This window comes from Brassica napus, chromosome C6 (genome assembly GCF_020379485.1).
Source record: "Brassica napus cultivar Da-Ae chromosome C6, Da-Ae, whole genome shotgun sequence".
Classification (NCBI taxonomy): Eukaryota; Viridiplantae; Streptophyta; class Magnoliopsida; order Brassicales; family Brassicaceae; genus Brassica; species Brassica napus.
In genome coordinates, this window is record NC_063449.1 from 40,875,851 (window position 1) to 41,020,029 (window position 144,179).

The following is a 144,179-nucleotide window of genomic DNA, read 5'->3' on the forward strand; positions in this document are numbered from 1 at the left end:
CAGCATTGTCGTATTGCCTTCTCTTCTCCGGGTCAGACAAGATGCTGTAAGAGAAAGCAACCTCCTTGAAAAGATCAGAAGCTTCTGGATTATTCGCGTTCTTATCCGGATGATACCTGTTTCAATTGATTGAATTTGAATCCAATCCAAAAGGGATCTTATCTCAGCAGGATTCAATTTCACGAATCTAAGAATTGAATGAAGGAGGATACACTTACTTGAGAGCTAATTTACGGTAAGCGGATTTGATTTCTTGATCAGAAGCGTCTCTTGCTACACAGAGCACCTCGTACGGGTCTCTTCGATTCGCCGGAGCTGACGACCCTTCCACCTTCTTCGAACTCATCGCTGAGCCTTCGTTTCGATCACAAACGATGGATAGTTTCACGAATCGGTAAGAGACGATTGACAGATGATATAGAAAGAAGATCTAATCTCATCTACAGAGAAGGGGAAGAAGAAGAAGAAGATTGTGTAAGAACACGACACAAGGGCTCCCCCTAAATTAATTGCTATAAAGGACCTCGATTTTTTAAGTGTTTCGCAAATCTATCACACACCTTCAAAATTTGCAAACAAAACCCAAAGTCCAAGATATACAAAGTATATCTTTTTAAAAACTCTTCTACCTTTCTCATATTTTTTTCTTAATTTTTATTTGACTATCTAGCAATGGAATTTGCTCTAAGATGCCATCTTATATATATAAAGTAGAGTTATGGTCTGCATACAGCCATCCACCTCATCATCTTGAAAAGAGTTTTTTGTGACACATGTCCACTCTCATTTACGTTGTTTGCTTCATTTATTTAACAGATCTCAGTTTGTAGGGCCTAAGTAAAACAACCCTTTTATAGGCTTCGTTTGTTTCTCTTCAAATAAAGCCCATCAAATGATGCCCTTTCTTCTCTCTAATCGACATTATTGTCTAACCTGCAACCTAACGATCCCATTCCACTTCCCCGATGAAATAACGCTCCATAGTTATGGCATTCAATCAACAAAACCCGTTAATCCCACTATCATCTCTTCATTGTACCTTTAATCCATTGTTCTTAAACTTTTTCCAGTGTATACAAAGCTACAACAATGGTGAATTCTTCACCCTGCTTTGCAATCTGAACTGTTCCAAAGAGGAACAAAGGAAGCAGGAAGGTTCGAGAACACAAGTAAATGACTAGATCCATCGCACCCTCCCACTACTAACACTGTTTATAATTGTAAAACATAATTTGATATTTATGATGTTGGTGCAGTAGCGGAAACAAATGAGGAGAAGCAGACGACAACTCTAATATATCCTGGAGTAGGATTTAATCTTCTAGGCCAACACTCCGCTGAGAGGAATCAAGAAGCTACTGTTTACGTTGGGAATCTCGACCCCCAGGTTCTTCTCCTTTCTCTCTCTCTCTCGCACGAACCTTAGATTTCAGATTGATTCGAGAGATTTTCTATGTGTTTCTCAGTTTCTCTTATCTGTGAATCGTAGCTATTAGAAGATTTTTTTTGGGAATTGTTAGTACAAGCATGCCCTGTTGGTAAGTTGAACGCTTTGATTCATATGAACAATCTTCGCTAAGTTTCTTCTTCTGTATCTTATGGTTTTTGGTTATACTTAGAAGAACTAGTCTTCCTCTGACATTAGGCTCCTTTTTTTGTTTTTAGATTTTATCAATTAATGTCTATGTTCCCAAAGATAGGATGACAAATCTTCATCAAGGTTATGGATTCATTGAGTTCCTTAGTGAGGAAGATGCTTACTATGTAAGTCTTTCTCTTTTCCAAGAGTTTTAACTTCTTTCTCTACACAATAGTAAACTTTTCTTTCCATGTGCAGACAATTAAGCTAAAGCTTGAAGCTTTGATATATAGATTAGGATTAAGAGTGATACAGAGGAGGCTAAGAATGATCTGCGATGACCTTTCGTTCACACAGGGAGTTGGTACCGGATGGGTTCAAGACAGTCGAGTATGATGGGTTCGTCTCAAGTTATCAGAGACAGCTCTATCCATGTTCTTCCATTTGTTCTAATCGTTTCTCTTGGTCATATTCCATTCAGTTTCACTGTAAGAAGAAAAATCCCAACCTTTTCAACTTTTTTCTTTTCCATTTATAGAAAGTTGTGACTTATTTGTATCTTTTGGGTCCAGTGTGGTTATTCTTCTTCAACATTAGCTACAATCCTAAGGATCTCGGTTCAAATGTATCTGAGGTACTTAACCAATCCATTGTTCTTAAACCTTTTTCCAGTGTTTAACCATATATATATATACTTTCTCAGTGGCCTCTCCAATTCCTGTAGAATTATTTAGATATTCTGTGATTTGTTGTTTGAAATTAAGTTCAATGTTTAAACTTGTGTGCATCTTTAGGGATCATATTTAGGAATGTGATTAGCCAGTTGTAGCAGCAATGATACATCATCTGACCTTGGAGATCCTGAGAAGAAGAAGCTTTACGAAGCAAAATTGTGGGTGAAGCCATGGTTGAACTTCAACGAGCTGCATAATTCAAGCTTGATGGTGATGATGCCCCTACCATTACTCCCTTTGATCTTGGATGCAAAAGGTATGAATACAGAATACATAAGTTACATATATGTATGCAACAGATAGATAAATCTTAAGTTTCACGATGGAGGAAAGTTTCAGGTGATGGTCTAGAAGACACATCTCAGTTCAAGGCAATATATTTTGGCTTCTTAGATTACAATGACCGTCTACCATCAACTCTCCAATTATAGCCAGAAATTAATATGAATGTTCTATACATGCAACGTTGATCAGAGGGTTCCATCAATGTGAAAAGCCTGAACACCTTTTGAGACCTGTTTAAGGAAGGTTCTATTTACTCAATAAGGGGGTTTGACGTAGCGCGGAGCACCACCACCTTGATAAATACTTGGAAGATGTTGCGGCGTTCATTGACATAACTCATCCGGATATTACAATACTTGAGAAGATGTTTATATTCTGCAACCACAAAAACTACTTCCGTTGGCAAATATCAACACCCACCTACCCGGTTAGTCTCACATCCTCTGTATGTTACCTCTGCTTTCAAGCATATCAATATTGATGACTATGTTTTTCTTGCCAAGACATTACTGGTGAGTTGTGCGCCATCAGGAATTCAGGATCACATTGAACGAAGAAACACATACGACTCAACATACAATGCAACCATTCGCCTTGACAGGTGCTTTTCCACAGTTATGTGTAACATTACGCATTTATGAATAACGTAATTCCACGTCACATGGATTTTTCTGTTTGTCTTCAGGTCTTTCACGAGCTAGCCATCGCGTTTCAGAAAAAAAAGGCAGTTCTATTTTTGCTCCTAATGTAGTTGTAGCCACTAGCATTAACCAAAAATCATTGGTGGTGATTCTCCTTCTACCACTAACAATGGCAACCATTATGAGACTGTGAAAAACTGTAAATGCGAGTTCCATAAACCACATCACTGATACAATTCTTCTGCAGCCCGGTTATTTTTGACTGCCACCTCTTGCACCAATTTTTACTTTGATACACAGACTACAACAATTTAAAGAAAATGATGATCATGAGAACGTTCATCTATACGGCATACTGATGCTGGACCAAAAGGCCCACCCATACTTTCGCTAAGGTTGTAAGACATCCACCTGTATAGACCTGAATATGTATTATAGGATGACGTTCACCTTAAACAACTCATTGTCTTTACATTCTATTTCTTGAGAGGTCGAAGTTGATGAATTTTTTTCACCACCACGATCTGATTAGAAGTAAACATTCAGAACACACACATCGTCAACGACGGGTTATTGACTTCCACAAGAGAACTTTTTTAGCACATAATTTAACTGAGAATAATCTGAAACATTATATACACTATTTCAGATAAAAGAAGAATATCCAATAAATAAATAAATAAAACTATTTAAATAATAATTTATAATAAAGTTACCTCAATATAAAATATCAGATTATTTTTATAAGATAATATAAAAATCAATATCAGAAGTTATTTTTATAATATAATAACATTTAATAATGAGTACATATATTTCTAAAAGCAATATTATATTTGTATGGTTCTAGGAAATGTTTTTACAAAAAATACGAGGAATCAATTCCTCTTTTTCATATTATTTAAACATAATAAGTTTAAAATACAATATTTAAAAAGATAAAAATATCAATAAATCCAAAATATAAACAGAGATAATAATTTGTTATGTTTGTGTTGAATATCAACTGTAATATATTAATTTATTTTTATTCACTATATAATAAATATTGAAAAAAGTAAAACAACTAGAGGATAAACTTTTTTAGTGGTGAGAAAAACCTATGCCTTTTTAACAACATCAACAAATACAGATGGTTAAAATTATTATCAGCTGGATAAATTAAATATTGGAATATTAAAATTAATAAAAAAATTTGTTACTTTTCTTTTATTCACTTGTCCGTAGGTTTATGGTTTAGGAACTTTGGTATAGAAACTCTTGATATGACTTTTACTCTTTTAAGGTTGCAAAATGATTGATTTGTATCTTCTTATCTTCGCTTATAGATAATCTTGATAACAGTCTAACATAAAACAAACAATCAATTCATTACAAACCATTGACTCAAAAGACCAAACGTTTCTGAATTAAATTGTCCTTTAAACAAAATGTTACAAGAAATCAAGAAAATCGATAATTTAAACTCACCATCTATAAAAAAAATATAGCTATAACACCTTATACTTCTTACAACTTTGAACTCATACAAATAACCAAGGAATGAATGACGAACCACTTTTGTCTTATGAGTTCTCACACCAAACAAGATCTTAAGGAGCAAATCCCCGGCGCACACTCAAAGTCTACATCAACATGCCCAACACACAACAATCTATCATTGATTTCGAACTACCATCTATCACAGACCATCAAGATAATTTTAATGACTCAAAAAGTGAGGGCATAGAATTTATGATAACATACCATGAAATCGAACACCAACACACTTCAAGTCTACATCAACAGACCCAGCACACAACAATATATTATTAATTTCCAGCTACCATCTATCACCGACTATCAAGGTAATTTTAATGACTCCACAACTGATGGCATGGAATTCATGTTAACATACCATGAAAACGAGCAATGCGACTCAACCATGGTTATTCAAGAAACAACCCAATATGTGATGAAATTACTAACAGACGAAGAGAATAACGTAACTGATGATCTTCAAGTTACTCTTACCATCACAGACTACAACCAAAACGCGACTGCAAGACCTGACGTCAACCTTATCATCACCGATCTTGACGCAACTAATAGGCCTCCAACTACAAAAAAAAAAAAAAAAGATACATGCACGGTATACTTCAGAAATTACAACAATGGAACTATCTATGCTCTTTTACGCCGTACTTTCCATTTCCACTGCATTGATCAATGGCTTCGTACAAATATAATATTTCCCATATGTAGGGATCAAATCATCTATGATTCAGCATTATTACAATTTATATGGGGGTTTCTTATGTTCCAATTTTCAGTTTATTTACATACTGCTTTTGATTTTCGTTTAAAATTTTAAAAAATATAATATATATAAATTTTTTTTCTTCATTTCCTAATATGTTCCATTACCAGAATTATTTTTTTTTTAAACCAAAAATCAGATAAAAACATATATGAACAAAACTTCATTACACATGTTTAAATTCAGATTAGTCACTAAAATAAAATTTCAAATGTCGTTCCTTCTATATACTGTCCACATGGTACTTAACAGTATAACTATGTTCTCTAAATAAAACATCAACTTTACTTTATATTTAAATTCTAACTAAATTAACTTTGTTAAGACTATCGGCTTTTTATTATACTTTTATTGAATCGATTAGTTACAACCACTTATGCTATTTCACTTTGAACTAAGTAACTTTTTTAAAAAAAAGTAATACACTAGGATCGCTAACCAGTATCAATTGGATCAGAAAAAGATCATTTTCTCTCAACATATTTTCATTTTCATATTTTTGAACATTTTTGAACATTTTTTTTACTAAGACCATAAAATGAATTGTAAATTCATGTAAGAATTAAACTTACGAACCCGGCGCGTAGCGCCAGAATACCACTAGTATAGTCTACAGTGTTCGCATGACGAATTCTGTCAATAATATGTATATAAAAACTGAATAAATGATGCATTTGCATACGGTTTAAAACCACTCTCATATTTTGGCTAAGACTCCGTCATCTGACCATATTTTATAGGAGTTATTATATGTACACGAGTAGATATATAATGGTCGTTGAAACATCTTCCTCTGAATAGATACTCCGTATACGACTAAAGACTATTGTAAGATAGTTAAAACCGTATGAACACAAATCAAAGTGCAACTTTCAGATAATACATATATATCCAAGTATAAGAACTTTACACACCTATAAAAATGAAAATAAATGGTACAGAGAAAAATAGTGATCAGAAATACATGACGGTGGATGCAAATCGGAGCAACTTATCCAAAGCATTAGACGAAAACTTGCGAGCAAAGAGAAAGCAAGGCCTCGTCTTATCCACTCCTTTGTGTTCACAATACTCTTTGTCACTCCTCCTAAGCCACTTCAAGAACTCCACATTCACCTCCGGCCCACCAAACGATCTCGGATGGGCCCTACGCTTCCCCCAGTCAGTCCACGTCAGCGTCCTGTTTGAGTTACGCGACCCAAGGCTGGGCGTCAAGTTGAGTAGCGTCGGTAAGTAGTGCTCGTCCGGACACCGACAGTATGCCTTGAAGATGGGCCAGTAGAATGTGTCGGAGACAGTCTCCAGGGCCATGGGTCGGTCTAGCTCGAACCACTGAGAGCCTTTACGCCAGTGGTGCATGTGGATGTGCGGATACATGCGGCGGTTGTAGCGGACGCGGCCGAAGGGGAGGTCGTAAGAGTCTACGTGGGTTTGAGTGGAGTTGATGAGGTAAGAGTAGATAGTGGTGAAGTTGAAGAGAGGGATGCATGCTTCGGAGAAGAGAAGGAAACGCTCGTTGTTGATGTCTAATAATGCGTTTGCTAGTAACCTACGTTCTGCGTCTACCATGTTTGCGTTTGCCCAGTCCACTCTCTGCGTTAATACATAATGACGTTAGATTGTGATCTCTTTGATTAGATACAAATTTTTGTATTCATCAATTGTGCAATTGTTTTGAGATTATATACTACCAAGAAAATTAATACTAATCGAACCTATTTAGTTCAGAGTGGGTATTTAGGTTAGTGGTTAAGTACACGGTTAACGATATGTAGAATGGTAGATAGAGCTATTTAAAATATAAAATGTAGAAAGGTAGATAGAGCTATTTAAAATATAAAATGTATTCCATTATATGCCACACAAGTCATTGTGGTCTTTTTGTGAATGGGTTAAAGTGTTAAACGCTATTTGTATTTTCCCCAAACCTAGCTACTATTGCAACAAACCAAAATGGAAAAGAGAAGGCAGAAAGGGAAATATAATAAACGATGGGGTTAGAAGCTGGCCTTGCTTGGAATGCGGCGGCCATGAAACACCGAGCCTTGGGGCATGGACTCTTTGTAAGACGGATTGGTGTGAATATAAATAGTGAAAAGACCTTCATACCCTCGAAAGAATCTTTCCCATAGAGGAGACAGAGGTAAAGGTCCCCTTGTCAAGAACATGAAAGCAACCTTAGGGGTTCGAGAGAAAGGGTAGGGGGAGGAGGAGATGTAACGAGGACGAGTTGGGATCTTAGGATCCATTGAAGCTCTCCAAAAGAGCTCGTTGTCTTCCATATTATGCATGATGTTAATCTTCGGTGGCCTCAGAAACATTTCGATCTCGTAGTTCTGAGGCAAAGGAGAAGAAGTAGGGGGAGGAGGAGATGTAACGAGGACGAGTTGGGAAATACTTTGAACGGTTGGATAATAAGGCAAAAATGATGCTTCTAGAGAAGAATGAACAATGATTCCAACTACCACGCCCAAGCAGAGGATGAAGAAATAGAAAAGGAGATTTAGGAAATGGTGGAGCAGTGGATTGAGAAGCTTGATCACTAGAAATAATGATGTTGATGATGAGTTTCGGTCCTTTTGTGTTGGCATCTCCGACTAAGAAATACATGAGTATGAGAATTTTGCTTTTAAAATATAAAGAGGTTAGAAGTGGATGGATGGATCTTAATTTTTAGTTGGAATGAGGTGAAGAAGTGGAGATGAGCAAGTAAAACTGAAGATCTTTGTTGCATGAATGATTAGGACGTTAACAAAAATTACACACGCAATGGAGTAAGTTTTTGGTATTTTTCGACTAATCCAATTGTAATCTCAACAGCATTTTGTTATTCTTTCATTTTTAAGAAAATCTTGAAGCTACTTTTTGGAGGTGTTATTGGTTTATATATTTTGATTGATTTAGAAATCCATATAGTATTTATAAATCCAAGTAAAATATGCAAATCCGGAAGTTTTCCCTTGGATTTGAGTCTTTATATTTTTAACTAAAAAATCCAAACAAATCCATTCAAATCCATTATAAAATCAAATATATTAGTAAATCCGTACGATTGAATAACACTTGATTTGATACAGAATTTACGAATTATTAAACCAATAACACATGATTTTAATACAGATTTGAAAATCATAGAACCAATAACACTAGATTTAGTTCGGATTTTCAAATCCATTAAAATACAACAACCAATAACCCCTACTTAGTTAGGATATCTTCATATCCAATTTTTATAGGATAAGTATATTCCTTATAGTTCCGAAAAAAAAGTATATTCCTTATATATTTACGATACGACAGCTGAGGCGTTAATCGATTGATGTTAGGAGTTAAAGCACTGAGAATGCAAGTACTTACTTAATCTAAGTGCAACCAATGATTTAGATGGTTTTTAAACTAATGATTAATGATAAATGAAATGACTTTCTTTACTAAGAGAAAAGAGAACTCATGGGCATATGGATTAGACCTTGGGTGATCAAGTTTCGAACTAAAGATGGCAAACGATCAATCAAACTATCAACCTTAAGCTTAGACACAATCTTAAACAAACTCTATGTCTAGATGAATGTTCATTTACTAACATATCTCAAACATCAAATGTCTTTGGTTGAATAATATGAAAGCAATCATTACTAACAGATTTATTGGCTATCTTAACACCTTTAACAACAAATGTCTTTGGTAAAGTATGTTAAAAGCTTATGAGAGTTGTCTCAGGCATTTCATCAAACACCTTGTGGGTGGAAAATGTCTAAAGATCAACTTTTGAGTGGCCAACTCATAAGATGCATTATGAATACTCTACTAGCAAGAAACAAGAATGATCTACACTAAAACATCCTAGAACTAACCTAATCACCCTTGATCTCCCTAACCCATGAATTCAAAAGGTGATTACTCACTAATCTCCATGATTCCTCTTAAACCCATGGTGGATTTCAGATTAATCATGTAGAGAAATAGATAAGAAATCAACAAAAACACAAGACGAGAGCAATGAAATCTGAATCCAAAAGAAGTTTTACTAGTTGTTCTCCAGAAAAAGAAATTCAGATCTGGTGGCTTACAAAAGTACTTAAAACATAGGTTTTCAGAAGTAAAAAACGTGCATAATAAAATGACCAAAAGGCCCTTGAGTAGAAATGAATTCGAGTAATCAGACGTCGCGCAGCGACCTCCAGTAGTCGCTCCGAGAGGTCGCTCCAGGCTTCGGGAGCGACCTGGAGGGGTCGCTGCGAGACGTCGCTCTGGGTCGCTCTTCGCGAGCGACCTCGCTGCGTCGCTCCGGTCACGTCGCTCCGGGTGATGGAGACGCGAGCGACCTCGCTGCGTCGCTCTGGTCAAGTCGCTCTGAAAGGGTGTCACAGCGACTTCACGGTGTCGCTCCGGTGAGGTCGCTCCCATGCACTGCTCGTCCAATGATCACCTTTTTCACCTCTTTTGAGCTCCAAATGCACCCAAATGTCTCCAAGAACTCCATGTGGTACTCCAATACCTGATAAGGACTCATGTATGCAAAATGCAACCTAAACAAGGCTAAATCCTACTCTATATGATCAAAATGCACATGGGTGAATGAATAAGACAATGAAAATATGCAAGATATCATAGATATCATTCATCTTGTATGTATACTGTCTTACGTTCAATGGAAAGGTGATCATGACCAATTCCCAAACACTTGCATGGTATCAAAACCTCCAAACTTAACTAATGAAAATATTGATTTCATCGATCCATACTCTTATAATTGGTTCAAAAATGGCTTGCGCTTTCCGATACAAAAATAATGGTCTACGAGATTATTAGAGTTATGTAGAAATTAATGGAGTTATGTAAAGATTAATGGATCATAAACCTAATCTCTAGAAATTAATGGAATTATGTAAAGATTAATGGATTATAAACATAATAAATATATAAAAATTTTGGATCAATTTATTTACTGCCAATTAGTTTTAAATTGGAAGATTAAGAAATTTAACATGATACGAAAATATCCTAACTTATATATATATAATAAATGTACGCATCAAAGTTCTAAACTTGGTAGCACGGAAGCTCATCAAACGTCTGCATTTCGCTTCGGAATCGAAATCAAACGTTTGTGAAAGCTTTCGAAATCTAGTTTCCAAAACGTTTCTAAAATAACTTCGTTGGAATTTTACGTTTCCGTTTGAACTTCCTCTTCTGTCGTAAAACTTAATGTCATCAATAAATAAAAATATATAAAATTATGTTTTTATTTTGGATAAAATCTAAAAATTAATAGTATTAAAATAAAAAGGATAAAATATTCAAATATTAACACTAATACCACAAATTATCTTTGTGCACAACAACTTTTTATAATAGATTTTGCATATATATTCAAGTATATTTTAAGATAGTCAATTTGATTAATTGGATAATAGTTTTTATAAACTTAATCTGTTAGTATTTTCATGATTATAATATGAAATCAGTTGAATGGATATAAAATTATTAAGATGAATAAGTGATTTTAATTTTTAATTTAAATCATATACTTCTTAGTCACATGTTTTTATAAAATTATATATATATATATATATATATATATGGATGTATGCTTCTAAGATATATCCGTTTATTAATTTTTAACAAAATTTTGCATCTACACTTCTATATGATTTCGCTTCTACATGACCAAGTCTGATTCCATATAACATAGGTTCAAAAGTACATCAAAGCTCTAAAATTATTCAATCTTTGCCTTTCTCTGGATCTTACGTGGTCTCGTTGAAAAAAAAAAAAATATACACTTTGAGGTATACGTGGCAAAGGCATTTTTCAGTTTGTCTTCCCAAAACCAGTTGCTATAAGCAGATATGTATTTTTAATTGTGATTTGAATGTTTTACTTATAGTTGTTTAATTTCTTCTTTTTGTAACTAATATTTGTTTAAATTAATTGCTTTTACGTATCATCTATGTAGATGATTGATTGCTTTCTTTCTTATTTGGCCATAAGATACTGTGATTGATGTATATATATTTAATAGCCTTTCCCGAAGATATTATTTTCTGGTAATCGTCAACAACACATTCGTAAGACGTCCAAGTTTATATTGGTTGGCGCTTGCAACAACTCAATTGTATAAATAAAATGGGATTGTGATTTTTTTTTTGACACAAAAATGAGATTGTGATTAAATTTAGACAAATGGAAGTTAGTAGTATAAGTTAACCCTGAATTGGGATTGCTTATAGGTATTGAAGTGAATTCACTACGAAGGGTGAAAGTTACTTGGCCATAAAAGCAGGATTTTTCAGATTGGTATATTCAAACAACTAGATTTTAATGTTTATAGATAAAGATGTGAATTTCATTTACCCGACTTTTATAGTATGCTATGCATAGACATGATACCAACTTTGCTTTTTTCAAATAAAGGTAAAACAGTTTAGCTTCGAAAATTACCTAGAAATTTAATCTTATGTAACCCACATTTACGAATAAGTTTTCTCACATGGGTACGTGTTAAGTGACTAAAGTCTAACATATGATCATGTAGACTGTTAAACAATGTGGGTGAAAATCTGTTTTTCAAAGCGAACGATCATCGCCGGATCAAATCCATATATCAAAATAATTAAACTTTTATAGAAAAAATTAACTATTTATACCAGTCAATATATATATAATTTAAAAAATGATTACCATCATGTGAGGATAAAAAAATTATATTCTGGCATCAATAACATATAATTAATAATATTGAATTTACATGATTTAAACATTAAGTAAATAAACTTTTCACCCTTTGTATATTTTAAATTGTGAAATCCAAAAAAAAATCTTACAATTGTTCTAAATATACTTAATTACATATCTTAAATATTTAAAATATAATTTTCTTTTGTAACTAGAAAATTTTACAGGATTACAGAATTATATAAACAAACCACCTAAATGTACATACCTACCGACATCACGCAAAAATGATACGTGGTTAAAAAAAAGGTAAAAATAGTTGCCTACTGAGATTTTTTTTTGTTCAAAGTCTACTGAGATTTTTATCTGTAAATTTATCTGTAAAGTTGGTTGCACATGAAGTATTGTTGGAAGCTTCATTCCATTTGGGACATAAGATTTTGTTCGTTTCATAGAAATGAATCTTCAGCTCCATATAATATACAAGTCAGTTGAAAATCGTCAGATTAGACTAAGACTAACGATGCCTGAAGGCTGAAAGTACGTGGCCCAGCTCCTCAGAACTAAGTTGACTTGTTGAACCAAGGAGAGATGTACAACGAAAAAATATTTTGTGATCTTAGGTGATAGGCTAATGAACTTTAGGAATTTGTCAAATATTATTCAAAACTTGATTCTAAATGCAAAAGTATATTCAAATTTCAATGAAATATAAAAATAACCCAAATGCCAGTGAAATTACAACCAACTCATTATAATCAAATAAAAAATCAGAATTCATTTTTTTACGGTTATATAAATTTTATAAGGTTTTGTAAGTCTTTTGGAGAAAGTCTTCTCGTATAATATCTGCATAACTACCTACTTGTATTTGTTTTATTTTTTTGTCATCACAAATTAATATACATGAGTTAAGAATTGAACATGTAAATATGTTACTAAGGATGTAAAGCATCCGCAGATAAGAATGTTACCCAGGAGCGGCTCCAATTTTTTTTGTTTCTTACATCTGATATCTTGCATATTTCTATTGTTTTATCCATTTATCCATGTGCATTTTGATCATATAGATTAGGATTTAGCCATGTTTAGGTTGCATTTTGCATACATGAGTCCTTATCAGGTATTGGAGTACCACATGGAGTTCTTGGAGGCACTTGGAGGCATTTGGAGCTCAAAAATGAGTGTTTAGAGTGGTCATTGGGCGAGCAAGGCATGGGAGCGACCAGTCTGGAGCGACACCACCAAGTCGCTCTGATCACCCTACTGGAGCGACCTAACCAGAGCGACAGGGAGAAGTCGCTCGCGGTTTCATCACTCGGAGACGCGAGAACGAGCCCGGAGCGACCTCTCGGAGCGACACAGCGAGGTCGCTCCAGCTGAGAGCGACGTTATGGGAGCGACAGGGAGAAGTCGCTCGCGGTTTCATCACCCAGAGACGCGAGAAGGAACCCGGAGCGACCTCTCGCAGCGACACAGCGAGGTCGCTCCCGAAGCCTAGAGCGACTTGTCGGAGCGACGGGCTGAGGTCGCTGCGCGTTTTATTTCTACTCGAACTTGTGATTTCTCAAGGGCCTTTTGGTCATTTCATTATGCACGTTTTTATTTTCTAAACCTATGTTTTAATACTCTAGGAGCCACCAAGAGGGGGATCATCTTTGTTCTTAGAAAAACCACCAAAAAACCTTTGGAAAGTCATCTCTTTGAATCAATTGATCAGTTTATTATTGAGAATTCTGTGTTCTTATCTATTTCCTGTGTTTCTCTACATGATTAATCTGAAATCCAACATGGGTTTAAGAGGAATCATGGAGATTAGTGAGTAATCACCTTTTGAATTCATGGGTTAGGGAGATTAAGGGTGATTAGGTTAGAACTAGGATGTTTTAGTGTAGATCATTCTTGTTCCTTGCTAGTAGAGTAGCATAATGCATCTTCTGAGTTGGCCACTCAAAGTTGATCAATAGGCATTTCCCACCCGAAAGGTGTTTGATGAAATGCCCGAGACAACTCTCCTAAGCTTTTAGCATACTTTGCCAAAGACATTTGTTGTTAGAGATGCTAAGATAGCTAATAGACTTGTTAGTAATGATTGCTTTCATATTATTCAACCAAAGACATTTGATGTTTGAGATATGTTAGCAAATGAGCATTCATCTAGACATAGAGCTTGCTTAGAATTGTGTCTAGGCTTAAGGTTGATAGTTTGATTGATCATTTGCCATCCTTAGTTCGATACTTGATCACCCAAGGTCTAATCCCTATGCCCATGAGTTCTCTTTTCCCTTAGTCAAGAAGTATCATTCTGTTATTGCTTTCTAGTTTTAGTCATAGCTTAAAACCCATCTAAATCATTGGTTGCACTTAGATTAAGTGAGTACTTGCATTCTCAGTGCTTTGATATCCCTCAGAACTGGTTCGACAATCATTTATACTACAGCATTTGTCTTAGGAGCCTTGAAAACTCCTAACATCAAATTGGCGCCGTTGCCAATTTCTGAGTAGATTTAAACACTGAGATTTAGTCAATTGCTTGAGACTAAGTCATTTTTATTTTCTTTTGTTACTGACTCTTCTTCACCTCCCTTTAATCTACAGGTGTATGAACTTGCGGAGCAGGGGTCCATCAAACCTAGTTCCAAGAGCAGCAGACATCAGAGCTTTAGAGAGAGAGTGTGCTAGAAAGAGAAGAGAAGAAGAACATCAGGCTCAATTGCAGAGACTGAACACTGACATGGGAGACGTTCATCAAGAAGATGCAGGCGTCAATGGCGCTAACAACAATGGTCCACCTAACCAACAGCGAGCAGCTCGGCCCATTGGCACTTACGACCGTCCAAACATTCATGGTTATCGATTGGGAATCCGAGCACCCGCTGTGGCAGCCAACAACTTTGAGATCAAGTCAGGACTCCTCAACGTGATCGAGAACAACAAGTATCATGGCTTGGCTCTAGAGGATCCATTTGATCACTTGGACAGGTTCGACAGCTACTGTGGGTTGTCAAAAACCAATGGTGTCTCCGAAGATGCCTTAAAGCTCAAGCTATTCCCTTTCTCTTTAGGGGATAAAGCACGTCAGTGGGAGAAGTCTCTACCAAGCGACTCCATCACCACTTGGGATGACTGCAAGAAAGCATTCTTGGAGAAGTTCTTCTCTACTTCAAGAACTGCTAAGCTGAGAAACGAGATCTCCAGCTTTCAACAGAAGGGCTTGGAAGGTTTCAGTGAAGCCTGGGAAAGATTCAAGGGGTACCAAGCTCAATGCCCACACCATGGTTTCTCTAAAGAGAGCTTGCTGAGCACATTCTACCGTGGTGCTCTTCCTAAGTACAGGGCCAGACTGGATACAGCTAGTAATGGATTCTTCTTGGGGAGAACTGAGGAGGATGCAGAGGAGCTGGTTGACAACATGGTTAAGAGTGATGCAGTCTACAGTGGAGACCACGACAGAGGCAGTAGATCTGATGATAAGCAAACGAGGAAGGAGTTGAAAGCTCTACAAGATAAGATAGACATCCTCCTTGCTGATAAAGCTACCCAAGAGCAGCTGCACTTTGTTGGCAACCCAACCCAAGAGACACCAGCTGTTGTCCATGAAGTTGAAGGTTTGGAAGGTCAGGAAGAGTTGTGTTTCATCAACAACAATGGTAGCTGGTACAAGAAAGAGCCCAACTTTCAGTACAACAACTACCAACAGAAATCCTATTCCAACAACCATCAGAGTGGTTACCAGCCTCGAAACAATCAGCAAGGCAGCTATCAACCACAGCAAAACCCTCCTCCTGGTTTCAACAACAAAGGCAACAATTCTTCCCAACAACAATCTAATCCCTCTACCTCCACCCCTCAAGTCAGCAGCACTGATGCTCTACTGAAACAAATCCTGGAATCTCAAACAAGAAGTGAGAAGCATGTTGGCTATGAGTTGAAGAATCTTCACTCAAAGATTGATGGGAGCTACAATGAGCTCAACAACAAGTTCAGAGCTTTGGAGAACCAGTTTGCTGCCATGAACACTCAACAAAATCGCCAACAAGGTTCTCTACCTGGAAAGTCTGAGCAAAACCCCAAGGAAACCATGAAAGCTATCACTCTCAGGAGTGGTAAGGAGTTACCTCAGAGAGCTCTCACCAAGGATGCTGAGAAACAAAGTGAGGGGGTTGCCATCACCATAGATGATGAAGTGGTGATTGTTGATGAGAAGACCAATGACGAGATCTTGGAAAAGATAGTGGAAGCCAAAGGAAAAGGAAAGGTTGGAGAAGAGAAGAAAACAGTTAAAGATGGTGAAGTTGTCACTCCTGCAAGTGAAAGTTCTTTTGTTCCTCCTGCCTATGAACCTAAGCTTCCATTCCCAGGTCGATTCAAGAGGCAGTTGCTAGAGAAGTACAAAGCTCTGTTTGACAAGCAAATGAGTGAAGTCCAGGTCACAATGCCCATTATTGATGCTTTCATGCTGATTCCTCAGTACAGTAAGTTCCTAAAAGATGCTGTAGCTGCAAAGAAGAAAGAGATGGAGGGCATGGTGATTCTCACTCATGAGTGCAGTGCTATCATTCAGAGGCTGGTCATACCAAAGAAGCTAGAAGATCCAGGATGCTTCACATTACCTTGTGCTCTTGGGCCTATGGTATTCGATAGGTGTCTCTGCGATTTGGGAGCTAGTGTCAGCTTGATGCCCCTATCTGTTGCTAAGAAGCTCGGTTTCACTCAGTACAAGAAGTGTAGACTTTCTCTGGTATTGGCTGATCGTTCAGTTAAGTACCCTGTGGGTATCTTAGAGGACCTCCCAGTGATGGTTGGAAATTATGAGATCCCTACAGACTTTGTAGTGCTTGAAATGGGTGAAGAAGCTCAAGACCCTTTAATCCTTGGAAGGCCTTTCTTAGCCACAGCTGGAGCCATTGTTAATGTGAAAGAAGGCAAGATTGATCTCCATCTGGGTAAAGGGCACGTTCTCCATTTCGACATCAAGGAGGTAATGAGGAGGCCAACAGTTCAAGGGCAGGTGTTCTACATTGAAGAGATGGACGCCCTTGCTGATGAAATCCTTGAAGAGTTGTCACTAGAGGACCCTCTACAGCATGCTTTGACTGTAGAGAAAGAGGCTGAGGTGGTTGAGAACCTGGAGAGTACTGCCTATGGGATGATGCTGGATTCACACCAGGGGTTTTTCAGTGAGGATCAGTACGAGGAGCTTCCCCAGATGGTTCACCAAGAAGTCTCAGTCACTCAACAAGAGGACAACCAGCAAGATGACTGGAGTGAACTTAAGGCACCTAAAGTGGAGCTTAAACCTCTTCCCCATGGTGTAAGGTATGCATTTCTTGGTCCTAATGAAACTTACCCTGTCATTGTGAGTAGTGAACTTACTGAAAGTGAGCTATCTGAACTTTTGAGAACACTTAAAAGATTTAGAAAGGCAATAGGTTACTCACTAGATGACATCAAGGGGATATCACCCTCTCTGTGCATGCATAGGATACATCTTGAGGATGAATCAATGACTTCTATCGAGCATCAAAGAAGGTTAAATCCTAACCTGAAGGATGTTGTAAAGAAAGAGATTCTTAAACTCCTAGATGCTGGTGTTATTTACCCTATCTCAGATTCTAAATGGGTATCACCTGTGCATGTTGTACCAAAGAAAGGTGGTATCACTGTGATTAAGAATGACAAGGATGAATTGATACCAACAAGAACCATCACATGTCATAGAATGTGCATTGATTACCGAAAACTAAACTCTGCATCTAGAAAGGATCATTTTCCATTACCATTTATTGATCAGATGCTTGAGAGACTTGCAAATCACCCATTCTATTGTTTCCTTGATGGGTATTCAGGATTTTTCCAAATCCCCATACATCCCAATGATCAAGAGAAAACGACATTCACATGTCCATATGGTACCTTTGCATATCGAAGGATGCCATTTGGTCTATGTAATGCTCCAGCCACCTTTCAAAGGTGCATGATGTCAATTTTCTCTGATCTGATTGAGGATGTTGTGGAGGTATTTATGGATGATTTCTCTGTCTATGGATCTTCGTTTTCTGCTTGTTTGTCAAATTTGTGCAGGGTCCTACAGAGATGTGAAGACACCAACCTTGTGCTGAATTGGGAGAAGTGTCACTTCATGGTCAAGGAAGGGATTGTGCTAGGACACAAGATTTCAGAGAAGGGGATTGAGGTGGATAAAGCCAAAATCGATGTTATGGTTGGTCTGCCTCCACCAAAGACAGTGAAAGACATCCGGAGTTTTCTTGGCCATGCTGGATTCTACAGGAGGTTCATCAAGGATTTCTCCTTGATAACTAGACCTTTGACCAGGCTGCTGTGCAAGGAAGCTACCTTCAGTTTTGATGTGGAATGCCTACAAGCTTTCAAGAAGCTAAAAGGTGAACTCGTTAGTGCCCCAATTGTCCAGCCACCTGATTGGGATTTTCCTTTTGAGATCATGTGTGACGCCAGTGACTATGCTGTGGGAGCTGTTTTGGGGCAGAAGAAAGATGGCAAAACCCATGTGATCTACTATGCCAGCCAAACCCTCAATGATGCTCAGATGAGGTATGCCACAACAGAGAAAGAGATGCTGGCAATTGTTTTTGCCTTTGAGAAGTTCAGGAGCTACTTGGTTGGGTCTAAAGTCATTGTCTACACCGATCATGCTGCCTTGAGACACCTTTTGGCCAAGAAGGATGCAAAACCCAGGCTTTTGAGGTGGATCCTTTTGCTCCAAGAGTTTGATATGGAAATCAAAGACAAACCCGGAGTTGAGAATGGAGTAGCTGATCATTTGTCCAGGTTGAGGGTAGAGTCTGGTATCCCTATTGACGAAGGACTTCCTGAGGAGCAGATCATGGCTATCGAAGCAGTGATAGCAGTCTGTGAGACTGGTAGGAAGCTGGAAGAAGTCCAAGCAACAGAGGAGAAAGAACCTTGGTATGCCGATTTAGTGAACTACCTAGCCACAGGAAAAGAACCTCTGAATCTTGTGGGCTATGCCAAGAAGAAGTTCTATAAGGATGTGAAAAGATACTACTGGGATGAGCCCTACCTCTACATTCTCTGCAAGGATCAGCTTTATAGGAGAGTGGTTGCAAATGAGGAGATTGATGGGATCCTTGCACAGTGTCATGGATCATCCTATGGAGGTCACTTTGCCACCTTCAAAACAGTTGCAAAAGTATTACAAGCTGGATTCTGGTGGCCACATATGTTCAAGGATACACAAGACTTTGTTTCGAAGTGTGATTCTTGCCAAAGAAGAGGAAACATCACCAAGAGGAATGAGATGCCTCAAAATCCAATCCTTGAAGTTGAAGTGTTTGATGTCTGGGGTATTGACTTCATGGGACCATTTCCATCATCTTTTGGCAACAAATATATCCTTGTGGCTGTTGATTATGTCTCCAAATGGGTGGAAGCCATTGCAAGCCCCACCAATGATGCTAGAGTTGTAATCAAGATGTTCAAGAGCATCATCTTCCCAAGGTTTGGAGTTCCAAGAGTTGTAATCAGTGATGGAGGTTCCCACTTCATTAACAAACTGCTTGAGGGACTTCTCAAGAAGAACGGTGTGAAGCACAAGGTGGCAACTCCTTATCATCCCCAAACAAGTGGCCAAGTTGAGATTTCTAACAGGGAGATCAAATCTATTCTGGAGAAGATTGTGGGGATTACAAGGAAGGATTGGTCCAATAAGCTTGACGATGCACTTTGGGCTTATAGGACAGCGTACAAGACACCACTGGGCACCACACCTTTCAACCTAGTGTATGGGAAAGCTTGCCATCTGCCAGTGGAGCTTGAGTACAAGGCACTATGGGCAATAAAGTTGCTGAACTTTGACATCAAGAGTGCCAAGGAGAAAAGGCTCTTTCAGCTACACGAGCTTGATGAGATAAGAATGGATGCTTTTGAGAACTCAAGAATCTACAAGGAGAAGACTAAGGCTTTCCATGACAAGAATATCCTGAAGAGAGAGTTTAAAGAAGGAGATCAAGTTCTTCTCTACAACTCTAGGCTGAAGTTGTTTCCAGGAAAGCTTAAGTCAAGGTGGTCCGGTCCTTTCAAAGTCAAGGAGGTTAGGCCATATGGAGCAATAGTTTTGTGGAGCACTGATGGAAGAGACTTCACAGTCAATGGACAAAGGGTTAAGCTCTACATGGCTACTGCACCAGAGGAAGATGGAGTTTCAACTCCACTGTCTGATCCTACCCCGGCCTAATCTAAAAGGAGGCAAAGTCAAGCTCGGGACTTAAAACAAGCTCACTTGGGAGGAAGTCCCATGCGTATCCTTGCATATATTGCATTGGTATTTTCATTTTTCATCTTATTGCACAAAAAAAAAAAAAAAAAAAAAAAAACTGCCCGGAGCGACGTCCTAGAGCGACACCTTGAAGTCGCTCCAGCTCAGAGCGAGGTTTCTAGAGCGACACTCCAAGGTCGCTCGCGTTTTAGTCGAAACACGACGCGAGGAAACGACTCGGGAGCGACCTCTCCCAGCGACACCCTCACGTCGCTCCCGAACCGGTCCAGGTAAGTTTCCTAACTCTAAACCCCGGTTTAATTCAAGTAAACCGACCCTAACCACCCTAGACCGAACCGGACGACCCTAAACCTACCCCAACCCCTGCGACTCCATCTCTATCACTCTCCCCTCCTCTCACAAACTCACAAACTCTCTCAAACTCACCCACACCAAAATTCCCAAAACCTTCTCAATTCTCACCCAAATCAACTAGTTCTTGTTTCTAAATCCAAGCTTTCGCCCCTGTAGTCTATTCTTCACTACCCATTCACCATTTCCTTTCATCCAGAGCAAGGTATTGAGTTTTAAAATTCAAATTCGTAGGTCCATGAACCCTAGAATTTGAAAGTCGAAATTTGGTCCTTTTCTTGCTAGAGTGTGGTGAAATAGACTAGGGAAAGTTTATCTATCAAGTTGGGTTGTTGAATTAATGGTGAAATTGAGTTTAAATTGCACTTTGGCAAAATTAGGGTTCATGGATTTGGGGGTTTTCGAATTTGATCTTAATTGGGTGTGTTTGTGGGTGGACTAGATGCGTTAAGATGTTACATTGTTGCATTGTGTTGAACTTGAGTTTAAACTGAAAAATTCACCTGTTAAGTTCACTTTTGCAAAATTTTCACTTGCAAAGTCTTGCTTTTCTTTACTTCCATCTACTTATCCATTTCCAAGTTTGTAATTTTTCAGGTGAAAATGGTTAAGAAGACCAAGGGAAGGTTGGAAGCTGAGAGGCAAGAAGCCGAAAGTCAAGAGTTTGCCCTAAGAGGAAAAGCTTTAACCAGCGAGCCAACTGGCTCAGGGACGCAGAGGACTGTGCGACAGCAGACGTTGGCTGCAAGGAAATCGAAAGAACACGAGAAGAGGGCAGGGAAAAGTGTACCAGTTCCCACCCATGAGGAAGGTGAAACTGAGAGTGAAGATGAGCCGGCACCTACGAAGAAAGCCAAGATGTCAAAGGGCAAAGGGGTTGCTGTTGATCGAGACAGAGCGAAAACTCCATCTGTGGAGGAGCTATATGATCATTTGAAGAATGGAGTCACTTGGGCTCCAACCAGGTTTGCCGACCTCGATTTGCTGAAGGAGTTGGGTCTAGAGTCTGATATTGAGGCGATGCTGGGACATTTGAAGATGCCAAAACTCCTCACCATGGCTTATCCTTTCTACAAGGATGTCACTTGTCAGTTCCTATCCTCTCTTGTGGTCACTTACCACGACACGGCGCATGTGAGACAAGGATGGGGAAAAATCAGGTTCAAGGTCAATGGAAGAGAATACAACATGAACTTCAAGGACATTGGGAGGGTCATGGGGTTCCAAGACCTAGAAGACCACTCACTTCCCAAGTGTGAGAACCTCCCCACAGAGCTCTGGAAGTTGATCACTGGAAACAAGCACTCTACCGGGGCGGACAAGAACTCACACATCCGACACCCGTCTGTACGCTACCTCCACAGATTGCTAGTCCATGCTTTTTACCCACGGAAGCAAGCGGGTACGGTTACTGAGGAAGACATGCGACTGCTCTGTCCGGCTATCCGTCCCTACGCTCAACCTGGAGTGTTACCCCTTCCCAGCACTGACATCTATGCTACCTTTGGGATGGTCAGTTTCTTTGTGGGCCGTCTCGAGCACTACAGAGACTGGGCGTGGTACACCACTGATTCACGCCCAAAGATGGGGATAGGCGGAATGATCACACCACTGCTCCAATTTCTGAATGTTCCCTTGGGAAAGGACGCAGCGGGGCCTAGGTTCATTGATGGCACCTACTTGAGGATTGCCACCTATTTCAGTGGGATGTATGGGAAGGACTACGTCTACCACTACTACTTGCAGGGCAAGCCAGTCGAGGTGGTTCTTCCAAACCGGAACCTGACGAGTTTAGAGATACCTGGAGATGTCAGCTTCAACATTCCCCAGGAGTACTTTCTCGGAGAACACGGGCCTCTCGATCCAATTCAAGCAGCTCCATCAAGGAAAAGGAGTGTCCCTACGCAACCTGATTCGCCTGTTGCAGACACATCTGAGCATATCTATGGACCTCCGCGCTACTACTTCAAGCCCCATGCTGGAGCTCTCCGTGATGCTCATGACCACATTGGTCGTCTCCAGAGGTGGAACAAAGCTCAGGACAGAACGATAGAAACGCTGAAGGATAAGTGCAAGGCGCTCAGCAAGACTGTGAAGAAGCAGGCAAAGACTTCAGCAAAGTTCATGAAGAAAGTAGCTGATGTCTTAACTAGGGGAGGAATAGCTGGATGTAGCTCAGCCGATTTCGCTTTCGCGAACACCTCAAACCCCCAGCCTCCACCCCCGCCTGATGCTCTTGGCTTCCCCCTCACTGCTGCGCAGCTTCAGCGTAAGTGGAGGAACCCACCCACTCAACCTTCCACTTCCGGCAACAAATCCCCATCCCTCGCTTCTTCAGACAGTGAGGACGAGATTGACGAGGTTGAGAGCCAACCATGGTATGGAGGCTCCGGTTCAGCATCTGGTGGTTACTACACCACCTTCCCTCCTGACGACGACGATGCTGGGGCATCTGCCCCCACCTACTATCCATAGGAGGTACTTCTTTCTCTCCCTTGTATATACCATTTCATTTTTGCATATTATTTTTCTTCTCGGTATCTCTCTCTTTCCTTGACCACACAGAGACTGTGTATCTCAAGTTTGGGGGAGGTACCAAGCATTTGATCATGTTTGCTTTGATTGTGTTTCATTTGAGTCATGCATTGCACACCTATTTGCATAAAAAAAAAAAAAAAAAAAAGATTTTTCATTTAGTTTGCATCATTTGCACCATTAGGAGAGTCTAGAGCATATAGGTTGCATTCACTTGCATTGGGAGCAATGATTTTAAATGCCTTGTAAAGAACACTACGTTGCACCTGAGTAGCCATGCACCTCTCGAAAAGACTTGTATGTTTCGAGCCTTGAAAACTCTTCTTGAAACTTGTTGATTGTAGAAACTCAGTCTTTGAAGCCAGCTACAACCTTATTTGAACTGAATGAACTTAATGCTTCTTGCTTAGGGTCTCTTGTGTACTGAGTCATGGCTATACACACTTGAGTTGTCACATCTTTTATGCCATTCTTTTTGACAAACTCTAGTGGTAGACCACTCCCAAAACCTTTCCTTCCTTTTAAGCTTTCATTGTTTGATGAGTGAGGCCTTCTTCGGAAAGTTTTACATGTGCATAATGTTGAGAGTATCGGGAACGACAATGCTTGATCTTCATTTTTGCTGGATTGGACACTCTATTGTCTAGCTATAGGTGGGAGGGTGAGCGTTGTAATCATGATTTGGGAGAAATAAAAAGGATAGATTCTTGTGCTCAAGTGAATTGATTTATTGGGATAAGTAGAGAACCTCCAGCTCTAGTTTTGAAAAGTCTTGGCTCCCAACCTAAAAAAAAAAAAAAAAAAAAAAAAAAGGGGCTAGCAAAGTTGTTAGGAGCTGAGAGACATTTTGAGGTTGTGAAAAATCCCTTATAGATTTCAAGGAAAAAGAGCTGATGTTTTTAGAATCTTTTGGTGAGAGGTGTGAGTTGGGTTTGACATTTGAGAGTGAATGTGTAACTTATATGTTTGGGAAAAGGGTAGAACAATGGAGATTGAGCATTGTATGCATGAGTTGGTCCCTTTCTTAGATATATTATGTGCAATGTCAAGGCTACTTGTTTTGAGAGTAAACCACCTTAAAGATCATATGTTTTGAACCTCTTGAATCACTTGAATAAAAACCTTCCCTTACCCAACCAAATGACTTGGACCAACTGACCATTTGCAAGAATTCACTTGATATCTTATGCTTAATGAATGTGAGAGTTGGCAGATTTGAATGTGTGGATGCTTGATGATGAGTGTAGGGACAAAAGGAGTTGAGATAGGCCTAGAGAAGCTAGAGTGTAATAAGAGAGTGGGCTAATTGTGTTTGCTAGTGGTGTTTCTTTTGGCTATGAGCTCCCACCTTCAACCTCTTTCCCTATGAGTTCTAGAAAGTTCACTTGTGGACAAGTAAAGAACAAGTTTGGGGGAGTTGATATCTTGCATATTTCTATTGTTTTATCCATTTATCCATGTGCATTTTGATCATATAGATTAGGATTTAGCCATGTTTAGGTTGCATTTTGCATACATGAGTCCTTATCAGGTATTGGAGTACCACATGGAGTTCTTGGAGGCACTTGGAGGCATTTGGAGCTCAAAAATGAGTGTTTAGAGTGGTCATTGGGCGAGCAAGGCATGGGAGCGACCAGTCTGGAGCGACACCACCAAGTCGCTCTGATCACCCTACTGGAGCGACCTAACCAGAGCGACAGGGAGAAGTCGCTCGCGGTTTCATCACTCGGAGACGCGAGAACGAGCCCGGAGCGACCTCTCGGAGCGACACAGCGAGGTCGCTCCAGCTGAGAGCGACGTTATGGGAGCGACAGGGAGAAGTCGCTCGCGGTTTCATCACCCAGAGACGCGAGAAGGAACCCGGAGCGACCTCTCGCAGCGACACAGCGAGGTCGCTCCCGAAGCCTAGAGCGACTTGTCGGAGCGACGGGCTGAGGTCGCTGCGCGTTTTATTTCTACTCGAACTTGTGATTTCTCAAGGGCCTTTTGGTCATTTCATTATGCACGTTTTTATTTTCTAAACCTATGTTTTAATACTCTAGGAGCCACCAAGAGGGGGATCATCTTTGTTCTTAGAAAAACCACCAAAAACCTTTGGAAAGTCATCTCTTTGAATCAATTGATCAGTTTATTATTGAGAATTCTGTGTTCTTATCTATTTCCTGTGTTTCTCTACATGATTAATCTGAAATCCAACATGGGTTTAAGAGGAATCATGGAGATTAGTGAGTAATCACCTTTTGAATTCATGGGTTAGGGAGATTAAGGGTGATTAGGTTAGTTCTAGGATGTTTTAGTGTAGATCATTCTTGTTCCTTGCTAGTAGAGTATTCATAATGCATCTTCTGAGTTGGCCACTCAAAAGTTGATCAATAGGCATTTCCCACCCGAAAGGTGTTTGATGAAATGCCTGAGACAACTCTCCTAAGCTTTAAGTATACTTTGCCAAAGACATTTGTTGTTAAAGATGCTAAGATAGCTAATAGACTTGTTAGTAATGATTGCTTTCATATTATTCAACCAAAGACATTTGATGTTTGAGATATGTTAGCAAATGAGCATTCATCTAGACATAGAGCTTGCTTAGAATTGTGTCTAGGCTTAAGGTTGATAGTTTGATTGATCATTTGACATCCTTAGTTCGATACTTGATCACCCAAGGTCTAATCCCTATGCCCATGAGTTCTCTTTTCCCTTAGTCAAGAAGTATCATTCTGTTATTGCTTTCTAGTTTTAGTCATAGCTTAAAACCCATCTAAATCATTGGTTGCACTTAGATTAAGTGAGTACTTGCATTCTCAGTGCTTTGATATCCCTCAGAACTGGTTCGACAATCATTTATACTACAGCATTTGTCTTAGGAGCCTTGAAAACTCCTAACATCAACATCGCATATTAGAAATGATCACAATGTACCAAAAGCAAGAGTTGGTTTTATTTCAACTTTTTAATCTAACCAATTTTAATATAGAAGCTCAATACCCCTATTAAAAGCCTAAAATAGCTAAGTACTCATGATGGAAAAAAAAATTGACACATTCATTTTGTTACAAAGAATTCCCAAATTGTCTCTCCCATCTAACACATTCATACGAAGTACATTGACACAATAAACTTTTCTTTTCTTTGGAATTTTTTTGGCAGATATATTTTTTCATAAAGAGTTTATCTTTCATCTATATCTCTCATCTCTTTTTTTCAGCCACGATTCTTTCTTTTATCATCTTTTTGAGCAATTTTTTTTTCATTTTTGGAAAAAAAAAACAATTTCATCTAAATTTCAAACACGATTATCACTAAACAATAAATTAATCACCACATTCATTCCAAATTCAAATCAGTTATATGAAAAATCACATCTTTAACATAAAATCATAGATCTATAATAGTAAACTTATTAAAAATGAAAACATGATAAATACTCTTTATGAGTTTATGATGAATTTTACCATCAAACATGTTATAAATTTTGTTAGCGAGTTAACAAATTTTGTAAGATGTTACACATTCTATTAACATTGAATACTACTTGTTAGCATATAACAATTTTTTTATGGAGTTATATTTTGTTATAACACATTAAAGAAATCAATAACTTAATAATACACTATATAATTTAGTAGTATTTACCGATCTAACACACCATTTAACGGTTAACATATAAATTTAACTAGCTAATCGTAAAGTTAACGATCAAGTAAAAGAAATTAGCATCTTATAAAACAAGTTAGCATGTAAACACTAACAATATCGTATGTATGTATATATATATATATATATATATATATATATATATATTTATTTATTTATTTATTTATTTATTTACTTTTATATATATAGCTTAACGTGGTAACATAAATGTTATATGTTTAATAGTAGAACACGAACAACGATGAATAAGACTAAAACAAAATTATTTAAAACCATATATGAATTGACAAATATAAAGTATCGGAGCGGAAAACTAATTTTTAGTGCCGAGAAATCACAAGAACATAATTGTTTTATCACCATGAAAAGGATATTGCCTGATCTCTACGAAGATTTAAATTCACAAATGAAGTAGATGGTAAAAATTCAAAGTGAATTAGATGTAGATTGCTAGAACTTGACATAATAATTACAGACTAAATTTGAAAACGTAAAGAAAGAAGATGGATTGATAGATCATCATTGTGGGTTCAATGGATTCAAAAATATCTCATCAGAAAGAGTTCTTTTTGGAGTATAAAGGAGTCAAGCACTTTAGGCTCCTGGATGTGGAAGAAGTTGTTAAAGCTTCGGCCTCTTGCAAAGCTTTTCTATCGAGTGGAAGTAAATGATGGCTCAACTACCTCCTTTTTGTATGATAATTGGTCTTAGCTGGGGGTGTTGATCAATTTGACTGGTGAAAGGGGTTGTATTGCTTTAGGAATTCCAATACATGCTACGGTGGAGAGAGTGGTGCAAACCTATCGAAGGCGTAGGCATAGAACCTCGGTATTGATGCAAATTGAGCAGGAGATTCTGCGGTTTCAGGCTATCGGGCTTAATCAACAGAAGGACTCTGTTCTTTGGAAGTGGGAGAATGACGTTTTCAGGGAGGTTTTCAGCTCTTCTCAAACTTTAAAATTAACCAGGACGCAAGGCCCCAATGTCTCTTGGTGCAAGGGCATCTGGTTAAAAGAAGCTACTCCTAAGTTCTCTTTCCTCACCTGGTTAGCAGCTCACAACAGATTATCGACTGGGGATAGGATTCTTAGGTGGAATCCGCAAGCAGTCTCCAATTGCTGGTTGTGCAATTTTGTCCTTGAGACAAGAGACCACTTATTTTTTTAGTGTTCTTTTGCGGGTGAAGTGTGGCAAGGCACGATAAGGGATCTTGCAGGCATATGAATTTCGACAGAACCTCAACTTTTCTCTTTCGCTATTGTTTCCAAGCTACAGCCTATGCTATTTGGCGTGAGAGAAACTCTCGCCGTGTGGGAGAAGCTCCGCAATCTTCAGCTCGCCTCATCTCTCTCTTGGATAAACTTATTCGAAATAGGATTTCATCTTTGAGAAAGATAGTTGGAAATAGACATGAGAAGGCCATGGAAATATGATTTGGTAGTAGATGATCTTGGCATCATAAAATTTTGAATAGTTTTAGTATTAGGTTTTACAAAGGTTTTTGAAGTGAATAAAAATTTAAAATTCTTTAAAAAAAAAAAAAAAAAAAGAAGATGGATGGTTCGTAAGTGAGGGGAGATGAAAGAAAAGAAAGAGAGAAGATGAAAAAAGTAAACAGAAAAGACGAAAGAGAACTAAGAGAGGAGAAAATAACTCAACTTTTCTGACATAGCCTGACGGACAACAAAATCTACACGGGAATAGAGAGTAGAGTATAGAGGCAAAATCAGCATGCAAAAAGATAAAGATAATGAGAGGTAGATCACTAATATAGGTGGTTTCTAAGGACACATACGCATATAATCTCTTTAACTTATGGGGTTTAAATGGTATCGACAGTTTTACTTCAAAATACATGAGAAAATGTGGAAGAAAAAAGTTTCCGACGTTTGATCCTAAACTTATCGAACCTAACTTATCGAACCTGTCGGATTAGCAATACTAACCAGATATTATAAGAAAAGAACCCATTAAAGAATATTCAACACATTGGTGTTTGCCATTTTTTTTACCAATAATAGCTATATGTTTCAAAATAATAGACGACTAGGATAAGACTGAGTTTATTTGTATATATTATCGGTAGTTTTTTTTATATATGTGATCATTTTATTTATATATATAACATATTTTTTGTTGTTTTTATATAATTTTTTTCCGATGGATCGGATCAATTTTTATTAAAAATAATGGAACAAAACTATAATTAATACATCATGGGTTTATCGGATTGGACATTAAACAAATTATGACATAAAAACCTTACTTTTTCCATCGAATACATTCTTGAAAAAAGTGAACAATATTGTTTTCACAGTTGAATTATTTTGACTTTTATCTTCTATATGGTTTTGAAAGCTTTCGAATCAACCATCGAATTGATACATGTCATTTTAATGTTTTTTGTCGTTTACTTAAGGAAAACTTACATTTTTGTAATTTAAAGTCGTTTTAAAAAATTCAAAATATAACATCTAAGAAAAAATCTAACATATAAGAAAAATCTAACATATAAGGTGTCCTCATTTTTGTATTTTAAAGTCGTTTTTTTTTTAAAAAATAACATATAAGGTTTCCTCATTTTTGCAATTTAAAGTCATTTTAAAAAATTCAAAATATAACATATAAGAAAAAATCTAATTTTTTATTATATGGTTAATGTTATTGTTTATTTTTTTTAATAATATAAAATTAAACAAAATGAAGAAGGATGCAAAAAATTGTTATCAAATCTTTATTATTCATAATCATTAATTGCCATATATATGTAAATCATATTAGGTAATTTCGTAGTTTTTATTTAGGGAATGAATACACACTTCTTATATTTTAGGTTAATATAATGTTCTCTAGTGGACATTAAACAAATTTTGACATAAAAACCTTATTTTTTTCCCCGAAGTGAATAGTATTGTTTTCACAGTTGAATTATTTTGACTTTTAACTTACATATGGTTTTGAAAGCTTTCAAATCAACCATCAAATTGATACATGTCATTTTAATGTTTTTAGTCGTATACTTAAGGGAAACTTATATTTTTGTAATTTAAAGTCGTTTTAAAAAAATTCAAAATATAACATATAAGAAAAATATAACATATAAGGTGTCCTCATTTTTGTATTTTAAAGTTGTTTAAAAAAATATATAACATATAAAAGTTTCCTCATTTTTGTAATTTAAAGTCATTTTAAAATTTTCAAAATATAACATATAAGAAAAAAATCTAATTTTTTATTATATGGTTAATGTGATTTTTTAAGTTTTTTTAATAATATAAATTTAAACAAAAATGAAGAAAGATGCAAAAATTGTTATCAAATCTTTATTATTCATAATCATTAATTTCCGTATATATGTAAATCATATTAGATAATTCCTTAGCTTTTATTTAAGCAAAAAATACACACTTCATATATTTTAGGTTAATATAATGTTCTCTAGTGTTATATAATTATGGAATAATGTGACACCATTAGATTAAACTATACTTTATATTAGATGCTATAGAATTCTTTGAAATAAAATTTAGAAGGCATTTAGAGTGCCACCAAGGATTTGAGTTTTTTTTAATTAATACAAAATTAAGGTTCTAATTTTTCAAATGCTTCTTAATTAATATATAGGGGATATCAATTCAGAAAACTAAATGGATGGTAACGAATCACATATATAATAGTAGAAAAAAACTAAAATATTACATGTAAGTTTGTTCGCCACTATATTTTATTTCTTTGGTATATGTTGGATGATAAAGTTAGAAAAAAAATCCTTACATCTTCGAAATTCATACATGTGGGAAGTGAAAGTCGATCATTCGTCGGTGTAAACACTATATTCAACCAGTTGAGAACAATTTGTTGCGAACACCACTTTTGAGATCTTTAAAGTTTTCATGCATTTCATAGCCCAAGTCAAAACTTTACATTTTTTTTTGTTGACAACATAAGAAACTACACTAAGAGGAAACCATCGGTTCATGTAGCCAAACCGGTGGTGTGGAATCAACATATAACATAGCTGAGGGAGAACTCCGTGCACCACGTGCAAGCTTGTCCGCCATAGTGTTTTGTGCCCTTGGAATATGTGTGATCTTGAAACTAGGGAAGAAAGTCTTACTGCGACTGAATTCTTCCATATGTGTAGCAAACGCTGGCCAATCCTCAGGTGACGACACCATCTTCACCAGTTTGAGAACAATCCGTCGCGAAAACTACGTCTGAAAACTGCAGGGTCTTCATGCACTCCATAGCCCAAATCAGAGCCTCACATTCTGCATGTAGAGGTGATAGATTTCGTCAGAGATTCATTGCCCCCCTCATCACGTCCGATGTCCCCCTCATTCGACAGTACCAGCCCTGTCCAGCGAAGACATCTTGCTCCCGCCAAGCCCCATCGACATAGCACACTCTTGTATGCTCCACTAATTGTCCGGTGACCCCTGTTTGGGCATTTGCATACTGGTTTGGCACCAATACTTGTGCCTCAGCCCAAAGGGTACTCTCAACTTCCGCTCTCCGTAAAATTTCTTGAGGATTCCCATCCTTATTCTGATAATTCTTATCATTTCTATTCTTCCATATATACCACATAATCCAGGGGAAGCAATCAGAATCAAATTCCTTTGGAATTCTCCAAAAGAGATAATCTACACTGGTGTAAACCAAAGAAGATGAGAATATTCTGGGAGGCGAGAGGATCCTAGATAACGCCCAGGTTTGTAATGCTGGTGGACATTCAAAGAGAACATGATTTATAGATTCCTCATCTGCTCCACAAATACTACATCTTAAATCACAATATATACCACGTGCCTTCAAATTCTTAAATTCTTAAATACCGGTAGAGTCCCAGATATAATCTGCCAAACGAAATGCCTCAGTTTCGGGGAGCATCTAAGTTTCCATGTAAACGCCAACAGTGGTTTAACGTTTGGTCCATAAATAATTGTTCTGGGTTCCCTGTCTGGATATAATGACTATGTCCTGAAACCTGATTTAACCAAGTACTTACTGGACTCTGTATATAACCAACCAGACAAATCTGGCCTCTGTGTCCTACTAACTGCTATCCCACGAATGATCATCACTTCATCTGGATGAAAATATTCATTGAGCAAATCTACATTCCAGGATTTATCAACCGGGTTGATGAGATCTTCCACCGTAAGAGATGGATTTAAAAATTGAGATTGTTTTTTGGTAATGCTGACCTCGGGCGAGGAGCAGGAATCCAGGGATCATTCCAAACAGAAATTGAGTGCCCATACCCTACTCTTTTGATTAGTCTTTTTTTAACCAGAGATCGAGCTAAACAGATGCTTCTCCATCCATAAAAAGATGAGTAAGATCTGTGATCATCCAAAGGATGAGAATTCCGAAAATATCTTCCTTTGAAAACCTTGGAAAATAAACAATCAGGCTTATCTATCAAACGCCATAATTGTTTGGCCAATAAAGATGTATTAAAATCTTGGAGATCTCTAAAACTTAGGCCACCTTCTTCTTTATGTATGCAAACTTTATCCCAAAAAAACCAATGTAAACCTTTTTTGTTTCCCCCACTACTCCACCAGAAGTGCGCTAAAGTACTAGTAATTTTCTTTGTAACTCCTTTAGGCAGTCTGAAACACGACATCACATATGTTAGCATAAGTGCGGCTGAAGATTTTATCAGCACCTCTTTACCCCCCCCCCTGTAAGGAATCGAACTGTCCAACTATTTACTTTATTATTTACCCTCTCATTTAGAAAGCCAAAAATATGTATTTTTGAACCCCCTAGACTCTCGGTTATACCCAAATACGTTCCCATCCCTCCTAGATTCGTAATGTTCAATAGATTATGAATAACCAATCTCACTTCCTCGGGAACCTTATGACCAAAAAGAATCGATGATTTCAAAAAATTAATTTGTTGGTCTGACACTAACTCATAGTCTTTGAGTAGTTTTAGGATAACCCCGCATTCCTGCACTGTAGCCTTACAAAAGAAAAGACTGTCATCCGCAAATAGTAAATGTGAAATTGGTGGACTTGCCCGTGCTATTTTTAGGCATGTTAACTGTTTCCTCCTTTCATCCTTCCGAATGTTAGCAATAAGAGCTTCTGTACATAGGATGAATAAATACGAGGACAATGGATCCCCTTGTCGCAGGCCTCTCTCCGGGACTATATGCCCTTTCGGTTGCCCGTTTAATAAGACCTTGTAATTGACCGATGATATACATTGCATTATCAAAGCTACCCAGTCAATAGAAAAACCCATTTTCAAAAGAAGACTCTTGAGAAAAGGCCATTCTACTCTGTCATATGCCTTACTCATATCCGTTTTGATCGCTAAAAATTTATCCTTGCACGCCTTATTTGTACGTAACCCATGAAACATCTCCTGAGCAATGAGAATGTTATCCGAAATTAGCCTGCCGGAAACAAATGCCGATTAAGTCTCCGAAATTAACATTGGTAGTAAACCTTTCAACCTCTGGCATAATATCTTTGAAATAATTTTATAACCCACATTGCACAAGCTTATGGGTCGAAGCTCCGTCATCCTACTTGGTATCTCCGTCTTCGGAATAAGACATTTATTTGTCAAATTAAGTCTCGCATCAAAACTTCATGTCCTTAGAAAGTCATTAACCATGGAGACCACATCATCCTTAATTATTAACCAAGACTGTTGAAAAAATAATGCAGTCATCCCATCTGGGCCAAGGGATTTTTCCGGGTGCATCATAAATAAAGCGGCCCTAACCTCTTGTTCCGTAGCCATAGCCATCAGCCTTAGGTTATGGGCATCCGTAACCAATGTCGGTACTTCCTCTAAAAAAACCTCTGGGTCCGCTGGGGAGGATGTACTGAACACATCCGTAAAATATCTTACCGCTACACCTTCCACATCCTGTTCTGAGTTCACCCAATTTCAGTCTTCACTATGTAGGCCAATAATCCTATTTTGAATACTTCTTTGTTTTGTTAAAGCGTGATAAAATTTTGTATTCCTGTCCCCGAGAACATGCCAATTAGTCCTACTTTTTTGTTCCCAATATTGTTCCTCGTCACGATACGCCTCTTGTAATTTCCTTGATACCTCCAGCACCTCTTCATTAGATTTTGTAAAATCATTTTGAATTTCCTCAAGTGCTCTTTGGAGGGAATCTATTTTGTCCTTCCCATATGGCGGATTAAGTTTCCTCCAAGCTGAAATCTCATGTCTACACGAATGTATCTTGTCTACAATTCCTGCCCTTGCCCTTCCGCGATTAATGTTCCATCCCCGTCTTATTGACTCCATAAGGCCATCTTCCCCTATCCACCTCTTATCAAATCGAAAAAACCTTCTATATTTTATAACTTTATCTTCAATTGTTTTTACAATGGGTCTGTGATCAGAGGCAACCATGCGCAAATATTCAACAAAAGAACACGGAAACAAATTATGCCATTCATTATTCCCCAGCGCCCGATCCAAACGACACTGAACTACTTGGCGTCATCTCCTCCCACTCCATGATAAGGTATTTCCCAGACTAGGGAATTCCATAAGACCACAATTATCTATCATATTTTTAAACCACAAAAGTATCAGAATGTCGAATGGTACCACCCTGTTTCTCATGATTACCTCTAATCTCATTTAGGTCTCCAATAATAAACCAGGGTTCATCCCGAGCGATACCTATTCTCGTTAATCTCTCCCAAACCGGATCTCGAAGATTTTGGTTTGGTTCACCATAAACAAAGGATATAAAAATCCGCTTGCCATTATATTCCGTTTCAACATCTATAATTTTATTACTAGATGATATAATATTAACCTTGTAACTAGAGTTATAAAATAAAGCCAGCCCCCCACTTCTACCTTGGGGATCAACCGTATGGAGATGACTAAACCCAAAATGAAACTGAAAAGATTGTACAAACTCAAAATTTTGTTTCGTCTCCGATAAAAACAAAAACTCTGGTCTGTGTTTGTAATATATTTCCCGCAAATAGCTAATAGTCCAACTGGTTCCAAGCCCTCGACAATTCCAACTTAAGATCTTCATATTAACAAATGTTGTAGTACCACACCGGTCTTTTGAATCCTTTCCAATAAAAATTATCCGCATATTTACATTCCACTAAGACCCTAGTTGCACGATTCCTCATACCAATTCTAATCCATACAAGACCAAATTAAATAGCACTGAACTTGTCCAAAAAACACCCGAACTACTTTCAACCGTAATACCTTATAAACATTTACAAAAACCGCATTTGGTAACAAAACCGCATGCATTACTGGAGAAATTAATAACCAGCATCTATATCCTTGATCCCCACCAGCACCGAATGTTAAGATCATAAAAACTTGCTCAGTGTTTAACCTTCTCACCAAGACCATGCAACCTCACCCAAAATTTAACCGCATAAAGCACTTTGAACCATAGAAAGCCGAGTAGTTATCATCATACCAAGACATCAACCAGCACCTTCCCACATCTATCAATACCACATGTGCCTGTGTATCAAAGAAACCTTTAAATTCATAGTGCATAGGAACATCTACAGCAGACTCCCCGCAGCTATCACCAGTCACTTTCATCTGGTTTAGAAGCAAAACATACCTAAATATAGGCAAAGCTAAACTGAGATCAGCAACATCAGCATCACCACTGATCGTGGGAACTAACAAGACACCCTTAGCAAATCCGATAAGACCATAGGACACCAATGAAACAGAGCCACAAATATAAGCACTCCAATCTATAAACCACAACCTCACAAGATCTCTCATAAAATAGACAACATTCCTACAGGCAACTCCTATCGACTCCTCCCCACTTAATAAAATTTTGAGAACACCCCAAACTTCTAGTACTAACCCGTAGTAATACCCACGACAACAAATACCAGAGGAACCTAATCTTAAGCTCACTACAACCCAAGAATTAAATTCCTTTCTATCAGCCAAAAAGACCCGCAACTGACCCACACAATGACCGTGATGCATCTCCTCAATAGTAAGAAAAAGTGTTCCAACATCACCTCCAAACTCTATACACCAAAACCGCAAATAAATAAATATAAGAGCATCCAGTTCCTCCTGCTTATAGCTACTCTCTAACCAGCAACCAAGCAAAAGACACCCTGAACACACTTTTCTACTTAAACGTAAGACCCTGTTACCTTGTATCTCATTTCCTAAGCAATATTCTCTGTCAAAAAGAAACACTAAGCAAGCATACCTTGCATTCAAGTGCATAAACACGCTGATTCCTATGTGTCCCCTCCCGACCAACAACATCACCAAAGAAAAGACACAAATGAACTTCGTTACTTCACCGCATCTCCTCGGCTCATGGTTTGATGAGACCAATCTATATTTATCCATCCATGTGAGGAGAATGCTCCAAATACTCCGAGACCTTAACGAAAGCCACCACAAACACCCGAGATCTGGACCATAGACTTTGAAAAGTATTTTTGCCAAGTAAAGATCGCATTGAGAAACCAAATACAAAACCAAAACAAAGACCAAAACAAAAACATCTTAATAAAACCAATAGCCCATTGAAGAACCAGCCACAAAGGCTCACACCACAGACTGAGATCACCAACAAAAAAGCAAAACAAAGAAACCAAACCACTAGGACCAGACTCGATTCTACAGGATTTTATCAGTGAATCCATCATTATTCAAAGCATAAATTAATAGCAAAGCCCAAAAACATTCATCATGATGGATTCTTTGGCTTGGTGGAAGCCTTCTTGGAGCCTTTCTCCCCTGCCTTCGCCGCTGCCTTTGCCAGAAGCTTCTTGCGGGGAGAAGCGAAAGTTGGTGCGAGACGCTTCTTGGCTGCTCCTCCCGCTGCATCGTCTTCAGTTTGAGCAATTTTATTCTTGTTTGCTTCTTCACCGACACCATCTACCTGACCTTCCATCTCAATCTGAGCCTCCTCGATAGACTGAGCAGAGGTATCCCCTTGATCTCCCACTTCGTGGTTCTCCACATTCAAAACATCTTCCTCCGCAAAATCCATAATCTCCCCATGTTCCCACTCCTCTCCTTCCTCCCCATCTTCCAGCAAGAGTTCAGAATCAGAGAGCATCACTCCTTCCACCATTAGATTAGCTTCCAAGGCCTGAGAGTGCAAAGTCTCCTCTGACACCTTTGCCTCCTCTACCTCCACTGCATTTTTCTCCTCTGCGTGTTCCTCCCTGCTCTGCTCCTCTCCTCTCACTTCCACCACTTGAATAGGAGCAACGTCTTGGACATCCATAGCCGGCTCATCAAACAACAACGCCTTTCGAGTCTTGGACGACTCAGTGGCTTCCAAAGTAGGCACACGGGAAATATCCCTGCCAAGAGACCTGGAAACTCCTTTGAAAGCATCCGCCAAAAGCTTTGGTTGGTTATTTGAGTGATACTCCTGCCCCATTGCGATGTTTCTTGTAACCTCTAGACTGCCCACCTTTCATCCGATCACCATGACCTGACTGTCTTCCATTTACTTAAGAACCCTCACCATAGCCCTTTGAGAACCCCTCCCGGTAAGGATGGTAAGGACCCTCCTGTTTATAAGCCGCGTGCCTATCTCTTGCAATGCCCTTGCCTTTATCACCACCCTTAGTTCCCTGCTGACGACCTTGCTGTCCCTCTCTCCGGTCATCTTGTGGCATGTTTCCAGTTGTAACCGCAGCTTTATAGCTAGTTGCATTAGCACCATCAGGAACCCCTCCCCGGGCCATACTACTCTCTGTATCACCTTTTTGGAGAGTCAAGCATCTCGATTGATCATGGGTGAGCTGAAAACACTCCCTACAGAAACCGAAAAGCTTCTCATACCTCCACGTCACCATGATCTCCACACCTTCCTCGAGCTCAATAGACACTGAGAAAATCAGAGGCTTGAAACCATCAAGTTCCACACAAACTCTTCCGCCAACAAGATCCAACTGCCCCTGGACCTGCCCAAGAGCCTCCCCCACACTTTGGAAAATTGGAGCCGCTCGAAACTGAAGAGGAATATCCATCACACGAACCCAGATAGTTCGGCTCTAGCACCGGCTTCCACCTGACCATAGACAGCATCCAGTAGTCAAAATGGAACGGTTCCATCTTGAGGACCTCCACAATATCCTCCTCCAAATCAAAGTTAAACTGAAATCTTCCAAGCTCCAGATCAACACCAGCCACGCGACCCTCAACATTCCAAATCCTTGGAAGCAGGAAAAGAAAGATTTTCATGTCTTGCTTTTGAGGATTCATGCACCGCCCAATGAGGGTCTTGGAATAGCTCGCAATGAGTTCTGAATTGTCAAACTGTGGAACCGTAATCCGTAAACCAGGTTTGGCCACCTCCACCTTCTTACCGCCTGACTTAGTAATCCAATTGCCTTGAGACATTGTGAAAACAAAGTGAATGAGCGATAGAAAAAAGCCGAGAGAAAGAGCCAAAAAGACAGTAAGAACACAAATGCTTTGAGATGTGTTAACCCTCTTAGCACCTATCTCTATAAATACTATAGACTCGACAGGCCTAGACTTTATGATCAAGCAAATCCGAAAATCCCATACCGCAACAATAATATCAATCAGATTATATTTGAGGAAATTTTTATTACAGAAAACCCTAATTCATCTATTACATTTTCCAAAGATCGGGAAATGATCCATACAGAATCTGTGGGACCAAGGTTAAGTACTAGCTTCAGAATCACGACAATATTCCCTAATCTCACAAAAAAGGAAACCGAGCCATTCCCAAGACCACCAATCTCACCACTAAAACCAAATCAAGAGAAAACTTCATACCTCCAATTTCCCAGACCATAACAAATCCAAACTCAATTGCCTTTGAAACCAATCACACCGTAACCTTTCCCAATCCACCCACATCGTATCCAAAAGCCCGAATCCTTATCAGATCTAAACAGATAACGACCTTCCATCTGTGAATCCTTCTCGTAACTCCCCTCAATCGCGAAAATTTGATTGGGATTCCGAAATCACCATTACCACACCGGAAGGATGAGAATCCTCATCGATCTTCACCAAATCAAACCGAATAACCTCACGAATCCACCGTAATTTCATCGCACGAGAATCTCCATTATCGTCGCCGTCGCCTTTCCGTTACTTTTTGTTTCTTTTCAAACAAAACTTTACATTATGTATGTAAATGTGACATGCTTCATCGGATATTCATTACTTCCATGATGTGGTCATCTGAGCCTTTAGGGCTGATCAATTTTACCTTAATAAACTTTTTATTTTCTTAAGTTTCATCGATATAACACCATCTTTTATTTCTATGATTGTGGCTCAAATAGATAGAAATTTTTTCTTCCGTAGCTGCGCTTCAACCCATAAATTAATTTATATTTTTGCTACACTTATTTTTTTGAGAATTTCCATTTTTGTTATTATAATTGTTGTAATTTTTTCAAATATATTACATAATCCACGAAAAACAACTGAAATCATAATAGTTTCCATTTTTGTTATTATAATTGTTGTAATTTGTTTTTCAAATATATTACATGATCCACAATTTAATCGCCGGTGGATTTTAAATAGAACTTGACTTATTAATTCCTCATATGTACCACATATATTCATATGGAAATTACAATTTAAAAAGAAAATAACTAAGAATAACTTTTAAGTATTTTTCATTTAATGAGATCACATGATAAGTGGCTAATAATATAATTTATTTTATTTAGAGTAGTAAATATGAATCATTTTATTGGTATGTAATTGTTTTATGTTAACAAGGTTTAAAAATATTCCGCTAATAAGAAATTAATCCGTTCAATAAATTTACATATTCCCCTGAATATTTGTATGTCTCTCTACATACTAAACTAGGTGTTTTGCTGCATCATGTGAAATTTTATTATTATTTTAGATTTGTTATTTTTTATCAATATATTAATATAAATTTTGATTTAATTGAGCATAAAATTAAGATAAAATAAACAATTTTTTTATTTTAAATTTATTTAAGAATAGATATGTACATATTTAAAAATATATTCTTAGATATATTATTTTTTATTTCTTTTGGATAAAATATATTAATCAACTTGTATAAAATTAATAAAAATTATTGATATAAGAGTTGTATAATTATCAAAAAGTATAACTAAACAGTATTTCTAAAATTTGTAGATATATAAACCAAACCAATAATATTACTATTAAAATTTTATAATTTTTTAGAAAATGTAAAAAGTTTGAAGAAAGCAGTATTAAAATTTTATAATTATAAAAATATAGAAATAATTAATATTTTGAAATTTGTAAATTATTATTATATTATTTAATATCATATTTTAATAAATTTACTTTAATGATGATCTATAATTTACTACCATATTATAAAATGTTTACCAAAAATATAAATATGCATTAAATGTAATTGTCCATGTAATATTTGTCATAAATCATGTTATTATTTCTATTATGTCATGTCACATTTATTTAGTAGAAAATGATTGTATAGAAGACATGTGTTAATATCTTTGCAAATAATGTATATGAAATTTGTCAATTTAAAAATGTGAATGAAATCACCATTTAATAACGTGTTAAAAGTCTGTCATAATTAATTTATAACAGATTCTTCATTTAGTGGTTAGTAGTAAACTTTATATAAAGTTTGATAGTAATCAATTTTCACTAAATTAATAAACAATCCGTTGGCGTTCAATAAACTTTCAGTTATTTTCAGTGTTTTTAAAACCGGACCGGAAGCTGAACCGGAAATATTTTGGGTCACGGTTCAATATAGTTCGACCGGGTCAAACCTGGTTCAATAATATGGTTTAATATTTTTTTAGTATGTAAATATAAAAGTAATATTAGTAAACATGATGCATAGTTAAAATATAAATCAATTTTGAACATAAAATATTATAAATATAAATTAGTTTCTTGTTTATATGGATGGTTTATAGATTTTCGATAGTTTTAGTGGTTTTTATTGGTTTAATAACTTTGAAATATAATCCGGCTATGTGACCGGTTCATGATCGAACCAATTACTACACCAACCCAGCTATATAACTGGTTCACGGTTGAACCCGGTCCAACCATCAGGTCGGTCCGGTTTTAAAAATACTGGTTATTTTGTTAAGCAAAAAAAAACTTTCAGTCATTTCGCTGAATCTGTTGTCAATAATTCTACTAATTAGGTAATTCAAAATTAAAATGATACCACACCATTAATCACCCGTTAAATATATCCCGAAATTAGTTTCTAACAGATTCTTCCCTTACTAGTTAACATCTACAGAAGATATGAAATCTTTATTTTTGTAAACAAATTTCATCTTTTCAACCCATACAATTTCAATCTTGACAAGTAAAAGGGAGACTCAACAAAGAATAATATAAATAGAATTCTCCACTTGTAAAAGCGGTCACGTATCTCTTGTCCTTAAAGCAAAGAACTTGTCTCTTCTTGTCCATTCAAAGTTTGTAGATCCATTCCCTCCACTTTTAGACAACAACATAAACACAAATCACTGTTTCTTTCTCTCTCGATGAAGAACCAAAAAGAGCAAAACTCATCATTGTCTTCTTCATCACCATCTCTAGTAGCAAAGCTTCTCAATGCACAATACCTTCAGTTCCTTAATCTCCTCTCTTATTCCCTCATTCTATGTTGCGGCATAATCATCGGTATCCTTCTCCACTCCTCTCTTCAAGACATCTCATCCATATCTTCACCCAACATCCAACGCATCTCTCAGCTCTTTCTCGTCTCCTCTATTCCTTCTCCTCCTCCTCCTCCTCCTCCTCCTCCTCCTCCTTCTCTTCCTCCTCCTTCTCCCCCTCCTCCTTCTCAGCCCGAACACATTGGGCTAGAACAGTTTCTGAGGCCGCCGAAGAAGATCATGCACGACATGGAAGAAGAAGAGCTTCTTTGGAGAGCTTCAATGACCCCTAAGATCAAGAATTATCCTTTTCCTAGAACACCAAAGGTAGCTTTCATGTTCTTGACAAAAGGTCATTTACCTCTTGCTCCTTTATGGGAGAGGTTCTTTCGAGGACACGAGGGTCTGTTCAGTATTTACGTTCACTCCTACCCTTCTTATAACCAGACAGATCCTGAAGGTTCCGTCTTCCATGGCCGGTTGATTCCAAGCAAGGTCAGCTTCCTACATACTTTGATATTTTGTTTTCTTTGTTATTTTCATTTTTGAGACAAAAAGGTATTAAAAGATACGTTTAGTAGTCCTAACAAATATCCAAATTAAAAAGGTAAAATTTATATCAAATTGTCAAATTAATATGAAAATGTAAGAAAAAATATCAAACTGATTTAAAATTTCTGAAATATATTTAACTGAATCACCAAAAAATCAATCACTCTAATTTAAAAGAAAACTGTGTGCTCGTGTTCTAAACAGGCTCTTACTGAGATTGAGTAAAAGATAAAACAAAAATCTAATATTAAAGAGATCAAAATCATATGTGAAGGGAATGTAGATTATCTTGCACAAGACGGTTACTTTTTGTTGAATAAATTATTATACCTTTTATCAAGCAGTTGTTTATGGTCCGTCGTCGGTGCCAGTGATATCATATTAGAACATGATTATCCAGGGTCTTTAGTGGGTTTCTTAGTGCGTGGGCCCCCACAAAACCCTTAAGGATCGGTTACAAAAACTACTAATTAAGAACCGATCTTAGTGAGTTTCTTACACTGTTCGCAGGTCCCACTGACACGTGGCGGCCCGCGATTGGTTTGTTTTTTAATTTTTTTTTTTTTTAAACTAGTCATTGGCTTATACATAATACTATACATTGCTTGGTTTTTCTTTTCGTTTTTCTGGGGTCAATTATTGCATGGTTTCTTTCTTCATTAGTGAACTTAAACGTTTTTGCCAAGGCATAAACGCATGTACCCGCAAAAGAAGAGGGGTCTTATTAGTACTTTAATCAAAACTTAGTTGGCACAAACGAATATATATGTCTTAAATGAGAATATCTCCCAATTAATTATTTTCCCTAACTTTCTCAAGTTTAAGATTCATCAATCTTCTCTTGTGATATACTATGACTTTTATTGCTCTTTTAGAAGGAAATATTGACAAAAGGTCGTTAACAATTTAGAATTTTATTCCAACTCAATCGATAGCGACTTTTTTTCCTTGGTCCATTATTACACGCGGTCATTTGAATATTGAATTTCATTTTAGGGATGTACTGTTGGGATATTTAGAAATTTCTGATACTTGAATCCAATGTATAACTTAAATTGAATAAAATTCGTAAAAAAACCGGGTCTAACTTTGATACTCGATCTAACTTTGACCTACTAGCACTTTAACTCGATATGATTGCAATATATCATTGCGATGTACTTGAGACATTATTTTGTCTGAAACATATAAGTAAAAAAATATATTAAGTATTAACCCCAAAATATATTTTAGTTTTGGTTATATCCTATAAACTGTATAGATGTTATTTTTAAAAATTGCATTATACAAATATAGTTTGTTTACAGACTAATCAATCTAAAGAATAATTAATTAATTATTTTTATTACAATATAAATATATAATAGTATAGTTATATTTTTGACGTAAATTGCATAATATACATGATCGTGTGTATACATGTTTGCGAGATTCTATATACTTAGTTTTTGATATTTATAAGAATTTTGGTTTTTTAATTTTTTGTTTAAAAATAAAAAAAAAGCTTATATTTATTTCCCTTTTAGATATATTATATAATATGTGATTTTTAAAATCTTATTTATTTATAACTAAAACCAAGCGAGGAAGGCTAGTGGTCTTGAGGGCCCAATACGGACCCGAGTTCGAATCCCGCTGGCCACCGTCGATTAAAATAGAGTGAAAAAAACGGCCCTTCAGGATGCCTTCTGCGGAGGTTTACTTAGGATCCGATTGGTAATGGCTGTAACTTTAAAATTTTTGCTGTAGAAAAAAATCTGTAGATTTTTTGCTGTGGCTTTAAATTTTATTGCTGTAAAATTTTATGAAAGCACTAAAAAATTGTTTTGGATATTTGGCTCTGCAGAGCACTTTTACATCTGTAGGTTATTTCTAGAGCTGTGGTTTCAAAAAAAAATTTAAAGCTTGATTGCTATGAATTTGGTGCTTTAGAAATAAATATGGTTGTGGACAGCACCTACAGCAACTACCAATCACCCCCTTAGGCGCTAGTCGGGTTCTTTCCGGGATGTCCGGATTACATGGATTAATAAAAAAAATCATATTTGTATGTTTTAGTAAATCTAAATTTACAAATTTTATAGAAAGCTACGTGGCTATTTTTAATTACAAAATGGAATAGCTTAAAATTCGAAGACATTCAGTCTGAATCAAACTAGAATAAATAAAAAATTTAATATAGTAGCTAATTTTTGTAAAATCAAAAACGAAAAAAAAAAACAAAATCGAACTGAAGTCAGAACTGACAACTAACACTGTTATTTAAATTTAAAATTTTATACATTGACTGCTAATTCAAATTAATAGAGCACAAGTAGATAACCTTATGTTTTTTTTTATAAATTCAATTATGTTTTAGGTCTTATAACATTTTTTTGAATTATTTATTGATAATGCAGAGAGTGGACTGGGGATATGTGAATATGGTGGAAGCAGAACAAAGATTACTAGCAAATGCTTTATTAGACATATCAAACGAACGATTCGTACTTCTCTCGGAATCATGCATCCCTCTCTTCAACTTTACAACGGTTTACTCTTACCTCACTAAATCAACTCAAACTCACGTCGAGTCCTACGACGAACTCAGTGGCGTTGGACGTGGCCGATACAGCCCTGAAATGAAGCCACGTATCCAGCTACGACACTGGCGCAAAGGCTCCCAATGGTTCGAGTTGGACCGTGCCATGGCCCTTGAAATCATCTCCGACAAAATCTATTGGCCTCTCTTTTACCGTTATTGCCATCACGGTTGCTACACAGACGAGCACTACATCCCGACACTCCTCAACATCAAATCGAGCCTTGGTCGTCGCAACTCGAACCGGACTCTCACCTGGGTCGACTGGTCGAAAGGTGGACCCCATCCAAACCGATTTATCAGATACGAGGTGACAGAAGAGTTCTTATTGAAGCTGAGGAGTGGTGGTGAGGAGAATAGGCAGTGCTACCACAATGGAGAGAAAACGAATATTTGTTATTTATTTGCTCGCAAGTTCTTGCCCACTGCTCTCGGCAGGTTGCTCAGGCTTGCACCTACTGTTCTATATTTCTGATAGTTCTCTTTCATTTAAATATGTTTTTTTTTCAATTTGTCAACGTAATGTTGTATTCTTTTAATTCTTCTTTCCAATTCAAAAATGATCATTTACCCTACATTGAGAGACAATCGTTAGCTCGATCCTATATTGAAATTAATCTATTCGCAAAGCCTATGAAAACTGAATAATATCTATCAACAGTCAATAAACTGAAATTCCATACTTAATCTTATGTACAATAGTAACTATAAATTAATATTTAAGAAATACTATAAGTTAAAAATAATCGGTTCAAAATATGACACAAATAATTTACTTCCTTAAAAAAGTATCTTATGTAAATATATGATCTATTAAAATCATAGACCAATAATTAAAATATGGAGGATTTATATAAATACAAATAAAACATCTTATCATTTTTTCTTATTCACGATAAAATTCATATTTTTAGTTTTTCTTAACACTTCAAACCATTTAAATATTATATTATCATATTACTTCTAAAAACATGTTTACATTTTGTGGTACATTTCTCTTATACACCAAATCATTTAATAAGAAATGTATGAAAACCAAATTTATAAAATATAATCAATATATAAACTGTGAAAAAACTCTCATCTTACATAAAATATATTTTAAATATAAATTTATTTTCTGTATTTTTAACTCTATAAATTAATAAAATATTATAATTCTATTATTGTAAATTATAAAAAAATTATGTATTTTGTTATCTTGTAATATTAGCCATGTCACATTGAGGCTTAACAAAATACATAAAAATGACAACTTGTTTTGTGGTTTTGACTAAATGATAAGTTACTTAACAAAATACATAAATATTTCCATTTAACTGTTTGTTATCTTGTAATATTAGCCAACGGCAACCACATTGAGGTCGGCTAGCGGTTTTGACTAAATGACAAATTGTCATATTTGTCTACATCAGAAATCAATTTTCATCCGGTGTAAAATTGGTAGTTCCATGTATGATTAGACTTAACTTCCACGTAGAGCAACCGCAACCGAATTTGCATGTCTCCGACTCATATGAGCATGATTAGTCAGGCTTCAGTCTGGACGCCTCTCCTATTCCATATTTATGTTTCTATGGTTGACTGTTTTGTATCTCTATGTAATGCTATTTAGTATGAAACCGGCGATGTTGCATACTATGCGATAAGAAGCTCACATGCTTCCCATACTTACATAGTCCTTCTGGGGAAGAGGGTTAATCCGAGAAATCAGAAAGAAATAATGGACCGGACTTTAAGGCATCTCTAGTGGCCGGCGTTACATTCATTTAGGCCACTACTTTCTTCCTTGGTTTAATACTTTTTTTTTGTTAACGAAGTTAATGTTCCTTGGTTTAATACTTGCGAGCTAGGCAATCAATATTTCAATACAGAAATTCGAGTTTGTCCTGTTTCCAATATTACATAGTTATATTAATATTAAGACTGTTAAAATTAATATTATGAAACTAAAATGTAAAAAAAAAATTGTGCTTTATTAGAAAGAAAAATAATAGTCAACCATATGAAGTCGTCTGTTTGTCTTGTTTACCATATTTGCACAAAATTAAAATTTTAGTCTTAACACAAATAAATTATATAATTTTGTTCTGCATGACAAAATTTTGTTCTGATGAAGTGATAATTGGTATAAATAACATTTTAAGATCATCAGAACAAAATGTTATTTATATTTTGAATAGAAGAATGCATTATAGATGATCTTAAAGTTATTTATTTTAAACAAAATGAAATATATATATATATATATATATATATTAATAAAAATAAAACTATTTTTTTTTATAATAAGATATAGTAAACTGTTGATATATAATAAGTAAACTACAGCTAGTCAAATGTAAATTATTATTCTAAAAATTAATCAATTATTTATATTGCAAATAATAATTAGTTATTAAGATAATATAGTTTACTTGGTGTTTAGATATAATAACATATATATATATATATATATATATTAATAGTAATGATCTGTATTATGTTTCCATGTTGCCTACCTAACTTAAGTAATTTTTATGATACAAAGGCTATTCATTTTTGCATCAGCTATAACAACAATTTTAAAATAATGTATATATATAAAAGGTACTAATGAATCCAAGAAACAAACATATATCGTGTTAAACTCAATCATTCCCAACTGTAAGAAATTTCATTCTATTCACTAATCTCACAGTTTTTGTTAGCTGGCTTTTTTATGATTATGCACAAAGATAAAATTATTTATATTTTGATTTTCTAAATATATTTTTATCAGTTATCTACTTAATCACAATTTAACCAATAATAAATTAAACTCAAAATATATAAAACTATATAAGAAAGTACTCGTCAAATGTCACCTTTGAATCATCATCATATTTTATTCACATTAGCTAATTTTCAGAGTCAAGTCTCTAACATGACCAGAGTTCAATAGTCAAACACTTCTATTGGTTCACTGTGATTATTTTTAGTTTTTTTTTATCAAAGCCATATAATTGATAAGCTGGTAATGCGTTCGACAAACTCGTAAGTGTACGAGATCTCAGTGTGTTGCCTGTTCTGAAAGATCTGCAGTAAGACTTATGATGAAAGTCGTAATTAATATTGTAGCTCTTAGTAAATGTAAGGTGGAAAGAGAATCAATAGGCAGTTTATGGTAAAAAGATGTGCACACTATGACAACTTTTGGACCATCTGACAGTATTATTGTGGTTCATAATCAGTCTTATAGTCAATCTAGAAGAACTTTAAGAAAAATCATGTTATAATCGAGAGGGAAAATTGTGATAACTTATAATGTGTAACAGGAAGTATGATATGATGCATAGAACAAAACAGAATGTTTGGTTATATAGACAAAGAACTCTGTTGAAAATAGAATTTTGAGAGGAAGTGAAATATTGGAAATGAAGAGCCAGACCACGTAAGAGCGCCTCCATCCAGGGGAGAAGCCAGGATCATTTACGAGTGGATGCATAAGCTATACAAAATTTGGAAATGTAAAGAGGAATCGAAGCTTATACACCTAGGTGGTGCATACATGCAACCATCACAACTAACTGATTTCAATGAACATTTATATACTAAATAACGGTTATTAATAATATTATGGGTGCATGTGCCCCCATTGTGGCTGCACTAGTTTTGCCCCTGCCTCCATCAGTTGATACTTACTGAGTTTCTAAGTAATTAAGAGAAATAAAAATTTATAGAAATTAAGAGAGAGACGATAAAAGTTCTTAAAAGAGGACTTTTAAGATTCTCTTACGAACCTATGATGCATGTGTCAAATTAAGCTTTTTTCTAAAAACTACAAATTAATTCAATAACTAAACTCTATTAAAATATAAATTTTCTATAGTTTAGAACCTTAAGTAAAATACTATACCAATAAGGGTGAAGTAGCCAATTAAGTCAGCCAGACATTAAGCACAACTGGCAAAACTTCTTAAAACGATTCAGACTTTGTGATTCTGGAGACAATATTGTCTTGGGGATGACCAGAAGAGTCAGGACAAAGTGTTAACAGAAAATCTAATAATAACTATTTTGACAAAGACCCTAGATGAGAATAACATTAAAGAGATCAGAGAAAGACAAAAACGATTTGAATGCTAGCTTTCCGTAATTTTTATGTTTTGAATTTTTATTCATCATGTTTAGAGGAAACAAAATTATCAAATACAATCCACGTATAGCGCAGAAAACGATATAGTAGTTAATAATATGTGGTCAAATGTTTTTTTTCTCGAATGAATTTATTTTAACTGTGGTCAAATGGTCAATTAATATGTTGCGATAAAATTAAGATACAAGTTTGGTTCATTATTTATATCTTTTTCTTCTATATATGTCCATGCAATTGTTTCTCTCTTCCTCATCTTAATCCTCCTCTTGAACTCTCTTATCATATAATTTTATAAAAAGTTCTACAGAAAATGGCCGAAAATTTTGCTTTTGTTTTGTTCGGAACCAAAATTTCTAATCACAATGGTGATACTCCCATTCTGCTAATCGACCATGACACTGCATCAATCGCTTCTCTCACTCCAATGCTTAAACAACATTCGTACAAGGGTAAAAATCTAATTACATGCTTTAACTTTTCTTTTATTTATTTTTATGTATATTGTAACTTTTATTATCTATTGATTTTTCCGTCATAATTTTTTTCATCTATAATGTTAACATTATGATTCAAAATCTCTAGATTTTGTGGTTGTGAGATTATACTTCAAAATATTTGAACTATTTTGATGAAAATATTTTGAAAAATAGAAAAAGTATGTAAAAATACAAATTTTCTTTATTTTACATTTAATGATTTATTTGAAAACATATTTTCAAATGTTTATTCATGAAGATTTATGTTGGTCCATATATTTTTTTTTTAATTTGTAGCTATATAAACTTTTTTGAGTTTTGCTAAAACCTATCATTTATCTAACAATAAATATTTATATATCAAGTATTCTCTAATGAAAATCTATACATTCTAATCATTTTCTCAATTTTGTAGAGGATTAAAAGTTTTAAAAGAAAATTTTGAATTTTTATTCAACCCTTGGTTTTTAAAATTTTCAAACAACTAATATATAAATTGATATTTAGTGATAAGTGTGAATGTGGCAAGTGAGGCTGTATCAATGCTCGAAAAACAGAAGGACATCGTACTTGTCATCGCCAACAATGAAATGCCTCATATAGATTCGCATTCGTTTTACACTTCTTTGCTGACCAAAGATATTCCTTTGATATGTAAGGCATCCTCTTTCTTATTACTATTTTGTTCATTTGTTTATTTTAAAAATTAAATTTTTATATAAATTTTCCATTTTGTACATGTTAAAAAGTGATCAGTTCAGAGGGGAAGAGAAACAAATCATCAAACTCTTTGGAAGAGAGAGCGTGTTATTTCCTAACAAGGCCTATTCATGAGAAAGATATCAATAACATGTTGCAACATGTCTTACCTAATAAGAGCCAGAAGTTAGAAAAATTAAGCATACCTAATAATGCTGAGGACGTTTCGGAAGTTCGTATAAATCAGATGAAAGCTTTCAGAGAAAATCTTAGGAGGCAGAGAACAGAAGTAAATAATATAGAGAGTAAAGTTAGAAGACGCAGTAATTTATGGACTTGTGAGAATCACTTGAAGTTCTTGTCTGCTATCTCTTACTTGGGTGACGAAGGTACAGTTTTATTTCATTGTTGACCATTATTTCTTTGCTTCATTCATATTCTTATACTCTTTTATTCTACAGATTCTCATCCCAAATCCATATTGAGTATTATGAACGTTCCAAGTTTGACTCACCGGGAAGTCGCTCGCCACCTTGAGGTTCATATGTATACTTTTTTTATTCAACATTTTAGTGTTTTTAGTTACAAAAAAAAAAAAAAAACATTTTAGTGTTTTTACTATGTTGATCTTATTATTTTCTTCATATATTTCTCTAGTCTTACAAAGCTAAAGTTGATCGAATGAATGAAACACTATCAAGGAAAGAGTGGATACCAACAAATAAAACATTTGAATACCCTTCAGACTACAAATATCCTTTCACATTATCCAACATAGCAAAACAAAAAAATTCAGGTAACTCCATGTGGTATTCTCTCAAAGGAAGAACTCTTTTTCATCATTCATCATTCAAAGTAAATACGTTTCTTTTTATCTGTTTCAGGTAAGAACCTTATTAGGGAAAGGGATACAAAGCTAAAGTTTTATCTAGGAGGGCAAATGGACTTAAGCTTTATCTAGGAGGGCAAATGGACTTAAGCAGTAACCGGTGGCAGAGGTAGTGAAGCAGTATGGGGTCATATGACCCCCCCTATGAAATTAATATTTTCTCAATTGTTAATGTAATTTTGAATGAAGGTGGTGAAATATTCAGATAAAATTAATGTCCCCTATGTGTGTGTTAAATCTTCCAAATGCACCTACTATTTTATTTATTTTGTTTTATGAGTTATTAGGAATTTGTCCGTGTTTCATTCCGGATTTTAATTTTTGAAGTGTTTGAATTGATATTTGTTTTCAGTTTTCAAAATCCTTATATATTAAAACAGAAACACTTTAAAAAAATAACCTTAATTTTGTATGTTATTAACAAATTTTCCACTATGCTTATTAGGTCTGGGCATTTCGGGTATCGGTTCGGTTCGGTTCGGGTATTTCGGGTTTCGGGTAGTTCGGATAAGGGCTAGAGGATCCATTTAGTACTTGACCTATTTTCGGTTGGGTTTGGTTCGGATAGTTTCGGGTTCGGTTCGGTTCGGATAGTAAATGTAGGAACCGGAAAATATCCGGAAAAAGTTTGGTTCTCATTTGGATCCGGTTCGGGTTCGGATAGTTCGGGTAGTTCGGGTAGTTTGGATAAAATATCGGTTATTTAGGGTAAAATATCAAATAATTAGGATGATTTAGATAAAAATTTTGGAGATTTCGGATTACTTTGGATATTTTGGATAAAACTATCCGGATAGTTTCGGATACTTTCGGGTAGTTTTGATACTTTATAATAATTTAGTTATCCTCAACTATTTTCAGATACTTTTAATAGAATTTTAAATTAAAAATATATATTTACTGATGTTATATATATATATATATAATTAATATTTTTATATATTCGGATACCCGTTCGGTTCTCGGTTCGGTTCCGGTTCGGTTCGGTTATTTCAGATATAAAAATATAGGAACCGTTCCGATATTTGAAGGTATTAGTCTGGTTCCAGTTTCGGGTATTTCGGTTCGGTTCCGGTTCGGTTCTTCAGTTCCGGTTATTTTGCTCAGGCCTAATGCTTATGTATCATCTCCACAAGTCTTCTCACACCATATATTAACTAACCCTCTATTTATTAGAAATATTACAGCATATGCCATTAACATAATTATCTATCATTTATTCTTTATATTAAGAGCATCTCCAAAAGACACTCTATAACTTCAAATATAAAGTTTTTTGCTCTCCAAAAAAGAACTTCAAAACTTCACATTTATGATTTGAAGTTTTGAGGAGTGAAATTCTATATTTGAAGTTTCACTTTCAAAACTTCAAATTTGAAGTTTCATATTTTTATTTGCATTTTGGTCCCTACAATTACACATCACATTTATGATTCATAAATATTTTCTTGTTTATTGTTTTAATCCTTATAAAAATTATATCTCATAAATATTTTAAGTTTTGTTTACAAAATTTAACCTTATACATAAAATTAAATAAAACTTTAAAATAAGATTTAAAATATTTAAAACTAGATTTAGATAACAAAAAAATACAAAAAAAATTAACAAATAAAACTTTTAAAAAGTTACATGAAGACATAACTATTACACAAATTTAAATATTACAACAACATTCAAAATTTCTAAATATTGTCCAATTTTGTTTATATAACTGAAGATGGTTGTTGTTGTTGTTGCTGATGATGTCTTTTGGTACAATTCTTTTTTGTTTATATTGAATATATTCACGAGTATTAATATCATCGATAAAAGTTAGTCTTTTAGCAATATTTTATGCTTCTCTTTTACGTTCTTGTTCTTATCTAATGTATTTATAATTATTAATATCACCCGATTTTAACAATTTTTATCTCTAATCTACAAATTAAAAATGAGGATAGCCATTTTTCTTCAAAATGCACTAGTAGATCATATATGCATTACGAAAATCACTTTATGGAATAATATGGTATTTTGATTGAAGTTTAATATTAATTAAGTTATTTTGTTTAAAATTTTATATTTTAATATTATATTTTATTAATTAATATTGTTGTAATATGTTTATATATGTGCTAGTTATTTACAAAAGTTTTATGAATTCAAATTAGTTATGATAAATATAAGGACCATATTATAAAATACAAAAAGTTTTAAAATTAAGTTTGAAGTTTTGGTTTTGGAGAAGAACACTTTTAAACTTCAAATATAGAGTTTTAGAAACTTCAAAATAGAGTTTCTTTTCGAAGATGCCTAAGTGTTATGTATATTTGGTTCTACATATGGCGACAGCATATGCAATAAATCAAAGTTATTTTCTAGTATTTTTAAAAGCCAACCGTATGAACATCTACAAATATTTTTCCAAATGAATTAATCATTTCAACAATAGACATATATACAACCTTCTATCAAATATATTATGATAAATAATTTAGAAAATTAGAATTCCGAACTCAATTTTTCTTATTCTATGCAAAGAAAAATCATTGCAGTAGATGATGAGTATATTATTTATTTTAATTATAAATATTATAATACGTACAGATTTCATTAAAACCATATATGTAAGGAGTTGATGTAACCAATTTCAACCATTTAGTTTATTTGTTATATGATAAAAAAAGTAATAATATAAAACATATGTAAAATATAACATGAGTTTATTTATGCACATAATATTCACGTATAGAAATATTTTAGTTTAGATTTATAGTCATATACAATTCTTAAATATCATTGTAATTTAGTGCATTTCCAAAATTTATGCCTTAGATACTGCATATTAAACATATTAGCGCAATAATATATCTGTGATTTTTGTTAAATATGTTAACTCTACGATAACATCATTATTCTATATTACTTTCAAATGGAATACACATCTAAATTAACTAATTTGACACTATTATTGATTAATAATCGCAGAATCTAAATTTCCTATTTTTAATTATACAATCAATTTTATAACGTAGGCATCAATAGTGTACTTATGGCTTCACCCTATAAATAGACTCAAATGCAGTAATACAATTACAACCATTATTCTTCCCTAGCAAAAACACTTCCTACGGTTATTAATTAGCTTTTAATTTCCGCTGACATCTTTTAACGCAATCTATACTATTACGAATTGATTTAGCTTATTTGTCATGATTTTTTAGGTAATTTTGATTATTTGTCATATTTTAATTAGGTTTAAACTGAGTCATTAATTTATTAATAGTTTTTAGTTGACTCCATAATTTATTAATTTAAATAATATAACTACAAAATATGTAATTAGATATATAATTATTTTGATTTTGTTTATTTGTCATGTTTTCCATGATTTTAGTCAATTTTGCTTATTTGTCATGTTTTTATTAGGGTTTAGCTTAGTCATTGATTTATTAATAATTTTTAGCTGAATCACTAATTTATTAATTTAAAAAAATATCCGTAATGAATTTGTATATAATTAGAAACGAATTTTTATTTAATAATATTTAAATATATATGTTATATTAAAATTCTTATTTTCTTATTAGGTTTTAAGCTTTTATATAGGTCATTGATTTATTATTAGTTTTTAACTGAGTATTTATTAATTTTCACAAAATCCGTAATGAATTCTATATATAATAAGTCATGAATTTTATTATAATAATATTAAATTTATATGTTATATTAAATAATTATTTATAAACTAATATAATAAAATTGTGAAAATATATTTAAAAACTAAGAGAATTCTTATATATGTTGTGTTGCTATCTGAAAACAATATTTTTTTATTATAAAGTTAAAAATTAAGATATAAAATAATTTATAATTAAATATTAGTCAAACAAAAATATTTATATAAAGATATTTTCTAAACTATTTCTAATAGCTTCAGTTGGTGACCACTAGAAGAATGAAAAAAATGAACAAAATAAAAAATAAAATTTCATTTGAGGAATTGAAAAAATAAAAATAAAAATGAATTTTTGTTCAATTTGTTCCTTATCAAAATTGCATAGGGAAAACTTTTTCTTATAAATTCATTCTTCCATGGAGAATTTAGAGAAAAAAAAGTGGGATCTACCTTTCAATAATTTGATTAAAATTTCAACATAACTGGCATAAATTTTGATGAACAAAAAATTCACCATAATTTTTTCCTTCAACATGAACACCAATTAGAGTTTTACTATGCCGATTTTTAAATTAATAAGACATAAAATAATAAGTATTCGTAAGTTGATTATGCCCGCACATCGTTTAGTAGTAAGTGTGATAAATTTTGTTACATGCTGTAAGTAATTAATCATATGGTTTGTTTTACAATTATATAAAATATCTATTTATAAGTTATTTCAATCCTGCGTGGATATCTACCTAGTGTTTAATTATATATAGGGGGTGATTAGCTGAGATTTATCTTCTTACTTTAACTTTATTTGTTTTTAAATTATTAAAATTTACCAATCATGTTGTACCTTTATTTTTAAAAGTTAAAGCCTACATCTTTTTTTATAGGTTGTATGAAAAACTATCTATAATATCAAATAAATTATATAATCATAATAAAAAAATTTATAAATATTTTAACTTTGAATTTGGGTGTTTTTAAATTATTAAAATATTAAAATAATATAAATATTATTTACATATCACATTTTAAATTACAATAAACTTTGATAATTTATAAAAAAACATTAATATAAATTATTTTAATTGATATAAAATAATAATTTTATATATAGAACACATATTTCATATATTTTATTTTAAAATATCTACCGCTTATAGCTTACAACTGCAACAAATTCAACTACAGCAAAAGTTTCTGCATAAAAAATCTACGGTAACAATTTTACAGGTACAACCGATTTATTCACAGCTAAACATCTACATCTAAATTTTTAAAGTCACAGTCGAACCAATTATCACAATAGTTTGTAAAACATTATTTCCGCAAATTTTTTGCTTATATAGGATGTAATAACACTGAGAGTCGAAGACGTTAGAGTTGACTAAATTACATTATATCATAGTTATAATATTTTTAAAGAAATTTACACCGTAAATTACGTTTACCCCTACAATTTACATTTGAAGAGGACAATTTTCACTACACTTTTTCTTCTTCCAATAAATTCTTGGGAAAACTGTTTTTTAGAGCAAAAAAATAGTAACTATGTCCCTTTAGACTAATATATATTTTGTGTCATATTTTCCTATAATACCCTTTAATATTTATGAAAATAATTTTAATAAATAGTTTTACAAACAAAAAAAATTTGGAAAAATATTAACATTTGTTAAAATACCTATATGAACTTAATGGTATATTTTCCAGTTATAAAAAAGTTAAAATTATAAATTTCAGATTATGTTCTAAAAAAGTAGAAATAACATTCTACGAAGTAGAAAACGAAATCTACTTTTTTTCATTGAATCTACAATGTTTAGAATACGTGATCTACGTAAATAGGAGTATTCTACAAATATGTAGAATACACATTCCGCGCTTAACCTACCATTCTAAAATTCTTAGAAATCAAAATCTACACATTAATCTAATTCTAAAACATGTAGAAACCGACTTCTACAGATTTACTATAAATCTAAAACATGTAGAAATAAAAAAAAACTGTAGAAACTGATTTCTACATATTAGCTGTATTTTACGGATAAGAAATCAGTTCCTAAAAATATGGAAACAAAATATTTGAGAATATTCACTTTTATTTTTTTTTTAAAAATCGATTTTTTTAAAAAAAAACAAAAAAGGAACAAAAAAAAGCGACAAATCGATTTGAGAATATTCACTTTCATCCCAGAGAAAAATATCCTATTTTTAGAAATTCAAATTCAAAGGGGTGCTACTGGTTGTTGTCGATGGAACATTCTTGAAGAGGCGTGTCCTATTTTTAGAAATTCAAATTCCTATTTTTAGAAATTCAAATATTTGAGAATATTTGAGAATATTCACTTTCATCCCAGAGAAATCGAGTTTAAAAAGTTGAAATCATGCTTGGTCGGTTCAAATCAAGTGGGAATCAATCCGGATATAATCATACAAAACCAAAAAAAATCGATTTGGGATTCTTTCCTCAGCACGGGATCGATCGATCTATTCTTACAGATCGGTCGATTTACCAATCTGTGTAAATCGACATTCGCCGATCGAGTGAAATGGACCAGGTCGATCAGTATATATTTCGCGTTTTTTTTGTTCTGAATAATGATCGGGATCGATCGATCCACTATAACTTGTAAAGTGGGATCGATCGATCCCCCTTGTCGAACTCAATATATATATATTTTTAAAAATTACAATTTTAAGGGCATTACTGCCATTTTTGAAAAAAATAGTCTAATAGGACATAAAGTAGTATAAATTAGTCTAAAGGGACATAGTTACCATTTTTTTGCTCCAAAAAAACAGATTTCCCTAAATTCTTTTTCTTCCCAACCTCTTAATCCACGTAACCAACCCAACCTACAAAATTAAATTTTAACTAATGTTTAACTGAATTACAAAAATCTCATTAACCACAAATATCTTTTTTTTTTTTTGAAAAAATGTATCTTTTTTCTTGCCAAACTCACTAAATCTTCAAATCAAGTTTTTCCACCAAATTTCCTTAATCGGATTTTTCCGTCAAAATCATCAAATCGACTTTTCCGTTAAAACCGTAAAATTATAGTTTTTTTGTCAAAATTGCAAAATTAAGTTTCCCTGCCAAAAGTACAAAATCATGTTTTTCCGCTAAAACTGCAAAATCATATCTTCTCGTTAAAACCATAAAATCAAGTTTTTCAACCAAAACATCAAAATCAATCTTTTCTACAAAATTGTTGAATCATGTTTTCCTGCCAAACTACAAAATCGGGGTTTCCTGTGAAAACCAAAAAGCGAGTTTTTCCACCGAAATCGCAACATCAGTTCCACTAAAACCGTTAAATCATGTTTTCACGTCAAAACCACATAACCAAGTTTTCCGCCAAAATCTCCATTACAGAATTTTCCGCCCAAAAATTGCAACTTCATGTTTTTCCGCCAAAACTACAAAGTCACGTTTTTCCACTTAACCGCAAAATCATGTTTTTGCCAATATAGTAAAATCACATTTTCACTAAAAACCAAAGTTACATTTTCCGTCAAAATTGCAAACATATATTTTCATGTCAAACGGCAAAACCACATTTTTCCATCATTAAAATGAGTGTATCGATTCATTTGGAATAATAACGATTTAGCTACTATTTTTAGCCATGACGCTATAATCAAGATGTTTTATTATTATATTTTTGTGGTTACCTGTTGAGGCCAGCAATTCAGCAGCTGAATCAGAGGTCGACTCAACACCCTACTCAACCAGCCAAAGCGCCAACCAGGATATACGTGCACTAAAAATGCCATATCTTACAAACCAGGAGGGTTTAAATCACGAGTCTAATTTTGATAGATTCTACACTCAAGAAGGAGTCCATTCCAATTGTAATTGGGCCAATATATTCACGGAGCAAGAAGTTATGAATTTTACAATTCAGAGGTTTCTCAACCCGTCCATCTGCGAGTACCCGACTTTAGAAGAAGATTCAAGCTCAATTAAGGAGCGGCCTGAAGCAAAGCCCATCATAGGAGTCAAGAGGAGTTTATCATCTTTCCAGAAAGCCCAAGATCAGGAGAAATGGCCACGGAAATTAGGAGTTATGATCAATTCCCCAGAACCGGCCAAACCGACGTCATCTATGGAAAGTCTTCAACCAATTCAACTTGGTTCGACCCAGAGCTATTTATGGGAACCAGGAGATCATCTTAACCAATCAGGAGGTATTTCAGAAGTCCTTTGCTGCACCAGAACCCAGGAGATCAGTTGGTTCAATGGAGAATCACTTAAACCCAACCGGAGCTATTTATAGAAAGATTGGACAATCTTTCGGTTTGATCCATTCCAAGCAATTCCAATCCAGACAAAACCAAGACATCCAGGAGACATTATACACGAGCCAGAAGAGTTCTACAACTTCATACCATGCACCAGCCCACATAGGAATAAGAAGATCCCCATTATCACCAAACTGCCTTATTTGGAGTCTCAAGCATTAAAACTCCAACAGCTCTTTTTCCTTCAGTCTATGCACGAAATCAGTACCTTCCAGACCATTAAGAAGATTCCCAGGAAACTCACTTACCCCCTCAAACCGTCCAGATACAAGGAGGACACCATCTACATTCATTTGGCCAAGATTCTCATCATTAAGCCTCCAACGGCTAGTTTTCAAGGAGCCATCAATTCCTTTGCTTCCAAGTTTATTATTTCGATTTTATTTCTTTCCTTATGTCATTTTATGACTGTTAGAGAGTCCTTGGTCGAGCCTATAAAGCTCTAGTCTTTGTTTCATTGTAAATAACCCCATTTTGAAAGTAATAAGAATTATTCAGTTTTCTAGTTTTCTTAAAACTATTGTTCTAAGTCTTTTGAGCTTGTGTGAAGCAACTCCAAAGCACCTTGACTTATCAAGACTCCTTTCCATAGAGTCTTGTGGCGTCCTCAACCCCCCCATCCTTCCATTCCAATTCGTTTGCCAAGCTTGAGAGTGATACACATCCAGCAAGCAAAGCACCATCTCAATCCACTTCAATCATGATTAGGCTGAGAGTGTCACACGACCAGTAGCCTAATTCCGTCCTATCTATCTTTATTTATCTTGTTTTATCATATTAGAAATCATATCTCATTTGTTTTTGCATTTGTTTTCAGGATCATAACTTGCATTCCATCATATCGCCCATCCGATCATATCTTTGGTCGATCAATTAAGCTTCCATCAACTATTTTGCCATCCCTGATTTCCAGCCTGCAACATTACCTTTCTATAGCCACAGATTTTCCCTTTATAACCACAAAATCTTGATGGCTATGGCGTACATTTTTACCATAGTAATGAAGCTATAATGGTTGAAGCTATCACTTGTGCTACTTCAGTAACACTTCTTTTAACTCCATCAAAAGATTTTAAGTAATTTTTTGCATTGATGTTCATATCACTAAAATAAGTACATTGTTGCATTTCAGCATTTGGAATATGAGAAATTGAGAATGCAGAGTAAAACAATATTAATTTATGGATAGAGAGATCTAGGTTTAAGAAGAATGGCCGAATGGAAAAATGAAATCAAAGTTTTAATATATCTTGTGTCGTATGCCAAAAAAACCCCACAGAAACACAAAACCACCTCTTCATGTCAGAGAAATGCTAACTAAAGAAATCTTGAATTGTCAATGCATCTATGATTGGGAATGAGTCTACTTGCAGTGCAAGCTAAGCTGTTAATCAATCCCTGGTCACGAGGTACAAATCAACATTCATTCAGAATAATCGTGTTAAGGTTTCTTTAAACGCTCGCTGTTCCGAACATCGAGGTCTCGCCGCATCCCGCTTTCCTTGACGCTGGCCGTGCTAAGCCCTGCCGACGAGCTCCACTGTACCTCCGCTCGTTCCGGTGATATTTTGGATGTCGGCGCTCGAGTATCACACCTGACGAGACTCTAATCGTTAGATTAGTGAGCTTTTGTTGGGTATGGGCTTTAGCAAGTGGGTTGGGTTTCAGGCCCAATTTCAGGTCTCACACCTTTTTGTCTATCAACAATCAATAGTCGGATTTTTTTTTGCAAATTTACGCAGCCAAGGACCCTTTGCTACGGTATTGGTTACGGTTCTGAAATTTTCTCCTCTTAGAGCATCTTTACACAGAGTTCTTATCCAAATTCTCATCCTTTTAAAAATAAAATTAATCAAAAAGTAGGAAAAAGAGTAAATATAAGTTCTTATTTTACACTTTTTTAGATATTATGAAAGGATTCTACCGCTGTCAACAAATTAGAATGTTAATTGTTCTGAAAAAACTGGACATAGACATGCAAATAAAATAATAATAATTTTATTTTTTAAGATACTAACACGGTATATAATTGTTAAAGGTGCTCTTACTAACCAACGGTCAAGCTTCGCCAAAAAAAGTTATAAATCAATCTTAAATCATATTGTTTGGGTTTTTAAACGTTGGTTCTAAATTCAATTTCAATGTGTTCATCCGAACATGAACTTTAAGATATTAAGTGAAGCTTTTTTAGGGATTTTTTTTCTTAGCTTTATTTATATTTCATTTTGTTTTAGATTTTTTGTTTATTATATTGTTGTCAAAATCTTACATTAATATAAACATTTGGTATTAAAAAAAACAATAAAAAGCATCGAAAGCTCCCAACAAATCATTAATAGCTTGGAAACTTCAACGACAAGAATATTTGTAGTCGGCTAACATTACTTCAAAATTCAGGGAACAAAATACGAAGCTCACCTTATACTTTGGTTCTCCACTCGATTGTACTCCCTTGGTTTCGTATTAAAGGATTTTTAACGTTAAAACTCTCCCCCACTTATTATACAAAAAAAAAAAATCTTTCCCCACTACGTTTATTTTGGGTAAAAATCTCCAAACTAATTATTTAACAAAAAAATTCCTAAATTAATTTTATTTAATGAATTAAACCCGAACATGTCATAATTACTATTACTACAGGTAAATCTTTAGTTTAAGGGTTTCTACATTAAGTAAACATAGTTGAGGGGTTTGTACATTAAGTAAACATAGTTGAGGGGTTTTTACATTAAGTAAACATAGTTGAGAGGTTTTACCATTAATTTTTTTTTAATTCAGAATTTTATAATATTATCTAAAAATTAGTAACTAAAAATTTTAAAATTAGCAATTTAATTTTTTTTTTTTGTAAATATATGAGTTTGATGTGTTTTTAGCATCAACATTATATATATATATAAATTAAAAATGTAAAACGTCAGAAAATATAATAAAATTATCTAAAGATTTATTATTATATTTTTATTAGATAAGATATATTTTTTATTATATTTTCTTGTTTTTACATTTTTAATCTTTTAGTAATTTTATTACAGGTAAATCTTTAGATAATTTTTATTATATTTTCTAGGTTTTTACATTTTTAATTTATACATATATAATGTTGATGTTAAAAACAAATCAAATTCATACATTTACCAAAAAAAAATATGCTAATTTTAAAAATTTAAGTTACTAATTTTGAGATAATATTATAAAATTTTGATTTTATTTTTATTTTTTAGATTTTAAATGGTAAAACTCCTCAACTATGTTTATTTAATTTAGAAACCCCTAAACTAAAGATTTACCAGTAGTAATGGTAATTATGACCTGATGGGGTTTAATTTATTAAATAAAATTAGTTCGGGGGTTTTTTCGTTAAATACTTAGTTTAGGGGTTTTTACCCAAAGCAAACTTAGTTGAGGGATTTTAACGTTAAAAATCACATATTAAATGTAGTTTTGGGTTTGTGCACATGGATTAAGAAAACAATTAATTTGTATATTTTCTATATAAAATATAATTACCAATACACCTAACTATATTTCAACCAATAGAAAAATAAATTGTTGAATAAAATTAATAAATTTTGCATTGAAAGTTGAAAACAACACTTATTTTGTAACGAAAAAATTATCTACAACGATAGTTAATATGAAATGGAGGGAGTAATATGTTTTGATAAGTGTTTTTTTTTTTAAAAAACTTGATATAGCAATGATTTTTGTATGAATAAATCCTCGGGATAGGTAAGACTATTATTGCAAGCATTTTTCAACTAAAGATTTGAATGGTAACAAGCAAAACAAGTAAACAACTGTAAAATAATTGTGGTGCCCGATCTAATAGTAACAAAAACATATAAATACACAGATATATGTAAAAACAATTTGTTACTTACATTAGAAACATAAATTTCTCGAAACTTCTGAAATAGTATTACGTTTTATATCTGGTACTGATGTTAGGCCACAGTGGTGGACCTGTGGTGATAGTGGTGGCGACAAAGTCGATTCTAAAAACCCGAATCTCACAATTGCTTAAAACAAAAACTGAAGAAAAAAACAGAAAACAGAGCCACTTATTATTGACATCTAACCTTCTCGGACTCTAGACTCTAACTATGTAGCATGCTACTAACTCATCTTCTTAAGATTTACTCCCTCCGTATTGAAACGTACAAACATTTAAATTTTATTATTGTATACGAAAGATTGATGTTCTACATTTAATTAATGCATTTTACTTTAAAAATAAAATATAAATCATAATGAAAAATTGTAAGTGGTTGAATTTTATTGGGAATCAAATAAAATTTTAAATTAGGTAAAACGAAAACTCAAAAATAATACACAAAAATAAATATCTAATTTTTCTTAATACGTATGAAAAAACCTTAAACATCGAACATTTCTATCCAGATGGAGTATACTGGAATTTTATCCACTACAAAATTACATAAAGGTTCTTGAGACTGCAAGCCTTAGATCTTTCAGCTTGGACTTGTCAAAGCCTGATGGTGGACATCAGTTTAGAATTTTTTTTTTAACTTCTATATTGAAATGTATATGCATATACAATGGTAGTATGTACGTGTAGTTGTTATAAGTTGAAGGGTTCAAGGCTTCAAGCTTTTCTTTTGCAATACCTTTTAATCTTATTATGAATGTATATACGAGCATATATATAAGATGTTTCATCAAATATGATGCAGCTTTAAGATATGTTAAATTAAATACATGCTAGTATATACATTCATAAGATTGAAAGCTATACATGCATTTTTCAGTTAAAAACCAGACATCTGTAAATCATCCAGTTGGAAAATATAGTATAAGGTCAAATAGTAGAGTAAATATGTTGCAATAAAAATAAGACATGGTCGTTGACCTTTCGGTTTTAAGTTGGCAATATAGTTAGTGGTACCAAAAAAAAGTTGGCAATATAGTTAATAATATGTGGTCAAATGGTCAATTAATATTTTACTATAAAAATTAAGATACAATTTTTTCTTTTGGAAATTAGTTTTGACCTTAGCTTGACCATAATTTTTTTATATATGTCCATGCAGTTGTTTCCCCTTTCTTCATCTTGATCTTTTTCTCGAACTCTCTGATCAGAATTCTTTTTGTATAAAACATTTCTAAAGAAATGGCCAAAGAAATTGCTTTTGATGTTACCGGAAACAAAATCTCTAATTCCAATGGTGATACTTTCATTCTGCTAATCGATCATGAAATTGCATCGATCTCTCCTCTCACTTCAATGCTTCAACAACTTTCCCACAAGGGTAAAGATCTAGTTACTCGTTATAAATTTTCTTTTATTTCGCTGTTTATAGTAGTTATCATTTTTCTATTCACATATTTATTATATCCATTTATAAATGATTTCATCTATTATGTTAACATTATGATTCAAAATACATAGATTTGTGGTTATTAATATTTGAACTAATTTGATAAAACTATTTAAGCTATAATTAATTATTTTATTAAAAATGTATAAAAAATATAACATTTTATCTCAATTTTAGTTATTCATTTGAATTTTTATGGTATTCCATTTTAGAAAATATATGAAACTAAATTTATCTAAATATAATATGTTAGATTAGCATGAAATATAATCAACAATACAAACCTTATCTATTATTTTTATTTCTGTAGATAACTAAAGGTCTAATAAGAAAAAAATTGCTTGTTTTCTTCAACATTTGGTTTTGAACTTTTCAAAAAACTAATATATAAATTGATGTATTAGTGATAAGTGTCAATGTGGCAAGTGAGGCTGTATCGATGCTCAAAAAACAGATGGATATCGTACTTGTCATCGCCAACACTGAAATGCCGCATATAGATTCACATTCCTTCTACACTTCTTTGCTGACCAGAGACATTCCTTTAATATGTACGCTTATTTAATACATCATCTTACTATTTTGTTCATTTGTTTAATGTATATGGTAACTTGTTTTTTTATCTTGTACATGTTAAAAAGTGATCAGTCCAGAGGGAAAGAAAGCTAAACCATCAAACTCTTTGGAAAAAAGAGCGTGTTATCTCCTAGAGAAGCCTATTTCTGAAAAAGATATCAACAACATGTTGCAGCATGTCTTATCTAATAAGAGCCAAAAGTTAACAAAAATCAGCATACCTAAAAGTGGAGGGGGCAATAAGGAGGAACGTATAAATCAGATGAAAGCTTTCAGAGAAAACCTTAAGAGACAGTGTCCATCATCTTTTCTAGGAAAACCATTGTTGAAAAAATCAGCGTACCAAGAAAGAAGAAATATAGCAAATGTTGAAAGGAAAAACAAAACTGTGTATCCTGTTGAGTTTGAAAATAAGAGAAATGAAGGAAATAATATAGATAGTAACACAGGAATACGCAACAATTTCTGGACTTATGAGCATCAGATGAAGTTCTTTTCTGCTGGCTCTAACTTGGGTGAAAAAGGTACGATTTTTATTTCATTTTGACAATTTCTTATTTGTTTCAATCATATTCTTTTACTCTTCTATTCTGCAGATTCTCATCCAAAATCCTTATTGGGGATTATTAATGATCGAACATCGAAGAATGAATATCCTTTCACATTATCCAACATAGCAAAGAATTTCTTTGCAGGTAATAACTCCATGGGAATTCTCTTAAACGGGAGAACTCTCTATCATCACTCATCATTCATCATTCATCACTCAATGCAAATATGCTTATTTCATAAAATTTCAGATAAGAACCGGATTAAGGAGAGGGATACAATGGCGCTAAAGTTTTATCAAGGAACAAAAATGGACTTAAGCCGTACCTCTTGGTTTGGTAATATACCAAACAGTTCATCCATGGAAGCAGATCGTGTACCTGCGGCCACAAGTAACATCCCACCTTGCAACATTTCTCCCACTGATACTGTTAGCCATACCAATCTGGTTTCAACTAGCTTAAACGATAACAATTTACTTGGCCATTCTGGTTTGCCATCAAGCGTTGGTGCATCTAACTCAGGTGCGTTGGATAGGTTATATGCTTCAATATAATTCTAGCACGTTTCAGTTTCTAAACTAGTATAAATTAGATGTTCTTCCTAAATTTAATTTGAACTTACTCTTTCGCAAGACTAATCCAGATCAGTTGGGTTGTGTTTCTTTAGGAGAAATGTGTGCTACTTCTGAAGATATGATTCTCTCTACAGTTCAAAATGATTTTATTCATTATGAACCAAGGCATACTTCTCTGAACAGTGAGGTCACTCTTCAAAGCAATATCACACTTCCTCAAACCAATATAATTGATATAGGTAATACTTCTTTTAGAGAATGCTATGTTATTCCTAAAGATATGATATCATGTGAAACTGATATGACTCTTGAGAGTTAATTTGGTCTCTGGTGGATTAAATTATGGAACTTATTCTCAAACTAGTATGACCATTCTTGAAACCAATATACATATGAACCAGATTTCTTCTTAAAAGGTTGTGTTATTCCTAAATATATGATTCCTCTAAGACTAATACAAATTTATTTCTTTGTGAAATAAATTATGCTGCTCTAGGTAATGCGACTCGTCTTGAAACCAACATAGAAGATATAAGCCAATTTCAACAAGATGCATGTTATGATATTCCGATTGAAGATTTGATTTCTTTTGACACTGACGTTCATGAGATGGACATGCAGCATGTGTTAGGAAATAATGGTTCTTCTGAGGTGAATATTTTGCCCAACACTCATGTCGGCCATGAGGATTGACGACAAGTTTTAAATGATATATGTTTATTAGTGATAAAGAATAAAAGAATAAACCAAGACAAGTTTTAAATGATATTGGACTTGTTTTATATATTGCAAGTGCATTTTACATAAATAAAAAACAATATATTGCATGAACATTTTATATTCGTTTTATATGTCAAAAATACATATCATACTAGTGCATGTGCATTATTTACATATATATAATAACAATGTAGATTTCATAATTTCTTTAGACTCTCAGTAATCTTCAGGTAAATGCGTATTCAAACACTTAGTTATAATTATATATCTCATTAACTTTGGTTTGTTCATATTTTATGTTTTCTTGGTTGTAATTTAGAACGGATGAAGGCTATCTACTGTGAAAGGGTTCGAATGCATCAAATTCATTTGCCACATATATTTAACCAAAAATGCAAATATATTGTTTTTTATTTATGTAAATTGTAAATTCATTTCTGTGTCAAGTTTCTTGTCTATATTATTTTGCAGTACCTTGAAGAAGTTGGATGGCCGAAGCAGGCTGTGTTATGCTTGCACACAGCCAAAACGCCTAGTTGTCAAGGTTGATTTTCTCTCCTGCACCACATCATACAGCTCAAGTCGGTCTCAAATATGGATATTCGTTAGAATTTTTGGTTAGTCCCACACGCCTAATTTAACAGTTTGATTACTGTTGCTCCAAGAGAGTTGCTGACGAGATGAGAGTCAAGCTTGAGGACGAATTTGGTTATACCATTTGATTCATAGGCTACACAAATTCGGTAGGAATTCTTAACATTCATGCACTTTTAAAAAATTTAGAGCATTTTTTAGTGATGCCTCAATATATAATTTTTGTTTTTTTGCAGAGGATGATAGTACTACTCAGTAAGCTTATTCTACTGAGTACTGACTGTTTTAGAATAACCTTTTATACTACAAGTTCTTGAAGTAATGAACTTTCTATCTCTGTTCTCTTATTTTAAGCTTAAACTAATATCAACAGGAAGCTATGTTCAGGGTGGTTTCTGCAATTTCAAATTGGAAACAAAAATTCATATTAAGACAGCAGCGGAACTTCTCATGCAACGTAAAACATTTCGTCTCTGAGAAGATCTCTGTGTATATGTGTTATCAGTTCATGAAGCTAACTGCAAGTCTCGTTTACAGGTGATTTTAAAGCTCTTGAAGATGCACTATGTAAACGTATTATAATCACACCCGAGGAAGTAAACAAGTGAAGTCTTGCTAAAGACCGATTGTTCGATTGGTAATGGATCTTTATATATTCGATGCTAACTGAATATCCCTAGTTATGTGTAGGTTGGTAGACAAGATTATAAAAGCCGATTGGGCAAGATGCCACTGCTATCATATTTGGAACAAAATCAGAATCCCAAACATAAATGAATACCAAAACAAAGTTAAACTTCAAAAAATATCTACAAGTAAACTACACATATCAAAAGCATATATGAACCTAGTAAGACAAGACGGTCTGTCAATTCTCGATGCCTTTTGAGAAGATTAGTAACTAGGAAAAGAGCAGATAAATCTCTATTACACATTGGGTCTAACTACTGTTTTTTCATTAAAAAAACGACGGGCTTATACATCAATAACAAAACCATCTCTAGTTTACTGATTGAGACGTTGTGTTTCCAAAATCAATCTCTTTTATTTACCTTAGAGTTGCACTGATCATCAAAACACAAACTTGTCTCACTCAAATCGAATTGATTCAACAAAACAGACAATCAAAACACACACTACCTAAAAGAGCCAAATTACCAAATGTTGGAAAGAAACCCTAACCATTTTCCACGGTAAAGGGCTGCGACTTCCTGAACTCACGCTCCGGGAAGGATATGGAGAAGAAGAGCGCGAAAGAGACCTAGACGGACTGGAAACTGAGCGGGAAGAAGATCTGGAACTGGACCGAGATGACGACCTAGAGACCAAGGAGAACGACGGCCACGGCTTCGAGGATTTTTTTTTTTTTTTGATGTAGTTCATTCTATTACTCACTTGAGGTTGTTTGGGTAACCAAACCCAAATATAACAACCAATAAAATATAACTCAATATGGAAAGATCTAGCAGTCTTAGCTAAAAAAATCAGCATTCTGATTGCTACACGTTGAACGTAACTGATGTTGAAATCTGTGAAACATATTTGTAGCGTCTCTATCTCTTATTTTTTTAGTTTATAAATTACTTAATTATTAACTAAATATTAATAAATCTAAGGGTAAAACAGTATTAATTAAATTAAAATAGTATTAGGACATTTTTCAAAGGGAAAGGTTTATAGGGGGACGAGAACTCCTCTTTTTTTACCTAGTTTAGCAAATTTTTCAAAAAAAAATCACATTTAATTTTTGGTGGAGATCATTTTGATGAGTGATCATAGGTCGTTTTGACATATTATTCAGCTAAAGATGTATATTCAAACATATAATTTACAATTATTATTTTCCATGTTTCACAATGCAATTTTTTTTGTAATAAGTTAATTGTAGTTTAAGAAAATATAAATTAAATCTCCCGAATATTTGCTTTTTCCTGCCATGATACGTTCTTGCTATGATTCTGATGAGTAGTTCTATGGAAAAAAAAATGTTGTAGATAATAGATTCATATGAAATGTGAACAAAACATATTTTAATGTATAACAGTCCATTATTAGACTCCAAGAAGCAAGACGTGGAAAATGTTGACAAAATATATGTATATAGTCCATTTAATGAAAAAAAAGCCAAAACAGCAAGTGCACCATCATCAAAGTGGCGGCTTATGGAGTGCACCACGTGTATTGTAACCGCCAGACAATTTGCCGCCGTTTGGAAGAGATGGTAATAACAAACATTAGCAGAGACGAAAGACTCTCTCCTTCACTATTTTCTTGAATCATATTATAATGCAACCAAGAGTATCAACGTTTGTATATATAAATTGAACGATTCAGGACTCGTTGAGTTTATCAATTTAGTTTATTTTAGTGTTTGGTTTATACTAAAATGAGTGAAAAATCTGGGAGCTCTGCCGTTGATTCTAAAAGCAGTAGAGACGCCATCTGCAACGCCGGTGCCGGAGCCGCCGCTGGTCAGCTTTCGGTTTTATCTCATCTTTATCTCGATTCTTGGTTGATTTTGAGAACTTTCTCAGGCGCAATCGCTGCCACTTTTGTTTGCCCATTGGATGTGATCAAGACAAGGTTACAGGTTCATGGCCTTCCTGAAACTCGAAGAGGTATAAAGACATGAATAAATTATAAAACATATATTCTCAGTAGATGTTTTCCTCTTGGGGATATATATCAGATGATGTGTATGCTTTTATCATCATTTGAATAAATTTTATCAGGTAGTGTGATCATTACAAGCCTAGGGAATATACTAAAGAAAGAAGGTATTAGGGGAATGTATCGAGGCCTTTCACCAACCATCATAGCTCTCCTTCCCAATTGGGCTGTGAGTTTCCACTTTGATTAGAACTTGCTCTCGTTGTTACTTATGATCATTCAATTGGCATAAGAGGTCGTCATGTCTTTCCTCAGGTGTACTTCTCTGTTTATGGAAAGTTAAAGGATCTGCTCCAGTCAAGTGGTCTGTCCCCACTACTCAATGCTTGCCAGTATTTTTTTTGCTTAGTTTTGAATTTTTTTAATCTTGTATCTTTGTTATATTCTTGATGATAGATGGAAAGCTAAGTATTGGGGCGAACATGGTAGCTGCAGCTGGTGCTGGAGCTTCCACATCTATTGCGACTAATCCACTTTGGGTTGTGAAAACAAGATTAATGGTTAGTTTTTTCTTTTATTGGTTTCAAATTCCATCCAGGTGAGTATCTAATGTTTTTCCTATTTTTCAGACACAAGGAATGAGACCAGATGTTGTACCTTATAAAAGCATGTTGTCTGCATTTAGTAGGATTTGTAAGGAAGAAGGATTCCGAGGGTTATACAGGTCAGTATCTCCAATGAAACCGCTGCTAAAGTTATAAAACTTATTAATATTTAGTGTTATTTGCTTTGTGATGAAACAGTGGTGTTATACCTTCTTTGGTGGGAGTTAGTCATGTTGCGATCCAGTTTCCAGTATATGAAAAGATCAAGCAATACATGGCAAAAGTAGGTAAGCAGTGATCTCTAAAAGTCTTGTTTGTTTCGTAATCTCACTTGTTTCTTATCATCGTTAGTTCATGTTCTCAGGTGATACAAGTGTGGACAAGTTAAGCCCTGGGGAAGTAGCGGTCGCCTCTTCAATATCCAAAGTAATCGCCTCTGTATCAACATACCCGCACGAGGTCTCACTTTCCCTTCCTCTGTTTTTCTCTATTTCACTTCTGTTTCAATGCTCTTTGTAAACATTTCAGGTAGTTAGGTCAAAGCTTCAAGAGCAAGGGCAAGTAAGAAAGGTTAAGGCTAAGTATTCAGGAGTCATTGACTGCGCAAAGAAGGTGTTTATAAATGAAGGAGTTCCCGGGTTTTACCGAGGCTGTGCCACTAACCTACTGAGGACAACACCTTCTGCGGTTATTACATTTACAAGCTATGAGATGATCCATAGGTTTCTTGTACAAGTAGTCTCTCCAGAGAAGGAAAGTTAAAGCCATAAAAACAGATAATTAAGTTCCACGTGAAAAAAAAAAACACAAAGACTCACATAAGATAAGATTTGTGGCCAAAGAGACGAGAATTTAAAAAGGGATATATGTTTGTTCATATAGGAAACAAATGGTTTCCATTGTCACATAATAAAGGCAAAAAAATTACTCAGTAATGGTACCAAGCGTAGGACGCCAAGCTCGCTTGAGGAGCCTCTTGCTGAATCCGAACCAAACCGCTGACTCCAACTGTGAACTAGCAGATGCGTTTAGTTTAATAGCTGCCATGGCTGCAAGAACTTCTTCTTTTGTCTTCCCCTTCGGTCTCTCCTCTTCTTCTTCTTCCTCCTCTAGAGGAGACGAAGAGACGAATAAGTCTTTCAGTTTGCGTCCAGCCACGTCCTTGTCAGTAGCCTGATGAATCACTGGCTGCTCCCGGCGGCTAGGCGATCTAAGACTCAGAAGCATCTTTAGGGTTGTCTTCTTGCGACGAAACTGTACCAAAGGACTTGTACTAGGGCTTGGACTTCGTGTGGGGCTCTGTTCAACTCCACACTGCGTCGCTAGGAACTTGAATCTCTGGAGCGTCGCCATTTGTTTGATAATATTTGAAAACCTTGAGTTAATAGTTGTAATGGTGCCTCGTCTGTTTCCAAGTGACAATCAAACCAAGTGACAATCAAACCTTATAAATGCGAAAGAAAATTGTTCTTTTGATTCTTTTGAAGCAGTCTTTGTTCTCGAAAGTGCGTGCTTTGAATGGAATTTTTGTGGACCTTAAGGACGTAGTTTCCGATGAAATTCCAAATGTGTCATTATTGATGGGTCTTTGCAGAAAAGATTGAAAAAAAAAAGAAAAAGTGTTTTGTTTATTCGATTCCTTTTTCTTTCTCATGTTGGTGCCACTTTTACTTTCTTCAATGTGCATAGAAGGAAGGAATCGTTTCCTCTGTTTTTAAAACCTTTTTGAAGATTAAAAAGAAAAGGAAATAATGTGCGAGCTGGTGAGAGCTGATGAGAGCCACGTGTTTCTGGTGTTAGATTCATCTTCCCAGCTTTGAAGATTCTTGTCTTGTTACTGTGTGTTTCAGACTTTCAGTGTTAGAATGAAGACAATAGTACCTTTTGTGATTTTGTTGACTACTAGGTTAATTCATTTGCCATTGATTTGTACATACTTCTCTCCATAAGAATAATTAACATATAGCACACTCTTATAAAACTGTCTTACTAGACTGCATTTGGAGAATCGTGTGGAAATAATGGCCTTCATTATAAACGCATTTTCATTAATTTTAGGTGGTTTAGCTCTAAAACTCTAAAACTCTAAAACAATAAACAAGAATGATTTTAGTCTTCAACTCCACGATAAGCACTAGCGATACGTGGTATTGTTTACTTAAAGGAAGCCTATGGTCGTTGTTTATTTCTGGTCATCATAGCATATGCGCTCCTCAGTCTAGATTGCCTTTAGTTCTTGTAAAACTTCATCTATTGTTAGTGCCATGGCCTTGTCTAGCGAAAAGCCAACTCTGCCACCATTCCTACAAATTTCCTAACTGCTTCATCCGTCTAGTAGCCAAGGCTCTGATCAATCATTTATGAGGAGTGATTTTGCATTTGTAACATATTTTAGATATGTTAGCTCAACAAGAACAATCCCTAAGTGGTGTATGTCACAAAGTGTTGATTATCCTGTGGGGCTATTGAAACAACTAAACAAGGGTTACATTATCCATAACTATGACACAAAAGTTCGTAAATTATGTATTTTAAATTTTAATCAATAAAATATTGGTATATATTTATTTACTCGGTTGAGACGTCTTAATTATCCGCACCAGCCGTAATCTACGCGTAGGAATCTTGTGCTTATACATAAGGAAAAATGAAGCCGACCAGGTCTTCGGCCATAGAAAGACATACCCATGGGAGAGATTTTTGCGGCACGAACATGTTGCATATAAACAAGTTCAGTATGTGTGTATAAACAAGTTCTTTGCAGGTTTCCAGTGATGAAAGGGTCCTCTTGGTCATACGGGGGCCAACTGCTGTCTTATGATCTATATCTGTAGCTTAAGTCTTGTTCTTTAGGATTGGACTTAACCTAGCTTTGTATGTAGGGATCTTTTTTATCTTTTTTGGGGATTCTTACATAGCTTTTGCTTGCTTAAGCAGTCTTAGATCCAAGTAACATTGTATCTCTCTGCCATTTCAGCACTGAAATGAATTCAAATACTTGACAAAAAAAATCGTTAAATTGATTTAGAAAGTGTCAATTTTGTTGAATTTTATATACGAAGTATGACGTTGTGTATCATATACATAGCCAGTTATGGACATCATTATCTTCCAAATTTTAAACAACTAATATACATAAGTTTTGTGCTCTTCAAACAGTAAAAAATAAAAAATAAAAAGATTTCTTAATATGTTATAACTCCTCGTGGGAACCGAAATTCGCACTGTCGATTTTCGTTTAAATTAGGAAACTAGGAAAACCCTAATTTTCCAAAGGTCTCGGAGATCTGTTAATACCACACGCTAAGCAATCAGAATACGAGATATCAACGACAAAGTACAAAAATCGTAAAAAGAGTGCAAAATAGATCTTATTCTGAATCTGTGTTTGAGCGTTACAACAAGGTATAAGAGTGGGCTCGAGACCTGTCAGCGAGATTCCTAGTTCTAGCAACCCTAAGACGGCTAAACCTAATTGAGTCGCAGCTCGAAATAACAAAAACGGAAATACGCCTAAATCGCTCTAAGTGCTAAGTTTGCTCCGAAAAAAGTCTCTCCCCAGGCCTCTCGCCTAGGACTCCTTATATACTGGCTCCTAGGTCGGTTTACGCTTTTCCTCTTCTGCCCTTAAGCCGTCATAGCATAAAAATGAAGATATTCCATTTTTTCCGATCTTCGTAATTATCTTCAAAATTTCGTATTTATCCGTGGAAACTTGACATTTATCTTTCCTTGCGAACCAAGCGTAAACCGTCATGCGGCTTACGGGCTGTTGGTTAAGAAATTGTAAGTTGGGCCTCGAGTCATGTCTTAGGTCCCTTTGGGCCGTCTTCTAACTCGAAGCGTTTATTACGGCTTTTTCGATAAAGAACGAACTTTCTACGGTTTTTACCGTAAAGTTTGATCGATGACTTAGAATGGCGGGAAACGTGAAATGGGTTCGCTACAATCTTCGGGAGATAGCATTGAAGGGTAGACGAGAATGCATGGACTAATGTCGTATCGACGTTTCGGAAGAGCTCGGTCGCTACGTAGCGACCGGACAGCATGCATGTGTGGTAGTTGCGTAATGACCGAGCTTGGTTCGTCCGTGTTCTGATCATCATACTCGGACCTATCCGTAGCTGGTCTGGGTATGTTTCCGATGGCTTATGTTTGATGTAAATAGAATTTAAACGAAGCTTTATCTCGGGAACATACACTGCGACGTTTTTTTGACCGAGCATGATTTGTTGCGGAAAGACATACTTGTATTCTGCGGGGATTTGGACGTTAAATTCGTCGTAACCTTTTTCGACTCCAACAGTTAGCCACCCAGCTCGTTAGAATCGTGGATTTCTAGTGAGATTCTAACGCACGGTATGGCGAGTTCAGACGAGATTGGTGTATTTGGGCGAAGTTCGTGTCCGGAAATCCACAAGTAAATAGTAATTTTTCATGCCTATAAGAAGGGAGGTAACTTCTTCAGAACCTATACACTTACTCATTCTCATAGAGAGGTCTCTTGAAAAATTTCTTTTTTTTTCTCTCTACCCTTTTCTTCTTGATTCTTAAAAGGAAAATATGAAATGTAGAGTAAGAAAAGGAGTTCGAAGAAAGGGTCCTTGCCCGCGAACGTTCCTGAAGAGCTCCTTGTGCCAAAGATAGAATTCGTTCCTCATTCGGTAGACCCGGCCGAGAACGAGGCATGGTGGGTCGCGTGTTATGGTTCGATCACACCTCCAAAAGAGAAGTCGTTCCCGGTCATAAACCGTCGCCCGGTCGAGGAAGTTGCACCAAGTAGGAGTACTAGAGAATTCCTCGAGATCATGCGGTCGTTCTATCAGATTTCAGATGCGGTGGAGTTCCGGGTTCCTTGTCAATGAGAGCGCTAGCAGTCCCCTGGAGGGTTACTTTACTTGTTATGAAGCATTCGTAGTGCGCTGTCGCATATGGTTCCCGATTCCCGAAATTATAGTCCGTGTGTTGGATCGTTTCGAGGTGGCGATAAGCCAACTGAATCCCCTTGGCATCCAACACCTCATAGGAGTCCTGACCCTGAGCTACGAGCATGGTCTCTCCCTTACCGTCGATCTCTTTGAAGCGCTTCTTACGTTACAGATCGTCAGGGATACGGACAAGTATAGGCTGGTCCTTCGGAACTTCATTTTTCTTCTCCGTTCGTTTAGACGATGCGTCTGTTGAAAAAAGTTGTATCCTATTGTTCCGGAGGTTGCCGAACGATCGTCCCGTCATCAATCCTCTTGCTCCGTTCCCTGAGGATATTATCGCGGTGAGGGATCTTCTCAGGAACGGTCCTTTTTTCTGGACTTCCTTTACGCCGAAGAGAGTTCGAAAGGCGTTGAGGTTTGTGCATCCTAGTCCTGCTTTGGGCGGGGAAACAGGGAGTGACTCCGAGCCCGATGACCAAGGTCCCAACGCTGCTCCCACGGTTGTGACGGGGCTGAATTCTTCGAAGGGGAAAGATATTGACCTTGGTGACCTAGAGTTCTCGGTGGACGATTCCATGCTTCCAGAATGGGATCCAGACCTTGCTTTCGGCGATGGAAGTGGTACGAACGAGGTCCCTATTCCGGACTTTGATGATTTCTTTGCTGGTCTTCCCTTGGGCTTCGATGCTCCTCCGGCTACGAACGAGTTGGGGAGGCCGAAAGTCGTCGCGGAAGGATCTCGTATCATCAACGGGGTATAGGCTTTAAGAATTTTGATGATCGTTTCAAGTATATATATTTTTTTTTTGCTTATAACATGTTAATCGGTTTTGCAGGGCTTGAACTTGCTTGGATCGGCCATTGACGCGAGCCATAGAGAAGCCATGATCAATCGCTTTTAAGCGGAGAAAGCGGAAAAGGATCTTGCTCGCATGTGAGACGAGATGTTGGCGCGAGATGCGCAACTCGCTCGTGATCATGTGAGGGCTGTTCGTAAGGCGTAACGGAAGGGCAAGAGGGAGATTGTTGAGGTGATGAAGACTTGCGCCTATTAATTCCAGGTCGAGTACAGGAACCTCCAGGATGTTTTCACCTCGCTAGGTGATTTTCATGAGTGTCGCGGTTCAGTCGGGAGCCTTTGGAAGACGCGGGCAGACGATTACGTTTTAGAGAAGGAGATGGAGTTAATGAATGGTGGCATGAAGGATCATGCTCGCGCTGAGGCACTCATTCCTCCGATCGACGGGAAGATTCACGGATTTTGGGATCCCATCCCGGTTTCTCCTGGCACCGTAGAGACCACGACCGAGTTTCCCGGTGATTGCGGGGAGGTGGATCGTCCCGCAGATGCGTTTGGAGCTTCGTTGTCCGGGAACATTTACTTTGAACCTTGAGAGGTGGAGTGAAAATTTGGAGGGAGGAGGTTGTTTATTTATCCTGCGTTTGTTGCCGAGTATGGTTTTTATTTGTCTTTTTCTGCCGAGTGTGGCTTTGATTTCCCACCGCTTTATGCGGTCTTTATATATGATGGGCGTTTTATTTCGAATTGTTTCGAGTAAATTTGAAGTAAATTTGAGTTGTCGTCTCATATTTAATTCCTTTGGGATGTTCAATCTGTCGGTTTGTTCGTGACTTTTCGTAAAAATTTCTTATTCTTACAACTTTCGGGAACGTTAAGATGTGAAAGGAGAGACATGGTTTAGGATCTCGTATCGTTTAGATATCATGTCTTGAGATGTCTGAGACCAATGCGATGGGTTTAGGGCAAGACCTAGGTTTACTCTCGGTTTAAAGGTTTGTGCGGTGACTAGCCGGCTATCGATTTTCCTGTTGCGATTTCTACCTGATTCGTACCGATTTAAAGTCCGCGATATGTTCTCGGCTTATATGACTTGTATGGTATGAATCGAGCATCTTTCCAGAGATAATTTTTAAGCCAACTGGAACTGCTAGACCAAAATTTCGATTTTTTTTTTGTAGCGCGCTTTCGTTCTTGTGTTGGACACTCGAAGATCAAAAGAGTGATCAAGTTGCGTTTGTTTAAGACGGCTGACGCGTTCGTCGGGGCCAATCGACGAACGGGGTGTAAGGTTTTTGTGGTCGTGGTCGGACAATTTGTTCGCATCGTCTCGAATTTTAACTTGGCGACGTCTCGCGGTTGTTTCGAAGACTATACGAAATATTTTCGGTGCTGAAAAAAGATTATTTTCCGACTTTGGGCAGGATGAGGCCGCTGAGTCTTAACGTTCGTAGATTTTCTATGCGTGTCATGAGAATTTTGCGTTTAACTGAAGCGTAAGCGTTTTAATTAAAAAGGAGCAATGCATATTGTAAAGAAAGATTTTTTAAAAAAAAAATCTCTAAAAACTCGATTACAATAACGCGTCTTTTCCTATGTGGGAGTATAGGAGTATACGCACCCACTCCCCCCCCCCCTTTTTAGAGAGGGGGATAGCTAAACTCGTCTTTCGACGAGCTGCTTACGTACCTCTTTCGAGGATCAAGCCATCTCGTAGTTCTGTTTTATGCCGCGAGCGTTTTTACTCGGCGGTTGTCGCCGTGCTAACCGCCCTGATCGTGATGACCGTGGCCGGGTCAGCGTTCTCTTCCGGATGTTCCGATTGAGTTGAAGCGTCGGCATCGGACTCGTGTTGAGTTTCGACGTCCTAAGCGTTTGCGTCAGCAGACGATGTTAAATCGTCTTTCCTTGAAGCGTTTTTGGCTGAAGATTGATCTATCTTCGTGCGCTTGCGATTTGCCGTTGCATAAGTCATCATTTGCCTTAACTTGTGCTCCGCGAGGAAGCATAGTCGCGACTGTTTCTGACATCCTCAGATAGCTGCGACTCCGTTTGGGGTCGGGAATTTGACAACTAGGTGGTATGTCCATGGAACGGCTTGCATGGCGTTGATCCATGGGGTTCCCATGATCACGTTGTAGTTGGCAGGATGATCGACCACCGCGAATTCGACGATTTTCGTGATCTCCTTGGCCATGACTGGCAGCTGGATTGACCCGAGGGTCATCGATACTTCTCCTGAAAAACCCGTGAGCGGTTTTGGCGTTGGAGTTACTTCTCTGAGTTTGATGCTCATCCGATTGAGAGTATCGCGGAAGATTACATTGACCGTGCTTTCCGTGTCAATGAGTACTCTTCCGACTTCCAGATCTCGTATGACGAGATCTATGACGAGCGGATCGCAATGAGGTTGGTCATTCCCGCCAGCTTCCTCCCTCGTGAAGGTGATTGAGCAATTTTGACCATCTCGGATAAGAGACCATGTAGGCCAGTTTGCGCTCGACTCCGCCTTCCGCTGGTAAGCCTTGATGGCCGAAACCGTATCGTTGCAGAATTGCGATCCTCCAATGATCATGTTGACTCTGTGACGATTTTTATCGTTTCCCTTGTCGTCTGGCCTTCTGCCGCGTTTATCCCCGGATTGGTTTCTTTGAGGAGATTTCTCCGCGGGCAGATTTATGTCCGTCTTCGGGGGGCGATCGGTCTCGAGGATGAGATCTTTCACGCTGGTCACTTCCGAGAGCTCTCCAGCTAGTAGTTTCGCGGCCAGCCTTGCTCCCAAGACTTTGCAGTTAGTCGTGGAGTGTCCTCGGGACTGGTGGAACTCGCAGAAGGTGTTTTCGTCATATCCTTGATTGCGAGTCCACGTATTACCCGTGGGTCGGCCCTGGTCCGAACGGATCGCGTAATTGTACGCTCCTTGGAGATCTTCCCCTTCGTGATGGGCATACTTGTCGTTACGAGAGTTCTTCTTCTTCGTTTTTGGATCTACATCTTTTGAAGATGGTCTTGCCGACTTATGTTTTTGCGATAAGACTTTCGTTTCTTCCTCGATTATGATGTAGTCCATCGCCTTGTGGAGGGCATCCTGGATCGTCCGCGGTTTGTCGAGGGTTACCCATTTTCTGAATTTCGACTTGTACCAGAGCGTCTTTCTGAGCGCATCAATGGCCACCTTGTCGCTTATCCCGCTGGCCCTGGACATTACCAGCTTGAATCGGTTGATGAACTCGCGGAGGAGTTCGTCTTCCCTCTGGGACAGACTCCAGAGATCGACATCGGAAGTTTCTCTATCTATGAACATAGAGTATTGCTTGAGAAATTCTGATGTGAGCTATCGGAAACTCCAGATAGAGTTTCGCTTAAGGCGTGCGAACCATTGGAGGGCTGCTCCTTCCAGATTCTCGACGAACAGGCGGCAGTATCCGGCGTCTTTTTCGCCGTACTTCAGTCTCACTCTTCCCATCGTGATGTGGAAAGCCTGAAGGTGCGCCTTCGGATCGGTCGTACCATCATACTTCGGTACTTTGATTTTTCCCGGTTAGGATACCCTCATATCTGAGATGCGAGTGGTGAAGGGGGTCTTTCGAGCCCCTTCCAGCAGCCTGTCGATCTCGGATGCAGCGCTGGTAGTATGATGGATTTGGGATTTCACGGCTCTTACTTCTGCCGCAGTCTTGGTGATAAAGTCGCGAAGATCGCGGATATCCGACGTCTCGCCAGCAGATTTCCGAGCCTGTCGGCGTTTACTGCGAGTGAGCTCGGTTTGCTTTTCAGCCAGCTCTTCTTGTTTTTCCAATAGAGGACTTCCCCCTCTTCCGTCATCGGTTTGTCAAATGGAGAGCTTTCCCGAGCAGATCGGCTTCTGGTCCTTCTTGGATGTCTGTCGATGTCCTCATCGGTATCGTTGGAGACATCGCTAGGATCCAGGTCGACGTGCCCGACTTCGTTATCCTCCGAATCTTTCGCAGGAGGCGAAGGACTTTCATGGTTCCCCTTCTCGACGGGAGATTTTTCGCTAGGATTTTGACCCGAAGGTTGTTCCCTCGCGGCTTCAGGCCTATCGAGTGGGGTAGCGAAGTCGAGTCTTTTCCCACGGACTTTAGTGGTTCCGCGGGGACGGATTGCTCTGGTCCTTGCCGTTAAGGTTTCAACCTGTTTGGTCAAGGTTCTCACGAGCTTGTCCTATTCTTCCGACCTTTTTCGTAGGTGGCGAACATCTTTTTAAACTCCTCGAGCGCCGCGGCGTTGGCTGGTGCGTTGGCCGCGGATACGTATGCTGCGGGAGTGTGGAGATCAGTGCCACTGCTTCCGTTAAGAGGAGTCTGCACTTTATCCGCGTCGTCAGTTGACATGTCTGGTTGAGCGTGATGTGGTTGAGAGTTAGATTGATTTGTACCCCCCCCCCTCCTTCTAGCGCCAAACTGTGGGAACCAAAATTCGCACTTTCGATTTCCGTTTAAATTAGGAAACTAGGAAAACCCTAATTTCCCAGAGGTCTCAGAGATCTGTTAATACCACACGCTAAGCAATCAGAACACGAGATGTCAACGACAAAATGCAAAAATCGTAAAAAGAGAGCAAAATAGATCTTATTCTGAATCCGTGTTTGAGCGTTACAACAAGGTATAAGCATGGGCTCGAGAGCTGTCGGCGAGATTCCTAGTTCTAGCAACCCTAAGACGGCTAAACCTAATTGAGTCGCAGCTCGAAATAACAAAAATGGAAATATGCCTAAATCGCTCTAAGTGCTAAGTTTGCTCCGAAAAAATTCTCTCCCCATCCCTCTCGCCTAGGACTCCTTATATACTGGCTCATAGGTCGGTTTACGCTTTTCCTCTTCTGCCCTTAAGCCGTCATAGCATAAAAATGGAGATATTCCATTTTTTCCGATCTTCGTAATTATCTTCAAAATTTCGTATTTATCCGCGGAAACTTGACATTTATATTTCCTTGCGAACCAAGCGTAAACCGTCATGCGGCTTACGGGCTATTGGTTAAGAAATTGTAAGTTGGGCTTCGAGTCATGTCTTAGGTCCCTTTGGGCCGTCTTCTGACTCGAAGCGTTTGTTACGGCTTCTTTCGATAAAGAACGAACTTTCCGTGGTTTTTACCGTAAAATTTGATCGATGACTTAGAATGGCGGGAAACATGAAATGGGTTCGCTACGGTCTTCGAGAGATAGCATCGAAGGGTAGACGAGAATGCATGGACTAATGTCGTATCGACGTTTCGGAAGATCTCGGTCGCTACGTAACGACCGAGCTTGGCTCGAGCTCGGTCCCTACGTAGCGACCGGACAGCGTACATGTGCGGTAGTTGCGTAATGACCGAGCTTGGTTCGTCCGTGTTCTGATCGTCATACTCGGACCTATCCGTAGCTGGTCTGGGTATGTTTCTGATGGCTTATGTTTGATGTAAATAGAATTCGAACGAAGCTTTATCTCGGGAACATACACTGCGACGTTTTTTTGACCGAGCATGATTTGTTGCGGAAAGACATACTTGTATTTTGCGGGGATTTGGACGTTAAATTTGTCGTAACCTTTTTCGACCCCAGCATTCCTTAAATTTCAGAGTCGTCCCTATCAAATATTTTCATAAAGTAATAATTGAGTTATCGAAGTGCCTAGTATAAAGTATAAACCAACATAAAACTAGTTAAAGTGGACATCGTTAAAAAAAAAAAAGTCATCGTTGCAGTCTAAAAAGAAGACAATCTTCGTCTAAGGAACAAAAGAGATTTGATTTGGAGTCGTTAATAAGGAAGAATAGTTTGGGCTCAAAAATAAAAAGAAAATGGGTCGTCGAATTTGCGCCTCCTTTAAAAATAAGGTTGGCCCAACTCTGAAACCTTTCAGTTTTCTCAAAAACATTCATTCGCTCATCATTTTCCTATCCAAATCATAAAAACATTTTAATATGCTATAAATTCTAATAGAATACTTGCTTGCACTTTCACTGTGCAACATGCTTGTCAACTTGATTTCACATTATTTTCCATGCATAACAATCAAATTACCATCACCATCACCATCACCATCATCGTTGTTATACCGAAAATCAACGTTTTATTATAATTTATAGAGAAAATTACATCTAAAGACACATTTTCATTTCTTAATATCATTTTTTTTAACACTGAAACTTTCATTGTATTAAGAGGATGTGATAACAGGGAGCATCACCCCAACTAGAACAAAACACATTTACTGTGTTGATTGTCCATTTTATCCTTTAATCAAGATTCTCTCTCTCATTACTTACTTTTTCTTAGCTAAACTTTCTTGTTACGGTCTCTTTCTAGTTACATTTTCCTAGGTATTTTCTTTTATTCATTAATAATGGTAATTGTTGTGAGAATCTTTGGAATCATCTCTTCTTCTTGATTCCTTTATTTCATCATTTCAAATCATATTTCTCTTGACAGTTTATGATTCACTGATTTGTTCCACTGAATCGTCTACCTGAGTCATACCCGAGTCATCATCCACAACCCCAGTTAGATCTGAGTCGTCTACACGAGTCGCCGATTCATTTGCCTTAACTGCCATGCTCAAGCCCAAGAAATAAGAAACCCAACTGGTTGTTCTCCTCCGGATCCATCTCCAGAGACGTGGGGACCGAAGATGAAGCAAAGTTTCTATGCTATTTGAGGTGGTTGGAGCTTTAGTCATTGGATTTACTTTTGACGTGAACATCATGGTTCAGCGTGGAGGAGTAAGAAGATCATCATCTTCCAGGTTCAGCTTCACACAAGTTCATCGTGGATGGATTTACTTTGGACGTAAACATCGTGGATGGGAGCATTTTGGACAGATGCATTATGGATTGAAGCATCGTGGATGGTTGTGTTGTTTATGGTTTCATCATGGATGATTTGTTTTTCTGGAACATAAAATAATTCTTTGTATTCATCGACTAAAACTACCAAAATTAATAAATGATAACATCAAGCTTACACTGATGAAATTTGATGAGTTTGTTGGAGTCAAACGAGATTGTTGCATATTGTGGATATTTAAACGTGGACATGCGAATCGTGGACGTGCAGTTCTTGGAAATGAATGCCATGGATAGTCAATTTGTGGATAGGAGAAACATATAAAGACAAACAAATATTGCTTTAACAAAATCATATATGAGATCCAGTGAAAATTAAAATATAAACTGGCAGAAGCCAACACAATCTTCGTCTTGTTATTTTATAAGAACATATGCTATCATGTTAATTTGTGGAGAATGGCATTGTGGCCCCACAATGAACATATTTTATAAACATGTGGTCTATATTAAATCTCACAAACCCATAAATTTACCACGACTATATACAATAGTTTCAAGATTCAATACCTTCCACTTTATCTTTTAACACTCAATGTCATCTTCTCTTTATTCCACATCATCATTCAACACACATTCAACTTTTATCCACTACAATGATCTTGTTGAATAAAATTCAATACTCTATTTTATTAGTTAATAATTATTTTTTTCTATATCCAAATTAAATAAACCTAGTCTCTATTTATAGATAATTTAAAATGATAAATTTTAGTATAAAAAATAAAAATAAATTATTTAATTTATAACGAGATTAATTGGCTTTTAAATAACTAAGACAATATCAAAATATCAAAAATCTTTAGAAAGTGATTGTTTCGTCGGTGGTCTCCTACTTTCTTCTTGTTCAACATGTTAAATCTTTTCAACACCAATTAATTCACATCATCAAATTTCATTTTCAACACTTATTGTAAAGATTCAACTGTTGAATCTTTTACTCAACACCCCCATTGTACATATTCTAAATAAATTGTTAAACTAAACTAGTAAAATATAAATAACCAACTCTCTGTTTCTCAACCAAAAGCACAACAATCTTCTTCACGGACAAAGGCAAAATGGGCATAAACTTGTATTGGGAAAGGAAAATGTATGTCTCATGCAGAAAGTGTCTTAAAAGGCGAAGAAAAGACAAAATTTGTGTAATAACTCACTCTAATTTATACTATCTGAATGACTCTTCTATATAAACTACTAAGACAAGCTCGCGCTTCGCGCGGGATTTTGACGTAATTAAGGGTTTAGATCAACATTTTTTTAGTTTCAAAAGAATAGTTTCTGTTTTTGTGAAAAATTATTTACATTTAATCTTTGTTTATATAACATTTTATGATATTGAGAGCTGAATTAGTTGTTGTTGACCAAAATAGCATAATTATATTGTTGTGATTGTTGAAATGATATAATTTTTTTTTATTCAGGCGATGTACTTAATTTTTTTTGTACTCGTAGATTAAGATTTCTCCAAATACTCGTAGTTAAGATCTAGGTTTGTCTCCGCGCTATGCACGTATTATATCTTTAAAATTAAAATTAAAAGTAAATTTTTATTTTAATTACTTTGTAAAATCTTATGTTTGAATTTATATGCTTAGGAATTATATATTTTAGTATTTTAATTTTGTGATTAAGTTTTACTATATATATATTACAGAAATAAATTAATTTGGAATAGTTTGTTGCATAAATTTTAGTAACTTTTTTTTTATATAAGCCACCTTTTTGATTCTTGAATTCTTTTTATGAATTGTGAATAATGTATTTGAACTTTGAAGTCTTCAATATTTATGTAGTTGACTTTTGAAAATATAATATTTTCCTTTAAGTATATATTATTTTCTATATCTTCTAATTACACAACTAATAAATTATCGTTTATCTTTTTATTAATATATTCAGCTAGAAAATTTCCAATAGATGATTAGTGCCTTGTATAAAAAAGTAGTAAAGGTAGTTTCTAAGCTCTGAACAGTTAGGCAATACAAACTCCATCAATATACTCTTGCATGAGAATGTAATGATATTTTCATCAGATGGTGAGATCAATACTTTCAGGTTATTATCATGTCGAAATAGCTTTCTATTTTTGTTACAAATTCACAATTTTACACCTCTTATGTAATAGCTATGGTATTCACCAAAATGTGTGTAGATATATCTTTAGAAAAATCCAGAATGCAGTTGTAGACCAAGAAGTGTAACGTAACAAAAATAATTTTATTGTTGAAAATCATTTTGCTAATAAGACATGTTTGTCGGTGCTCCTATGTCGTAACAAAAGAAAATTATTATTTACCAATATTATTATTCTTGCGTTACAATAAAATAAAATTTTCATCGTGTTTCTTTTCAAGTTTTTAAATTTTCTGGGTGTAAGAATAACATACAAATTACAATAGCTTTGGAGTTTGGACCATACACACAAAACTTCTTTCCCTCTTGTTTCTTTTCCCCAACCAAAATGATTTCAACTTTACACAACCCTTTTCACCGTCATCCACCAAATCCAACTCTTTCCATGATCTCTTCTCCGCTATGTTAGACATTTTGCAAAAGAACAAACCCGATACTTATATGCACAAATCCCTTCCTGGCACGGGCACATGCACATACTTCTGCTTTTAGTTTCACACACATGAGCATCTGCATCTTGTCTGCGTCTCCTCGAACCCCTTTCCAGAAATCCAATTTTGTCGGTTTCTAATCAAGAAAAAGGAAGTCAGAGAGTAGTGAGCGAAACATGTGAGAACGTTACCCTTATTCATGCCAGAATATTATGACTCACAAAACATGTAACTTCCTCATTCATTCTTCTTAAGACCTTTCCCTCTGGATATACTTGAATTCCCCAAATGCAAAGGTCCTACCATTAGCTTTTGATTAAAGAGAAAAACTTACAAAACTAACATCTCTCGTACCTCAGATAGTTCATTTTCCTCTTACGAAGATCTGATTTTCATTTTACATAAGATAGATTTGAAGTAACCAAACCTTGTAGTTTGATAATGTTGGGATGATCACACACAGTCTTGTGAATGGATCAAACACTATCTGGCTTAAAATTGTCGAACCTAGCCTTCTTGGAAGCCACTATTCTTCATGTTTCAGGCTCTCATGCACCGAACACGCTATTGTACATCCCTTGTCCGATTTGCTAAAGCCAAAGAAAGAAAAACATAGCAAATCTTTCCTCTGAATTGAAAAAGAATCAGACCAACGACAGTTGAATGTATGCATAATGAAACACATATTTTTTGAAAGAAAACGTAGAGTAACAAAATATTAGCCGAGTATAGCAAAATCCTACCCTTGGTTGAGTTGCCAGGCGCCTACGCGTACGTCTCCTATAGTAGAGAGAATCATAACAAACAAAAGGAAAAACTTGATTAGATCAATCAAGTCTTAAAATTGTATGTAACTACACAAAATTAAAAGTCTTACATGGTGGTATGTGCCTTCTTCTCACCCACTTTCCTTTTGTTGTTACCGAAGAAGCAAATAAAGAGAAATCAAGCAAATGTCCATGGAAATGAAAATATCAAAGAGAATTGTAATTTGACACTTTGAATGTTGTAACCTTTTTAAAAGCTTTTCAAAAGCGTCCGATCCAAACTCGAACGAACCGTGTATAGCTGCACCGGCAACGTTGGTCAGCTACATAAGTCAGCAGGTGGTGACCTGCTGTGGGAAAAACTTGGCTAGTGTCAGGCATATAATCCCATGAGAAGTCAGAGGGAGAGAAGCAAACATGCAAATATAAGCAGGAAGAAGTAAAATCGTACATTTGACATCTACAGAGCCATGCGAGATCAATGCCGCCGACTGCGTAACATCAGAATCGTGGATGGCTTCGTGCTTGGAAGGGGTTTCCGTGAAGAAAGCTTTGCATTCGAGATACCTTCGTTTATGACTAATCCTGTAAACCAAATGAAATCATAAGAGATCGTCCCTATGGTTTGACTTGTTGAACCAGAGTAATGTAAAACCTTATTTCGATGCTGGTTAGATTTAGTTTAGAAACTACTAAATAAGAGAAGCGATTTGTAAATTACCTCCACCGGAGGAACAATGGCTTAACGGCGATCAGAGGCCGTGGAGACTTGGTGTCTTGAAATTAAGGACCGGTTGTGAGGATTCCATCTGACTTGAACCTATCCACTGTTATATATCGAGGATGGGGTGGGAAAGGAAAGGTAAAGAGGTGTCGATTTAGTGTCGTTAGTAAATTGAAGAAGCATTAAAAAATTTGTGACCGGTGATGATTTGTCATGGAGAGGGAGAGGAAGCGAAAGAAGAAACAAAGAATAGATTGGCTCGAAGCCCATTTTGCATTTCGCAAATAAAACGCAGAAATTTGGTTATCTGGACACGTGTCACTCTGTTGTTTACCTATTTAGTGACGTGGAAGGCCGAGAAGAGAGTTTGTTCTTTTTTATAGTATAAGATACCGAGGGGGTAAGACAATTTGGTGGTTGAGAATAATTACTCCATATACAGAGTATCGATTGTAGTTTTATATTGGGTGTGACTGTATTGCACTGGTGGCGATAAATTTTTAGTGGAAAAATGTTTTACTCTAAGTTTTTTTTTTTTTTTTCAAATGTTTTACTCTAAGTTCTGCTGATAAATTATCAGTTAGGTGGAAACAAATTTCATCACTTTTACGCTGAATACTGTTTAGATAAAAGTAAATATACCACTATGTTATCTCAGTGATAATACAGCATAAATCAAACTTTTTTCATTTTCTCTTTTATTTATATTATCTTTTTCTCTCACTTGCGCTAATAAATTTACTACTCCCATTTTCATCATTTAATTTACTCTCAATCCCTCTCATGTGTACCAATCATACTCATCATAACTAGTGTCCATTCCATTCACTTTGATGCATACGTAGAGTAACCATATTCAGAGCTCCAGTCATCTAACCAACTGATTATATCTCTAACACAAAATACAAACATGATATCAAATTAAAGAGATTATATTTTAAGGAAAATAAAATGAATCTCAAGTACAGCGTGTATATTTTGCATATTCAACATATGCAAAATATTTTGAGTATGCATGTTCTTTCACTGTGCAACAACATGCTTGTCAACTTGATTGCATATTATTGGCCGCGCATAATAATGAAATCACCATTATCATTATCATACCAAAAATAAGCATTTTATTATAATCATTATCATGCTAAAACCAACATTTTATTATATTTAGTCTTCATCTGAAGAGATTAAGACATTTTGCTGGTTGCCAATGATTACTCCATATACAGAGTAGCGATTGTATTTTGATAATATTGTTGTTGTCCATTTCATTCACTTTTATGCATACGTACGTAGAGTAACGATATTCAGAACTTCTGTTATTCAACCAATTGATTTTTAATCTCTACGCACAGTTTTTATTATATCAAATGAAAAAGAATACATTCTACGAAAAATAAAATAAATCTCAAGCGCAGCATATATATTTGGCATAAGTGTTACAATTGATATGTTAAATATTGGTTAATCATATATTTAATTATTTTATGACAATTTTTTAATCATATATTTAATTATTTTATGACAATTTTTTTCTATAGTAATCAATAATACATTAATGAGTGTAACCCTTTTAAATCAATAACTTATCACTGTTTTGTGTGAAATAACTCATAACTGTTCAGTCCATTTTATTCATTAATTTAAATTAGTATGGTTCAAAAAGAACACTTAGCAGTTCTTAAAAAAAAAAAAAATTAATCAATTAAACTAATAAACGGATTGAATCGGGTCAATTCACCATCTTGGCACATTCTGTGCGTAGGGATATTCTGTGCGTAGGGATATGTAGCTAGTACCATCATGAAACGATAAGCTTAATTAGCTGTTCAAAATTAGTAGTCTTCAAAACACAAGTTGCACTAAAATCCAACTTTATCCCCAAAAAAATCTAAAATCTAAAATCTAATCAAGTAAAACAATTTAGACTTTGCTTTGGAGTCTTTTCCAGAGCACTGAGCACATAAGTTTTTATACAAGTCAATATGAAAACGTAACCGGAACGATAAAGCCCCCAACTAATATTCGATCTGATGCTGCCGTCTTATAAAAGAAACAGTGGCGTGCATCTAACTGATGCCTGATGGATATGAATTTGGACCAAATCTATCTCCAGCTCATTCTGGTAGATTTGACCTTATAACTTACGGCTATAAATGGTACATTGTTTTCCCGCTCATTCAGGAGAGACACGTGTGTGTAAATCTGTGGTGAACATGTGGTTGTTCTTACAATACGAAATTGCCTCAGACAGGGCCCACATGAGTTTCTAGCACCTCTCCGGCTTTCCCTTCTCTCTGTTTAAAGAAACAATCTAGAAAAATTCCGACTTTCCTACAATATTCATATATCCCAGAAATTTTTGTAATTTAAAATACAATTGACTATACTATAAGATAAAATCTGCTATGTAGACTGTTACGATAACCACCATATAAATCTATGTGATATTAAATTTACTTAATTGTATATAATAAGTATATTTGTAGAGGTTCATGTCTTTAAAATAAATGTTTCTTTTATGCATTGCTTGATAAGAAAATAAATGTGTTTGGGAACATAAACAGTTGTCACATACTATATATAGCGTAGTATTCTTGAACAGAAAAAAAAAAGAAACAAAAACAAAAATATATATTCATTGAGGACCTCGGTGATCCTCTTCTTAACAAAGTACCACCAACATTCATAAAAAAGAAAAGGTAACTACCAACACAATTATTTTGGACGGCTTCAAATCCACAAACCTTATATCAATAATTGTGTAGAAAAAGGCAAATAGTCCCTCCTTTTCGGATTATTTATCGTTGTAAGGTAAAAATTTTGTTTCAAAATAAGTGTCGTTTTATAATTTTAATGCAAAATTTATTGATTTTATACTTTAATCTATTTTTTAATTGGTTGAAATATGGTTAGTTGTATTGGTAATGATGTTTTTATCTGGTAAATATATAAAATTAAATATTTTTTAATATGTGTTTGAAGTATAAAACACAAGCAGTAATAACAACCCCATGAAAGAAAAAACAATTACCTTTTATTGTGGCGGAGAGAGAGTTCAATAGTTAAATGGTAGACACAGAGAATACATCTGTCAGAGGCTGACTCATTGTGATTGATGCCTTATCTTTCTCACTTTTTCCTACGTGTGCCCCAAAAGACTCTCACGCATATCCACTACTTAGCTGACACGTCAGCTCTCTCTTTCCATCACTTGCCTCTTTTTAAGGCTTGCTTCGTCTCTTATATTCAACCCTCTCTACTATTCCTTGTCTTAACAAAAAAAAAACAAACCCTAATTTTTTTTCTTTTCTAAATTTATCTGCTATGGAAGTTCCAATGATTAATAGAATTAGAGATTTCGACGTGGGCATAAATTCAATAAACGATCCTTCGTTCCTCTCTCGATCTGTTGCTGTTTCCGGCATCGGAAAGCTACACCAAGCTTACGGTTTCTGGAAATGGGGAGCTTTGATTATTGCATTTTTAGCTTATTTCACAAATTTCATTACAAGACTCAAGAGTTTAGTTGTTAGGTTAAGAAAAATAGATGTCTCCATCTCTTCCCCAACTCTTTTCGATGATTACGACAGCGACTCCGATGTTTCTTGTTCCTCATCGGCTTCTTCAGACGACGAAGATGAAGATGGAGAAGAAGATGATGCTGAAGACGAAGAAGACGTTGACTCGATCTATAATCGTGGATGGGTCAACGGAAGCTTCCGCGTGAGAGGATCTGATCAGGGGCAAAACGATAATTTCACATGTTTGAGAGGTAGCTTCGGAGATTTGTTCTCCTGGCCGGACCTCGGCAGGATGGGATCGAGCGGAGTCGTGAAGCTTTGGGATTATCTAGATATCGATGAGGACGGAGACGGTGAGAATGTCGTGGCGTCGTTTCTCAGGAACTGTAGTAGCTCCTCCGCTTCGCCGTCGTCGTTTTTTCTGACGGCGGAGAAGAAAGGTAGCGACGCCGTCAAAGTGGAGGCGTGCGATCCACGTGCGGGGTTTCGGATGCCGGCGTTGCTGGCGGAGTGGAGGCAGCCGGGGAGGTTGCTCGGGAATATAATCGGAGTCGACGTCGGCGGCGTGGAGAAGATATACGTTAGGGATGATGTCAGCGGGAAGATCGCCGTGGGAGATCTGAGGAGGTTTAACGGTACGTTGACGGACTTGACGGAATCGGACAGTGAGACTTGGTGGGACGCTGACGTCGTTATCGGAGGCTAAAGGCTTTGTTGACAAGATGCATTAAATAATTACGATTTGATTGTGACGGTTGCGTCTATAAAGATTCAAACGCGAAAATGAAAAACGAGGACGACGAACGTTTTGTAAATAATTTGTCTGTTTGGTGTTTGCTTCTCTCTTCAGTGTTTATTTTAAATTTTGAATAAATCATCCTTAGGTGATTTTACACAAAAATAAAAAATGGTTAAAAAAATTCGTGTGTTTGGTTTGGTCGGTTACTTCATTTGGAGTGACTGGCTCGAATATGCGAAGCTGGCCATGTGGCCGGTTGCGAATTTCTAAAAGGTTTCTGGAATTAATAATGATTACGAGATTAAAATACAGTCTAGGGAAGAAACCAGAATGTTTTAAAAACATTTTAGAAGATAATGTCGTGAAAAATATGGCTAGGAGTCTAGGACTTGTGGAACTATAGCTGAAAAAATGGTATTACAGTATTGTCATACTAATTTTATGAATCAAAGCAAAGCAGAGAGAAAAAGCACATATTTTGTTATTCGATAAGAAAATATACACAGGAACAAAACAAGAAGAAACTCCAATACATGTGGGAAAACATTAATAACAAGTTAATAACTATCACTTGCCACTTTTTCTTGTGAATCCTCTTGTATATGTTTTTCTCCTCTACTTACACTTTTAGTACTAATATATATGGTGGGAAATTTGAAAACTTAAGTTCACTAACCTTCTCTAGATTGCTTTCGAGTATATTCTTATATCAAAATATATGTTTTGTTTTATGAGGATAAAAACTAAGTCATCTGGCTCATCTCATCCCACAATATATATTTCCATGGGTCATTTAGTATATAAAGAAAACAAAAACATACCCACCCTTTTAAGCCAGTGAAAATTATCTAATTTGTTTCATTAGACGCATAAAATTGGAAAAATTTAACGAAAAATGCAAGAAGGAAGTGGGAATCCCGTGCATTAAGACGCCATGAGATTTTCTGTTGTGATCCCTCAAATTTTGACATGCCAAATTGATGCTTCATGAATTGATTATAGGTCAACTAGCAATTATTGAATTGAGTTGGTTTCTCAAGGTCAACATGAGAGCCACAGATTTGGTGCTAGTAGACGTCGTAGGTATTAGACACAAAGTGTCCCACATCGGTAGTTGGAAGGGATCCTAAGTAATATATAAGATAGATGGGTCACTCTACTTATCACCAATTGGTTTTAGGTTGGAAGCCCGTCTAGCTTAATATGGTATCAGAGCCCGATCCACGAAGTCCAACCCGATCCATCGATCTGACCCAAAGTTGGCCTATCGATCCTTGCCCGAGCATTCCGAGATTGACGCTCAAAAAGCCATCATCTCGAGGGGGCGTATTAGACACAAAGTGTCTCACATCGGTAGTTGGAAGGGATCCTAAGTAATATATAAGATAGATGGGTCACTCTACTTATCACCAATTGGTTTTAGGTTGGAAGCCCGTCTAGCTTAACAGTAGGAGTTTCAATGCATTTCTTATTTCTTATGGAGATGGACAGTCTTTGGTGAACTATCAACTATATTTACTTGCTTAGCCTTTGTACGGCGTTCCAAACAAAAAGTCTTTGTACGAAGAAAATATTTTTAGTTTGAATTAAAACGGATTGTTCAGATTTTCTAAATATTATCAAAAAGACAAAAATACAATGTACTCGCCCTCTATCAAGTTGAAACTTGACTTATTTTGTGTATTAAATGTTTTAGTTTCTCGTAGTTTAAATGTTTATACGGATTATCGTAGCTATCGGATAAAGTTCACACCGGCATTTATTCTTGTAGTATGGATTGCCTTGCTCCTAAATGATATAATTTGTTTAGACTAATACGGCTAAAAATTCTTGCATTCTTGAATAGATGTAGCTCTTGGTTCAAAAATGTGGTCACAGAATTTGTCAGGCGTAAGTGACTTAGTGACTTTAGCTCCATAGTTCTTATCCACGTCCACATAAGTTATGTCATGCTCATGCTACAGTTCAAGAAACCGAAACAAAAAATACAAATGAGATCAAGAAACCAAAAAAAAAAACCCTTTGCTCATCTGGTGACCTCTTTGGTTAATGAAGTCAAGTTCAGCAGATTTAGGAAATGGGAGAGTTCATTCCTTCTTCTTGCCATATTATTTGAATGAACTTGCTCTCAAGAAATCATCTTCCTTTGTCCTCCTCATGGGAATGGTTCCTTCGAAACATTTACCATACTGATTTCATAACTGAGGGATATGTATGTCTTTCTTTTCCTGACTTTGTGGAAGACACTTTGTTGTCATAAAAAAATCCCTCTGGATAGTAGTTAGGCTTCATCTAAAGATGAAATTGCAAGTAAAGTAAACTAAACATCAGCACTTAGAACATAAATAAAAATCCCAAATAAAATCTAAGTAAACGATGTATTCATGTACCTGAATCTTGTGATGTTTGAGGAAGGGATTATCAGAAGCTGGTTGTTTTGTGATAGGAACACATGCAGTTACATCATCATCTGGGGCTGTTAATGACATCCAAAAGTTATAAACCCTTTTTAAAAAAAATCTAGACACAATATGAACTTGGTTCAATTATAACAAAATAAACAAAACAAAAGGTATAATAAATCATCATGTGTAGTGTAGTATGAGAGAGAACGCAAGAATCATGAGATTATATATGATACGTTCCAAAATCAACTCAAGCAGGAAAAAAAATACTCAAAAAGAATAAGATGATAGATTTATCTAACCTGAATGATCTAGACGACAGGTTTGTTCAACCTATTCAAATGCTTCTTCACTTTGAACTTCTGCTTAGATATGCCAAACCTTGCGGCTTAGGATAGTGAAAAGAACCTCCACAGCCGTAAATACAGTATGGAACTTCTAGTTAGTTTCTCCTTGCTAAGATGCATCCATAATAGATTTAAATTGTCTCAAGTTTTGGAAAGTTTAAACTCTGCAAGCAACTGGAAGATGATCTTGTGGTTGCTCACCGGAATTGCTACAACACCCAAATCAGCGAGGATGAGAGAGGAAATCATCATTCTAATATGCAGAAGTTTTGGATTAGTATGATTGGGAGGAATGGAATGATGCATTTGACGAAGGCAAATTCACCTATTTATATTTGTAGATTCAGAGAACCAAAGAGAGTAGGTGATTCATTGAATGATAAATCGTGGAAGTAGTGGAGAGAGGGAGTTAATTACAGCTTTAATGACAATGATTGCATGAAGGGGAGTTCTGTAACGGTGCCGCTTTCATAGCGTGTAAAGAAGAACTTCAAGCGTTTCAACACTGGAACCCAACAGTCGAAGACTTGACCCAACCTGTCAACCAGAGGTTTTTCAGAGATAATCGATCACGTAAGGCAACCAGAGCTTTAAGCTCTGTGGAAAACTAGTCGTTCTGAACCCTAGACGAAGACTGGTGGGCTCCAGTAATATATTAGAAGACCGTTCATATATCTTTCGAAGCCCAAATAAGAAAGCAGAGTAGATGCAATGAGGGACACAGTAGTGAAACAATGAGCTTTGTAAGTTGGGACATGTGTCACGTTCACAGAGTTTAACTTTCTGAGCTGTCTGCTGAAGTGGCGCGTCCTGGAGAGAGATAACTCTACTTTATATAATAAGAAGATAAGATAAAAATGATCAAATTCATGAGTTAGCTCATGTTCATTAAAGATCGTGATCTGATTTACGAGTTCATGCTCATGAAAACTCGAGTTGAGTTGAGCTGAGCTGAGCCAGCTGATCATGAGCTATAACTCATTTTAACACCTCTAATGATATGTTACAATTTTGGTAAACAATTAGAGATGAGACTAAAACGAGTCAACAATAAAGGACCACATATTAATGTTTAAATTTGTTTAATTTTTATATTATAAATTTTCTTGGTATATGAAAATAACATTCAATATATATATATATATAATAAACTTAATATAAAGCACATGGGGATACTTTATATTATTTTCCAAAGTATTTACATGAAAATCATTAGGGAAGATTAGTTTTTAAATTGTGATCATATAACATTTATCTGCGACTTTATCAATGTTGGGCTTGTACCCGAAAAATTCGTAATGGACTATTATTATATGGGCATTCACATGGTTCGCGCTTTGTTTTTTTTGAGAAACGAATCTCAGATTGATGGGCTGAAAATGGAAAATGACCCCCTAGCAACATGCCCATGTTCATTCTCAGTATTCGGCAATTCTCGAGTCAATATGATTAAGAGTATGATTAAATTACATCCAAAAAGGAGCAAAAACATAAGAGCTTATTACAATGAGTACACAACCTTTGTCTTTGCTTGCATAGCTAATGCCTCTAACGCTACATCAACCGCATCTGGCAAATCATAGTTAGTAGCGTTTGGGTGCGCATAAGTCATTTTCGGGATCATTGCAATAACAGCTTCCCTCATGTGAACCACCTCACTCTCCGAGATCCTCGAGAGTTCTTGTTCTATTAGAGTACTGTTCTTTTCGTCCATAAACACTGAGTAACTCCTTTTGTCGTCAGGAAGATACCACATGTATTGTGTATACATAGTGTGTGGTGAAAAAAACACCGGTATGCACCCGGCTAACATTGCATCGAATGTTGACCTACGTGTGAACGAATCACCTGGTGCTTGTAGGCAAAACCGTGACCGAGCCATCACTCCTAATACCGTCATCGGGTCGTGGCACCTACATTAATTAGCCAAACAATTAAGTTTAATATTAATAATAACCTTTTCTAATGAATTTTACCAAAAAAGAAAAAAACATTTTCTAATGAAGACAATTTAAATGAATGCACGAAACACTTCGAATACAGTTGCACAACTAATTTTCTCGTTGAATAATTGACAGATCTAACCAATCAAAACGTAACGTAATAAAGTAACCGTTCGTGGCAGTCGTTGTCATTTGTAAATACAAATTATGTTGAAATTGATGACTGTGGTCCCCGTCAGTATCGAAATCGAGGTCCAGGGTAATAAATAATAGAGACAATTGTCAAATTTACGGAAATAGAAAATGGAAAAGAAAAAAAAAGGTATCTGACCTGGACCCTCCACTTTCACACTTGAGAAGCTCACAACGGCTCGAGTCAGCGCATTGTCTGATCAGCTCGTCTCTAATGGCTGCTTTCTCCAAGCCCTTTCTCGGACCACCGACAAAACTAAACAAATGTGGTCTCTCAACACTTCTCATCTTGTCTTGCCACGTCAACATCTCTGCTGACGTGTACGGGTGAAAATACGAGGGATACGGTATACCAAACTGGTTGTCACCGTCCCACGGTTGCCTCTCCACAGTTAGCACCGACATGTTCCTGACAAGTGGCAATTGCATTAGTATGTTTGCACCAAAGTCAGTGCCTGCTTCGTCACTAGATCGCATGAAATCCCAAGCTGTTCTCCCAAATGCCAATAAATGATCTCGACCGTTGCTTCTCCCCCACCATCGTTGACCACTCATGTAGTCAACTAATCTAACGGCTAACTCGTCACGCTTCGTTAGGTTGTATTCTCGGAACACGCTCGATGCGTAGAGCCCACCGTAAAAAGGAACGTAGAAAATATCGGCATTGTTTGGCTCCCACGTGCGGCACGGATGGTTTTTAACACGTGCGTGAAAAATCATCTCGGCTATGAACTGGTGCGTAGCGAACCATGTTTCGCTGTCGCCGCCGCCCCGGTGGAGAGGTTGGCCGAGGCCGTTGTTGGCCACGTGAGGACACATGTCGGTGTAGATGTTTAAGTGTCGGCAGTTTTGGAGGAGGTTGGTGTTAAACTCTTTGGGAAGATCGTAGACGTAGACGGTGAAGTTTTGGTCGCACGTGCGCGGGAGTGATGAGGCTGTGAACGATGTTTGAGGTGGAGAAGTGAATGGGGAAAGGAGAATCAAGAAGATGAGACAAATGGAGCAGAAGAGAAGAAATGTGGGGACTGTTAACTTAAGGGCTTCTCTGTTTTTAGAGTATTTTTTCTCTTTCTCCTCCTTCTCTGGCCAGAGACCGATCTTGACATGCTTCTTGTTGTAAGCCATAGCAAATGGAGAGGAAGAGAGAGGAGAGGTGGAAATGAAGAAGTAAACGTTAAATGGGGAAAGAAATAAGAGCGTTACTTTGACGGTGGAACATGTAATCCGGGATGATTATATTAAATGACATAATATTTTTGTATGCTGTCCTGCATTATTCACGGAAATAATGGGCTTGACCATATGTGTTAAATTAAATAATAATGAAACTAGATTTGATGCTCACATGTTTGTTTTCAATTTTCTATACATAAATTATTATTTTTAAACAATAGTGGTATATATTTTTAACGTTAATCATATATTTAAATGTTTATATAACTATTTTAAATACAATAATTTTATAATTTACATGTTATAATTAATCAATTGTTTAAAATGGTATGTATTTTTACTTCTTATTATATATTTATCTTATTGTATTTGATCTGAGTTATTAAGCAAATTAATATATTCATGAGAAAACATATTTGAAAATTATTTTGTATTTAATTTATGTTAAATTTTGATCCGTGTTTCAAAACTGTATTTCTTTTAACTAATATTTTTATGGTTATTCATTTTAGATAATATATTATTGTATATACAAAAGTCTAAGATATGTTAATATTTAGATATGTATTATATGGTTTGCTAATTTTAAGCCGTTCTATCATCATATTATATTTTAAAATAAATAATTTATATTTATGAAAATAAAATTTATAAATTTATCAATTGAATACACTTTTATCATATTTATTTAAGTATAATAATTTTATTTTAAAATGATCATGACTATAAAGTAGATAAAATAGGATATAATTTATTTATTTTTCATTTTATAAACGATAACTTAAAATACATTAAATTATTGTTAAAATATTTTTATACATATTTATTAGAATTTTTAAAATATAATATATAAATATATATTATATTTAAAATGAAAATATATTATGATTAAAATAGTTACAAAGATTTTATATTATAAGATTTAAAGAAATACATGTTAATTTTTATACATGTATTATATAATTTGCTAATGTTAACCCATCTTACCAACATATTAGATTTTATTTTTGAACATAAATATTTTATACTTACAAAATTAAAATTTATAAATTTAATACAATTTTATTATATCTAGTTCAATATAATAATTTTCTTTTAATATGATTGATTATGATTATATAATATATAAAATATTACAGAATTTTTTATTTTTCATTTTATAAACGATTACTGAAACTATTAATTTATAATAATATTTCAAACTAATTTCAAAATTAGTGAAAATATTTAAATATAATTTCGAAAATGAAAATCTTGTAAAAATCTTTTAAAACAGAATTGTTAGAATTTTAAAATAAATATATTTATATTTAAAATGAAAAGATATCAAAAGATATTATGATTAAAGTATTTTAAAGATTCTATGTATTATTAGTGTTAATAAAATACACTAGACCTTGATCCGCGCAGATATTTTTTAATTTATATACATATATATTTATTTTAGATCATTGGTGATATACATTTTTAAACCGCGCGGGTATTGTTTTTAATTTATATACATATATATTTATTTTAGATCATTGGTGGTATACATTTTTAACGTTAATCATATATTTAAATATTTATATAACTATTGCAAATAGAATAATTTCATAGTTTATATGTTATAATTAATCAATTTTTTAAAATCGTCACATGCATTTGTCGCTTCTTATTATATATTTATCTTATTATATTTGCATTTAGTTATTGAAAAAATTAATATATGCGTGAAAGAACGTATCTGAAAATTATTTTGTGTTTAACTTATACTAAATTCTGACCCACCTTCCTTCAAAGTTGTATTTTCTTTTAGCAATATTTAATACGTTTATTCATTTTAGATAATATATTATTGTATATACAAATTTTAAAATATATAATTTTTTATACATGTATTATATAGTTTACGAAAATTAAGCCGTTCTATCATCATATTATATTTTTTAACATAAATATTTATATTTATGAAAATAAATTTATAAATTTGTCAATTTAATATAATTTATCATATTTAGTTCAATATAATAGTTTATTTTAACGTGATTTATTATTATTGTAAAATATATATAAAAAAAAAAAATTATTTTTCATTTTATAAATGATAACTAAATATATATCAATGTATAATAATAATTCTATTTAAAATTAAAAGATATCATTATTAAAGTAGTTACAAAGATTTTATATTATTAGCTTTAGTGAATATTTTTATTTAAAACAGAAATGATATTTTTTCTAGCAAAATCTTTTAAAGATCTTTATAAAATGTATTTTGAAAATTAATCAATTTAAATTGTTATTATCACTAAAATATAATTAAATATTTATATGATTTTAATTTTCGTTCATCAATCAAAAATAAATTTAATTTAAAATTCTTATTATATTTTATGTTAATTAAAATTTAAGTTCATTAATTTTTGAAATAAATTTTATCCTGATTCGGAAAATATTTTCTTAAACAATATTTATTTGTATTTTAAATAAAAGATAAAGTTATTAAAAGATACGATGATTAAGTTATGTAAAATTTGATAAATTTTATAGAGGATAGTCCAAACAAAAAAAATCACACATGAACAAAGTCATGACTTCTGTTTTAATATATAAGATTTAATAAATTTTCTAAGTGATGGTCCAAATTAAAAAATCACGCATACTATTTTTATATATAAGATTATAGAACAGTGGAATAATTTAATAGCGAAAATAGAGGAAATAAATAGTTTATTATTATTAACATAGTTGTTGTTTTCTTGTTCACATTCACACTAATTGTAAAACGCCAAGTTTTGGTTTAGTTTTGAAATATTTAGTCTTTATTTTACGAAAACACCACCAAATCTTTATGAATGTCTTAAATAGTACAAAATATTGTATATCATTCACCAGTAATACATTTCAATAATAGTAATTGTTATTGTGGCAAATACCAATATTTTCTTACAAGCAACTGATAAGAAAAAGTTTGTTGGGTATCAAACTCTAGAAATCCCAAATGGTGGTTGACGAAGACAAATACAAAGAAATGCAAATGGTGTATTGTAAGGACATTGCATCTGTCAACTATCCCCTATATATTAATTGAGGAACATTTGAAAAGATGTAACCTCAATTTTGTATTAATTAAAATAGGCAACAATGCATAGGTGTCACTCAATTAGGTAGTCAATTACATTCAATTGAAAAATAAGTAGGTCCACATTCGATTTTTATATGTTGTTAGATACATAAGTTGGTCAAACTATATGATATAATGATATGATATGTTATTTTCTTTCCTTAAATCAAACCTACGGAATTACCATAAATGACTAATATATATATGACAATTAATTATTTTAATAATAAAGATTTGATAACAATTTATATCTCCTCCATCATTTTTTGTTTAATTTTATATTATTAAAATAAATTAAACAATCAAATTAGCTATAAAAGTAAAATTTAGATTTTTTCGTATATGTTATATTTTGATTTTTTTTAAACGACAATAAATGACTAAAACTATTAAAATTATTATGTTAAAAATTAATGATCAATGGTTTAACATTTTTATTATAAGAAGATACACATGATTTTAAAACCATATGAGTAAAAAATATCATTTAATAATAAAACATATATATATATATAGATTAAACTATATACCATAAGATTACATAAATATTTTAATATTAAAACTTTCAATGAATTTTCAAAAACATTTATAAATTATAAACTTATTAAAGATTTCACATTGAAAATTTTGTTATCGATGATTTAAATATTTTGTTATAAAACGATATGAATGATCATAGAAGTGTATGATTATAAATTCTCATTTAATAAATGACTATATAAAATATACTATTCTTAAAAAAATAGGTTGGTCCATCTTAACTTACATTATATTTTTTATTAAACTAACTATCGAATATTCGAATTGATAAATAATCTACCAAATATTGTTTTTGCACTTTCCTTAATTAGAAGCTACGAAATTACCTAATATGATTAACGTATATATGAAAATTAATTATTATGAATAATAAATATTTGATAACAATTTTGGTATCTTAGTTCTTTTTTTAATTTTATATTATTAAAAGATATTAAAAATCACATTAAATATAATAAAAACATTTATATTTTTTCTTATATGTTATATTTTGAATTTTTCAAAATGTCTATATATTATTAGAAATTTGAAGATTCTCACTCTGAAAATTTTGTGATCAATAGATTATTTTTTTGTTATAATAAGTTACAAATGATCATAAAATATAACGCATATGAATTTTTATTTAATAAATATTCAAACTAAATAATATATATATATATACTAATGATTTCAACCAACAAGATTGGCTGATCAATTTAGTTGTCCAGTTGAAATCTTTCAAAAGTATGTGAAAGACTAAAGTCAAAGTAAATATGGATTTAGAATAGTAATTATATTTTACTAACCAAAATACCGAAAAAACCCGAACCGAATCGAAACCAACCCGATATCTGGATTGAACACCCCTAATCCAAATGAAGCCAAACTATTGTTTCATTCTCCAAAATATAATAAAAATAATAACTTAATTCCGCGCAAGGCGCGGATCTTATCCTAGTCTAATAATAAATTGGGAAACGAATATTGCTGACAAGATACATGTTAAGGGAAATTATCAAGATTAAAGAAAACAAAACTATTAGTGATAATTGTGCACCCTAGAGTTTTTATATTCTAATTGCAATTATTTTAATCGATAGAAAAACGTTTTAAATGTTACAAATTGACTTCTGGATTCGAGTATTCCAATGGAATTAACTATTTTTTAAAAAAAAATTACATGCATTGAAATTTGAAAATAAAAAATCTAACCAGTATTTGATTTTTAATTGCCTGTATGATGAAGATTTTCCAGGCATTATATGGAAGTTTTTTTGGCGCTTTTGTCATCCAGAAATAAGAATGCTTTTTTTCCTCATAGATATGATAGCATCCATAAAGCCCATCCTTCGGAGTCCAAAGTTTGAGGCCATTAGAAATGGGGCCTTGCTATTTTAGAAGATTTGAAATGGCCTCAAACTTTGGACTCGGAAGGATGGGCTTTATGGATGCTGATTCAATTTTAGATTCAGTTTAAACTAGAAGATCATTGCGAGTACAAGAGAACATTGTGAGTCGTATACAAAAAGGCTTAAAAGATTCTAATCAAGTTTGGTAAATATGATTGTAGTACCTTTCTTCAAAGAGAAACTTCTCCTCGCCTAATTAAATAAAACATTTTGATTTTCTTGGTATTATTCAGTTCAATCAAATAAGATATCATCTAGGTAATTAAATATTATCAATAAAACAATGGTTCATGATCAAAATGAACAACCAAGGTCGTTTGGTCTGGTTCATAAACACAGCGTAATATGATTCAGTTTAAACTAGGCAATGCTGATTCAATTTTAGATGCTTTCTTTCTCTCAACATATTTTTTACGATCCAAATGTTACCGGTAAGCATCTTTAAAAAATCAACAATTATACTTTCAACTATTGATTTACCAGGTAGAATTTAAGATTTAAGTACTTTCGTTATGGTCAGGACGCATCATTACTTCGGTGCAAACTACTGGAACACAGTAATCTTATCTAACTGTTTTCTCTGTCTTGCAAGATCAGACAGTTAGTGTATGAAGACTATACGGCTTGCTGCATGTTGTTACCCTAAAAGGGGATAAGAGACTTTTTACATTTGCAACGAAAATGATTATGAATATATTTGTAAATATTAGTTGTAATTAGAAAACTCATGTTCGGATTTAGTGTTTATGTATTTTATTTATTAGTTCGATTGTATAAAATTGTTTTTATTTTTACATAAATTTTATACTACAACGATAATTAAATATGTATTCATTTTGTATCTAAATTAATTATAAAGTCTAATAAAATAGTAAGAAAAGTATTGTTACAAAAATATTTCTAGCTATTTGGTGTTGTAGCTAGAGTTTGATATATGGTAAATCCCTTATATATTAATTGAGGAACATTTGAAAAGATGTAACCTCAATTTTGTATTAATTAAAAGAGGTCCCAATGCATAGGTGACACTCAATTAGGTAGTCAATTACATTCAATTGAAAAATAAGTAGGTCTACATTCGATTTTTATATGTTGTTAGATACATAAGTTGGTCAAACTATATGATATAATGATATGATATGATATTTTCTTTTCTTAAATAAAACCTACGGAATTACCATAAATGACTAATATATATATGACAATTAATGAGTTTAATAATAAAGATTTGATAACAATGTATATCTCCTCCATCATTTTTTGTTTAATTTTATATTATTAAAATAAATTAAACAATCAAATTAGCTATAAAAATAAAATTTAGATTTTTTCGTATATGTTATATTTTGAATTTTTAAAAACGACAATAAATGACTAAAACTATTAAAATTATTATGTTAAAAATTAATGATCAATTGGTTTAACATTTTTATTATAAGAAGATACACATGATTTTAAAACCATATGAGTAAAAAATATCATTTAATAATAAAATATATATATATATTAAACACTATATACCATAAGATTACATAAATATTTTAATATTAAAACTTTCAATGAATTTTCAAGAACATTTATAAATTATAAATTTATTAAAGATTTCAGATTGAAAATTTTGTTATCGATGATTTAAATATTTTGTTATAAAACGATATGAACGATCATAGAACTGTATGATTATAAATTCTTATTTAATAAATAACTATACAAAATATACTATTCCTAGAAAAATAGGTTGATTCATCTTAACTTATATTACACTTTTTATTAAACTAACTATCGAATTGATAAATAACGTACCAAAAAATATTTTGCACTTTCCTTAAATAAAAGCTACGAAATTACCTAATATGATTAACGTATATGTGAAAATTAATTATAATGAATAATAAATATTTGATAACAATTTTTGTATCTTAGTTCTTTTTTTAATTTTATATTATTAAAATATATTTAAAAATCACATTAAATATATAATAAAAACATTTATAATTTTTCTTATATGTTATATTTTGAATTTTTCAAAACGTCTATAAATTATTAGAAATTTGAAGATCCCCACTCTGAAAATTTTGTGATCAATAGATTTTTTTTTTGTCATAATAAGTTACAAATGATCATAAAATTGTATTAATATGAACTTTTATTTAATATTATAAGAAGATACACATTATTTTAAAACCATATGAGTAAAAAATATCATTTAATAATAAAACATATATATATATTTTTATATATATATAGATTATACTATATACCATAAGATTACATAAATATTTTAATATTAAAACTTTCAATGAATTTTCAAAAACATTTATAAATTATAAACTTATTAAAGATTTCACATTGAAATTTTTGTTATCGATTATTTAAATATTCAGTTATAAAATGATATGAATGATCATAGAACTGTATGATTATAAATTCTCATTTAATAAATGACTATATAAAATATACTATTCTTAGAAAAATAGGTTGGTCCATCTTGACTTACATTATATTTTTTATTAAACTAACTATCTAATTGATAAATAATCTACCAAAATTTTTTTTTCACTTTCCTTAATTAGAAGCTACGAAATTACCTAATATGATTAACGTATATATGAAAATTAATTATTATGAATAATAAATTTTTGATAACAATTTTTGTGTCTTAGTTCTTTTTTTAAATTTTATATTATTGAAAGATATTAAAAAATCACATTAAATATATAATAAAAACATTTATATTTTTTCTTATATGTTATATTTGAATTTTTCAAAATGTCTATATATTATTAGAAATTTGAATATTCCCACTCTGAAAATTTTGTGATCAATAGATTATTTTTTTGTTATAATAAGTTACAAATGATCATAAAATATAACACATATGAATTTTTATTTAATAAATATTCAAACTAAATAATATATATATATATAAACACTAATGATTTAAAGCAACAAGATTGGCTGATCAATTTAGTCGTCCAGTTGAAATCTTTCAAAAGTATGTGAAAGACTAAAGTCAAAGTAAATATTGATTTAGAATAGTAGTTATATTTTACTAACCAAATACCGAAAAAAACCGAACCGAACCGAAACTAACCCGATATCCGGGTTGAACACCCGTAATCCAAATGAAGCCAAACTATTGTTTCATTCTCCAAAATATAATAAAAATAATAACTTAATTCCGCGCAAGGCGCGGGTATTATCCTAGTTATGATTAATATAGTTACAAATATATTCGTAGCTATGGCGTGGAAGGATATCTATAAACTCATAACTACAAAAATATTTGTGGCTCGACATAGCTATTGATCAAATAGCCACACATTTTTGGTCATATGTACAATTAACTTCAATTACTCTTGTAGTGTAACCAAGACGATCAAAAAGTTTTATTTAATTTCTTGTTCAAGTGTACACCAAATATTTAGTTCCTTTTCATCTATTATATGGTATTGCTATATATACAGACAAGGACATTGTTTAATGAGATTGAGAGTACTCTTCTGTGTGTTTCAGAAGAAAACAAATGAGAGAAAATAAAAACAATTGAGCTAATTAATATATGGTATATAGAGTAGCATGGTTGCATGCGGAAGGCTAGTATATGTCTATTATAATAACTGTTTCGGATCTTCAGATATCAAAAAGGAAAATCTCTTCTTTCCTATTTTCATATCATAGGTATATAGGTAAATAACATAAATTACTGTGACAGGTTTTAGTATCTACAACGTACCTCACTGTTTTCACATTATCTTCATCAATTTATTTACATTGGTATAGGTAATAAAAAAAATCAGGTAGATGTATAGATTGTACTTGAGTAAGAAAGAATGGATATATATTGGACGGCTTGATGAGGGCGTATTTATGTATACACATAACCTACCTTCTAGTAGACTTCTAGTCCTAGCTTCAGTAGGAGCAGAAAGATACAAAATTTCGAGTTACATCAATAACTATGTTTACTAACAATGATAACAACAACTCGGTCTTTTACCCTTAAAGTCTAACTTACAAATATTACGAATAGTACGTTTAAATGAGTAACAATATTTAATTCAATCTTTCTATAAAAAAACCTGATACAATCATCCACTACAACCACAAATCAAGATCAAGTGCATGTGAATATATATAATCTTATAAAAAGGTTTCCAAGAGATTTTAATCAAGTAAACATAGACATATGAAAAACCTAGAGGGGAAAAAGAGAAGAGCATGCATGAAATGTAAATCTAAATGTAAAATGCAAAATGAGAAAACAGAAACTAAGGCAGCAACTTTAAACATTCTTCTGTTTCTTGGACTGCACGACGGTCCAGCGTGTTTTGAATCGATGGCAGTGTAGATTGATTGCTATTTAACAGTTAGCTGCAACATTTTTAGTGTAGTTCTGAGCCTATCACTAGGTCCAAATCATACCTAATTCTATACATATTGCATCCATGTATACATCTATACGTGTTACAAATTTTCGTATGTATTAATCTATACATGTAGATGTGGTAGATAGTTTGACCAAAAAAAAAAAAAAAAAGTAGATGTGGTAGATAGCGGACGTAGAATCCCGAGATAAATCGGAAGAAAGGTACGGGACGAAAACGTTTTTGCTCGACGGATCTGTCTCTGCGTGTGTGCTTTTTGGCTTTAGCGATGCGAAATATTTGTAATTTTTATTATTATTATTATTATTATTTGTAATTTGTTAAAGTTGCTTTACAATTTACATTGATTTCTTTTTCTTTTTTTATCTCTCTCTTTTTCTTTTTTTCTCTCTCTCTTTTTCTTTGTCTAAAACCGTGACTTGTTCACATCTTTCCTTCGTGCTTCGGTTTTTCTAGCTTTCTTTTTTTCTTTATTTTTCATTGAAATGATAATAATATTCTATTGTCTTTTTAAAAATAATAATAATATTCTATTGTCACAATCATTTTGTGCAAATTTTCCTTCTAATCACCGTTTTACTTATATATTAGGAATCGTACAATACGCACAACTAATTTTTAATAAAATAAAAAAAGTAAACCATTCTCCGGAGAGAATATGTGAAAGTCCAGGTTGCCACGCGCGTGAAAATCTGGTGTGGTGCGGATTCGAACTTGGGTTTCTTTATGGATCCATGGAATGTCTTGACCATCCGAGATCACAGCGTGGTTAACTAGTTTTTAATATATTGTATATCATCTTTAATATCACGTTTAAAATTAAAAACTATAGTCATCATTCCTTTTTCTTTATCACGTTTATATATTTGGAATTTAGGAAAATATATATTATTTTACATTTTATAGCGTGTTTAGAAAAAAAAAACATTTTTATAGTGATGAAGTAGTATGTTTGTTGTAACATCTATTCTTACGGCAGACAGATTATTAACCATAATTTTAAATTTAATAGATTTATTTAAATTATAATATAATATAATTTGAGAAAAAAAAATCCTTACGATACTTTAGACTAAAATTATATTAATATCTTTATATAAGCTAATAAATATTTTTATAACTTTATATAGAGGTTCACCCATTTTATGACTAACTGGTGTACTATAAAAGTAAAATAAAAATAGGCTATGAAATTCAGTGTTCATTTCGATAGCCAGTAATAGGCAAACTGATTGTGTTTACCGGAAAAATTTTGACTGGTACATAGATATGTAAGTATATAACCACGCGATTAGATGATTCCCTAAACCTTGGCTATTATCCACGAATTAACAACTAAATGGACGCACAAACTCTTATACCTCTTTTTTTTTTTTTGTGGTAATAAAATAGTGAGAATTTCTTTTATCCGAAAAGAATTAGTAAAAATTATATCACAAACTCTTATACCTTTCTTTTGTCTTGTCATAACTGTATTGATATCTATTAAATAACCATTTGTAATGAGAAAAGATATATAAAATCGAGACACTTATTATACGGTATTGCCATGAAATTTCACAGCTCTTTCGTCCAAGGTTTAATATCTTATATATTAAAACAGAAGTCACAAACATGATTCATCTGTGATTTTTTTTAAAAATGGACATAATGGACTTATTCCTATAAATTCATGTTACATTTAATCTATAATCTTATCATTTAAATTTTGGGCCTACCAAAAAATTTTATTGGGCTATTAATAATTGGATTTAAATAATAGATGATCCATTGAATTTATAGATAGTATAAATTAAATAGATATAATTTAATGTTGTAATACTATACCTCCATATGTTAAATATTTAAATATTTGTCGATGTTAACTTTTAAAATTATAATAATTGTTTTTAAATAACAAAAATCATATTATCTAACAATGATTAATCTTTACTACCTTAAACCAATGAAAACAAATTTTAAAATATATAGTTTATTTTAAAAACTAAACAAAACCTAAATGTTTAATTATTTGCTCGATAATATAAATATATGAAGCGAAAAGTTTAATTTTTTAAAAACTTTCTAAATTTGTGAAATGTTACAATATCTTTGAATACAACAATAAAACAATATTTTACTGATATTTATATATATAATTACGATTTTAATAATAAAATAATAATCCGAAAATATATATATAGAAGAAGATAGAAATACATGTGAAAGTTCCGTAAACTTATTATGTTTTAAAAATTGATAGACACATATATTATAATATATATCAATTTAGAATTGAAAACAAAATATTTATATAAAAATAAATGAAAACAAAAATCCGCGCGGTTGCGCGGATCGAGATCTAGTATTCTATTAAAATAGAAGTCACGACCTCATTTAATGTATAACTTTTAAAGTTGGACTATTCTTACAATTTTTTATTAAATGAATTTTAATAAGACTAATAATATCTTTTGATATCTTTTCATTTAAAATATAAATATATATATATATATATATATATATATATTTAAAAAAAATCGAAGAATCTGTATAAGAAGATTTCAACAAGATCTTAACTTTCAAAAATTATATGTAAATATTTTCACTAATTTCATAATTAGTTTGAAATATTATTATACATTAATATATTCAGTTATTATTTATAAAATGAAAATAAATATTATATCCTATTTTTATCTATTACATGATCACAATCGATCACATTTAAAAAAATATTATGTTGATCTAAATATTTTAACAATATCATAATTTTCGAAACGTTTATGCTAATATTTTAACTAATTTCATAATTAGCAATGAACTATTATTATCTATTTTATAATCATAATCAACCATGTTAAAATAAAATTATTATATTGAACTACATGTGATAAAATTATATTAAATTGTAGATTTATAAATTTTATTTCATATATATAAAATATTTATGTTAAAATATAATAAGATGGCAGAACGACTTAACATTAGCAGACTACAATACATGTATAAAAAATTAACATATCTTATATTATGTAAAATGAATAAACATAAAATATTACTAAAAAGAAATCCAGTTTTGAAGAACAGGTAAAAATTTAACATATATTAAATACAAAATAATTTTCAGATATATTTTTTAATCACATATTAATTTTTTTAATAAGTAAATACAAATACATGTGACTGTTTTAAACAATTGATTATTTAAACACGTAAACTATAAATTATTGTATTTGAAATAGTTATATAAACATTTAAATATATGATTAAAATTTAAAATATATACCACTAATAATCTAAAATAAATATATATGCATATAAAATTGAAAATAACAACCACGCGGTTCACAGATCTAGTTTCATTTTATATTTGGACAACATTCTTTTGAGTTGACATAACCCTAGATGATACGATCATGAATTAAACAAACGATAAAATAATAAAATATATTCGTTAGTAGGATCGGCCGAAGCTGCATAAGAAAAATGTCCAATCAGGTCGGGCTACTGATAGACCGGTTTCGGTTAACATATATAGCGAGACAAAGATATAGAATTTGGGGGCTGAATGTGATCCCGTCTATCTCAACTCACATCCCATTCCTTAATTATTTAGATATGTTTTTAACATTGAGAAATATAATATATATAATCAATGAGAAATTAGAAAAATCAGTTAGGTCGCACATACTAAATCTCTGGAAATCATGAACATTTCTACAGCTATATTTGTCAAGTTTACGGTATTACGAAATGAATGAATGGAGATAGATTTCAGTAAAAGTTTACCGGAAGAAATTTTGAAACCAATAAAATTATGTTATTATGGAACAAGGACCAGTCTAGGACTAGAATACAAAAATACTGAATAGTATCACATTTGTTTCATAAATGATTTTGCACTTTTTGCACATCTGATCATAATTCATAAACCATCTGAGATTGTATTATCGTATATCACATGGCGAACTACGTTGCAAGATATTATCACCATGTATAGTTACATTTATAGTACGTGTAGTAACACTTATTTAATTTTAATATATACATGTAAATGTGCATCTATACTACACATACGTAAAGACAAAGAGTGATTCGTACCCATCACACGTTGCTTCGTACGTAGACACCCTCTCTGTTATTACGTACATATGCTTCTTCAATAGTTTTCCGTACAGTTAAACAATGCTAGCTAACTCATGACATCACAAAACCAATTAATACATGCTATCTCGAGGCTTGACCCAATTTTTTGTTCGGAAGATCAAGTTAGAGATTCGCCTACACCTCATCTATCTCTTTCTCACACACACACACGCACTCTCTCTCTCTCTATATATATATATATATATGTAGTTATAATATAGGTATTATTGGTCAGAATAACTTTTTTTTAACACCATTGGTTAGAATATCTAAGAGCATCAACAACGCGGGATAGTAAAGGGGTTTTTAACCATTGAGCTCCATCGACACGTGGCGATCCGCGATTAGTGCGTTTTTTAATTTTTTAATTTTTTTTAAAGAAACCCTTAAGTGAGTTTCAGGGATAATGTTGCTCTAAGAAGCGATAAATATGCTCGAGGCCATTGTCTCTCCAGTGTAGCCCACATACCACGTATAAAATCTCTCAATGTAAATGCCTCTTCTTATTAATTAATCGATGTAATTTCTAGAAAATATCACTATTTTATTACAGTCATCCCAAGGAAATAATATAAAAGGTTTATTATAATGTCTTGAAACTAGACCAGGTACGTACAATATCGATGTGTTGTACAATTTTCATTATTTATTTGCGAATACATAGTTTGCTCATACATCAAAAACCATATAAATTAATATTCGATAAAATAATAAATTTGGGATTTCAAGTTAAAACGATATAATATAAGAAGATAATAATATTTAGAAATTTTTAAGTAAATTTATGGTCTCATTATAATTATAATTATAAATGAATTATCACTATATATAAATTTATACAAACATATACAAAACATTTTATTTGTTATTTTCTTTAAAATAAAATTGATCTTTAATTTATTTTATTTTAATAATTTTATGTTATTTTATCGAATTACATATAAAATACATTTGAATTCTATCATATGCATTCAATTTACATAAAATATATTTTTTCATCTTTTTAATAAAAATATTTTAAATCTAAAAATAAAAAAATATTTCAATTGATTATTCTATAAAGTATTAAATTAGCAAAGTCTCAACATTATTAAGTTATAAAAAATTTATTGTACTTATTGTCGCATATATCGTATCCGTTTAGGGTTTGTAAAAAGTCCCTTCTTTTTGTCAATTGCAAGAAATACATAATAATAATAATAATAATAATAATAATAATAATATTATTATTAGTAAAAATTTGGAAAAAAATATTTTTTTGCAAAGTTAATTTCGAATTATTAGTTATTTTATATATTGACACTGACTCAACCAGTATAACTAAAAGTACTAAATATTCTTGACATATCCGAAGACGATTTTCTCACCATAATTTACTTTGTGCTAGTAATACATAAATTAGCTGATTATGTAAAGCAAAGAAATACATATGTTGCATATAAAAGGGCCTAATCAAAATTAAAGAATCTGAGTTATTTTTTAGAAATTTATTGTTTTTAACATTTAAAAAAAATGGGAAGAGTAGCTGATAGAAACTAGAGTGCAGAAAATGCAAAAGGTAAGTTTTACTAGTTAGGGGAATTCAGCTGGCATCTAACGGTCTCCATTGGATCTAGTTACTTCGTGCGTACATTTTTTATAACTATATATAATAAATGTTATATTTTTATATATATATATAAGCAAATTGGAACATCCTTTTGATTTTTATTTTGAACAAACCAACCACCAAAACCCAATTCCCTCCAATCCCCAATCCTCATAGCTAGGTTCAGGCCAAAGTAGCTGAGAGTTGTAGATGAGCTCAGATAAATTAAGGCTGTTCCAATCTCACTACACAATGTATCATATTTTAAGAACACAATCTTTGTCTCTACTCTCTCTCTTTCTGACCTATTTGTCCGGTTCCTATGTCCTCTCGTTGTTATCTATAATATATATTGCAAAAGCTTTATTTTTTCCTTAGATTAATCACTTCCCTTGTGTATATAAATGGAAACATTGTTAAACGTTCACCTTTTTAATTCTATCCAATAGTTTCACTCCCCCATAATGGTCCCTCTCATTTTCTAACTCTTGTTAATATGAATTGATTTAACATCATTTGGCATCTGCGGTTCAGTACTATAATTTTGATGTTTTTTATTCATTCCGCATTAAAATGTTGCATAATATAAATCACAATGTTAGGTATATCAATAAAAGACATAAACAAAAATGTGGCCGAGATAATTTAGATCCTAATATCTTTATTTCAACTAAAATAGAACAAAAAAGAACAACAACAAGCGGGCAATTGGCTGACAACACATGTAGGATCCGTGGCGTTTTAGACAATTCGAGACCCTACTTTCTCGACGACTTAAACAAAATAAGAGAACAAGAAAATACCCTAAAAGAAGAAAATAAATAAAAGAAGCAGGGAACACATGTTAAAACTCAGAGCGAGTGATGATCTTGAAACCGGTTGATTGGTAACCTAAGAGAGGGATCCAAACGCTGCCGTGAAGCGTCACCGTCACGAACTTGTGGCGGTTCCAGCGGGGGTGCACGGACTTTGGCGGAGCCACGGTTAGGAAAACCGGTCTGATCAATGGGTTCACCGACGCAAGTGTAGCTTGATTCCACAGGACCACCAGCCATGTAATTAACGGTTGTTGTTGTGGGAAGATTAGGGTTTGGAGAGATGCTTCTATTGCCTCGAAAGGATTGGCTGAAGTAATAATCATTGATGTTGTTGTAGGGCGAGTATTGGTTTGAAGAGTATGGATATGGTGGTTGAAGCGGTTGGGGAACCAAGTTTGTTGAGGAGCTTCCGGTATATAGCATCGGTGAAGAGTAAACCGACCGGTATATTGTTGGATCTGCGGTTTGATATCTGCCAATAATTCCAATTAATTATACTCGCATTATTTATTATAATAAGTACATTTAGCAATGTTTTTTTTCATAATTTGAAGTCTTAGGATGAAGAGAGAGTACCCGAAAGGTGTAATTCCTGGTGGGGTTAAGGTATCGTTACGGTAGACCAGTTGACGGGCTTGATTCAATGTCTCCGTCTCCCTCTCTTTAAGTTTATAGAACCAAATGAAAATAGGACATCAAACTAAGTCTTTAATGCAATATCTACTGGTATGAAGTTATAGTCAAAGCAAGTATAGGACAACAAGCATCAATCAAAGACAGAAGATTTATGAAAACTGTTTTTTTTTGCTTTTGCACGAACTAAAAAGTGTGAATATAAAAGTGGATTATATGAAGCTTAGTAGACTTGCCTTGTCGGTGGCGATTCATGTGGCCACCAAGAGCTTGGGATTTGCAGAACTTCAGTGAACAAAATCGACATTCGTACACCTTCCCGCTCTCATCTTTCCCTTCTTTACTACCTTTCTTCTTTCTTTGACCTAATTAGCAACAAAACATCCTACGGGCTTAATATATAATTCCACCAAGACACAAGTCTTTTGGATTCCACGTGTGATCCAAACCTTTACCAATAGACACAATATATATTACCAATTTAGTTATATATCCCCTTAATTATGTTTTGCCTGTTAATGATATATATGTATAATATAACGTTGAAGTAATTAGGGTTTTCCAAGGTAAAAGTATACCAGAGGAAGAACCTTCCTCCAGGGTTTGCTTATTGCCATCTCTAGAAAAATCATCTGGCAGATTGTTGAGGTCTAAGTAATTATCCTCATTCCTCCTGCCAAAAAAAAACTCAATAAAGAGAAGTGTGAGTTTAAAGATTAAGAAAATGAAAGATATAATTAAGAAAGTGGTTTTGTGTTTTGTGGGGCATATACATAGTGGGAAATGAGAGATTGGCGTGAGATAAGACTTCTCTCCAAGAGCTAGAATAATTGAGGATATATATTATAGGGGACTTTCAGTTGGAGGCTGCACCACAAAAGGAAGAGAAAAACGTAGAGAGTAGTAAAAGTTAAAGAAGAGAGGTTGGGAAGTTTTCTATCAGTTTATCTGCCACAAACCCTCTCATTTTTCTCTCTCTCTTCTCCCTCTGTGTGTAGAAACTAAATAAACAAAGTGGGTCTTGTGACCTTACAAAGATATAGGTAGTAGTGTGGGCTTAAGGGGTTTTAACTAAACCAAACCAGAGTGAAAGTGTTTGTGGTTTGTGTATGTGTTTGTGTGTGTTTGTGTGATGAAAGAGAGAGATGAGAGGGACATTTCCTGAGTGAAAGGAGATGCTATGGCTACTAGCCTAGAACCCTATTACTGTGTAATTAATTCATGTTAAAAAGACAAACTCTTAATATTTTGAACTGTTTTTTTTAAGAAATCAATGAGTTTTGGACCTTCTCTGTGTATATATCTTCATATTGAAATCAAAATAGACTACATAAATCTTCTTTCAACATGTTAAGTTAATTATCCCATTCGTAAAATCGTTTATTTTTATTTTTTATTTTTAATCAAAGATCTTACGGACTTTAAGTTTATAAATTCTCTAGGTCGAAGATCAGAGAAAGTAACTTGTCACTAATACTCAAAATTACACACATAATGGAAGGAACCCTAATTAAGTGTAAGTTACACTTGTTAATATAATACAAAGCATCTAAAAAGAAGCAAGATAGTACTTTGTCAACAATGAATTAAATGTGGAAAGCCACATCTAGCGAATCATTGTCTCTTGATAAAGAGTCTTTCATGAATAGTTTGCAGCTTCAAGATGGTCCTTGATGGACTTGTGATCCTCACTTAAACACACAGAGGAAAGAACAAGTAACTAAAAGAGAATGGATTTTATACTTTTAAGGACAATCCGAGACATGGCTAGCTCTATGGTCCTGCTGCTTTGAACATTACGTTTTGAGAAGTTTTACAATAAATATGTGTATAAAAAATATAAATGTAAGAAAAATAGTTAGTAATGGTCCCCCATTTATAGATGTAATGTAATGGCGATAGGCCTCTCCTGGGGCATCCACATCAAAAAAAATTCAAATTGTTTTTTGTACCCTAGGGTTTTGCAAATGGGACATGCAAGTGTTGCTATCACATAACTAATTATTAGGGTCCTTTGTGATCTAAGTTGGATATGCATGTCCTCTTCTACATATCCTTTCCAATTGTGCTCCTAAATATTACATGCTTAATCTTCTTGTTAATTATATCAAATTTATGTAAAACATTAGAATGATAACAAGGTTTCTCCATTCCTACCGATATTTATCTTGTGGACATCTTACAGAGTGATCGTAAGGTTAGTGTAAGATCTAGCTATAACACTGTCCTTGAGAGGAATACCTAAAGGTGTACAAAATTCCCAGTCACGGAAGCGTGCGAGTCACGTGCCATATGGTTCGAAGGTCAAAACTTCAAAAACTCGTGCTCTCATGCCGACCTACACGAAATAAAAAGAATGTTGTCCAAAAAGTCAGGCCTAACACACCGTTATTTCACGGCGTTATATTTATCTAATACAGTGAATAGTGACGGACTGACGTGACGGAGATTTGATCGTTCCGGGTTCATCAAAGTAAAACCAATCATAGTCGAAACTAGCCATCTTTGGTTTCCACTTATTTTTATCATGAGACATGCAATAACAAAAAGAAATTGCAGTTAATAAATGTGTAAATCGAACAAAACTAAACTAGTTTAAAGAAGTCTAGTGGTTGAAGAATTCATATTGGCATTAGGGGACAAGAGTTTGAATCGTTCCACTATAATTTTACATACGAATGGAAATCATAAAAGTACCAAATAGCCAGAAGTGCCGAGGATTAATATGAATTTTGGTTACGTATCCCAAGACAAATGTTACGTCGGTATAACATACATGTATACGTATAGAGTACAATTATTATTTTTGTATAGAGTACAAATTTGGTCAGGTACTACTTAATTAACATGTTAATGATGGGGCACCAAAGATATCGAGGATCTTATTCATATTGAGGATGTGCATGCTACTTATGAGTGGGAACAGAACCAAAAAAAAAAGTAGTGAGTGAGTGATGAGGAGAGAGAAGGGATCAGGTGAGAGAAGGACCACACTACTACTCCAAGACTGTCACGGCTAGTAAGCTAGGACTTGCAATCTCACCCTCTTCATGTAACATCTGCAACTCTCTTTCGGACAATCATACTTTTTACTCCTTTCTCTTACGTGGTCCTCCCCCCCTCTCCCCTTTTCTTTTCAATTGGTTTTACCTTTTTCCTTTTACTTGTTTCTTCTCTCTCTTTTTGAACTTTTTATTGTGTTTAAAAAACTTGTGTTAAACCTGGTCTAACCAGCAATCCAAAATTAGGTTTTGTTATATTTCTGAACTGAGAATGCGAAAAAGAAGCTAAATCGGCACACACCGTTTTTTGTCCGGTTGTTATGATGATTACATTAGTTTATATATTACAACTCCAAGCAGGAAGAGAAATAGTCAATGAATTTGTGTAGTCCGTCTTATACACCATAAAGTACTAATATGTAATAATCACCGTGGTCAATGTAAAATAAATAAAAGAAGTATAAATTATGTAAAAAATAATCATAGTGCTTACCAATTAGCACTATCCATTATCGTAATAATTAACTCCAAAATAAACGAAAATATTACAAAAATCATCTAACTATGAAGAAAATATGGGAACGCTTAGAAAATTAATTTTGATAGTAACTCGTCAAATTTATCAATTTATCAGTTTTATATTTCACTTGAATTGTTTCCTATGTACTTATTTCTCTTAGTTACTCATCAGAGGATGAAGTTGTACATTTGGTGAGTGTACATTTATAGGCTACAAGTACCTAGATGCTTTAATTCCATTTTTCATAATATTTAACTATAATATGCTAATTTTAGCCATTTTCATATAAATATATATACTCCATATGAAAATGGCTAAAGTTAGACACATTTCACGCAAATTAAAAAACTAACAAAATATACGAAGCTACCTTTATTTATAATACAATTATTTAAATAAAAATAATTGAAATAAACATCTATTGATTATTTAAAGGGTAAGAAAGTGATTTAACGTAAAAACACATTAAAAAATGTAGAATAACACTTTTTAAAAACAAAATTAAAAAAAAAAGCCAAAATGACATTCTTTATGAAATATAGGGAGTATGTTAAAAAATATGCTAATTTTCACATATGTTAAAAATTGATGTTCTAGCCATTTTTATAAAAATTGATGTTCTAGCCATTTTTATACACTCTAGAAATTGTTTAGTTTGGGTTTAAATCAAAGATAACTAATTTTATCATGGATCCAGAATTAATTTTGATTCAAAATAAAAATTAGTTTCAATACTCGCCCCTCTCCTAAGCTTGATTTTGGCAACTTTCATGATCCTGCTCAAAATAACTAGAACTGCTCATTTGGTGATTCTGTAAAGATGTATATATGCATCCCATCTTAGATTTGGTCCTCTCCATACACATGATTTAATAATTTTATGTATCCCGCACATCTAAAATAATATTCGAGCAACCAAATGTACCTTAAACCTATATCAATTATTCATCAACTTTATGTGTACTTCCATACTTCTCTTTACAAAGGGAGTCGAAGTCGAAGACCGCATTGTGTTTCAAAACATAATCCTAAGTTGCATTGTTTATAAGAATCGAACCTCCTTGAGTTTTCAAAACATAATCCCAAGACGCATTATTTAGGAACGCATTGATTTTTTATACATATAACATTTTCACCCGCTAACAATTTTTTGCTTCAACATACGGTAATGATTCATCCTCGTCAAATTGTACGAGTACATTTCAATTCCTGAGATAACAGTTGATCCTTGAACTGAAATTTTCTACTTCTAATCTTCTTATGTTGGTTCCATCTTGATTAAACCCATCAAACGTCTCTGTATCGAATCTTCTTCTGCTTGCCTCCATCCCGATTAAACCACATTTCATTCTTCTTGGATCCTGGTATTTGTTTCCATCCAGAAAACTTTGTAAGTCTTTCAGATTGATTGTGATGACTTAGCATGTACACGAATTCACACACTTCACAAATCACACTCACGAGTGGTTCTAGAACACAGTACATCTTTTAGTTTTTTCAAGATCATTGATGATTGAATACATCTCGGCTCAGCAATCAACTAACTTGCTTTCGAATTCCAAGAAAGATTGATAAAGGAAAACAGAAGAAAATATGTAAATAATTTAAAATAGTCAATAGCAACAAACTTCCTTAATCAAATTAACCACTAAATTTGTCTAATGCAGTGGTATTAGTTTCCCTTTATCCAATACAATATGACACTACCTTTTCAACTCGGTCTCTTGAACTTTCATTACTGTTAAACAAAATGAAAATTAATGTTATCAATTCTCAAAATAGAATAATACTTAAACAATCTTAAAAACTAGATGAATATAAAATAATGCTAAAGAATTTAAGATCTCATAATGAAATTAATTTCATACCAAATTAAGGTTGAGTTCCAATCCCTTTTCTTCTGATATCTGAACATTTTGTGGCTTCATTCTGACCCTCCACAATGCAACAACTCTGGCTGTTTGAATTTTACAAAAATGGCTAAAGTAGTGATAAGCTCAATTCACTTAATGGCCCATACCAATTGGCAATAAGAGCCCAGCTTTTTAACATCAAATATTAATTTGAGACGACTAAAAGGGTGGTGGCTTCATAAAATGGAAAAAATGAGAACACGAATGGGCTAGTTCATGATCTATAATACAATACACTTTGATCCTCGATATTAAATCTTAATTTGGGCTACAGAAACATAATATGATTTTATGATTATTATTATTTAAATATTCAAAGGTACTCTATGTAATTAGCATTAGTATATAACAAAGGACTAAAAAGTATAGTCATTACTCGTTACAGGTATCCAAATTGAAAGTATTTATGAAAATGGATATGCTTATCAAGTGGAGGTGTGATACTGAGGGGACCAAAAAATCAAAGGCAATATACGCTGACAATATTCATTCATTAATTACAAAAAGAGAACCATTTTATTTACCTTTATTTAGCTTATCTTTCTAATAACAAGTGGTTGGTTGGTCCTTAACGAGTACACTTAACAGTTGCCGCGTCATACAGGGATAGGAATAAAGCAATAATACTATGTTTTATTATAATTTTAGAATATAAATAATTGTTAAATTTAATTTGTTTAATTTTGCCGAATAGCTAGATGGCATATTCGTAACCAAACGTAATTACGAATGGTAAAAAAAATTAGGAACGCCTTCCTTAAAGTAATTTTATGGCAACAAAGTTAAATAAACGCCCATATTTCTGTAAAATTGTCGTTTAAATATTTGGTTAACTATGAACTTATAATTCACATTCTGTGATTATTGTTTTTGGCATCCATGATGCGCAACAAAAGTGAAATATTGTTCTTGAAAACAGCGAACTCATAAAGTCGTATAAATAGATACATCGATCTGTTGGTTGTGGAATAGAATTTGAATATTTGAAAACTTCAGTCTCCGCCAAAAATTAAATCAAAGAAGATAAAGAACGCTCACTCGGATCGATCGAACAAGTAAAAAATGCAATTTAGTTATTAAAGTAAAAATGCAATTCAGTTATTAACGGTAGCCTCCAAATGTGGAGCGAGGTAAAAAAGAAGTTTTCTATCTCTGGTCTGTTCCCTCTCTAGAACCTTACACAGAGAAGAGAGAAAACTTTGGTTTATGGTTTACCGAAATTTTTTTTGGTTTAGTTTTCCCGTTCATCGGGTTGAACGGGATGTTTGATTCTGGAAAGAAGAAGCTTTGTTAGTTCTTTTTTGTCGGCTTATGTTTTCTGGGAGGCGGTGGCTCCTTCAGCACCGCCATCGCCGGCTTGGTCTTTGGGTGTAACCGATCTATGGATATGTGTTTTGATTGTTACTCTGCCTCTCGATCTGAGTCTTGTGTCGCATGCTGTTATCGACAAAGAAGGATCGATTGTAGGCGTTTTAAGATTTGGGGATTTCGTAGATCGGAGTGTGTGCGACGGTTCGATTTGTTTTGAGCCTTAGGGTGAAATCGATCGGTGTGAGTGTGGGTCTAAAATTGTCAAGGATGTTTCCGGTGGTTTTGGATGAGATCTCGAGACTGTTCTCGATGAAGCTCTCCGTAGAAAAGCTTGGTGATGAAGACGGTTACGGTGTTTTTGCTACGGCGTCTTCCGGCGAAACTAGTGGCGTTCTTCATCTTCTCCGGCTAACCTTGACTTGTGGGGTTCCTATGGCGTGATCGGGTGACACGTGTCTTCGTGAGGCGGGCATCAACACGTGGGCGGGTAAGCATTTTTGCTTGACGCGTGTTTTGTTGGTGGCACCGCTCAGCTTACGGGCTTGGGCTGTAGACTTTGTTTCGTTTTGGCCCTTTATGTCGGGTTTTAGCATGTTTGTATGTTGGGCTTTTATGCTCTGTTGTAATTGGGTTTAAACTTTAATAAAATTAATAGATGAAAAAAAAAAAAAAGCCTCCAAATGTGGATCGCCAACGCTAAAATTAACACTCACGCAAACGATACAGAAATGCTTAATCATGGAACTATAAGTCTAACAAGCGTTTCCTACCATACACGTGCCTATATTAAAGCGGTAGTTTGACGATCTGGCGTGTGATCGAAGCAAGGCATTTCGCGTTTCAGGCGGTGACCTCTCTGATATTTTTGGTAAAGAACACGCAGAAAAGTTGAAATAAAAAGAGTATTATAATAATATATCGACAAGATCGCTTATACCGATGAGATTTCTCACGGGAGCAAGGGGACCGCTAACGTGGGTAGTGATAACAAAACTGAAATAATTATGTTAGAGAAAATATGCACTATAAATTAATAATTTGTACTTTTTTTGGGCTACAATTGTAGTGGTGGAACCTAAGGTTGATTGGAAGTGTCAAGATGGTGGGAACTATGGTTTCGTAATTTATTTTTGTTCATTCGTACCCAAGTTTTATAGTTTTAAATATTATTATATTCACATGCCAATAATATTTTGTTATAATTGATTGCCAAAAACTGCGGTCGTTTATGACTCGTATTTTTTTAGATGGAGTCGATGAATGGCACGTAGCTTATTGCCATTAAACAGATCTAGCCTCTCTTTTTGTCAGAACCAGTATAGATACTTTAGACATAAAGATAGATGTAAACTAGAAAACAAAACAAAAGGTATTTACATCTATAGTTAAATATTTTTATCTTTCACATATTTAGTTGTGCTAGAGCAATGTAAAAATTGATTTGTAAAAATTGCACACTAAATAGGCTAGTGCAATGTAAAAATTGATAAACTTCAAAAAAAAAAATGTAAAAATTGATTTGTAATTTACTATGCTCAAGTTTCAGAAAATGAATAATATTTATGGTCGTTCACATGACTAAATATTCTTTAACTTAAGCCAGCCAAAATACATTTACATCAAAATTATAAAAAGTTAATTTTGGAAACACACGAAATATATTGATCTCAATAATGTTTTCAAGTATTTCTCTTTTTGAAATTTTCTCTCATCTATAGAAAACCAATTTTTTAATTTCATTTGTCTTTGGTGTATTCAATTTAAAATTTGAGTTGATTTGATTTTTAATGAGGTTTTAGATGATTTTAAGGAATTGCAGAGAATAAAATGATTTTTGTTAAACCACTCTAGAATATCACCTAAAACCATAGGATTTGAGTTTTAATTTTTTTAATTAAGAAACTCCATCCAAACACTCTAAAGTCACTTGAAAACTTTAAAACTCCACAACTTAAAATATTTACAATAACATTAAATTTGTCATTTTGACACAAATCACCTGAAACTCTCAATTGAATACATCTCCTAATGAAGATCATTGCAAATATATGCATGCTTCTTATTTCTTCTATCTTTTCATCAATAAAAATTATTAAAAATGATTGTCGAATCGCCTAGCTAGAAAAATTGGATTAAGTGATTTTAGTATGATTCAAAAAAAATTCAGTCCGATTTAAATCAAACATTGTTTATATTTAATATAAATTGAATAATTTATGCTATGAATGTTAAGTGTGTTTCATATGTAGGACGAAGTGGCCATACTTTAGATTCCTACTCACAACTTTTTTCTTGTGAACAAAAATTTAATTTAATAAAAAGAAGAGAAGTGAGTTTCCAATTTATATAAATTTCACTAAAACACACCATATATTCTACATTACATATTTTAGTGTGGTTACAAGAATAGAACTTTTTATTACTTTCATTAGGTCAAACATTGTAAAATTAATATAAATATATTTTATCAATTAATATAATTTAGTAACATTTTTATTATAAAATATTTAAAAAATTATTAGTATTTCCTAGTATATTTATAACAAACTTGTTATTGTTATCATTCCAACATTATTACACACCGTTTATTTTATACAAATAATACTTACTTTGCATGATGTTTTTTTTTTCAAATAAGTCGTAGTTAAACCATCTTGCTTTGTCTAATTCATTTGTTCAATATTTCTTAATCAGTTGTTATCTTAGTATAAATATTTTTGAGTTTTAAATTGAACTTGGTTGTGAATTATCTTTTTGCAACCTATACATTTCGAAACCTATACACTATATGGTGAACAAAAATCTGCCAGTTCTTCAGTTTTCAGCTAATTTGCAATATATGTCTTATTTTTGTGTTAATTCGTGTTCGTAAACAAATGACGCGATCTTGAAATCGTTTTGAAACATTGTTAGAGAGAAGAACACACATCGAAAATATAAAAGAAATTTAAGTAATATATAAGGACTGGACCAATCCACTTACTGCCAATTGATTTTAAGTTGAAAGTCTAAGAAATTTAACATGGTATCAAAGTGGATCCATACCCTGACCCATTAATCGAGTCAGAAAAGTGGTCCGACCATCCCATTAGCTGATTGTTTATGGTTTATAGAAGGTTCAATTCCACCGAGATTGTTAGAAAATAAAGTATTATTTCGGAGATGATATGATGGATTCTGCAAAATTAATGGTTATATATACCGCTATCTCGAGAGAGGATGTTGGACATAAGTTCCCACATCGAAAATATGAAAAAGACTTAAATAATATATAATGAACTTGAGCTAATTCACTTACTGTCAATTGGTTTTAAGTTGGAATCCCTCTATTTTCAAAGTTCTTAATCTGCAAAGTGCAACCATTCAAAAACTAAAACAAATGGAAATGAAAAACTCCTAAACCGTACCGTACCGTACCTCGCTAATTTAATCAAACTCTGAACTAAAATCTCTATAGATATAGCAGATAATTATATTATTATTTTCCGAACACAATTATATTCTTTCTATTTTAACTAAGAGCACATCCCAAGTTTATATAAAAAAATATATTAAAATAAATAAATTATGTAATTTTTATGTTCAGCAGACCTAGGAGAGGGACCTAATCGCATATTTTGGGTTGTTATGTACTGAAATAAAAATAACTAGGTGATAATCTCTGCGCGGAATGAGTAGATTTAAAGAGATTATCACTTTTAATTAATATATATTATAAAGGTAGAAATCATAGAAATAAATATTGCATTTCTTTAAACTGAAGCACACAAAAAAATTTGTGGTATTAAAAGAAAAAAAATGGGCTTTAAGTGTAAATTAGGTTTTGTTGTAAAAAAATTAAGAACGGTGAAGTTTAGAAAAAAAACATTGTCTTTTTGTATTTAAAATTGATTTTGTTAATCATGGATCTTTTGTATTATAAATTCACCAACTAATTGATAATTTAAAAAAAATAAAATGGACCTTTCTAATTAGTAAAATAACACCAAAATTTTGTTTGGACCCATAGATCCATGGCAATTGCCAATGTGGCCATAGGTTAGAGCCGGAACTGTTAATAAGAGTAAGCAAATACTAATATAAATAAATTATGAAGTTGAGATAAAATGAAACATAAACAATAAAATAATAAAACTTTTCAGAAACAAAATATAAGAAAACAAAAATAAATTAAAAATTGATGGTTAAACAATGCCATAACGGTCGTGAATGCTAGAACGTAGTGGTAAAGATCGATGTTTTGAGAAGGAGAGAATGGTGAGGATATGTATATATAAGGCCTAGTATTTATATATGCAAGGCGCTTAGGTCTAGGGTATACTCGATATCATTAATTGCTACAATCAGATTTCGTATTCCAAATCGAAATCTGAATATATTACTTCCTTTGTTCCTTATCGTACACTATTTGATTGTTGTATTATAGGAAACTAATGTGGTGCTGGTCAATCAAATTAAATGTAAAAATCAATCAGTGACAATCACATTCCATTCTAAATTTGACGTGGTTGACAATTCAAAGTTGGTCTTTAATTTAAATTAACCAAATCAATGCCACTAAATCTATATACGGCTAGTCAATGTACGTAGATACCATAACTATACCAAAAAAAGTGTACGTATATATCTATAAGATTTTGCGATTATGTAATAATTCTTGAACATTGCGATTGTGATTGGTATATTTATCTATTACGGAGAAGAGTTGCAACAACATATATATAAGTAGATATGTAGATACATACGTACACAATGGATTTTATGTAGTCTAACTGTATAGAAATGCATTAATATTTAAGTCATGCTATATAACGAATTGCTATATAAAGATGCGTAGCAAGTTGGCTTAAGTCAGGCTATATAACGAATTGCATATTGAAATCGATCATTAGGAAGAGTCTCAGGTTATGGCAATAAATCTCTACATATTTAAAGATGCAAGTGTTTTTAATTGAAGCGTAGCAAGGAGGGCGCAGCTTAATTTTTTTTGTGAGGCAATAAGCTTATAGTATATACCCTCTTTTTAATGTAATGAGCAATGACAAATTTTGTAATTAGTCTAGTTAAAAAAGAGTTTTTGAATATATGAGGTGAGAGAGTTTTTGGTGCTGACATGTAGGAAATTGCACACATGTAATAAACATATAAAGTAAAGGTTATTTATATATAATGTTCCTCAGATAATAAAAAAGGATATGGATGGAGGAAAATAAAAATAATATTAATTGTTTGAAATGGATATCATAAGGGTTGCATGGCCCTATAAAAAGAACAAGGGACATCTCCATGCCCCGTCTCTTTTCTCTCGTCTAACAACACTACCCACACGCCTTTCATCATCCTTTCGCTACTCCCATCTTCTTCTTCTTTTAATCTTCTTATCGCCATAGCTCTAGCTTGCAATAGAAGCTGTACAGTTAACCTTAAGGTATCCTTCTCCCTCTCTCTCTCGCTCTGCTTCACTCTTGCATAGATTTTACTATTTTTATATATAGATCGACGATTTGATTTGTAGATCCTGTTTTGTTCTATGAAAATTGACGGATCTGTTCTTGGAACTCCAATTTGATTTCTCCTTCGTTTTGTTTTGTCTCAGATTCATAAACTAATTTGAATTTCTGTGAACAGGTTTTATTAGTTTTTTTGGTTTGTTGGAAAGAAAGAAAGGAACGATGAACCACTGGGCGGTCCAGCCAAACGCTTTCGGTGATCAGAGTGTTGTTGTCTGCCCAAAACCACGTCGGATTGCTCTCCGTAACCCTTCCCTCTACCACCATCCCGCTCGTTCTCTCCGTTGTTACTTCAGGTTTGAAACATTTCTTTCTCATCTTGATGATTCGTTTTTGTGAGTTAGTTTTGATTCTTTATATTGTTTGTTTGCAGTCATCAACAAGTGGAGGTGTGTGAATCCGAGGCAGAGACTGATATCTTAGATATCATACTCACAAAGGTATCATATAATTTATCTTAATTGCCTCTTCATAATTATTTATTTAGTTGTGTTATTGGTTGGTGAAATTTGGTTTATCAAAATTGGTTACGTCTTGGTAGATCTCTCAATCAACAAACCAAACAAATCAGTAGAAAGTCGGTTTCTCCGTATTATTTTTATGTTCATATTTTAAAGTGGACACAATAAATAATACAAAATCGAGCGTATAATCGTGATTATTAAAAAACATGTGAACTTTCTTGTCTTTGAGACTTGTCGAAACCTTTATTAAAAAAAAACCAGAAAAATTTAAAATTAATAAGACGTCTCGTGTTAAATCCTTACAGCACATTAGTGGGCCAGTTTCTGACTTTTTTTTAAAAAATATGTCTCTTCTTGAAACCATGTAGCCACATGATTTTGTGAATCAATCACTCACTCACGCGTTATCATATCTGTAAAACAATTTTGTATTTTATTAAATATATACGAATCAATAACTAATGATGTTGTGGTGGTGATCACAGGATGGTTATGGTACGGAACAAGTTCAGGCTCAGGTATTAGACTCGCCGTCCCCGTTTTTATGTGGGTCGCCGCCGAGCAGAGTCGCTAACCCTTTAACCCAGGATGCTCGTTTCAGAGATGAACTCTCACTGGTCTCTTCATCGATCTCGACTCCGCTAGGCCAACCTCAGTCCTCCTCAGGTAGGAAAGGAGGATGTGTTAGAGGCAGTTTTGGTAGCAGCCCAGCGGTTAGGATTGAAGGGTTCGATTGCCTCGACAGGGACAGTAGAAACTGCAGCATCCCTGCCTTGGCATGAGAACCCAACGTCGGAAACCACCAACCACATACTCTGTTGAATTAGCTCACAAAAACCAATTAGTGCGTCGTACATAATGAGTTAAGTATATGGAGAATTTGTGGAAATCTTTGAGGGAAGTTGAGAGAGAGATAGATCCCTTTGGAGTTTTTCTAAAGAGTGTGTAAATAGGAGAAATTTTCTTGGCTAAGTTTGTAGTAATGGTCATTTTGTAAAAAGAGTATTAAGGCAGAAAATCAGTTGTTGAGGAGAGAACAAACAGATTATTAGGTTTTGGATCAATATTGATATTTGGAAAGGTCAGGTTATTCTGTAAAAAGAGAGATGGAGACATGAAAGAAGTCTTCTTCAGTTTTTCTTTTGGTTTTGAGTCTGTTTAGGATATGAGAAAAAGAATTTGTACAAAAGGAAAGAAATTCAAATGATACAATGTTTCACTTTGAAATCAAATAATATTAACTCATAATCTGACACTTTTTTTTTCCGGCTAAAAGACAGTTCTTATATTTTTTATTTAAGAGACGGTTCTTAACTTTTCTTAGTTAAAATCTAAGAAAAATTAAGAACCGTCTCTTAACCAAAATTAAGAATCCCAGTTAACTGAGGTTAATCATGGTCTAAGAGTATCTCCAACCCCACTGTAAAAAAAACTGCAAAATGGAGTGAAAAATACAGTCATGAACAAACAAAAAAGGCATTACTGCATATATAGAATAATGTCTTTTTTGTTTGTTCATGACTGTATTTTCCACTCCATTTTGTAATTTTTTTTGCAGTGGGGTTGGAGATGTTCTAAGGTGCTAGGTTAAGTTCAAAATATCTCTATCTTTTTTAAAAGTAAAAACAGTTAATAAAAAGAAAGTAAAAACAGTAAATTATCATTACTTTTTAACGGTTTTCTTAGAAAGAGGAGTCTTCTTATTAAGGGCTAACTTCTAAGGTTGAAGTTGCTCAATAGAAAAATACTATTTAAAAAAAAATATATATCTAAAAAGAAAACTTCTAAGGTTGACAAACTTATGTTAAAATCAAGATCCAAACGTATGTTAAAGTGTGCGAATATATTCGTGTTAACATAAAGGGTCTTTTAAAAAGAAAATATATGGCAAAGCATCTGGACAATGTATTAATTTCGACAAATCCTCGTTACTCTTTGGTAAAAGGATTAATGCAGTTACTAGGCAAGAGATCAAAATTGTACTTAGAATTCATAATGATGGGGGGATGGGGAAGTACTTGGGAATTCCAGAGGATATCAGTGGATCTAAATGTAAACTTTTTGCATTTCTTAAGGATAACTTGATGCACAGAGTAAACGGGTGGACTGGTAGATGGCCTCGAAAGGGGGGAAGGAGGTAATGATCAAGTCCATTCTACTCGCTCTCCCGACATACGTCATGTCCACATTTTTGCTTCCATTAGAGATTTGTGAGAACCTCGCTAGTGTCATTGCACAATTTTGGTGGAGTTCGAATCCCCCAAAAAGAGGGATACACTGGGCGAAATGGGAAAAGGTTTGTTTACCAAAAGAGGAAGGAGGAATTGGGTTCAGATTGATTCACGAGTTCAACTTAGCATTACTGGCAAAACAATTATGGAGACTAATACAGTACCCTGATTCACTCGTTGCCAGAGTGTTGAAGGGTAGATATTATAGGATGACCTCGCCATTGCGAGCAGTCTCTTCTAGTAGTCCATCATATGTGTGGACAAGTATCTCCGCCTCACGGAAACTACTACTCATGGGGATCAGACAGAAGATTCATTCTGGCTATGAAGTTAGGGTGTGGGAGGATCCATGGATCCCAACAAGACCTGCTAGACCAGCTATACCTGTAGCGCCTGTGATGAACCCGAACATGAGAGTTAGTGATCTCATTAACCAGGACTCGAAGGAATGGGAGGAAGGGACGCTAGAGAACTATGTCCATCCTGGTGATATACCACTTATTCGCAGTATGGCCATAAGCTCTACTCATCGTCAAGATTCTTTCTGTTGGGAATACACGAGGAATGGTCATTACACAGTTAAGTCTGGATACTGGGTTGCTCAAAATCTGCTGAAGCCAGATGAGGAAAAGCTGATAGTGGAACCAAGTATCACTAAACTTCAAGCCTTTGCTTGGAAGTTGAAAGCGCCTAGGAAGGTATGTCATTTAATATGGCAATTGATAACGGGTCAGGTGGCAGTAACAAGAAATCTAGTGAGAAGAAATATGTGGTGTGACAACTACTGCCCGAGGTGTGGGGAGGCAGAGGAATCTGTAACTCATGCTATATTTGAATGCCCTTCTGCTCTGCAAGCATGGTCTTTATCGACGACTCCAACAAGTCCAGGCATATTTCCAGCGTCAAGTGTCTATACAAACATGGACTATCTATTCTGGAGGAAAAAGAATATCATAGCATTAGACCAAGACAGGGATCATTATCCCTGGATAATATGGTATATATGGAAGGCTCGGAATGATAAGCTCTTCAGGGGAATAGACATAGATCCTTTGGAGCTAGTCCGATATGCAGAAAGCGAATGCCAAGCCTGGTTTAGTGCAAACAAGTTGATACCACCGGTAGTGCAAGACAACAACAATGAGGAAAACCAAGTCTCAAGCTTGGGTAATATTTGCCTCCTGGATGGATCATGGACAGCTTCCGATAGCTTCAGTGGATGCGGATGGGCTTGGATGGATAGCGGGGAGAACATACAACTGATGGGTACACGGAACTTCACTCGATGTGAATCAGCATTGCATTCTGAGATAGAAGCACTGCGCTGGGCGATGGAGAACATGCTTCAACACTCGCCATGTCAGAGCTTTGGAACAGACTGTAAGGAGCTGATTGCTATGATAAATGAACCCCAAAAATGGCCAAGATTTGCGACAGAATTGGAGAAGATAGAGACACTACAGATTTGCTTTCCGGACTTCAAAATCATACATGTTCCACGAGTGCGCAATCAGTTTTCGGACTTTTTAGCTAAGACTGCTAGGACATTTCGGAGAGAGTTACTTTTTATTGGTTGTTCTATTCCGGTCTGGTTACCCAGACCACCTCAAGCTTGAGTAATATAATGGCCGTTCGACGTCAAAAAAAAAAAAATATATATATATTAAAATATGGGAAAAGGCAGAGGCAAAAACAAGAAAGAAACATGCGGTCTTGGCAGCTTCTTCGCCTTTGGTTAGAGCATATCTAAAAACAATCTATTTTAAAATTTGCAAAACTCCATATTTGAAATTTAAAAGTATTATTTTTGTTTAAAAACAAAACTTCAAATTTAACTTCAAAATTATTTGTAATTTAAACTAAGGTTTTTATATTTATCATAATTAATATAAATCAATATAACTTTTATAAATCACTAGCACATATATAAAAATATTACAGTAATATTAATAAAATCTGACATTAAAATTAAATTATAAATAGTAAAATATAATTAGTTATTAATGTACAAACAAAATTTCACATTATTCCATAAAATTATTTTCGTAATGATCTACTTTCGATTACATAAAATTTGTTTGGATAATATTTTAGAGGTTCTACAGAAAATTTACTAGACTATTAGTGGTATTGTAATATTTAAATTTGTGTAATAATTATGTCTTCGTGTATCTTTTCAAAATACTTTTTTATTAAGTTTATTTTATAATATTTTTGTTATCTAATTCTAGTTTTACAATATTATAATTTAAAAAAAAAATATTTAATTTTACGTATAAAATTTGAATTTAGAAAAATAAATTTGAAATATTTATGATATACAAATGTTTTAAAGATTAAAAGGATAACTGAAAAAATACTTAAGAATCATAAATGTGATGCGTAATTAATTATAAGGACCAAAATTTAAATAAAAGATGAAACTTCAAGCTTAGAGTTTTGAGTAGTGAATATAAAGTTTCACCTTTTAAAACTCTAAGTTTGAAGTTTTGAAATTTATTTTGAAAAGCAAAAAAAAATATATTTGAAATTGTAAAATTTCTTTAGGAAATGCTCTTACAAGAATATCGTCAGATTTGTGATAGCCTAACACTCTGCTACTGCTTGACCCATCTCTTTTTATTTCCTGTTTTTCTATTCTTTTAGTTAATTATGTTGTGCTTAAATAAATATTTCAGTTAAACCTTTTAGTTTTAAGGAATACTCTTTCCATTTCATAATACAAAAATCAAAATATTTTTGAAGATTTTTATTGTTTCAAAATATAACATATTTTAATATATCTACGCAAATTTAATTTTTAAAATAACTAATTAAATTTTACAATACTTTTAATGATTGGTTTAATTATTTTAGGGCAATTCTCTCAAATAGTCATTTTTAAATTTTTATCACAAAATAACCTTCAATAAGGAAAATGACCAAAATAGCCTCTTTATTTTGAAAATTTTAATTTTAACTTTTTTATTTTTTTAAATTTGAAACCCTATCCTCAAAACCCCACCTTTTAACTTTAAACCCTAAGTCTAGATTAGTTAACCATAGGGTATAAATGTATTTTTACTTTTTAATAAAACTTCTTTTGGTCATTTTTCTCATCGAAGGCTATTATGTGACAAAAACTTAAAAAAACTATCCATCGAAGGTTTTTTTTTCTGCAAAAGCAAAAAGCAAAACCAAAAACTAAACCAAAAACTAAAACAATCATCACCTTATTTGTTCTAAAACCAACTATGTTATTTAGAGATAATCACATTTTCTCTAATAAGGATTTCCACTAGTATTAAATACAGTATCATTTTAATGCAGAATTTTTCTTACAAAACATGTGTTATATTTCACTGAGTTTTATTGATTTATGTTTTTGTTCTTAATTAAATCAATAAAGAAATAATTAAATTTTAAGAATCAAATACAAATAGAATTAAATATTTAAATATTTTGATTATGTGAAACATTTTCATCAGACATATAAATAAAACGTAGAGAGTATCATATTTAGAACCTACAAAATGGTGGAAAGCATATATTTTTGTTTTGCTTTTTAAATAAATTCTTATAAACTTATAAATTAAATATTTATTTACAAGGAAAGAAATAAGATATTATTTTAAAATTTTTGCATGAAAAATTAAAATACCTTTTTTGTCATAAAAATAAAATACCTTATACAATTTTTGTTAAAACAAATATATATTTTTTATTTTTCTTCCTATATATCTTTATATATAAAGTTGGGTTTGCATCTCTCCTAGGCTGTACACGTAGGCGGACACATCATTAATTCCAATTTTGAGAAGTCGACACGTATCCCACTATTTTAAAATGCAATGTTTCATTAAGTCTAGGTGGGCTTCGGTTTATATGGACTTTATTCTTGGACGGCCTAGTCTCCAGCATCTCTAACGCGCTTCGATCCATTTTTAGGGTTCTTCCCACGTGGCCATCGTCGCATCCACCATCCAGCTCTGCTTTTCTCAAATCCCACCACCGTCGAGCTTTTCTTCTTCTTCCACACCTTTTAATCTTGAATTCTGAAACTGGAAAAAAAGAAACAAATATGGGTATAAACAAACGAACAAAAATCTCCGAAACTGAAAAAAATGATTTGAAAATACAGAGAAGAAAATTACAGAGAGGTAATGAACTGGAGTGGTGACAACGAGTATGGCACACGACAAATGTAGAGAAGAAAAAGAAAAAAAAAAGAGAAAAGTGTGATGAGAAGATAGAGATCTGAATCTGCAAAAAGTTTGAAGAAAACAAGTTTCTGAATCATTTCTCAGTGCACAGAAAAAGACAAAAGAGAGAGGTTGAGATTGATTCTCCACCGTTAGATTAAAATTTAATCGATGACTATTATTAAATCTAACACAATCATTGCCATTTGTTATCAACCATTTGAATATAAAGTTTAAGGTTAAAATTTTATAATTTATACATTTAAATTATAAAAGTATTTTCAAGGAGAATAAAGTTTATAGTTTAAAGATTAAGAGTTTGTTTTAAATTAAGGGTATAAAGTTTTAAATTTGCGCTAAGATAGTGTATACTAGATATAACTTAGGATAATTAATTGAAAGGTTTAGAGATTTTGTACTTTTTATTATGCAAATGTAATACATGCATTAATATTTATGTGAAGATTCTAATTTTCCAAAGTTATTTCCAGATTCTTGAGCGTACTATATATTTTGAGATTTCAATTATTACAAGCGAAACATTTTTTTAATATTTTTTCCAATGTCCCAATTTGTATAGTCAACTCATTTTTGCTTAGATGTTGTTTTTTTTTTTTTTTTAATTCATTTTTTTTGTTTATATAGTCCATATAGTGTTCTTAATGCTTTTATTTAAGATATATAATCTAATTGCCACACATAAGGAACAAAATGGTCTAATGCTAAACGTTTCATCCCTAGCTTCGCCAACCACCTCTAAAGCGGCGCATTCGGCTAGTTAGATCAGTCAACATCCGACTATCAATCCCTGTTCTCGATCGGTAATGGTAAGCATTCGAGGGTGGCGTTCACCTCGTTTCCGAGGTTGCCGGTTCATCTTATGCCATCACCGACTTAGCTAGTTCATGACGATCTCTTCACACTTGCAATTTCAACTACCAATTAAGCGCAAAGACGGATGAACATAACCCGAGAGCTTCATACCTGAAACCACCGGATCTGACGCCATGGCAAGTTCACCCATCTTGAAAAAAGGCCGGCTGAGCTGTGACTACTCTGTCTTGTGGAAGGGGTAAGGACATCCTACCGAAGCCTGAAAAGCCAAACTCGGTACTGGGAAAGACGCCAAACCAGCACGCCGCCACGGACAATGAGTTGGGTTCCGGAGACTCTCGGACCACAACAAACGCCCACGCACTCCATCTCTTAGAACAAGAGGAAGGTTCTTAAAGCTTTAACATGTAGCCAAACGGTGGCTGTCGAGGCTACCAACCATCGAGAACAAAACCCAAAGACTTCTCCACCAAAATGTGCACTTCTGGAGGATGAAGAGACCACATAACAGAGCCGTGATGAGACTAGGCAAGAACGAAGCAGAGATCCCGAGAAGCGTAGACAACTCCACGCGCCACCTCACCAGGGACTCCACACGCGCTGCCGGAGAGTTTCAAATGGCACCGCCAGAAGAAGGTAACCCACACACGCCTTGAGGAGAGAACACCATCGAAGTCCAGACTGGATGGAGTAGAAGGCTCCTCCTACACCGAGATACCAAGGCGGAGGATCAAGAGCCGACACCACCACCCCACACCAACACAGATCCGAGAAGATCCAGGCCAGGAGAGCCTAGTCGTAGCACCACGCGCCACAAACTCCAGCGAAACCTAGATCGAAAAAGGGAAAACGTCGACCCAAATCTAGCCACCGTAAAAGCCGACCTCGCCACATCCTAACCACCTTAGCCTCGTCGCCACTCAGGAAAAGCACATCCACCGAACAGAATCGTCACCAGCATCACGTGACTGAAGCTCTGATGAAGGAATAGCTCTCGAGAGCCTTGACATGTCGAAAAAGGGGTTGAGGAGGTTGAGAGGCAAAGAGAAAAAAATCAGCGATTAGGGAGGAGGGCCTGTGCCGCTACCGGAAAAGAACGAGACTTACGGCGGAGGTTTCTGCAGAGAGATTTAAGAGAGAGAGCCAAAGAAAAACTTATGATACTCTAGAGAGAGAGAACCAATCTTCTTATATAAAAGCATTGGAATCAGTATCTAAATCAATTGGTAAAATATGCCACCTCGGTAAGCAAAACTCTCTAACGCTCAATTTTTTCCTTTATAACTTTCGAGATCTTCCATCAAAATCACTTAAAATGGTGCAAATGTTGAAGGCACAAAATTGTAAACAAAATGAATCGGTGAATATACACACTTTCTACAATTTAATTTAAAAAAATAGGCTAAAAAGTTTATATGAACCCCACTCAACAAGTTCTTATATTTAATCATACCAATCCGTTTACGTTTTCAAATAGTACTTATATTATTCGTCCACACAAAAAATATACATTGCATTTCTCAATAAATAATATTTCCTCACATACATTATAGAATTCCTAATGGTAACTAAATATGTGACTCTCAAAAGTGTTTCTAGTGTTCTAATAATAACTTCTTCATTTTAAAAAAATCCCAACATCATCAAACGACTAAATACAAAATCACCACACCATTGGAAAACTACTACAAATAGAATTATCTTATATCATAATTATAAGTACTATTTTTGGGTCAAAACACTAAGTGTTAACTTAAAATTAGTTTTTAAATAAAAAAGATAAACACTATTCAATATAAAAAAATGTTTTTATTATAATTTATCGCCCGTAGAGCGGGCCGACCCTAGTCTCTTATATATTATGAGAAACACTACAACCTTTGAGTTATGACATGTGTCATTACTATACTTTTAACTAATTATAGAATTAATTATTAATGTATAAAATATATTCTTCATTCTTTCTTTAAATAAAAACTAAGAAATTACAATTACCACGTGATTACTATAATTATTCTTATAGTTTGTAATTATATTAATTAATAATTTGAGCTATGCCATGCGATTACTATAATGATTCTTATAATCTTTAGAAAAGTAAGTTAGTCTATCTAAACATATATTATACTTTTAATTTAATTATTCATAGAATTAATTATTAATGTATCAAATTTGTTCTTCATTCTTTCTTTAAATAAAAGTACAAAATTACAATTACCTAATATGATTAAAATATATATACCAATTAATGATTTTAAATAATAAAAATTTGATCACTATTTATGTATCCTCTATCATTTTCTTAAAATTTTATATTATTAAAATAAATTAAATAATAACATTAACCATATAATAAAATTTTAGATTTTTCTGTATATAATATGTCTTCATTTTAAAAAAGCGGCTATAGAAGATACAAATGTTGATAAAAAATATGAGTAGGAAGTTTTATTTAATAGATATTAATATAATATATATATATATATATCTAATATCATTTAAAGTATACTATATACCATATAAAATTACATAAATATTGAAATTTCAAATTTTGTATTGCCAAATATTGAAAATATAATATTTTAATTTCAAAATTTGCATTGAATTTTTTAAGAAGATTATAAATTACTAAAACTATTAAAACCCCTTATTGAAAATTTTGTTATCAATGATTTATTTTTTATAATAAAAATATACATATGATCATAAAATCATATGAATATAATGCTTCCTTTACTCAGAGTCTATATGAGTTTGTTTATGTTGCTGATAAAAAAAGCTTCATTTACTAAATAAAAAAGCTTCTTTTACTAAATAGTCATATTAAAAGTATATTATATATCTATGTTAATATCATTTAATTTAATTCATATATCATATAAAATAGATAAAAATGATTGTTTGAATTCATTACCATAAACTTATTGTAAATAAATAACATTGATTGTTATGCTTTATACGCTCACACCAATTTAATTATATATGTAATAATTATTGACTTTTCGATTATTCAATACATATTTAATATTTTACTATTTTATAATATGCAAACTAATGTAAATAAATAATATTATGTAAAATATATATGTATATACAATATTCATTCCGTGTAATGTACAAATTTTAACCCTATTTAAAAAAAAGAAAATTCATGTAAAAGTTTGCGTGAACTGTGAATTGGTCCATTTATACGAGAAGAGCCTATTGCTTCATCCCTGTTTGTATTTCCCCTACCCCTCCATCTCTGATGTATATTTTGATCCAAAAGCCAAACTTCTTGAAACGGACAAAGCAAGAGCCTGAGGCCACAATTCCCTAACATGTCTATTAGTGTTGTAAACTCAAGGATTAGAATCTGTAAGTTCTTATCATTAATCATAACATATGGTGTCTTTATATATGTGAATTACAAAAAAATAAAAGGAAAGACATAAATATGGAAAGTGTACAAATACAAGGAAAAAGAAACTAGGGTTCCTCCTTCTCTCTCTCCTGCGGCCGCCTCTCTCTCTCTAGGTATTGGGCTGGGCATGGACCGGACCGGTTATGGACATCCACAATATGATTTATAACACTCCCTCTTGGATACCATAACCATGCAGGGATTGTAATACGCTTTAGATGTTGCCTCATTAAAACCTTACCACGAAAACCCAGTGAGACAAAACCATGGTAAAGGAAAAAGAGTACAACACGTATACTCCCCCTGTTCTGAACATCACCGAAGATCTTTCAGTCTACGCATCTCAATCTGATGCGTGAGCTTCCTGAACGTGCAGGTAGGAAGTGATTTGGTGAACAGGTCGGCTTCTTGCACTCGCCCATCCCACAATTTGATCGGACATGTTGGGTCATCGACCTCAACCAGACACACTCGCGGCTGGCCTCATGTATGGCCAATATTTCCGAATGGTTCGAAGATGTGGCCGCGATCGTCTGCTTCATGGAACGCCATGATATGGCCGTACCTCCATGGGTAAAGACATAGCCTGTATGTGATCGAGCATTGTGTGGATCTCATAAATAACCTGCATCAGCAAAGCCAACTAAACCATCTTTGTTATGGTTAGTATAAAATAGACCCAAATCTTTCGTTCCTTGCAGGTAACGAAAAACATGTTTAATCTCGTTCCAGTGCCTTGGGTCGATCATGAGCTACATCTAGCTAATAGATTACGGCAAATTATTTATCTAGCCTTGTATGGCTCGCCATTCCGTCAAAACTTTATGGCACTTAGACATGGCATTTCAGGACCAAGGATCTCCTCATTTTCTTCAGTAGGGCCGAAATTATCTTCTTTTTTTTAAACTGAGGGACCTTATAAATATGGGACTTGTCAATTCGTAAGCTTAGTCCATATCAAACTTCTTGAGCACGTTATGTATGTCATTTGATGCATAAGGATTTTCCTTTCAAGGTGCTCAATGTATAATCCAATATATAATCTTGTTTTCCCAAAACCTTTCATGTTGAATTCAAATTCTTTCTTGATGTGTTCTATCTTTGGGAAATTTCTCCAGAGGTTCCTAGGATATTCAATATTGTTCTCGAGAACTTGATGTTCGGTAGTTCGATACCCTCTGGAACTTTTACATAAATTTTGTTATCCAGTGGACCGTATAGATATGTATTTTATTTGCCAGACTTATAAGGAATCAGAATGTCGTTGCATCCACCACATAGGAGTATGTCTCCTTTATAATTGATTTCAGGTCTTTGTGAGAACCTTATGCAATTTCGCCATTCTTATTATGTATTCTCACCAAAGACTTATTTATGTCCAACTGGTTTGACTTTATCTCTTCTCTTAAGAGATTTCATATACCACGTCTTATAGCATTATCAATTTGCTTAATCAATTTGTCTGAGTAATTTCTCTGAGTGCACTCTATGATAGACGTTGGTTTCATGATCCTCGCTTTTGTCAAGCGCTTTTGTATTCAAATATTATATCATCATCGACGTCGATATTATTTTATCGGTTCCATTTATAATTCAGACATGACATAATGCATTTAGATCATATTATTTTCAGGTACCTGATCTTTATTCATGGTCATATCTAAGGTTTCCTTTGGATAACCTTAATTTCGGATCTGCCATTTCAATTTTATGCTCTTCCTATTTTCGAGTAATACATGTATGGAACCATCTTATCTTAACTAAGTCCAATATCAATTTTATTAGAGCATAACCCGCTGGTATATTTCAGTTTGGGTCATCAAACATGTTTGGAAATTGACTTGTTTAAGTTCTGAGAATGATTCATTCTTTGGACTCTTATTTTATATTCATATTTGAGGATCATTATTCATTCTCGAAATCTTTTACCAGCTTATTATTTCTCTCCCTGATGTTGGATATACGGATTTATCTAATCCATGGCTTAGCCTTAATCATATCTCTCGTGGCCTTATGTATTCTTATGGAGATTTATATCCAACGTATACACTTAATTCAATTTCAGATCCCATCTTATAACTTTGTGGTGGAGCAACTTATTTAAGTTCTCTATATGGAAACATTAATTCTTGACCCTTTATCAAATTCATGGGAGAGTCTCTATTTGTTCTTTGGCATTATGCGAACAAATTTTACTGCAACTTATAAGGATTCATAAATCCACCGGTATCACCAATTACTCTTGCAAACTTATTGCAGATTTTGACAAGGATATGTACAACCATATGTCGTCACATATGATGGATGATCAGTCCATCCGTGGGTGATCAAGCCCACGAAATTCCTTGCTTATTTTCGAAATATCATAGTGAATACTCTTATTATCAATTCCCTTATTCAAAGGGGCAGCATATATTAAACCATTCAATAGAATATCGCATACTTAACCGGAATGGCATGACCGGTTTGCCAATAATTAATCTCCATATAATCTTTATGTTGTGCAATTTCGTTTTCAGATTTGATTTAAGCCGAGTTCTATTTGGGCTATTGTTGTCGTGGATGCTTAACTTATTTAGGGATTTTGGGATTCTCTGATTCTCCCCCTCGAGATAATAACACTGAATGTTCATTTATCTCGTATTGAATCCCAAACTTAGGTAATTTATTATCAAATTTTGTTCTCTTAGACAATAATTTTCAAAACATCATGCATTAAATAAATCAAGGTGTGCAACAAATAGCCAGAAATAAACTAAGTCTGAATAGATTAATAGGGTTTTAAATTCGGCCAAGATTTTAAGTTTGGCTAATGATATAGATTCGGCCAAGATAGATTATTTAAAAGACTTTGGCCAAGGGGATTCGGCCAAGATGATTTTATTAGTTTAACTAGATTTCATATTTGGCCAATAGAAATTTCAATTTGGCCAAGGGATTTCCTATTTGGCCAAGGTTTCACCTTTATGGCCAAGAAAAAACAGTTAATGTTTGTCTTTGGCCAAGCTTTTGCCTTCGGTCAAGGTCATTTAAGGTTGGCCAAGAGAATTCAGACTTTGCATTTGATCAAGATTTAAGCTACGCCAAGCTTTACATTTGGCCAACCTTTACATTGTTCATTAGGCCAAACATAAGTTTCGGCCAGGCCAAATCCGAATGGTTCTAGGATTCTTATAGATTTCGGCCAAGGAGTAATTTTATGATCAGATTTTAAGTTTTAAAGAAGTTCAAAAGTATGACAACATAGAAATGAAAAACACCAAAGCAAAGAACACAAAATTTAGATAACAAATGTCGAAATCATTCTTCAGTCTTTTAGACAATCTGAAGTTTCATAATTCATAAAATCGTCTTTATCATGATTGAAATCACTTTCATCATCTTGATAAGTCATATGGGCTTCAGAATTCTTCCCTTTCAAACTCTCTTGATAGAGATCAACTAGATGCTTGGGAGTCCTACAAGTCTTAGCCCATTGATTGCCCATACCACATCTATGGCACATTGATTTGCTTGAAGTGGTCGAGTGTTGAGGTTTAAATGAGGAGCCACGGCCGCGACCATGACCTCGTCCAAAGGAGCCACAGTCACACCCATGGTCTCGACCATGTTGATTCCCTCGCCCGCGGCCAAAGGAGCTTCGACCACGGCCACGTCTGTTCCTATTTCCTCAACCACAGCCATGATGGCCGTTTCCTTGGACGTGATGGGATTCTTTATTTTCCTCTGTGGCGTGTGCTTCAGGTGGTGGGGCTGAGCCAGGAGGTCTCATTTCACTATTTCTCATCAATAATTTATTGTTCTGCTCAGCGAGTAAGAGACAAGAAATAAGATTACCATAGGTCGTGAAACCTTTCTCACGGTAATGTTGTTGTAACAGCACATTGCTTGTGTGGAAATTGGAAAAGGTTTTCTCAAGCATATCCTGATCCGTAATACTTTCACCACACAGTTTCAATTTTGAAACAATCTTAAACAGTGCCGAGTTATACTCGTCCACGGACTTAAAGTCCTCGATTCTGATATTCCTCCAATCAAACCGAGCCTTTGGTAAGATCATCGTTCTCTGGTGATCATATCTCGATTTCAATTCATTCCAAAGATCTAAAGGATTCTCAATGGTCAGATACTGATCTTTGAGACTCTCAGTTAGATGATGGCGAATGATCAAGATGGCTCTGTATCGATCTTTCTCACTGGAATTATTGTCCTTGGTGATACACTCACCGAGTCCCTTGGATTTCAGGATGATCTTAGCATCAAGCGACCATTGAAGGTAATTATCTCCATAGAGATTTAGAGCAGCAAAATCCAAGTTGTTGATTTTCGACATCTGAAGTCATAGATTGATAATTTTAGATCTTTAGGATTAATTTCAATGTTCAAACAAAGCAATAAGCCTTACGGCCAAGAAACAAGCCTCACGGCGAAAACAGGAAACAAGCCGCACGGCCAAGGATTCAAACAGTTATGTTTTAATGCATTCAGTTCATTGTGTAATTGCAATCCTAGCATAGATGGTTTCTATCAGTTCATATGATGCAATCAATATGGCAATGCACAAACATCAATCACACGGCCAAGTCAAATATCAATCATACGGCTATTTGATTTCAATTCAATACCACCCTAGCATAAAATTCTTAGTGTAATTGCAATCAATCAATGTGATTAGATATGATATGATCAAGTGATTTTAATTAAAACTATCAAGGCTATCAAAATAGGGTTTCTATCAAATTCGAGATTAAACAATCTTATCAACAGTTCTAGGTGATCAAAACAATCAATTCAGATTCAAATTCAAACAATCAAAATGATTTTCAAATTAGGGTTTAGGGTTTCGATTTTGATCTTAGATCAAAGGAGTTTGATTTGAGATTCAAAACCATTAAGGATTTCGATTTTAATTGATCAATAGATCAATCTCGATTTAGGGTTTGGGGTATCGAACTTTTGAGCTTCGATTACTCATTAGGGTTTTGATCTATTACCCTATGGTTTTGATTTATAAAGATCAGGATTTTAGGGTTTCATTTTTTATCAAACAATCCAAATTCGATTATAGGTTCTTAGGTTTCGAATTACCTTTAACCTTAGATGATTGTTGAACTGGACCACCAAAGAGATGAACCGCGAGCTGATCGGGAATGGAACGCGAGCTGTCCAACGTGCTAATCGAGTCGCGAGCTGATGTTGTCGCGAACGGAAGCACGAACGGATTGAGGCTGATCGGAGACGCGAGCTGGAATGGATCGAGTCGCTTCTATCGGGTCGCGAACATCTGATCGGGAACGCATTGATCGTCTGTCGCGAACGAGCTATGAACTCCTTTTGATCTGAATGGAAAAGAGAGTTTGATCACACGGGCAGCAACTCTTCTCGGCTTGAACTCCTTGTTGATATTAGATTTTAATTCCCACGGCTCATGAAACAACACGAGGAGCATTAGATAACATGAACGCCATAAGCTAACAAGATAACATGAATCAACTAAGGTATGATAAACTTATCTTGCACAGGATTTGAGTTCAGTTAGTTGTTGGAATCGGATTTGGTTTCCAAAGCAAATCGACGCGCACTGTATCTGTGCGTGAGGGCGCGTCGGTGGTCAGATCGACAAGCAGTTTGCACTGACTGATTCGTCTCGGCAAGGGCTTCGATTTGATATCTTGATCGTTTTCTGGGTCCTCACGGTTTGGGAGAACGACCTCTTTGAAGTTTCGAGGCAGATTCTTTTTCGTTTAGGGTTTGATGATTTTCGGCTGAGTTGAAAAATATTTCGTGGGGCTTAGGGCTAGAGGCTATCGTGCTGATAACGTGTTGTAAACTCAAGGATTAGAATCTATAAGTTCTTATCATTAATCATAACATATGATGCCCTTATATATGAGAATTACAAAAAGATAAAAGGAAAGACATAACTATGGAAAGTGTACAAATACAAGGAAAAAAAATAGGGTTTCCTCTTCTCTCTAAGTCTAAGCCGTCTCTCTCTCCTGCGGCCGCCTCTCTCTCTAAGTATTGGACCGGTCATGGACCGGGCCGGTTATGGACTTCCACAATATGATTTATAACAATTAGACTATTATGTTGAACATTATTGTAGTCAATATATTCATAGTTCTCTACTTTCAGATCGAGTTCGAGTCTCAATTTATTTATAATGGGCTCTAGTTTGTATGGGCCGTTCAGATATGATTCTAAATCATTTCAGTTACATTGTGAATTTAAGTAATGGCCGTTTTGGTACCGTTATGGGCCATGAAAAGCGAGTTGATGTTTACAGATCGATTCAGGTTAATATACAATGGTTTGGAAAACGAAGTTTATATTGTTCTAAACATAAATTTGTAGTTTAGAACATGTTTTTTCTTTTGATTACCCAGAGTATCCCAATTTGAAAGTCCGACTAATCTTCTAAAGGCTCACTGACCCACTAGCTATAATCAAATTCGGCTGCTTTACGTGGAAATTAGATAGTCATGTTGTCTGACTATACAAATGGTTAAATCTAAATGGTAAGTTTCGAGTTTAGCACTTTTCTGAATCCGTCGTAACTGGACCACTTCTGCGTGATTTAGTTCAGTGGCGGATGCAAAGCCAAGGGTATGGATCCCGTGCCCCATCTCTTTTTTCTCTCTATAGTAATCTGTATAAGACATAAGAGTGCCCCAATCAGAACAATAGATATGGTGTATAATTTTCATGTGCCTCCATCTGCATATTATC

The 144,179-nt window shown here is 34.0% G+C and overlaps 11 protein-coding genes, 2 long non-coding RNA genes and 1 other non-coding gene across 17 annotated transcripts in view; 6 read left to right on the forward strand and 8 right to left on the reverse strand.

The window, feature by feature from the left end:
• LOC106406632 (chaperone protein dnaJ 15) overlaps window positions 1-484 on the reverse strand; it is a 2,381-nt gene extending 1,897 nt beyond the window's left edge. The window contains exons 1-2 of the mRNA XM_013847329.3: window positions 219-484; window positions 1-116 (exon numbers count right to left, since the gene is read on the reverse strand). The exon at window positions 1-116 is cut by the window's left edge and continues 8 nt beyond it. Of these exons, the coding sequence (XP_013702783.1) occupies window positions 1-116; window positions 219-346 (244 nt within the window). The 5' untranslated portion in view covers window positions 347-484. The remainder of the gene's footprint in view (window positions 117-218) is intronic.
• A 5,902-nt stretch (window positions 485-6,386) lies between these two features.
• Window positions 6,387-8,606, reverse strand: LOC106405047 (glycosyltransferase BC10-like). The gene is made up of 2 exons (XM_013845664.3): window positions 7,548-8,606; window positions 6,387-7,131 (listed from the first exon to the last, which is right to left on the reverse strand). Exons 1-2 carry the CDS (start codon window positions 8,127-8,129, stop codon window positions 6,493-6,495), a joined length of 1,221 nt encoding a protein of 406 aa, XP_013701118.1. The 5' UTR covers window positions 8,130-8,606; the 3' UTR covers window positions 6,387-6,492.
• A 6,785-nt stretch (window positions 8,607-15,391) lies between these two features.
• LOC125589349 lies at window positions 15,392-15,498 on the reverse strand. The gene has a single exon (XR_007325537.1). It is a non-coding gene; the product is annotated as a small nucleolar RNA R71 (small nucleolar RNA).
• A 25,998-nt stretch (window positions 15,499-41,496) lies between these two features.
• Window positions 41,497-45,390, forward strand: BNACNNG34190D (glycosyltransferase BC10). The gene is made up of 2 exons (XM_013844024.3): window positions 41,497-42,177; window positions 44,634-45,390. The coding sequence occupies exons 1-2, from the start codon at window positions 41,569-41,571 to the stop codon at window positions 45,288-45,290; spliced, it is 1,266 nt and encodes a 421-aa protein (XP_013699478.1). The 5' UTR covers window positions 41,497-41,568; the 3' UTR covers window positions 45,291-45,390.
• A 3,837-nt stretch (window positions 45,391-49,227) lies between these two features.
• On the forward strand, window positions 49,228-51,320 carry LOC111206808 (putative two-component response regulator-like APRR6). The gene is made up of 6 exons (XM_048761141.1): window positions 49,228-49,381; window positions 49,916-50,062; window positions 50,158-50,496; window positions 50,569-50,645; window positions 50,765-50,903; window positions 50,992-51,320. The coding sequence occupies exons 1-6, from the start codon at window positions 49,243-49,245 to the stop codon at window positions 51,066-51,068; spliced, it is 918 nt and encodes a 305-aa protein (XP_048617098.1). The 5' UTR covers window positions 49,228-49,242; the 3' UTR covers window positions 51,069-51,320.
• An 11,790-nt stretch (window positions 51,321-63,110) lies between these two features.
• On the forward strand, window positions 63,111-67,060 carry LOC106403433 (putative two-component response regulator-like APRR6). Its single transcript, XM_048759923.1, has 6 exons — window positions 63,111-64,235; window positions 64,709-64,855; window positions 64,946-65,425; window positions 65,477-65,575; window positions 65,681-65,953; window positions 66,503-67,060. Exons 1-6 carry the CDS (start codon window positions 64,097-64,099, stop codon window positions 66,697-66,699), a joined length of 1,335 nt encoding a protein of 444 aa, XP_048615880.1. The 5' UTR covers window positions 63,111-64,096; the 3' UTR covers window positions 66,700-67,060.
• A 1,925-nt stretch (window positions 67,061-68,985) lies between these two features.
• Window positions 68,986-71,465, forward strand: LOC106403109 (nicotinamide adenine dinucleotide transporter 2, mitochondrial-like). 4 transcript variants are annotated; one of them, XM_013843961.3, is made up of 9 exons: window positions 69,039-69,791; window positions 69,855-69,938; window positions 70,053-70,159; window positions 70,246-70,294; window positions 70,387-70,490; window positions 70,560-70,654; window positions 70,734-70,822; window positions 70,900-70,994; window positions 71,064-71,369. In XM_013843961.3, the coding sequence occupies exons 1-9, from the start codon at window positions 69,707-69,709 to the stop codon at window positions 71,295-71,297; spliced, it is 942 nt and encodes a 313-aa protein (XP_013699415.1). In that variant the 5' UTR covers window positions 69,039-69,706; the 3' UTR covers window positions 71,298-71,369. The 4 variants fall into 4 exon arrangements, with proteins under 4 accessions (XP_013699414.1, XP_048617099.1, XP_022559845.1 ...); XM_013843960.3 differs by having other exon boundaries at window positions 68,986-69,938; window positions 70,900-70,961; window positions 71,064-71,465; XM_022704124.2 differs by having other exon boundaries at window positions 69,027-69,938.
• Window positions 71,365-72,478, reverse strand: BNAC06G30020D. The gene has a single exon (XM_013843962.3). It carries the CDS (start codon window positions 71,886-71,888, stop codon window positions 71,460-71,462), a length of 429 nt encoding a protein of 142 aa, XP_013699416.1. The 5' UTR covers window positions 71,889-72,478; the 3' UTR covers window positions 71,365-71,459.
• Window positions 72,479-82,819: 10,341 nt separating this feature from the next.
• On the reverse strand, window positions 82,820-88,624 carry LOC111207016. The gene is made up of 3 exons (XR_007325218.1): window positions 86,553-88,624; window positions 86,419-86,455; window positions 82,820-86,265 (listed from the first exon to the last, which is right to left on the reverse strand). It is a non-coding gene; the product is annotated as an uncharacterized LOC111207016 (long non-coding RNA).
• Window positions 88,625-90,407: 1,783 nt separating this feature from the next.
• BNAC06G30030D lies at window positions 90,408-91,727 on the forward strand. Its single transcript, XM_013843745.3, has one exon. It carries the CDS (start codon window positions 90,491-90,493, stop codon window positions 91,391-91,393), a length of 903 nt encoding a protein of 300 aa, XP_013699199.1. The 5' UTR covers window positions 90,408-90,490; the 3' UTR covers window positions 91,394-91,727.
• Window positions 91,728-95,600: 3,873 nt separating this feature from the next.
• On the reverse strand, window positions 95,601-97,528 carry LOC106402852 (probable xyloglucan galactosyltransferase GT17). The gene is made up of 2 exons (XM_013843655.3): window positions 96,453-97,528; window positions 95,601-96,091 (listed from the first exon to the last, which is right to left on the reverse strand). The coding sequence occupies exons 1-2, from the start codon at window positions 97,436-97,438 to the stop codon at window positions 95,680-95,682; spliced, it is 1,398 nt and encodes a 465-aa protein (XP_013699109.1). The 5' UTR covers window positions 97,439-97,528; the 3' UTR covers window positions 95,601-95,679.
• Window positions 97,529-113,271: 15,743 nt separating this feature from the next.
• On the reverse strand, window positions 113,272-115,135 carry LOC106405130 (zinc finger protein JAGGED). The gene is made up of 5 exons (XM_013845728.3): window positions 114,852-115,135; window positions 114,657-114,751; window positions 114,315-114,443; window positions 114,022-114,106; window positions 113,272-113,917 (listed from the first exon to the last, which is right to left on the reverse strand). Coding segments are annotated over exons 1-5 (750 nt in total). The 5' UTR covers window positions 114,854-115,135; the 3' UTR covers window positions 113,272-113,478.
• Window positions 115,136-126,009: 10,874 nt separating this feature from the next.
• BNAC06G30070D lies at window positions 126,010-128,025 on the forward strand. Its single transcript, XM_013847626.3, has 4 exons — window positions 126,010-126,252; window positions 126,453-126,630; window positions 126,708-126,774; window positions 127,284-128,025. Exons 2-4 carry the CDS (start codon window positions 126,497-126,499, stop codon window positions 127,578-127,580), a joined length of 498 nt encoding a protein of 165 aa, XP_013703080.1. The 5' UTR covers window positions 126,010-126,252; window positions 126,453-126,496; the 3' UTR covers window positions 127,581-128,025.
• A 4,633-nt stretch (window positions 128,026-132,658) lies between these two features.
• LOC111207199 lies at window positions 132,659-136,444 on the reverse strand. Its single transcript, XR_002659452.2, has 2 exons — window positions 134,195-136,444; window positions 132,659-133,069 (listed from the first exon to the last, which is right to left on the reverse strand). It is a non-coding gene; the product is annotated as an uncharacterized LOC111207199 (long non-coding RNA).
• Window positions 136,445-144,179: the final 7,735 nt, after the last annotated feature.

Bases quoted from the DNA above. Each gene is read 5' to 3' on its own strand.
- LOC106405047 (XM_013845664.3), bottom strand. From the start codon at position 8,129: ATGCCAACACAAAAGGACCGAAACTCATCATCAACATCATTATTTCTA. The intron at 7,132-7,547 runs GCCAGCTTCTAA...GTATTAACGCAG, and splicing joins GCCGCCGCATTCCAAGCAAG to AGAGTGGACTGGGCAAACGC.
- BNACNNG34190D (XM_013844024.3), top strand. From the start codon at position 41,569: ATGAAGAACCAAAAAGAGCAAAACTCATCATTGTCTTCTTCATCACCA. The intron at 42,178-44,633 runs GTCAGCTTCCTA...TTGATAATGCAG, and splicing joins GCCGGTTGATTCCAAGCAAG to AGAGTGGACTGGGGATATGT.
- LOC111206808 (XM_048761141.1), top strand. From the start codon at position 49,243: ATGGCCGAAAATTTTGCTTTTGTTTTGTTCGGAACCAAAATTTCTAAT. The intron at 50,063-50,157 runs GTAAGGCATCCT...CATGTTAAAAAG, and splicing joins CAAAGATATTCCTTTGATAT to TGATCAGTTCAGAGGGGAAG. The intron at 50,497-50,568 runs GTACAGTTTTAT...TTTATTCTACAG, and splicing joins CTCTTACTTGGGTGACGAAG to ATTCTCATCCCAAATCCATA.
- LOC106403433 (XM_048759923.1), top strand. From the start codon at position 64,097: ATGGCCAAAGAAATTGCTTTTGATGTTACCGGAAACAAAATCTCTAAT. The intron at 64,856-64,945 runs GTACGCTTATTT...CATGTTAAAAAG, and splicing joins CAGAGACATTCCTTTAATAT to TGATCAGTCCAGAGGGAAAG. The intron at 65,576-65,680 runs GTAATAACTCCA...ATAAAATTTCAG, and splicing joins AGCAAAGAATTTCTTTGCAG to ATAAGAACCGGATTAAGGAG.
- LOC106403109 (XM_022704124.2), top strand. From the start codon at position 69,707: ATGAGTGAAAAATCTGGGAGCTCTGCCGTTGATTCTAAAAGCAGTAGA. The intron at 70,655-70,733 runs GTCAGTATCTCC...GTGATGAAACAG, and splicing joins GGATTCCGAGGGTTATACAG to TGGTGTTATACCTTCTTTGG. The intron at 70,823-70,899 runs GTAAGCAGTGAT...TCATGTTCTCAG, and splicing joins GCAATACATGGCAAAAGTAG to GTGATACAAGTGTGGACAAG.
- BNAC06G30020D (XM_013843962.3), bottom strand. From the start codon at position 71,888: ATGGCGACGCTCCAGAGATTCAAGTTCCTAGCGACGCAGTGTGGAGTT.
- BNAC06G30030D (XM_013843745.3), top strand. From the start codon at position 90,491: ATGGAAGTTCCAATGATTAATAGAATTAGAGATTTCGACGTGGGCATA.
- LOC106402852 (XM_013843655.3), bottom strand. From the start codon at position 97,438: ATGGCTTACAACAAGAAGCATGTCAAGATCGGTCTCTGGCCAGAGAAG. The intron at 96,092-96,452 runs GTCAGATACCTT...TAATTAATGTAG, and splicing joins TGTGAAAGTGGAGGGTCCAG to GTGCCACGACCCGATGACGG.
- LOC106405130 (XM_013845728.3), bottom strand. The intron at 114,444-114,656 runs GTATACTTTTAC...GTTGCTAATTAG, and splicing joins GGAGGAAGGTTCTTCCTCTG to GTCAAAGAAAGAAGAAAGGT. The intron at 113,918-114,021 runs GTACTCTCTCTT...AATTATTGGCAG, and splicing joins CCAGGAATTACACCTTTCGG to ATATCAAACCGCAGATCCAA.
- BNAC06G30070D (XM_013847626.3), top strand. From the start codon at position 126,497: ATGAACCACTGGGCGGTCCAGCCAAACGCTTTCGGTGATCAGAGTGTT. The intron at 126,631-126,707 runs GTTTGAAACATT...GTTTGTTTGCAG, and splicing joins TCTCTCCGTTGTTACTTCAG to TCATCAACAAGTGGAGGTGT. The intron at 126,775-127,283 runs GTATCATATAAT...TGGTGATCACAG, and splicing joins TAGATATCATACTCACAAAG to GATGGTTATGGTACGGAACA.